At 41.4% G+C, this 144,179-nt stretch overlaps 2 protein-coding genes across 2 annotated transcripts in view; one reads left to right on the top strand and one right to left on the bottom strand.

Annotated features, from left to right (window-relative positions):
• The window catches only part of CHRM2 (cholinergic receptor muscarinic 2), an 18,641-nt gene extending 17,533 nt beyond the window's left edge, over positions 1 to 1,108 (top strand). The window contains exon 2 of the mRNA XM_030238351.2: positions 1 to 1,108. This exon is cut by the window's left edge and continues 4,194 nt beyond it. The gene's annotated coding sequence lies outside the window, so the exon portion shown is untranslated.
• Positions 1,109 to 62,562: 61,454 nt separating this feature from the next.
• PTN (pleiotrophin) lies at positions 62,563 to 141,737 on the bottom strand. The gene is made up of 5 exons (XM_030238190.2): positions 141,483 to 141,737; positions 86,789 to 86,898; positions 85,154 to 85,327; positions 83,992 to 84,153; positions 62,563 to 69,251 (listed from the first exon to the last, which is right to left on the bottom strand). The coding sequence occupies exons 2-5, from the start codon at positions 86,895 to 86,897 to the stop codon at positions 69,199 to 69,201; spliced, it is 498 nt and encodes a 165-aa protein (XP_030094050.1). The 5' UTR covers position 86,898; positions 141,483 to 141,737; the 3' UTR covers positions 62,563 to 69,198.
• Positions 141,738 to 144,179: the final 2,442 nt, after the last annotated feature.

The following is a 144,179-nucleotide window of genomic DNA, read 5'->3' as shown; positions in this document are numbered from 1 at the left end:
GTGTTATAGTATATATAAAAGGCTTAAAGGACACACAGTCCTCTGTGTTTCCACCCTGTAACAGTTTCTGGTACATTTACATTTGCAGACAATTAAATAGTGTAAAAACAGATGACATAGCACACCTATGTGTGGCTCCACAGGCATGCAAGCACACAACCCCACATGGGTTATATACACGAAAAAATAACCAACTAAAATTCACGGTATAGCATGGAACCTTGCCTGCCTAATGTGCACTGCCAGCTGCTGGGAGGGGCAGAGCCAACATTTATTTCTCTTTCTCACCCCTCCTGAAGGCAGAGAAGAGGCAAAAGGTGCCCTCATATATTGGGAACCTCTTGGGTCTTCAGGTGGTTGTGGCTCAGTAAGACAAAAATGCACTAACGATCCAGACCCAAAATAATTTCTTCTTGAATATCCTTTGAGCTTTCATGTCTTTCCTTTGTGTCCCAAACCACGTTCACCAGGTTTCACTTCCCTCCTGAGTGATAGATCTGCAGGATCTAGATGTCAGTCTTGAAGAGCAGCTCTCCCTGGGTAACCTCGGCTTCCCTGGCTGTCACCTGCACCCTGGGGTCCCCAAGGTGGCCCTGCTGCTGGAGCTGCTTCATCTTCACCTTCAGCTTGGCCAGAGGATCCCACCAGCACATTCACACCATGTGCTGTGCTGGCCACTTCTGTTTCACATAGAAATCCAGCACACTGTGCAGGTGACTCATGACAACAAAAAGAAAAAGAAAAAACATCCCAAAAACGATAACTGACAACAAAAAATTGCAGCCAGGACTTCTTGCCCCCTCCTTTTCTTCCTCTTTCATTATTTCCAGAAAGAGGCAGCCCACAGGGAGTGATTTGTGTTGTCATGGGAGAGCCCTACCTTCATGCTCTAGGAAGAGAACAGCAACTTGGAGATGCATCAATCCAGTGGGCAACTTTTCTGATTATTAAAGATGTCTGTGGCCAAAGAGAAAAGAAGAAAGGAAGAAAGAAAGAGGAAAAAAAAAGAAGAAAGGAAAAGGAAAAGGAAAAGGAAAAGGAAAAGGAAAAGGAAAAGGAAAAGGAAAAGGAAAAGGAAAAGGAAAAGGAAAAGGAAAAGGAAAAGGAAGCAATGTTTAAAATCTGTTTTCCAGTGAGAACGAAATCTAAGAAAAACTTGTCATCCTTCTTTCTGTTTGAGATTTTCATTTGATTTATTAGGAATCATAGGATGTATTGAAAGATTGCAAAGTATTCGAATGTTGCCTGGTGAAAGGCAGTCCAAAGACAACACAACTATATAGTTCAGATTGCTTTTTCTTGCTTTCTTTCACTGGGTGTTTTGTCTGTACAAAAGCTCACAGGGATGGGAGTGTTCAAGTGGACCCCAGAGATCAGCTGCCTAGCACTCACAAAGCATGAAGGGGACAAAAGCAAGTCCTAAATCTATCAGCCCTCTGCTTTATATTCTTCTGGTGGAGAAAAACATATTGACAAGAAGAGGTGCCTTCAAGAAGTGTGGCTGTGGTGAGAACAGCCCACACACCACTGAAGAAACCCTTGAAGTGTCCCAGCAGCTCCTGGCCTCTCATCCAGGGATAGGAGCAGGAGAGCAGAGACTTTTTTTATTTTATCTCCTTATGGATTTGAATGTGTCCATCTGTCTGTGGGACTTGCTAGCAAACTCACCGTCCCCTTCCCCAGTTTTGATTGATTCTGATCTCTGTTCTTCATTCCTATGAATGGGACATTCCTATGGATGAGGGAGTGCTGCCTCAGGACACAGCTCCCAGTTTGTCCTGTGGTGCTGGGGTGGCACCCTTTGAATTTTTCACCTCTGCTGACAGTACCTCTCCTTGCCACTTCTAAGCCCCAAAATGAATCATGGCAGTGGCCTAGCAGGACTGAATGGGTAAAGCATCCTGACAGCCAACTTGCTGGAAACTTGGCATGAATGCAGCTTGGGGGCAGGAGTGCAGTAGAGCCATGCTGATTTTTCTCTCTCCCTTTAAAATACTTTGGAAAAATCTTCATTTTTTGACAAATTGTGGAGTTTCTGGTATATTACAAAATGCTCTAGACTTTTAAGGAATCTTTCTTTTTTAAAGTTTGTAGAGAAACTTGCCTTGAAGGAACCTCAGAGATGGTCTTTAATTTTCTGTGGCCTCTTTTCTCTGCCTGTTTTTCCTCTTTTGTCACAGTTTTACCAAAAAGCTTTCCTCCTTACTTTAACAAGTGTCACCTGTGCTGCAACTGCAGGCTTGTAGTTTCACTTGCCTTTCAGGCACTGAGAATGCTGGTATTTAATCTCTTTGACCCCACCCAAAACCTGCCTTCCCTAGCATGCAGCAGCCTCCTGCACTGAAGTCCAAGCCACTGTGTAGAGTGGCAAATTCCATAAATCCTTTCTGCATGGGTTTTAAATTGGAAGTAAAACAAACCCTCTGATGAAACAAAGCCAAATCAGCTCTTTTGCTCCCCAGTTGTGTTATCTCTGTGCTAGGCACAGTGGTGGGTAATGCCCAAGAGTGAATGTGCTCGTAGTGGGATATCATGCTGCCACATGCACGGATTAATTTTCTGCTCTGTGCCACAGAAAGGCAGCCCTGCCTTCCCTCAAATCCCCTTTCATTCATGAGCTTATTGGCAGAGCATTCACTGAGAGCCCAAACCTAAGAATGTAATTACAGCAAGGCTGAGTTGAACATCTACCACAACCAATGCAATTATTTCTCCTATATTTTTACTTCCCTCCTTTTGCAATGGCCCCTTTTGCTGCACTGTGGAGCTAGTGGGTTACATGAGCATATCAGTCCTCCCAGGCCTCATATTTCAGAGTACTGGGTAGATTTGTTAAACACATTTCATTCCAGTGATAACCAAATAAAAGAAAATAAATTTTGGTGTCTTTTTGCCTTCCAAAGTTCTGCATTAACTGAAGAGTGCCATTCAGTAACTACTCTTTTTTGGTCTTTCCATTGTGAGTTTCTTTTCTTTTCTTTTTTCTTTTTCTCTTTTTCTTTTTTTTTTTTCCCCTGGATCATACTTGCCAAGAAGAACACAGAAACCATTTTCTGAGATGTCCCAAAGTGCTCTGACTCTGGCAGAAGCAGCTCTGCGTGGTACATGAGGCAGTGTGATCACAGCCCATGTTACAGTGTCCTTGGAAGGAAGAATTTATTTAAGAATTTAGGATATTAAACACTGAGTGTTTAATATCTGGACTGACTCACCTGCCAGCACTGGAGAAAGCACAGGGGGACAAGGTTGGTGTGTTCTTACTGGCAAAGGGACAAGCTGGTCCCAGTTGGACTGCCTTTCTGCTTCCCCCAGCTCATGTAGGCTTCAGGGAGGAGGTAGGGACTTCTGTCCCCTCTGGAGACTCTGTCTCTCCACCTCTACTCCAAAGACAGCCCTTCCCTGAAGCACACCCTGGCAGTAGTGGCAGTAACAGTAATAAAAACACTGGTGGGAGTGCCATGACTGCCAATCAACAAACATCCTTCTATCCTATCCCTTATTTCTGGTGCCACTTAGCTGAGGAGGTTGGTAAGTTAGAGACTAGCAATTTGTAAATATCTTTACATAGTGTGTTTTAACATGACCAACACCATATCTTGACTGTGTAAAAAATAATACATTATGTGTAATACTATCCAGATAAGCTTATAATGTAAATATATCTGCACTGAATGTCAAATTATGCTTTGAGCTCTATGTATGAGGAAGAACCTCATCTCTTCTTGAGATCTTTTTTAACTTAATAATATGAAAACTTGTTATTCATTTATATATAAATATATATATATATATATTTAAAAAAACCTGCATTCTTTTCTTCAAAAGAAAATACTACTGCAAGAAAGAAGGAATGTATTACATGTATGTGATCTCCAAAATCATGTGGTAAAACCAGGAACTGGGAATCTTACAAGTAGGGGACTGGTAAAATTCTTGCTGCCGTACATTTGATCTCATATAAATAAGATAAGCACAAGTTTATGGTTAGCTGTGTAAAGCTGACCCACTTGATTATATATACATTATAGATATATATTTATATATGCTGTATAGATATACATATATTATACATAACATTCATACAGTGGAAGCAAAGTTTGATAAAGTCATATTAACTGGGAATTTGGATGTAATGTTGTGTTCCATTTGGAGGAAAAATGTCCATGTTATTCAGCAGCATTTGTTATACAAGATGAAGAAAGAAGGTATTTCATCAAAACAAGCCATGAAAGAATAGGATTATGAGGGTTTGAAACATTTTGAAGAGACAACTAAAATTACATGCAATATATATGTATGTACTTCTGCTGAGTTGTATTCCTAGTTAAAGCATTGCATTAAACAGAGAATTATAATAGTAAAAATGTCTTTGGATGTGGTAGCTCTGTTTATTTAATCTTCTTACTGACTGAACTACTCTGAAAAATTTAATGGTGATAGATGGAGAAAAATGGTTTTCCTACAGTAGCCACAGGCTGAGAATGTCTGTAGTAAGCAGGAAAAAAAAAAATCTAAGCTTATTTTCCCTGACTTCCTTGGCAAGCGTGAAGTTCAAGAGGGATCTCAAGCACAACTTCACCTTTTCTTGTTTTGTCCACATCTTTGTTCCTCCTTCAGAAAATGTCACCTTTAACCACAATGTCCCTTGAGCATTCTGACAAGGGCCTCCAATAAAACATTCCTCCAGATATTTCTGTCATCCAAGTATTGAAAGGGAATAGGTGAGATTCCTTTGTAGCTGTCCTGTTATATTCAAGAAAAATAAGATTTTAAATTAAAGGGAGATGGCACACTAACAACCAAACACTTGTTGAGCTCCCTTTGCCTTGTGAATGCAAACCTGCATGCATGGCATGCTCAGAAAGCATCCAGGAGCAGAAATAAAGAAATCAGGTGCACGTTCAGCTTCTCGGGGTGCCAGGACACTGTTTGCCCCACTTCAGAAGCAGTGAGGGCTCAGAGGCAGCAAAAGGATCCAGTGCAGGAGGTGACTGGGGACCGTGGCTGCCCAGGTAAATCTGGCTTTTGGAGCACAGTCAGTCTATCAGTTTGACAAGTGATTGAAGAGGGAATCTCTTGGGCCTGGTGCATCAGCTCTGTCTGGGTCAGGATACATTTGTCCTGCTGCTCCAAAATGAGAAGACATTTTAATAAAGTGGGCCTATGTTGGCTTCCTTTCCCTAATTTTTCCTTTCTAAAATTTGTGGATCTTCACTTTTTCCAGCTTTACAGGACTTTAGACATGTTTCAACCTCTCTGCCAAAGACTTTCTGCCTCTGCCATTTGCTCTACTGTTTCTTCAGCCTAAGCTCACCTTCAGCCATTTCACCATCCCCCTTCACCTGCACCTTTCCACAATGACAATGAGGAAAGCCAGTTTTTTACCTGCCTTTGTCTCAGAGAAATCAGATAAATTGATGTGTTATAATATATTTATTTACTTGTACTTGTCCAGTATCTAAGCCCCCTTGCACCCTGCAGAACAGGGACTCTGCTGATAGGCTGCAAGGTGGGAAAATTATAAGGGGTAAATCCTGATAGTCAAAAGATGTCAAAAGACATGTCAAAAGACATTTGTAAGAATTACAATAGAGACACAAGCAGGTAAAAAAAATCTGTTTTCCCAAGGCACAGCTATATTCAGCAGGCACATTTCTTGTTTATAGATGTAATTTAAGATCCACATTGCAGACACATAGCTAAGGCTACCTGTAAATTCAGAGCACTGATGCTAAACTTTTGTTTCTCTTCCCACACATATTTTGAAAACTTTTTGCCACTGCTGATTGTACACAGTAGAAAAGACACCTGGATATGCCGGATTACCTGCCTGAGCCATTCACTCAGACTCGCAGTTTCACCACCAGGCTGTGAGCAAAGTTACCTTTTTCTTTAAAAGACTAGAATCATGTAGCACACTAAAAATTACCAAACCAATCTTCAAGTAGAGCCAGAAATATTTGCAGTTAATGTAATACTTAATAATGTACATCATCTCCCCTCTGGAGAGATATTTTGAGACAATGGCCACAGGGCCAGAAGTGTCTTTATTAAGTGCTTCTCTTTGAGGTCATTTATCACCAGAAAAAAAAAAAACAGGTAAAGTGTAGCTACCTACTTCACCCTGAGTCCTGGGAGCACCCTAAGAAAGTCAATACAGAGAAATGCTGCTATTTAGCAAATCCATCACCAATGTTTCTGGCCTTTTGCCAAGCATTGCATGCACCATCTAGACGTGGGAACCTACTTGGCAGCACCAGGACATTGTCACCTTCCCCATGGAGCTTGCCAACTTCACTTCTGCCAACACACAGAATGGGGAAAAATAATAAAATCAGCAAGAATGGTATCCAAGAAGTGGAGAGACAAAAATACCCCTTTCCTTCTGCTCTCAGACTTTGTTCTGTCTTGCCACCCTCTCCTTCCTTGTTTTGGTCCTTCCTCCCTCTCCCTATCTTCCTTGCCTGTCTCTTAAAAGTCTCATCTACCTCTCCAGGTTTCTCTCTCTCATTAACAGCTTGCTAAAGATGCCAAATAAAGCACTACAAAATCAAAGCTTTTGGCTTAAAAATGCAAAGTAATGTAAGATGGAAAGAGCTAAGAAGGAATGCCTCAAAAAACTCTGGAGTTAAATCATTTAGTTTAGGAACCAAAGGTTTTCCCTGACTCCCCCCCACAATCACTACTGTCATTTTGCCTGCAGTTGGAAAACACTTCTAAACAGGGCTGAGCAGAGATTATTAAACCCATATGGCACAGGAGCAGTATTCCTAAACAGAAGCATTGCCAGGGGCAGCTGCACCAAATCATTTTCTGGAACTATAGACACAATGGGTCTGTGGTTTTGCAAAATTCATCCTACTAAAATGCAACCTAATGAAAGAATAGGGAACAAGGTCAAAGCAGTTAAATCTCTCCAGCACAGACCCACCTTAGCTCCCATCACAGATGGGAAGACTGAGCAGTGCCAGGAGCCCAAAGGAGCAAGAACTCTGTAAAAGCTGCACTCTTTGGGACAAATTAAGATATTTTGGGGTTGTCTGGCTGGGTTGTCATTTTGGGTAAGAAGAGCTAAGCTTCTGCCAGTGTTGAATATCTTTCAACAGGAGGGTTAGGCTTCAGCATTCCTGCCAGTAGCCAAGAGATAAGGATGAGAGCAGAATTCAGTGTATAGAGGCTTAGTTATTAAAATAGCAGATGTTCAGGATGTTCCACAGAAAATATAAACAAGACATATCAAATATGGACATCAAATCCCAGATTTTGTTATGCTGTCTTTCTAAAATGAAAAACAAATAAACCAAAAGTTTCCAAGTGTTTTAATTGGTATATTTTCTATTACAGGGAATGTCATTTCCTTGTATGGAAAAAAGTCACCATAATTTTATAAAAGGGAGGGTTGAAGTCTTCTATTCACACTGAGAAGACATGAACTAGGCAACTACAAAATAATGGAGTTGGTTGGGAACTTTCTAGTGGAACTCTTTTCCTGCTATAAGATGCTGATTTGTTAATTTTATTTTTTTGGGGGGGCGGTGGGGAAGTAGGGTGGGTAAAGCAAGAGGAGACTGAGGGGAGACCTCACTGCAGTCACAACTTCCTCATAAGAGGAAGAGGTGGGGAGACACTGATCTCTGCTCTGTGGTGAGCAGTGACAAGACCCGAAGGAATGGCCTGAAGTTGTGTCAGAGGAGGTTTGGGTTGGATATCAGGAGAATATTCTTCATCCAGAGTGTGACTGGGCACTGGAACAGGCTCCCCAGGGCAGTGGTCACAGCACCAGCCTGGCAGAGTTCAAGAAGCATTTGGACAATACTCTTGGGCACATGGTGTGGCTCTAGGGGATGGTGCTATGCAAGATCAGGAGTTGGACCCAATGATCCTTGAGGGTCCCTTCCAACTTGGCTTATTCTGTGATTTCAAAGGAATTCCTGGGTTTGAAATACTTTAGGAAAGAAAGTGCAAGTTTTATGACTGATGCACAGCCTTGAGCAGTGGCCAGCCAGAGACAGGTACCAGGATAGAACAAGCACAAGCAGGTTTCCATAGCAGGGCACAGAGAACAGGAATGACCACGATTGTTCTGGGCATGCTTGGGTCCTAATCCAGAACACACAATCAGCATGATTATGCTTTTATGAACACTTATGGAGGTGCTCCTCTAATGCCTGGGACCCTGCAAAGAGGAATGTGTACTCTAAAAGATACAAGCTAAAATATGTGTTAATCCCTTGGCAGACACAGTTCAGAGTGGAAAGGGCTGCAGAGTGAAAGTCAATGGTCTTTGCAAAGAACTGTGAAGCCACAGAAGAAATGAAGATGAGGCATGTCACGCTTCATCTGCCAAAAGTAGGACATCCCCCTATGGGCAGTGTAGAAACATAATTTTCCCTTATTTAAGGAACTTTATTTAAATGGGTTAAAGGCCTCTTTGGATACATTTTTTTCTGCCTATACTGATTACAGGGAGAGCCAGGGTGACAGGCTCAGACAACCCTCATTTGAGCAGCTACAGTCAGACAAGATGCTTCTCAGTCCACATGTGCACAGCCCCAGGGTTTCATAGGTTTTGTAGATATAGCTGTAGCAATAATGATAATAAGTGGTGTTATGCTGGGTAAAAATGAGACGGGGAAGAAAGAAGAGAAATCCATTATGCAAAGGTGCAAACTATAGGGGGAGAAAATATAACTGACTGGTTCTTATGGCTTTGTTCTGTATTCAGGAGTGTCTTTTGTTCTGGGAGAGCATTTGGTCCTTACAGCAGCAACTGTTATGTCCAGTTTTGCATGTCCTTGAACACAGTAGAGCCACCTTTGAGCTTAGTTTCCTGAGGGCATGGGAGATCAGCCTTCTTTCCTTACCCTGGGTGCAATGGTCATGGCTGGCATGGACCTGCCCCTCTCATCCCTCTCAAAGGCTCTTCTTGAGAAGAGAACAAAGCAATAAGCAGACAGCTCCAGCCTGGTGCAGTGGAGCTGGAAAGGGCAGAGCAGGACTGCTCTGCTAACAGGATCTGACATCCCCATCATGTTTTCTCCTCTCCATCACTCCCTATTAGCATGCACCCACCAAAGGTGCCAGGAAAGCCTCTTCACAACAACATCACCCCAAAGCCACTTCACAATAACATCACCCCACCTGAATACTAACCTGAAATGAGAGGAGCCTTACAAAGGGAACAGAGAGCCTGATTGCAAAGGCCCAGTGTGACAATCAGCCAAAGGGCAAGGAAGGGACAGGCAAGCATTTACATGCACTTTTTCCATTTCCATCCACTCCTCCCTCTTTAAGTTTGCATTTTGTATAGAAGGGGAAAAGAAAATAACTGATTTGGATTCAATTTCCCACTGCTCTTCCTGTTATGCTGGACACAGGCTGTGACTGTGATGGATAAGCAATAAATAAACTGAATAAAAAATACGCCCTTGGCTGTGAACTCGCCAGGAGAAGCCTTGAGATTGGTTTTTACTTTCTGGTTTAAAGTGATTTCTGTTGCACACCCCATCTCCTGCTCTATTGCCTTTTGCCTAATGTTCCAGGAAACCTTCTCCAAGGGTTTTCCTTCTATCAGGTTATGGACCTAATCCTGAAAGAGTAATTCCTCAGAGGTCCACACAATGCTGATTACCTTCTAATGAGATAAAGTACCCCTCATGTGTAGGTCAGTGCCTTAAAACCACCTCTAGTTTCTCCATGGCTAAGAGCAATTCCAACCTGTTGATAACAAAATATGTTCATGGTGGTGGGTACTGCTGCCCCAAAGCAAAGAACTTAAAGGAAGACTGTAGACAAAATATTGAATTTAAGGAAAGAACATTATGAGTTTTATCTTTAATTTCTGCTGCTTTTCATCAGGCCAGTAGGTTATCTGAAAATAAATTCAAAATTAATCTTCAACTCAGAGCAAATACAAGCCCAGTGACCATTTGTGAATGCATCACACCCATAAATTTTTCATGAAATGATTCTAGAGTGAAAGTGGCAAGGGGAGGGAGGGGTGTAGTATTACACCTGTAATGACATAAGCAAAAGAAAAGCAATTCAAAACTAGAAATGAAAAATTCAGCAAAATTAAAATTTCATTTAGTACAATTCCATCATCTATTCTGTGAGTATGTCATGGTTTTGCATGATTATTATATGCATTTCTAAATGATGCTGCAATAAATAATGAAATTCATGAAAATCACGCACTGTATAACATAAAATATGGAAAGCCATTTTCAGGATTTATCATTTCATGGGAAGTTCTAGAAACAAGCTTCTGTTCAAAGCCAAAACAAACAAAATCATAATTTCCTAGTTTTCCATGAGTTGGAAAACTATTTAATGTCCCTACTATTTATCTGTCTGCCTCATGGGTATATACACAGATGTACAACTGAAAAACTTGAAGGCCAGGATGCTGACATACTAGATATCCCAAAATCAGGCACAGGAGCTGAAGTGTAAATAACTACTGTCTCCTCAGTACAAATACATTTCTCAACATTTAAAATTTGTATTCAATGTAATTGTGCAGTGAGTGTGGTTCGAGCAGAGCAAAAGAAAAATCTGCTCTTTTAAACCTCAGAAAAACACTGAAAAGCAGTACTTTTTCAAAATCTGGGTGGGGGGGCTTTTGCTGTCCTGTTCAGTTCCTCAGCTGGGAGGAGGTGGTGCAGCATCAGCACACAGCCTGCTGTTCATGCCTGGCACAAACCTGTCTCTCCAAACACCTGGGAGTGACCAACTCTCACAAGAGTTCAGGCCAGCTGAGCAAGGGCAAGAAGAACCTCTGTAGGCAAGAAGGGAGCTCTCCTCTCTCTCCCTGCAGCCCTGTCTCAGAAGCAGAGCTCTGTGCATTGATCAGCACAATGCAGCTGTCCACCCACGTGGTTATTAATGGCTAATAAACAGCTCCAGCACCCACGAGCTGCATTTCTCTTAGCACCAGCCTGCAATCAATTAAATAACCAGAAGGGCTCCAAGAGGTGCCATCAACTCCAGAAGTTATTACACCAGGATGTTTCCCTGAGAACTCCCACACACAGCCATTAGGTGTCAGGGGCTGCTGTGTGTTAATCAGGAGTTTGCAGTGGGGCTGGGGCTCCTCGTGGGCACTGCCTGGAGCAGAGTGGCTGCTGCACAGAGCCCCCAACCTCCCAGGGCCCTCTGGGCTCAGCTACCTGCATTGCCTGCTCTGTGGTCCTTGGGAATAAGAGAGGAAATTGGAACAGCTTGAAAGGAACATGGAGAACAAAGCACAGAAAACATTATCTGTGTCTTTGCTCCCAGGAGCAAATCCTGTTTGTTGGTCAAAAAGCCCCAAATATTGGGTGCCTTCCAAGGGAAATATGAGGAAATTTGAGTGAGCTATCCCATTTTCACTACTTAATTTACCAGCTTGCTGTTGGTGTATGTGAAAAAGGCAATTTTAGCAAACACAATGCAAATAAACCTGATTTTCGGACCAGTGCCCAGAAAAAAAGAAAAAAAAAAAGAAAAGAAAAGAGTTTGATATAACATTTATGTTCAGAAAAAAAGAAAACAAACAAAAACAAGACAATACTTCTTTTCCTGGTTGTTTTTCCTAATTATATACAAGGGTTTTTTTTCATAGTTTTAGCTATGTTCTGTAGTGTAAAGCAACTTCCATCCTGGTTTTATGACATGCCTCATCCTGAGAGTGTAGTGAACAAGGCAGAAGAGAAAGGTGATTGGCTTCAGGTCACTAGACCACAGCAAGGAGACAAAGCAAGCTAGCATCTTCAGCAGAAGCCAGCAATACCTAACAGGCCTCATTTCCCCTGTGCCACTCTTCTGACATAAGACACAAATTGTCCAAAAGTTTCAGCAAAAGTTACAACACAGGAAGAGAACAAAACGTTCCTGACATACCCAAGCTCTTACCAATAAGGACACACAAACAGCCATAAAAAATGTCAGAGGAAAACACTTAAATGAGCTAAGAACAACTTACATGGTAGCTGAGCAAGGACTCTGCGTTTGCAAGACTCCCTGTGCAGTGACAGGAGCAGAGGTAGAGAAATAAGTAGAGAGCTGGTAAAACTTCCTCAGTGCCTAAAACCTTGCAGCTGCATTGCTAGAGCTGCCTCTGCCTGCAGAGTGCTGACCATGGAGGGTCTCTGTTCACCCACAAGATCTGCTGGGATTCAAAAACTCATAAAGAAAATTGTTCTGCGTGTCCGCCCTGGTTTCAGCCAAGACAGAGTTAATATTCTCCTCAGGAGCTGTTACAGTGCTGTGTTTTGGATTTAGTATGAGAATAAGGCTGTTAGCAGACTTATTGATGTTTAAGTTGTTGCTAAGTAGTGTTTACCCAAACTCAAGGACTTTTCAGAAGGCAGGTGCACAAAAGCTGGAGGGGAGCATGTCCAGGGGAGCTGACCCAAAATAACCAAAGGGATGTTTCAGAGCACAGAACATCCTGCTCAGTACATAAACTAGGGGGAAACTGGCCAGGGGTGGCCATCCCTGCCCAGGGACAGGCCAGGCACCAGGTGGTGATCACTTGAATTGTGCCTTTCTTGGGATTTATTTCTCTCTCTCTCCTTTTCACTACAATTATTAGCATTGTTATATTGTATTTGCAGAGTGCCCCATGGCAGGAAGGAATGATGAATCTGACTCCATGTCCTCAGAAGGCTAATTTATTATAAAATAATACTATATTATTTTAAAGAATACTAAACTAAACTATACTAAAGAATACAGAAAAGATACTTACAGAAGGCTGACAAGATAAAAATGAAAACTGGTGGCTCTCTCCAGAGTCCTGACACAGCCTGGCCCCAATTGGCCAATGAGTGAAAACAACTCACAGCAGAAATCAATGAAACAATCACCTATTGGATAAACAATCTCCAAACACATTCCAAAAGACCAAAACAGAAGAGAAGCAAATCAGATAATTATTGTTTTCATTTTTCTCTGAGGCTTCTCAGCTTCTCAGGAGAAAAATCCTTGGTGAAGGGATTTTTCCAGAGAATGTGAATGCCACATTGTCATCTTTAGTATTACTTGTATCATATTTTGCTTTGTTTCAATTATTCATCTGTTCTTATTAATGAGTTTTCACTTTTTTCCCAGTTCTTCTCCCAGTCCTGCAGTCAGCAGGGGCTGTCAGCAATGTCTCCGTAACTCCTGGCTGAACTTTTCCTACTTTTTAAGAACTACAAGTGTGGAACAAAAGAATGACTCCTTACCTGCTGGGTACCTGCTGTTAGGATACTCAGCTGTGGCAGAAGATGCCTGTGGGGACCTCAGATATTGCCAGAGACAGCTATGAGCACTGGCTTTCCCCATTTTTTTTTCCCAGTGCTCTAAACTGAAAGGTGGCCACACTGTTGCGCATAAAAATACCCCAAAAACAAACAAACAAACAAACAAAAATATTTATCTGAATCTGTTGCTCTTATGGACTTAAATGGAAATGGACATTTCAGCCCTCTCGGACATGACAGACAGAAATATGAGCCAAGGCTTTCTAGTGGGCTCTAACAGTAACAAGAGTTCCTAGGCCACTAAAGCATTGCTTCAAGCCTAAGAAACTGGCAGCAAGCTGGGAAAAAATTGTACCTAGAAATACAAACCAGAGGAAAGGTTTCAGTCTTCTCAAGCCCTCTTTTATTCCTCACTGCCTCCAGTTAACCAAAAAACCAGCTCCTTCCCAGCAAGCAACTCTCAGGTCTTCCTCTCCAAGGCACCCAGCTCCTTACTAAGGGAGATTTTTATTGTCTCTAAAGGGGAGCAACCAAAAGGTCTGGCATTGAGTCCCCAGCTCCTTATGTGACTCTGAGTTTGATCATGAGGTAGATGGATGTTTGGAAGCTCTGCATCTGGAGACATCCTATAAGGTCCATTCCCGTTCATGACAAATATTGGGGGTAATTCAAACACAACAGAATAATTACAGCAAGTGGCTAGAAAAGAAAATTGCCCCTTCCTTCAGTGTTGGAGAAAGCAGAGTATTCCCCATGGCACACTCCTGCTCACAAATGCATTTGCTGAAGATGATGATTGCCTGCTGCTTAATCAGAGGGAAATGCACTGCAATGATAAATCATTGCCATGGAGGAGCTTCACAGGCAGCTCGTCCAGCTGGGACCCCAGGCTGCCACCCACGATGCACTGCCACTTGTCCAATGCTCCAGGCTCTTCAAATCAGGACCCAAACTGGCTCATTCCCTCCAGCTCTGGAACTGTTCAAACCAGTAGATCACCACTTGCTGACTGATGCAAGATGACAAAATTCACAGAATTCACAGAATGACCAAGTTGGAAGAGACCTGCAAGATCATTGAGTCCAGCCCATGCCCCAACACCTCAACTAAACCATGGCACTGAGTGCCACATCCAGTCTTTTTTCAAACTCACCCAGGGATGGTGACTCCACCACCTCCCCAGGCAGGCCATTCCAGTACTTTATCGCTTTTTCTGTAAAAACCTTTTTCCTTACCAAAAACCTTGCCAATTTATATTTCCCTTGACACAGCTTGAGACTGTGTTCTCTGTTTCTGTCAGTTGCTGCCTGGAGATAGAGACCAACCCCACCTGACCACAATCTTGTCTTGGTTTGGAAAGACAGGAAGTCTGCTAAGGAAGGCAGGAGCCTCCACTGAAATGGAAAATGTAAACCCTCTCCCTCCAAATGGTTATAAATCTGAAATTAAGGGGCTCTCAGGAAAAAATATGGGAGAAGGAATAGCAGTTCTTTATTAGGGAAGAAAAAAAAAAAAACAATGCAGTAAATCAAAAGAATGCTGACAGAATCAGAACACAACCTAACGCCCTGTTGGTCAGGGTGCTGGTAGCAGTCCAATTGGAATTGTGGCTGCAGTCCTCCTGGAGTGTCAGGTGTGGTTCTGTTGGAGCAGGGATTCTGTAGAAGGGTGGAGTCTTCCTCTGAAGATCCAGTAGAAGAACCAGCTGTTCCTCTGGGAAATCCAGTGGAGAAGCTGTGCTGATGTTCCAGAATCTGCAGATTATATCCAGTTAGGAATGTTTGGCTCCTCCTCCTGGGTGGAGCATCTCACAACGGGATGATGGAATTTTATCAGTCATGCAGTGACACTCTGAATGACTGATAAACTATCACTCTGCAGTGACACGTCTGTTAATGACCCATTAACAGACGATATCTCCCTGGAGGGAGGATTGGTTTCTGGAAGAGATAAGGAAAACTGCCCAATTAACAGAAGATAACTGCCATGCCTCTAACAGATGGCAAATAGAATTCACATTGCCTTGCAATCTAGGGCAAACCTCCTTTCAGGAAATTGTAGAGAGTGATAAGGTCACCTCTGAGTCTCCTTTTCTTGAGGCTGAACACCCCCGGCTCCCTCAGTTGTTCCTCACAGGGCTTGTTTTCCAAGCCCCTCACCAGCCTTGTTGCCCTCCTTCCCCAGCCCAGATCACTCACCCTTCTGGGTAACTCCCCCCAGTTTATACACTGGGCATGACATTCTGTGGTATGGAGTATCCCTCTGGTCACTTTGGGTCACCTGTCCCAGCTGTGCTCCCTCCCAGTTTCTCTTGTGCAGTTCCTCAGGGACAGAGCATGAGACAAGGGAAAAAAAAAAAAAAAAAGTCCTTGATTTAGGATAAACATGACTTAGCAAAAACCCCAAAACATCAGTGTGCTATCAGCACCATTGTCATCCAGAAACCAAAACACAGCACTGCAAGGAGAAGAAATGAACTCTGCCCTGGCTGAACCAGGACACATATGCAGTTCTGTTACCTGATCCAACACAAGGTAGACTAATCAGAATTAAACAGCCTGGGAGCTGAGATGATGATCAAGCTCAGGTTTCTTTACTCACAAGTATTTCTTGAATAAAAATTGAGCTCTTCATCCCACCCAATCCTCCCCAGGCCTGCCTTCCTTTTTCCTCTTCTCCTACCTCTGAGCTTTCACCTTCAGGAAAGACTTTTGCCTTGTGCTCAGGGCCACAGGCTTCTGAAATCCTGGAGATCCCAGTGGTGATGCTCTCACTGTGCAAGAGGCTGCATTTGAACATGAGCTCCTTTCCTTGTAGGCAGGAATCTTCCTTGAAACTGAGCTTCAGGGGTTGTTGGAACACTGTTCATTTTTAGGACTTTCTGTAATGAGATGCCAACACAAATGAAGGTGGATTCTGAACCCTTTTTCTCTTCTGAAGTCACAACATGCAGATTTTTGGAAGTAATAAGATGAGGTGATTACTGCAGTCCTCCAGCTGAGACATTTTTAGATGTCACTATTTCTTGTAGAAATAAAACGATTCAGACAGACACTCAGACAATCAAAAGCACACACTGAACCTTCTTTGAAACTTAATCCATTTGCAAGCTTCTCATTTTACACTAAAGGAGCATTCAAGGAACTGCATTTTTAAGTGTGTTGGATTCACCACACAGTAAGAAAGCATGAGGGATGCCACTCCAGAATGCCATCTCTGGTTTTAGGTGCACAACTTCTACATATCCCTGGGAGCTTTCCCCATCTATGGCATGCTTAGTAGGAAACAAAGGAAAAAAAGTATTTTGAAAGCAAATCATCAAATATTTATGGTTGAAATCTTCTCATAACCTTTGCCTTTCATCTCTGTGGAAACATTCATGAGTACAGGGAGCTGTCCCTTAAAATAAAATTATAAAATTCTCACTAAAAAAAGAGTGAAACTGAGCAGGATAATCTATTTCCTGTGCTGAAATCATCACTAGTACTGGCGAAATTGAGCATTTGTGTTCTCATTTAGCCAGCTATAACCCTATTTAGCAATGAGGTGGTCTGATACTAATTAGCCTTCATCAGCTACTTATCTGCCTTTATCATGGCAATTTGCTGCTCTTTATTAACCATAACTACCGAACAACCATATAAACAAGAATCTACAACTTTTTTTCTGTCATCTCTCTAGAATTAAGACTGCTACTTAACAAATCCTCAAAGAAAAAAAGGGACATATTAACCCAGGGCTTGCATGCCCTTCAGTATGGGGAAATGTACCAGAGTGTGAGTTCAGATTCTTTTTTCAAGCTCCTAACATTTGAGCTCAGATGATAAGGCATAGATTCTTTTAGTGGTGGGATAAATAAAATACATATTTGAGTCAAGCAGAGCTATTTGTCAAATTTTCTCAAAAATTATACATGGGGAGCAAAGAAAGTAAAAAATTTAAATGAATAATTGAAATATTTTAAGGAAAATGTAAAAAAGAAAGTACTATCTTTGAAAAATTGTCTGCATTATAGTTTAGTAAGTGGAAAAATTAAGGAACAAAATAGAATAGAAAAACAAGCCTTGCTTCATTTAAATAGATTCTAACAGAACATCTAGTGAGAAAACATTTTGTTTGACCTAGTATTTTTTATTATCATAAATTTTAGATTAACTTATGAGGCAGAAAATAATTGCAAAACCTTAACTTCAATAGTCTCTACTCTGACCCTCTGCAGAAGAGAGACCATGAGTTACCATCCAGAGATTCCTACTTCAAGTTCAGAAATTCCACTTGAATCACAACTGGTTTTATAGAAAAACTTTCTGATGAATCTTGAGACATTTTAAAAATAATCCTGATTTAGTGACAGGTTTGCTGGCAGGTATAATAAATTTCTCCTAAAGATGTTTCAGTGACTGAGTATTCTTAGCTTAAATATTTGCCATTGATTTCTGTTCTGAATTTGAGTAGATTCAATTCCCAGCCATGAGAGCCATTTGCAGATTTTTATACTTCCAGAAGGTTAAAATGTTGTCTCCTAGTAAATCTGCTCCTCCTATAGACACTTATCTGCAGTCAACAGGCACCATTTACCTTTAAAGATAAACAAAAAAGACATTTTACAGTAAAAAAGATTTTCCAGGACTCCAGTATTTCTTTGTAGCTCTTTTCTAGACATCTCAGTTTGTCAATATGCTTTTAAAAATATGAAACAGAGCTGACTGGGAACACTGTTTAATTTGAAACACCTTTCTCAATGTAAAACAAAGCTTTCCATGGAAACATTTGGATTTACAGGAGATTGTCAAACTGCCCCAGAATTAGACCAACAATGCAAATATTTTTTAGGAACATGGCTGATTCATGTACGAGTCATCCAAGTTCAAAGCAGTGGTCTCAAAAATTATTTCTGGTAATCCAAGGGTGTGGTGGTGTTTGAGGGTCCCCAGGATGAGGGAAGAGATGAAAATCCTCACTCCATGTTTCAGAAGGCTGATAAATATATTATATATATATTATATTATATTATATTATATTATATTATATTATATTATATTATATTATATTATATTATATTATATTATATTATATTATATTATATTATATTATATTATATTATATTATATTATATTATATTATATTATATTATATTATATTATATTATATTATATTATATTTATTATATTATATGGAAATGCTATACTAAAACTATACTAAAGAAAGAGAAAGGAGACATCAGAAGACAAGCAAAGAATGATAATAAAACCCTGTGACAGACTCAGAGAGTCAGACACAGCTGGCTGTGATTGGCCATCAATTAAAAACAAATCACATGCTGGGTAAACAATTCTCCAAATCACATTCCAAAGTAGCAGGACATGGAGAAGCTGAAGCTTCCCAGCTTCTCAGGAGAAAAGATCCTGGTAAAGGGGTTTTTTATAAAATATCACAGTGACACAAGGGATTGACCTAATACCATCAGTGCTCTGCCTTGATTGTCTCCAGTTGGAGTTATTGCCCTTTTTGTCACCCCCTGAAGCTCAGGGACCCAAACTGAGAACGCTGCAGTTCATTGTGCGTGCCACAAGAGCTCTCCTGGCACCACTCCTGCCATGAAAGTCTTGGGCTCAATTCCTGATCCAAATCCAGCAGAGCAGACACCCTCAAACCTTGACCCATGGCCAGGTGGGATGGCCACTATCTTGGGTGTCCTGAGGGACTGTCCAAAGGGACACACATGTCCAGGCCCTGCTGCAGCACTCCCACAGGATGGGACCTCTGCCATGGCTGGGAAAAGAGGTGCCTGTGGCTGGGGACCATCATGGAGCTCAGCTGCACCAGGTTCCAAGGCACCCCTGGAGTTTGGGACACTCAATCCAGCCACTGAATTTAGGTCCACAATGTCCAAGGGGAGTGAAACCATTACTTAGCACAGGCTTTGAATGCCTTTGAGTTCTTTAGCTTTCACACAACAAATATCAGACAACTGGTTTGCAGGGCTAAAAACAATGACTGTGCCTTGAAACACCCAGCAAAACACAACTCCTGCTTTTCAGATCTGGTTTACTTGTAAAAGCTGTGAACAGTCTTGGTGCATGTGGTGGTAACAGTGGCTCTGCTTGTGGTTGGTCTTTATTTACACAATCAAGGACTGCTCAGGCTCTTGTCTTGCTAATACCCCTTCCTTGGAGCTCATGTTGCCAAGATTATTCACCCTGATCCTCCAGCCCTTTATCTCAATTGTGATTTATAAACACAGCATTTACCTTACAAAATTAAGGCCTAAAATTTTCATTCCTAGATCAACAACTTGCATTTAGCTGTATTAAAAAAAATGTGTTAGGTGTTCAGCTGAGCCCCCTGTGCCATCACCAATGGGCAGCTTTGGAAAGTTCTCACACAACTCATCCTTCCAGCTGGAGACAAGGCTTCCACAGCTGCTGTGGCTGAGGGAACTGTGCAAAGGGAAAGGGGTCAGGACAAAGAGCATGTCACCAGCAGAGCCAGGGAGACCCAGGGAGATTTACCCTTACTTCCATATCAAAAGGCAGATCCAAAAATTGCCATGAAGATTTATAGTTCTTAATCACCTACCACCTATCTTTCCCACTCAGGAAAGCCAGGCCTCCGAGAAATGAGGAGCATCCCACATCTTCTAAAGTCCTCTTTCCTCTGGAACTTGGCATTAACACCATTCATTCCTCCTGCTGCTTCAGTTCCTCACACAGGCAGGCAGCTTTGAAAGCAGTCACAGCCTTCTCCTTCTGTCTGTGTCAAGAAACAAAAAGCAGTGCAGACAGGAGGTTTTTTATGTCTGCAAGGAGGGTCTGCCTATGCTTTCCCAAAATACAGATATAATTACTGTGCCTCAGGAAAAGAGAAAGGAGGACAGAGAGAGAATATGTGCCTATAGGCACATAGCACAGAGTCCTGAACAGTTCTTTTAGGTAATGGCATTTTTCAGCTGCTGCATGCCCCAAATCACATGAGACCCAGGTTCTTCTTTGTCTCAAGCACAGATTAGCATTTAAAGTTTGGTGTGGATTTTTTATGACTATCCAACTTGTGCTGTTTATTGCAGTACTTGTTCCAGCCTCCTAACATAGAGGAACTTTCCAGAAAAATGTTAGGGAGCAGTGAAGTGACTCTACCCCAGGTAACATGGGTGTAGAAAGGAATCTCTTCTGTTTGGCATGCACTTTGTGAAATTCCAGCCACAATTTCCTCTCTATACCATGCAGCTTTTCAAGGGTGTACACGAGCAGTCTTGTAGGATTACACCTTGTGCATGCAAGCCTCTGTGGAGTTTCTCTTTTCAGCATAGAATCCCCCTGGCCCATTTTGTCAGAGCATGGTGCTAACACCACAAGGTTGTGGGGTTGATTCCTGGGTGAGCCATTCCCTGCAGAGCTGGGCTTGATGAACTTTGTGAGTCCCTTTCAACACAGAATATTCGGTGACTCAGTGACACAGTAGAACGCCTGTAATTTGTCAGCTTGAAGGACTCTCATCAGTGTCTCTTTTTCCTATTTATCTCTAAATGCACAGGAGGCTTATTCACACCACACTTTTTCCCAAGAAGCAAACTCCATCCCTCAAGAGAGCAATCCCTGAACCATTTACTGTGCTGCTGACTCCTGAATTATCCCTTCATTTCAGAAGACAATAATTGTCAGAGTTGGGGGTTTTTTTGCTTATAGACACCCAAAATGCAGCCTTCTCCAAAGTTCATTTTTGCCAGTTAGTAACAAGCTGTGTTTTCTCCTCTGCCTTTTGTTCACCTCCCCCAAGCCAGTAGAATTTCAGGGCCAAGAGAGCCCAGCCAGAAGGAGCAGGGTTTATCCCTTCATGGAAAAGCATACTGTGAGTAAACAAGAAGTGCTTTCAATATATACAAGGGTTGTGATTACAGGTTAATCCAGGCTATCTCAATCTCTACTGGTTAAACTGTTACACTTTTCACTTAAATATGTTCCTGGTTAGTTTTAGAGATCAAATTTTAAAGTGATGATATTTGGGAATTTTTTTTTTTTAATCTCACAATTAAAATATTTCTATTCAGCCTTCGCAACACTCTTACCCTTTAACTGTGGTGAAAGCTCTGTCTCTTGGTTTTACATGTTTCTTAATACATGCAAATAGAATTCACAAAGAAAACAGAAAGCTTTTATGAAAGCAATATTTAAGAGAGAGAGCTAACATACCCATAAAGTCATATGTCAACAGGAAGATTTTCACTGAATAGAATTGTTTCTTTTAAAGGGGGTGCTTTATGCTCTTGGTCTCACAAGACCATGCCAAGAGAACACACAGAGAGCTGTACCTTCCCTGAGGTGGTGGTCAAAGGGAAGAACTTTGATGCAGTGCCTGTAAGAGACACCTGGACAGTTTGTACCAAACAGGGGTGGCTTTCTCTCTCCCCTTTCACAACCCCAGCCCTGTACCCCCAGGCCCAGCAGTGAGGGGCCACAGGCTGAGGGCTGCAGCTACACAGGCACACCATCATTTCTGCAAAACAGTCAGCATCACAGCAGATTAGCATAAACCCCTTCTCTTTCACAGAGTGGGGAATTTCTTGATTACCATAAGCTGTAACCTCATTAAATTATCACAAGGAAAATAATATTTCTGACATTCACAGCGCTTTTGGTTTTTTAATTCGCTCATCCTCAGCAGGAGCAGTTATGGAGAGCGTGGGAGGACAACTCTGCTTAACCAGAAGCAGCCTTCAAGGGCAAACAGCTCTGATCCAGGCTCCTGAGGAAGGGGGAAGACACAATCCCCAGAGGAAGTAAATCTTCAAAGGCTAGCATCAAGACATTCTGGGAAAAAGTAAAGTGTGTTAAACTCAAGTCTAACATCCCTTTTTCTCCTCAATTTTCAGCCCCTAAAACAGATACAAATGTTAAATGAGATTTTTTTTTTTCCTTTTTTTACTGAGGTACTCCTTTTGGACTCATTAACAAACAACCCCCAAAACTGGTATTGACAATGCTGCAGGAAATGAACAGTGTATGAGTCAGGCTGAATACAAAAAGGTGGGTAAAATACTGGCAAGGTTGTGCAAGGTAAGGTGGCAGCAGAGCAGGGGAAACACTCCCATGCTGGCTTAGCAGCTTGCAGTGCTTGTGGTGTCTGTGGAGAGCAGCACTCCAGCTGAGCTGAACCAATGAACCCCTGTTTACTCCAGACAGCTTGTTCCAAGCTTTCACAGAAAACAGGTGATGGCTCAGGGAGAAATGTGATGAATTTTAAGTAGGAATACAAGTGCAGGTCTCCCTCCATTTAAAGTAATGCCTGGCTGCTCTTTCTAAGCACTACATAAATTATTGGGCAGGCTGAGCTAAGGAGGGGGTGGAATCCAGCCTTGAGGTAGTTCATTTCCTCCAGCAATGCTCTCCTGATCAGTGGAATATGTGGGACTAGATTAATATCAAACAGGAATTCCCTTTTTAGAAAATACCTTGTTTTCATTCTGCATTGGATGAAAGGCCAGAACTCTGTGAGATACTCGGTGAAATCAGACAGATTGTGCTCAAAGATGTTCAGGTCCCTGCTGCTCTGGAATTTGCTTCATCCCAGGCACAAGCACCCCACAGCAAGCTGTAATGTCAGACTCCACAGGGTTATCCATTTGGCAGGGCTGCACATTCCTTGCACACGCAGCAGAATTAACTTCTGAGCAAAAAAAGAGCATGAACCAGACAGGTTCTGTTTCTCCCACATGTTGACATTAGCTGAGAACCAAGAGGGTTCAAGTAACCCACCCCAAGAAACTGTAAGAGATAAAAAGAATTTTTGTTTGAAACTGCAATGCAATGACTAAATAAGTAAATAGTACCTCATCCATATCCTGTCTCACAGAGATATAAAGGGTTTGCAGCCAACAATTACACTGAAAAGTGCATGTGATATGAAAGATTATACAATGTAAATGTAAAGATTCTTTCTAAAAATTTAATTTACTAGGGCAGAAACCTTACCCAAGCAACTTAAATTCTTGAGCTAGAGTCACTGAGGTATTTTTAAGGTATTAAAAGATGAGAATCTGTTCCTCTGCTGAATGAGCATGGGATTAATAGAAGGACAGCATTTTCTCCACGGTGGTCTTTCTTTTATTTTTATTATTTGCATAAACTTATATCAATAAATATCTTAATTAAGGTGGCAAAATATCAGCGTACTCTTTTATCTTAATTGAGGCAACTTATAAAATTTTGATCAGCTGCTTTTTGAACAGACCAAACTCTTCTGACCTATGTCCATAAAGTGTCCCAGTTATCTAACTTCCTAATCTAATAAATTATTCTGGCATAAGTGGCCACTATTGTTTCCTATTTATGCAAAATTGCTATCACCATTTTTATCTTCCAACCATAATGATTTCCACATATTACTTCCTACACTGTCCTTTAGAAGGTCTTCCACTTTAGAAGGACCTACCTACCAAAAGGCTTAGAACTGACTGATGGCTTTACTAATGAACACATTCTCTTTGAGCAGAAGTCTGCTCAGTCTGATGAGCCATCTTGGCAAATCTTCAGTATCCTGCAAGAAAAAAAAACAACACATAAACAAAAACTACTCTGTTCTGGAAGATATATCTCAAATAAGATTTATTCCTATGTATTTACAAATCATTAAAAAAATGCTTTCCATTCTGATTATATGAGGCCTTGAATTTTTAAGTAAAAGAAAAACAGAGACAGAAATAGCACAAACTTGTTAAAACAACTTGCTTAGTGAATGCTTCTAATCAGCAGCTATGACATTTCACTTGGAATTAGCACAAAGTATCCAAGCCATGTCCCCTCTAGGATCCCTTGGGCCTTTTCTTGTCCTAAGTCTACACAATCAAAGAACAAAACTGTGTGCCCCCAAGTCATCTAAAAACTATTTTGGGGACAACATGTGATTTTTCTCTTCGTGCAGAGTGCATTGCATGAATTCAATTGTGAATGAAAAATAAGTCATATTCAAATTCCAAATAGCCCACAGGCCTTGGCTGGCTTTTCTTTAGTCCTTTCCATTAAGCAATCATGAAAATTTTAGAAGCTCAGTTTTGGGTAAGAAGTCAGCTCTTCATCAATTAATGAACTGACAGTGAATCAGCAAGGCACATGCATTTACATTGTGGGGCTGAGACCCCCAGTTAATTCAGTGTAAGGGCAGAGAATTCTTCAACTTCCACTTTCCTCCAGCACACTGAACAAGGACTCATACCTGGAAAAACAGGAGTTGTTTACCTCTGTTTTAGACTGAACATGCACCTAAGTCTATATTAGCTAGATTTAATTACTGCCACATATTAAAAATGACTTTTTGTGTCCTTTTTGAACTGCTGTAAACAAATTCTGCTTCAAGACAGAAGTGCTAAGCCCAAAAAGACACATTTTACCGGCAGGGGTACATGGACTGGGGGTCATGCCCTACCCTGGGCACACACCACAAAGGACTCCTGCCTGCTAACCCTTGGGGAGAGCTCAGCTGCACACAGCTGCTGCCTCACACCCCAAGTGGGATAGGGAAAAAGTTTGAGGAGCAAGAATGAGAAACCTGGTTGGCTGAGATAAAGACAGTTCACTTGGTAAAGCAAAAGTTGCACCCCTAAGCAAAGGGGTGGACCCCTAGGCAAATAAAGGACTTCATCCACTACTTCCCATCTGCAGGCAAGTGTTTAGCCATGGCCAGGAAAGCAGGGCTCCTTCACCCAAGCAGTTAGGGAATGTAAACACCATCACCCTGAATATCCCAGCCTCACTTCTTCCTATAATTTATATTTAATTTCTGAACACAACATCATATGGCATGGAATATTCTCCCAGCTGTCCCCACTGTGATCCTTCCCACCTTCTCCTACCTCCTCACTGACAGGCAGTGTGAGAAGCAGAAAAGGTCTTTGATCCTGTCCCTGCATTCTCAGCTCTGTTCTGATCATGAAACCCAAACAGCAATGTAGAAGCTACTGAAAAGAAAATTTTTTTTCTATCTTTTTTTCAAGTTACTGGCTGAAATGGAATGTAGAAATACAAACTTTGATTCAATGGTTTAATTTTCTGTGGTGGATCCCAGGCATGGTTCCTGATTCTGCCTTGCCTTGCATTTTCTCTCTACACCTGCAAGAAGGAAACTGATAAATTGAGATTATAAACCTGAGCCATTTTCCATTGGAAAGACAGGCATATCATGGGAAAGCACCATGAGATGGCTTTCTGAAGCCAAACACCACACAGGTGGGAGCTGCTCAGGCTGCCCTGCACAATTCCTCCATCTCAGACCTATCCATTTTCTGCCCCAGTATAAGACAGAGACTGGGCTGCTTATCTACAACCCATCTACTGTGTCAACATTGAGGTTGGTGGAGGCAAAAATTCCAGGTTCTAATTAGAAAGATTGAAACCACCACCACCTTCTTCCCTAGCTATCTTTTTTTCCTCTATTGGTGATATGAGGGAGAAATAAAATACTGTTCTTTGCAGGCAGTCAGTCACTGATTAAATGCACTCACCTCCCTCTATGTATGTCCAGTCTTTTAATACATTTACAAAGTGACACACAAAACAAATATTAGCCCTAGGCAACAGAGGAAAGGAAAATAAAGTTTAGCAAAATAAATGTACTTATACTCATGGGTCCCCAAGACTTCTCCTAGCTTATTACAAGATCCAACAAAATCTAATGAAACTTCAAGAGGATTTTAGAAAACAATCATCATGCTGTTACTCTGTGGATAGTCTCAAAAGAATGAAGCTAACAGAGAAGGCACTTGAAAAGAAAATAAAACATCTCTTTTAAATTGAGTGTGCTAAATGTCACAAAGCCAATAGGAGTATCTTATTTCCACTCAATGCAGGAAGAATGGGAAACACATCTTTGCTGATAAACAACCCTGGTGCTAAAGCAAGTGATATAATTACAGGTACACTTGTATTGGGGATGGCACATTCCACGGGGGAAATGAAAGACTTTGAGATGTCCCAACTCATTCACACCTTTCTTCTGTATTCCTGGAGATCATAAATTACAGGAGCCTACTGGGAAAGGGCTCTCTAAGTTCTTCCTTACTTTTCCTCTCTCCTTAGGATATTGCTAAATCCATACAATGCTATAACCCCCTTTCCAATCCTCTCTAAATGTTAAGAAGTTTCCCCTAATAACACCGACATGATAAAGTCTAGCACTTGACTAATTGCTCCTCCCTGTGTGGATATTAAATTCTGGAGGGGAGTAAGTAATAGGATTTTATACATTTATGGTTACTGTGAAACAGGGAAACCTTTGCTTCTTATACATAGTGTGGGAGCACATGTATGTGTGCCTACAGGTTGTGTATGTGTGCCTGCATATTGTGTAAATGTGCCTATATATTATATGTGCCTATATATTGCGTTTGTGTGCCTACATATTGTGTATGTGTGCCTACATATTGTGTATGTGTGCCTATATATTGTGTATGTGTGCCTGCATATTGTGTATGTGTGCCTATATATTGTGTATGTGTTCCTATACAGTGTGTATGTGTGCTAAATATTGTGTATCTGTGCCTACATATTGTGTATGTGTTCCTATATATTGTGTATGTGTGCCTAAATATTGTGTATCTGTGCATATATATTGTGTATGTGTGCCTACATATTGTGTATGTGTGCCTATATATTGTGTATATGTGCCTACATATTGTGTATCTGTGCATACATTGTGTATGTGTGCCTATATATTGTGTATGTGTGCCTACATCTTGTGTATATGTGCATATATATTGTGTGTGTGTTCCTAAATATTGTGTATGTGTGCTAAATATTGTGTATCTGTGCCTACATATTGTGTATGTGTTCCTATATATTGTGTGTATGTGCCTACATATTGTGTATCTGTGCATATGTATTGTGTATGTGTGCCTACATATTGTGTATCTGTGCATATATATTGTGTATGTGTTCCTATATATTGTGTATGTGTGCCTACATATTGTGCATGTGTGCCTACAAAATGCTTGTGTGTTCCTATATATTGTGTATGTGTGCCTACATCTTGTGTATATGTGCATATATATTGTGTATCTGTGCCTATATATTGTGTATGTGTTCCTATATATTGTGTATGTGTGCCTACATCTTGTGTATGTGTGCATATATATTGTGTATCTGTGCCTATATATTGTGTATGTGTTCCTATATATTGTGTTTGTGTGCCTACATCTTGTGTATGTGTGCCTACACATTGTGTGTGTGCCTATATATTGTGTATGTGTGCCTATATGTGGACACAGGCTGATCCCTGGGTCTGAGGGTAGGTCTCTTTTTGTGGCTTGCATTTCCAGCAGGTTGTCTGGTGGCATCTGATAATTTATGAATGTTTATTTACTGTGCACTAAAATTTTCCTGCAAAGATTCCCATGGCCCTGTTGTGGTTGCTGCCCACAGGAATGCTGCAAGGAAAAGGCAGAGCTTGTTTCCAGTGTCAATTTATCTGCAATAAAGCTGCTTTCACTGTCACGCCAGAGAAATAAATCTGAAACTTGTGGCTACTATACAGGTTATTATAAAATAAGTCAGTGACACTTTGACAAATGAACTGTATTCATTCTTGCCTTGCATTTGGGCTGCAGAGGACTTCAATTTACAGGAAATAACAAGGTGGAATTATTTAAATATTATCAGGTAAAAACATGCAGTGTGGCTGAAATCCATCTTCACCTTCAGGGTTTCCTTGCATTACCCCTAAATTAAGTCAATTCCCCATCAATTGAGATCAGATTTTTTTCTCAATGTGGAATCTGAGGCTCAGTGGGTACCACTCCATCAGGATACAACAAGGATGATGTTTCAGAAGCATCTTTGACCTGTTCCAGCCTTTTCTCACCAGTGTAATTGTTTCAGGAGTGGATTTCCAAGGACAGAGGGACAGACAGCATTTAGGATGTTGTGACACATCCCTCTAACTCTGCCACATGCACTCTCAGTGTAATGACATGCCCTGACACCTTGTAAGAGATCACAATCAAGGAGTACAGTAATTGTGCCAAGACTCATTAAGAGAATTTATGAAAGCAGAAATTTGAAGTCATTGAAGAGAATAATTCAAATTAGAAGAGTTCTAATAAAAGCTAGACTGATACAGATGATGGATAGCTAGGTTTTTTCTTCTCACATTTTCTTGTTTTATTTCTTCACTCTCTTAGTTAAAGTCTAGTTGAAATCATTGAAAGAGATATTTGTTCAACAGACTCTTTAAAATATTATTTGGAATTTCTTGTTGATTAAAATTATTTACTTTTTGGGGGAGAAAAAGTTGTAGGTGAGTGGAAAAAATACCCCCCATGTTTATGTGTAGCCACTAATTTATCCATGCAGAACTTCAAAGATGGAAACACCGAGCATGAATTTTTGCTTTTATCCACAACACTGAAAATTTGAAAAATAAACAAAACAGAAATCCTGCAATCATTTTTTGAAAAAGCAAATTTTCCATTTCCCTGAGAAAGGCCATCTGGGGAGGCAAAAATAATGTAATGTGAATATATCATACTTTTTTTTCCACTAAAGGAGACATTATATAAACCAGCATCATCATGAGTTTAGTCATAGCATTTTTCACCTTGATATCTCAGAACACTGCCATCATTTATTTTTCCATTGGGTTCATCCTCAAGCTCTTGCTGAATATGCACAAATAAATTCCTGCCATATATATTCACCCTAAACAGCAATAGTTTATTTTCTCTGGTCGTAAAAGACTATAAATCAACATTAACAAAGAAGTTATGCCTTCATTGCAAGCATTTCTCAAACAAAAATACTGCAAGCATTCATGAGTAGCAGCCCAGGCAAAACTTTGAGGTATAGGAAAGAACAAAGGAATTGTCTGGATCTATTTCATCTCCAACACGAAAAGCAAAATTTTAGACCATCCTGGGTGCACTTTGCAGTAACTTTAAAGCCAGAAACTTCTCTAAAGTCTACACAAACATTTATAAATCAGCAAAAGTGTGGAGTTGGGGTTTCCCAGTGCAGAGCCAAGAGCAGGACTCAATGATCCTTGTGGGTGCCTTCCAACTCAGACTGTTTCTCAGAAAAGGGCTTTGTGCCTCTTTGCTCACAGAGCAGAGAAAAGCAGGATAATGCCCTTTCTCCTCAAACTGTAGCACATGAGAGAGCAGGATCAACACTAAGGATTTTGCACTATTTCAATTTGTTGCTGGCGTCAGGAACAGAATTTGAAGCTGCTAAACACAGCACTTCCTTTCCTAGTCCTTGCTCTGCTTGCAGCCTCTCTCTCACTTCAGCAGTTGCTTTATCCAGAGAACAGAGAAACAAACACTTACCCAAAGCTGAAACAGCAGCAAAAAGCATTCTCTCATCCTTTAAACAAGACATCTGTGCTGCTGTTGTTTGTGGCTGTGACTGCCAGATGGAGCTGCCAAGGCTGGAAGCACTGCTGAGGCACTGATGACACAGTATCACACCTAAGAGACAGGGAGAGCCCTTCCCTGGGCTGTCCACCTCTCTCATCCACCCCTCTAGCTTGCATCTAAACATCTGCATGAGGAAATTAAGACAGACTTTTCTACACCTTTCCTCCACAAGTTGGTAATTAGAATTTGGGTTTGGGGCACACTAAGGAAAAAAAAAAAAGTTAAAATAAAGCCCAATCATCAATAAAAATTCTTCAGCAAAAATGAGTGACTTATTCTTCTGTAGTTCCTCACAGACACATCCATAAATAATCCCAGTGTGCAACTGTGACAGTCTAGTCTGTCCAAAAGCACAATACAGATCACATGATTTTCAGGACTGAATTATCTCTCTTTGGACAAGCATGTTCTCTGGGGAAGAATAATAATTTTTAATGCCACATTTTCCAAGAATGAAGAATCCATCACAATTCAGTAGAAATTCATTCATGGTTTAAAATATGCTTCATATTTGAGGAATTGTCTTTCAGAAATACCATTTGAAAAGTTCAGGTTACTAGACGGCTTCAAGTTCAGAAAAAAAAAAAAATTCTTTTTGCAGAACAGAACATATTGCTTTCCTAGAAAACTTTTTATTTATTATTTTGGGTTTTCACTATTCAATAATACAACTCTCAAACTGGCAGATCTGTCTGAGCTTCAGTGTGTTTGAGGTGTATTATAGAGGCTCATATTAGTTTTGCTTTTCCTTTAGTCTTTGCACCACGTAGAACTGAGACAACATATGTATGCTGGCTAGCACTCCCCTGAAGGAACCTGGAGTGATGGGAATATTTTACCTCACCAGACAGTAGTAAAAGCTACTTCTTCTTCTTGCAAAAACCCTTGTTTGACCCTGCATTTGATGCCAAGATAACATCTTGCTAAGGATGACAAGCTCAGTGTAATTTTTCTTCACTAGACGCTCAGAGGCTGTCAAAGGAGGAGATGGCTTCAGACAAGGCAAGATTCAATTTAATTGTAAATATCTACAAGATTAGTGTGAAATAAATTGGTTTATGACATATGATTAAAAAAGAGCTAAGATTTCAATTTCTAGTGTGGCCCTTGATCCTGCTGTCTGGCACAGACACACATTTGTGGGCTCCTTATGTATATTGACTCCTTAAGTCAATGAAGCAGCACAGCAGCAGCCCTTTCCATCCATTTCATGAGTACATTTGTGTATCTTACACCACATGCTCTGTACAAATATACTAAATACAGCCAATATCAGTAATTTTGTAGACTGAAAAATGGCAGTCAAGAACTACTGCATGCACTTATTTATTTCAGAATTTTAAAAAATACTAATTTTTTTGTCATGCTTTATTTTCCATACTAAGGGAAAAATACCACTTTTTTCCCACTGCAAGTTATTTTTCTTCCACTTTAATATTTGTCTTTCAAAGCCCGTTTAAAGAGAAGTTTTGGCATGTTAAAAATGTGAAAAATGAAGCTTCTGCAAAAATTTTAAATAAAATATAGCTCCTTTGTGGCAGCAATAAATAGCTTTTGCAAAACAATTTCACTAAACAGGCTTACCTTTCCCAATACCTTCTAATATTAAAAAATTGGCCCATGAAAGTGATTCCAACCCAAGGGTATTAACAACACATTATTTCAAACAGATAAGAGAACTGACTGCTGAGCTTTGGTTCAGCAAAGGATCTTGTGAGAAAGTATCTCCAGCTCCAGAGAAACTGAGTGCTGGGATTTTTGCCTGGGGAGCCCAGGAGGCCAATGCCATGTAGGATCCAGAGCAACCCAATTAATTTAGGCAAAATGGCAACCAAGGCTTCTCTAAAGCTTTGCCTTTGTCAGGGCAAGGGGTGCAGATAAGATGCAGTCACTGTGTTCTTCTTCACAGAAGAGAAAATATTGTTACCTCTAATGCAAAGAACTAATAATTGTTTGGAAACCTTTCAGATAGGAACATTTGCAAGAGCAATTCAGTTCAAATCAGACTGATGGTTTTCCTCTGCCACCTCCCACTGTCACTGGCAGTTGTTAGTGACGATGAAATCATCCAGCAGATGCTGTTGTGCTTTAAACCCTCAGAGCTACAATGCTACACCATGAACTTACAACATTTTAACATCCCTGACTTAATTTCCATAGCTCTTCATGGCACAGGGCACATCCACATGCCCACAAGTCAGACAGAAATCTCACAGGTTAATTTATCCACTGTCTTGTAAAGTGAGTGAAAATGTCAGCAAATGGAAGAGTGGTGGCTACAGGTGACTACAAACAGCCCCACTTAAGTCAAAAACTTGTGTGCTAGAAGGATTCACCAAGGGTCATGTTCAAGGCATGGTTCTAACAGAAAATACTATATATTCTTCATAATATTTCCAAATTGACTTAATTAACATCTCAATATGCTATCTGTCTTGAAACCCAGCACTGCTCAAATCATGTCTTGTTTACTGAACCATCCTCTTAAACACTCCCATAGACCTTAGGTTTACTGTCAAAGCTCTTTGTACAGGCAGATATCACCAGAAGTTTTCCCTCAGAGAAAGAAGTCCTCCAAAGGATAAAACAGTCACAGAAGAACTCAAGACTCAAGTTTTAGTTCACCTCCTAAGACTGTTTCTTTTATTCTTTTCTTTTCTATTTTTCTTCCCTAAATGAGTTCTTTTCATCATAAGTCTTGCTACTATGAAAGTTCCTTCCTTCCTTCCTTCCTTCCTTCCTTCCTTCCTTCCTTCCTTCCTTCCTTCCTTCCTTCCTTCCTTCCTTCCTTCCTTCCTTCCTTCCTTCCTTCCTTCCTTCCTTCCTTCCTCCTTCCTTCCTTCCTTCCTTCCTTCCTTCCTTCCTTCCTTCCTTCCTTCCTTCCTTCCTTCCCTCCTTCCCTCCTTCCCTCCTTCCCTCCTTCCCTCCCTCCTTCCTCTGGAGGATTGTATGCTCATGTAGAGCAGGACATGATTTGAAGGTGTCACTGAAGGTTTATCACCATCCTCTGTGGGCCCCAAGGTACTGAAAGGCACAAATGCCTGAGGCTGGGGCAGCTTACATGGCACAATTCATCATAAATGATAGCTGGTTTCTAAGGATGAACTCACTTAGCTTAGCTGGCTGTGAGTTTAAAAATAATTATAAATAAAAAATAAACTGACATTCTGTACAGCCAAAACAGAAATTGAGTAGGGAACAAAACAGCACCATATTGCCTGCAATTCCAACACTTTCTGAATTGACTTGAGATTACTTTCTTCAAACAAACACATTTTTTTTTTTCCTTTTGGAAGTGAAATCAGTTCTCTCTGGCTGAAGTTTCTTGTCTTTCCTCATTACCTTTTGCTTCTATTGCAACAGCAAATGTACTGTTACTAGCTAGCCATCACAAGACTGGGCTGAGGAGCCAGTGCCAAGAGGCAGATGAGGTATTTCCCTGTCCTGGGAGTGCTGTGCTGGAGCCAGGTGTGCAGACAGGAGGAACCAGAACTGCTGACTGATCAGATGGAGGTGGGACACACAGGCAGAACTTCTGTCAGCAAAGGAATGTGGCTAGAAGGTCTCTGACTGGCAAAAAACAAAAGTGGACCAGCCTATGGGCCTGTCAAGCTCTTGGTCCAGTTCTTGTTTTTCCTGTCTCATTCTCTTTTTCATTGCAAAAGATTTATCTTCCTTTCTAAACAGACTAAATCAAAACCTGAAAGAGAGGAATGATCTGAAAGCAAATGCTCCTCTATTCCCTAAAGGTGAGATTTAGTAAAACAAAAAAAATTTATGAAAGCAAATCAAGCCACAACGAAAAATCTGTACAGTTGCATGAATAAATATTATTTATATTGATTTGGCCAAAGCCCATACTTGTGCTTCTAAATTGTCAAAAGCCATTTCCTAAATTCTCTGTTGAACTTTCCTCTTCCCTTAGAAGCAGCGCTCCCTCATTAATACCAAGTCCACAGTATTCCTGCTACATTAATTCCTCCTTTTTGCTCTGTAACTATCCTGTAAAGGCTAACATCAACAAGATAAAACTAGCAAAGAGGATCCACATCTATAAATTTAATTTAGGAGGGGCTAGTCTCCCAGACGTGTTCATTCCTTAGCACAGAGTTCTTACATTTTATGCAAGTTTCAATTAACTGGGCTTTCTTCTTCTGGTGCACATGGAAAACAGATTCTGACATATTTATTGTACAAGTAACTTCATCACTGAGGCTGGCTCCTCTTAGACCACACCTGTTAGTGTTAGTAGGAGTACCACAGCTGTAATTTATTGCTGGTACAAATGAGTAAGCTCACAGATTTACTCTCTGGAGGAGTATTTGTTTCCCTCCTGTTGCCTTTGGAGATGGCAAAGGTTGGTATGGGACAGTTCCCTAAACCTTCCAATCTGACCCTGCAAAGTCATATTTGAAGTGGGGATTATTTTCCTGTTCCAGATGGATAAGACACCACAGTTGTTAGACCAGCACTTCAGACATTTCAGGTCACCATGAAGAAGAACAGACAACAAACCTCATTAAAGCCTCAGTGCCTCCTTCTGAATGCTGACACCTCAGAGATCAAAGACCCTACCAGGATATGTTCTCATGGTTTCAAAGCAGTAGGATTTCCACTTTGGCAAGCCCCTATTTGTCCACAATCAATTGCTGTGTGCATTTATGTTGTGCCTGCAGTGATGCCAGCCCTTCTGTACTTGCCAGACTCCAAGGTCAACTCTGGCTTCCATCAGCTATGGAAAGGTGGCTATCCCTAATCCCACTCATAGCAGCAACTTGCCAGGCCTCACTTGCTTAATGGACTTGCAAAATGCACACAGCTACTGATTTCCTTCAGTTGCTGTCAAAACTAAGGTCAAAAATAACCTCAGGAGACCCCAAACTTGACCTTTTCAAGATTTTTGCTTGTCAAATTTTACTGCAGAGGATGGATTATCAATGCAAGCAGTGGGAGAGCAATAGCTCGGTGTTCAATGCCTCACACTGATTCAGATAAAGGGATGTTTGCATGGCAGCACAAATCAGAATCAGAAAAGAGGGTGATCTGTCAGTGGTGCTCACAACAGACATGCAAGCTCCTGTCCAAAACTGACCTATTCCCATTAGCATTCCCCTGATTTCATTCTTCACTTTCAATGTGCAAGAGCAATGAGGCACACAGGAAAGTAATGCCATCTGTATTGACTCCTACTCTTCTACAATAATCTTTGCTTTTAAAAGACTGTTACAGGCTCTATTCATTGCGGGAAAGAATTAAGAATTGTGCAGGAAATCTATTTTCCCTCAGGGAAGGAGTAGGACATAATTTCATTCCTTAACATTATAAATTATAATGGTTTTTTTTCCTTTTTCTTTTTCTTTTTTTTCTTAGTTTGAAAGGTTAGAAAATGCTTTGGAGATTAATAACATCACTGATATTAATTATAACCCTCCAAAATACATATTTCTACAAGAAGGAGGGAGTATTCTCAGTGGGACATTATTCTGGAGAAGAGAAATTACTTAGGAAATAGCCATGCCTGGGTCAACTGACAGAAAGCAATTAGAGCTTTTTCCCAGCATGTAGGAAACAGGCAATAGTATAATTGACTCATTGTACTTTTTGAAATAAACCAGTAAGATAATGCACAGAAAACAAAACTGTGAGGATTTGTGTCCAATTAATCAAATGCTGGGAAATAAAATGAGGCCAAAGAAATACATCAAGACTGAGGTAGGTACAAAGACCCTGACCTCAGTAGCAGATTAGACAGCTAGACTGACAGACCACTTATAAATAATGATGCAAATGTACTTAACCATACATAGCATGTGAAAATATTTCACCCTTTGATCCCACCCTCAGGTGTTACATATTCTGTGTACTCTGAGCATGTACATGCATGAGGGAAGTGGCACAGATATTTTATAAACAGTCTACACACGTGGTCCATGTGATGCAAGCACACCTGCAGTAGAAATAGAATATAGTTTCCAAAAAGAGTTACAGTCTGGACCTAAAAAAAAAAAAAAGCTCATAGATACCCATAGGGAGAGGCTGTACAGTGCTGAGAACCTTTTTAGAGTTCACAGAAAGTCTGGAATCCATAATCCATCTTTTCAGTGTATATTCATAGAGCTAGCAAAACAGTGAATGTAAACTGAGGCATTACTCCACTAGTTGTTGTTGGCAGGCCAGTGGCACCTGCCCTGGAAAGTCAGAAGGTGAGTACATGATTTAATCCGGGAAAGGTGTCAGCCAAACCAGAATTCCTTTCCTTACCACAACCATTTTATGCCCATGCTCAACGAGAAAGAAAAAAATGAGGGAAAAAGGTAGAGGAAGCAAACACAATATGACTCAGTTTGCAGCCACTGCAGTCTCATCTCAGTGTATCCTTCGTGGTTTGTGGCATTTAATTATGTTTCTAGGGCTTTGATGCTCATTTTTTAAATAATAATACAATTAAATTAAAGTGTATAGTTGTACTGACTGGGCTATGCTTCTTCTGTACTTCATATTTCCTGCAAAGTTTTAAGACCACAATAAAAATGCATTTTTTGTCACTAGTGGAAATAAGTGACATTAAATATTGTCTGGAAAAGGAGACCAGTGATTTTCAATTAACATTAAATAGGAAACTGTTTAATATCAATTGTTATTAAATGAGCAAATTAGCATTAAATTAAAGCTAATAGCGTGGGCAAAGTTTTCCATTAAGCAAGCCAATATTAAGTGTATTCAATCTTTTATGGTATCCACTATTCTGTTTCCTCAGCTGAAAGAGGTTTCTTGATAAATAGGCATTTATCCAGTTTATGCCCCTTCAACTACCAACTGCATCTGATCTCTATTATAAAAATTCAGTGGATAAAGCATTCTTGCAAATTTTGATGGCCATTAATTCTGTGGCTCCTGCCAACTAATTGTCCTCACTTTGAACTTCCTCTTTGAGCTTCATCTCACACGTACCATTAACTACTTTTTGCTGTTCCACAATGAGGAACAATGAAATCATCATGTTTGATGATTCTCCAGTTCAGATGAAGGCCAACTGCTGATGTTAATGAAACAATACTGCACAGGGAAGAAACAAATGCAGAAAAAGGCTTGACACTTAAAAAATTCTCAGAACATAATCCTCATTATAGGAGCTGGCAGCTTCTAAGATTCAGGAATCTTTTTTTTTTTTTAATATGAGCAGTGTGTGAATTAAAAAATGGCCATGTCAGGATATTTATTTACTTTCTACCAGCTGAATAATAAATAAATATTGAGTTGCATGGTGGGAGGGTACATGCCATGAGTTTTACTCAAACAGAAAACTAGGAGGAATATACGTATTGGATCATATCTGAAACCTACACGTTTGGAAAGAGATGAGAGAGTACCAGACAAGTCTTTACCTCTGAGATTCTGAAGCTCTTCTGAAAACTTGTTTTGTTGAATATGTTAGGATACAGCTTGAATTATTCATTACCAAAAAGCCGTGGATTTTTTTAGCTACAAGATGGGGCTTAAGTCATAGAGTGAACAAGACCTTTTGAAACTCTGACTCCCATCTCCTTTTGTCACAGAGTTCATGTTCTTAAGCTCCTTTAACAACTTTATCAAACTAACTTGAAAGTTAGCATGGCAGTCCCGCAAAAGAAGCAACTGGCTTCTTGAGTTAGGAATTCAAATATCTTCTCAGAAGGGGACCAGAGACATAGGTGATGTATTAATGAAATCGAAGTATAAATATACTTGCATTTTAAAAGAATGTTTTCCTTTTTTTCACATAAAGATGGGGTGTTCCATAGCCTAAAATGTATTTTTCAGTGAATTTCTGAAAGCATTCTGAAACGTTCTCGCATAGGTGGGCTGGTTTACCTGCAATAAGAAGCAATTCTTGCCATCTAAATGTATAAACATTTAGTCTTGCTGAATTGTCTCTGGAGAGAAAACAGAACTGCATTATAGAGGATTTTTGTGCAAAACAACTTGTCCTGTGTTTGTGAAGTGGCAGCATGTTAGAAAATTGGTGCGACAGTTTGATGGGTTTCCATGGAAACTGCTAGACTTGAATGCATGGGTGCACAAGCAAGCTTGCCAGGTGCCCAGGATTGGTTCAGAGGAAGGAAAAATCACATTTCCATGACAGCCATAGATTAGCTGAGCAAGTCTCTTTCCAAAGTGATGTACTTGCAAAAATAGATAAGCGCCAACCAGACTAAAATTTGTTTGTGCTTCATACAGCAAAGTGTGTAATTTGATCCCCCCTTGGAAATGGCCACATTGCAGTTTCTGCCCATTGAGTGTTTCACCCAAGAGGCTATGGCCTTCTGCTACAAGGTAATTTTATGGGAAAAAAAAATTAATAACCCAGCAGGTAGAATGAAGAAACCAAAATTGAAATGGAAGAATTATTCCCTCAAAGATAGCCACACAAGCATTTCTGACACCAGTGAGATATGTAATAGAATAAACCAAAAATAGGGCTTATTTGTTAATCCTTTACATTCATTGCACTTGTCTGCTGGGCTGTTTCTAAAAATCTGAACACAACTAGGCCATCAGCTACTGCAGACACTATTGCTTTGATGAAATGAGTGTACTACTGAAAGCTTCTTTACACTGGAGATATAACAGAGTATTCTTCAATGGGCAGATATAGCTTAGGACCAGGGAAAAGGCTGAATTGTACCTGGTGCCTCCTCTGTGCTTTTTCATTGTGAGTCTGCTGGCTTGCTTTTTCATTTACTCTCTGAGCACAACTTTTGACTAAGCAATGCAAATACCAGAATGTCACTGTCACACCAAGAGAGAAAGGTGATCAAGAGTTCAGCAAGGAGGCTTAGACCCCTGAAAAATTATGTAGGAATATACTTTGGGATCCAAAAGGTAAGAAGCCTTTCAGATGCCTCTTTAAAAAGATTAGTGGCATCTGAACAAAATCTCACAGAAATCAATTCACCAGTTTCAGCTGACAAGGAATTTAGTTTTATATACCAGGCAATACTCAGGGAGGAGAAAAATGAGCTGTATATAAGACGTGTAAGAGGAATTATAGAGATCTTGAAGCACCTGGACTAAGTCCAAAGAACACAATGCAAGGGTAAAAACTCAGATGTTTTGCTGTTTTGCCTAGATCCACGAGTTTCTTGCACAGTTGGAAGTGAAAACCTTGCCAGTACAAAAGATTCTTCTAGTACTCAGAGTTTCTGAGAAAACCAGCTTTTCAACAGACTGCCTTCAGGTATTGTGCTCTGGGAAACAGCGCTTGTGTGTCCACACACCTGGAGAATGTAATTACATCCTTGGAGCTTGCTTCTCTGAAGGGAGTCTGCACCTAGGGAAGTTACAAAGGGCAACAAAGACAACTCTGTAACTTACTGAGACCAAAGAAACCTTACAACTCCTCAGGCTTATTCCTAAAGGAGCCAGGACAGCCTAGTAAGTTGCCAAGGTGTCCATCAAGGCATCACTGAACAAAAGCTAAGGACTTTTATAAACTCTGAGCTCTGTCATTGCCCAGAAGGGCCACCCTTACACAGCTGTTAGATAATGAGATCAGATTTTGGATCACTATAACTACCAGTTAAAGCCTCACCTATAACAAGTCCAACAATTTGGAACCATTTTTTTAATGGATCCTTAGGCATAAAATGGCTCTGTGCCCTCCTCAGCTACAGTGAAGACTATTCTTCAGTCACTTAGATTATTCATGACGCTCAAATTCAGAGGTCTGAAGTTCTACCTGTATGGATTTACCTGTGGTTCAGATGTCTGAACTGCCAACACAGTCACTGGAGGACTTTTCCATTTGTCCACACACTGCTGTTTCTGTTATCCTGTGGTATCTTTCCCAACTTTCATTTGTATGCTGAAGGGCACAGGGCTCCTTTGTGTCATGTGTCATACCTGCCAGTGCAATTCAAGTACCTTAAAAGAATTTCTGCTGGTTAGATATTTATAAAACAGCTAAATAAAACACTGATTCTCCTCTGATTAGATGGATACTCATGCACATAACTCACACAAGATCTGTCTTTCATATTCCTAGAGCAGGTGTCTACAATCTGGAGCTGAATATCATCCTCACTTCTGTCACCCTGATATTTTCTGGAAAAATCCCTTTGCCAGGATTTCTTCTCCTGGGAAGTTGAAAAGCCTCAGAGAAAAATGTAAATAATTATTATCTGATTTGCTTATCCTGTGTTTGGCTGCTTTGGAATGTGGTCTGGAGATTGTTTACCAGCAGGTGCATATTGATTGGTTTCATGTGAATTGTTTTAACTTAATGACCAATCACCATCAGCTGTGTGACTCTGAGGGGTCAGTCACAAGGTTTCATTATCATTCTTGTTAAGCCTTCTGTGTGTATCCTTTCTCCATCTTTAGAATAGTTTTCAGTATAGCATTCTTTAATATAATAAAATATCATAAAATAATAAATCAGCCTTCTGAAAACATGGAGTCAGATTCCTCATCTTTCACCTCAACCTGGGGACCTCACAAACACAACACACTTCCAGCCTCTCTTCCTAAACCATGAATAATCCTTATGGGTCCTTTTCCTTGGCCACATACCAAATGGTATCTCCAGCATCAAGTGTTCATGTCAATAATAAGTAATTATTTAAAGAAAAAATGTATTCCACACAGCAGTCTCCTAATGTTATAGGCATGTGGCTTTATACTAATTCAATGATACCTGTGTAAAAAGACCAGGAGCAGAAAGATTAACAGCAATACCCAATTGCCATTGCCTCTGCCCAAACATTTTTTTAATCCTTACTTGCTGTTTAAAGCACAGTTGCTTTTCAGAACCTGTGGATCTTTCATAAAGTGGGTTACCACTATAGAAGTGGGTAACTGCATCTGCTTTAAATGTTGTTCTCAGCCTTTCTGAAGGCCCAGCCAGGAGTCCCTCAGAGGGTGGCTGCTGAGACACTACTCCTGCTGCCAATGGGCCACTGGTATTTTGGGAGCAGAGGAGGCATGAATGACTGTTATCACCACACAGAGGAGAGCTGGCAGAGCCCCATAAGAGCAGCCTGTGAACCCCATACATTGCCCAGGGTTCTGAACACAGGGCACTGTAACAGCTTCAAAAAAGGCCCAAGGAAGTGTTCACTACACAAATCCATCATAGCACATTGTACTGCTGCATTCTTTGGTTTGACTAAATCACAGCTTCAGGGTAAAGTGATGTGACACAAAGAACCTTGTACAAATGTATTTTGTATAATGGCTGAATGAGCTGACTCCAGCAGAATCTTGCACGTTCGAGCATTGTTTTCTTTCTGGCTTTTCTTGACACTAATTCTGTCTCTGGCTTCCTATAACACATAAATGATATGGAAATTAAAGCATGAGTGAAGATCAAACAAAAAGTCACAGTACTTGAGCGCTGTTATTCTTACTTTCCTGGATGAAGTAATTTGTATTAAATTATGCCAACTAAGTCACCCTAAACAAATGCCAATGCTGAAAACTAAAGACACAACATTGGACAACAAGATGCTGGCTAAAGGATTTGCAGGACATTTTTCAGTTAATAAGACACATAAATATTTCCATATTTAGAAGACAAAGTTCAAATCAGAAAGCCTCAAAGTACAATATTTTTGAAATGGAGCAAATATACAAGTGGCACCCCATAACTTCCCTTTTGTTTACCTGCATGTAATGTGCACTATGGTTCTTATCTCTCTACTGATAAGAAGTCTTTGCCAAGTAGAAGACTCACTGACTTACCTGCTCTTAGCTGCAAATGACATCCTGCAACCCTTTCAAACTTATCAGAAAATAGTGGTCACATAATGATGTTTGAATATAATAAGGGCTTGTTCTACACTGGGTACAATCATTCTCTTTGTGGAATAAGAGTATCATAAAAGTACATGAACAAAAAATAATGAAAACAAGTAGAGAAACATGAAACAATTCTGGAAAAGTACATTTAACTGGGCAGTGGGCATTTGAGTTTCACAGCACACATTCTTACAAATCATTATCCAAATACTGCAGTCAAATGAGAATGTCTCAATGTATAATGCCATTCCCTCAAGTTTTGCACAGGGTTACTCAAAAAAGATCCTTAGAAAATGTTTTCACAAGCCTGGAACATGCTTTGAATTTAGGTTCTACACTTTTCACTCATACTGAAACAAGATACTGTGAAAAAATAACTTTGGCCATGTGACAGCAAACTAATGAGTCCTATGAATAATGCATGAACCAGAGTGATAATATTCTTGGCTTTAGTGGAACAAGACACGAATCTGATGAAGAGCTAAAGCATGTCATGGACTTCTTGCAAGCCCTCTTTACTTTCTAAAACGCTCCTCAGCTGTTTTGGGTGTATTTCACAAGGAACAACAAGCATTCCCAGCTGAAATAGTTATCACTTCTGCAGATGTTGGGGGATTTTCCTTCTGGGAAGAACTGGACTCATAAGGTGGGAGCAGCTTGTATTTTCATGGAAGTTTCACTTGGAATGCAGAAATGCTATGTTGTGAACTGGTAACCTGAATAAGGGACACAGATGTGCTCAAATTGTACATTCAGTTTGTCTGACCTAATTCTTCAGTGTCAGCCACAGCTGAAGTACCTCAGGAACAGAACAACCACCACACCAGGAGCCAGCTAAGGACTTGCAAATCCTCTTCATTATTCACTACAGAATTATGCACATACTTTTGGAGTCTAACCAAGCAACAAATAGATGCAATGGTTTATAACAAAATCTATACTTACATGTTGGCATGTCCTACAAGTCTTTCAGAACTGGGCCAAAAGCCAGTAAGAAAAGTTGCCCTCACCAGGGACTCCTGTGCTCTGGTGCAGTTTTTATAAACACTTGCAGCATAAGTCAGAAAAATACATTTCCCATTGTGCATGAAGACATGGCTCACTTCTCAGTAACACTTCATAACTGCAGGCTGTTCAATTAAACTGCAACAGGATTCTTTTAGATTGGCTCACTGCATCCCTCAAATTCACACAAACATTGGAGTGCTGGCTGGAAATCTCTGGATGCCTCTGGTCCTGTCCCACATAGGAGGCAGGGGTGTGTCCAGCACTAGATCAGATCAGCTGTTGCTTTGCCTGGCTGAGTCACAGGAACTTCCAAGGACAGAGAATCCCTGACCACTCTGGGAGACCTGTTCCAGTGCAGCACCAGCCGCACAGCTGTGGAAACCCAGGGCACTGGGAATATTTCTCTGTCAGCTCTGGGGTGCCCTGACCCCTGGGGGAGCACTGACTTTCACCCTCATTCATGGAGAAAGTTTCCTAGACTTCAAGATAGACTAGAAGTGTGAAATAGATTATAGAGAGTAGTGTAGGTGAATCACTTGGTGAAAAATTAAGGGTTTGGGATTTTTAGTATGTTGTGGATGGAAGCAAGATGGAGAGCACAGGCTGTCATCCTGGGTTTCTTCTTAATGCTTCTTCTTACTTCTTCTCCATGGGTTTGGGTAGCATTTGGTAATTGGGCAGCAAAGTCTGCATTGCAGCTCTTTGGGATCAATTATTGGGTTAAAAGAGAAAATAATCCAGGTGTCAGTTCTTTATTGCATATTTTAGTCTTAAAAGACCTTGTAACAAGAGATTGTTGGCCATTTTGTGCCTTCTAATGAAAGGCTGCAGAACTCATGGTTGTGAAACTGCTTTACTGATAAGAAATAATAAACACCTGAGTCTGAACATGAAATACTGTCTCAAGTGCCTTCAATCCAGACCCAGAAAAACCAACAACTAAGACTCCCACACACAGTGAAGAAGGTTTTTCCTAATGTTCAACCTGAACCTGCGAGCTGCAACATGTGACTTCTGTCCCTTTTTCCACCACTTGCCACTGCTGAGTAGAGTTTGTCTCAGGCAAGTTTCTTTGAATTGGAACTTTGCTGTTCAGCATGTTAAGCATTCCCCCAGTTTAGCATCATCTGCAAATTTGCTAAGGGTATGTTCTGTCCCCAAAGTTGAGAAATTAATGCTAATACAAGCTACAGGAATTAGTACTGATTAGAGTTTATTCTGTGGTTCTCCCATAGCTCATGTGAGAAAAATGAAATGTCCCAGTCAGGATTTCTAGTTCTCAAGAAATATCCAAGTAAGGAATGCCAGAGTCCCCAAAGCAGAAACATCTGCTGAAGAGTTCTTGCTTGTTGCAGCACATGTACTCAGGATGAGTGCAAAATGAAGACAGAAAAAGACATGCTTAAAAAGAATTATTGACAGCAGAACACTAATCTGGCTAATAAAATGTGGATGAGAACCAGCAGAGTAGACAACATTTGCCATTTTCATTTGTCGGTATCAATTTTACTTATCCTCCCCAATGCACCACATACCTTTTAGTACCTCAGAAACAGAAACTGAAAACAAAAGTTTGCAGCATCTACTACTTTAGCCACAAGTTTCTACACACATGTAAGGAATCAGTTTTTTCTACCAGGAGAATGCAGGTTGTGGCATTGTTCACAGGGGTCTCAGGATGAGGGAAGAGACGAGAATCTTGACTCCATGTTTCAGAAGGCTTGATTTATTATTTTATCATGTATAATATATTAAAACCATACTAAAAGAATAGAAGAAAGGATTTCATCAGAAGGCTTAGCTAAGAATAGCAAAGGAATCAATAACAAAGGTTTGTGTCTGATTGAGACAGTCTGGACACGTGGAGTGTGATTGGCCATTAATTAGAAACAACCACATGAGACCAATCACAGATCCACCTGTTGCATTCCACAGCAGCAGATAAGAATTGTTTGCATTCTGTCCTTGAGGCCGCTCAGCTTCTCAGAAGGGAAAAATCCTAAGGAAAGGATTTTTCATAGAACATGTCTGTGACAGCAGGTGAGTGATAGCTGATGATATTCTATTGGAGAAAGTGCAGATTTCCAGTGACCAGGCTTAGTCTGCACTCAGACCAAAAAGAAAGCAAACCACCTCTTGTGCTGTGCACAGCCTAATGTTTTCTTAGAGCAGTTTTCCTGATTCATTCTTCTTTTCTCCTCTAGAAAAGGTACCCAGCAGGCCATTTTCACTTAGCACAGGGGATTGCCTTGCCTTAGATTAGGAGATATCTCCATTTTGCTTGACCCTATCCTTCAAATTTTTCCTGAGGACAAGAAAGCTTCTGTGTGCAGTATCACATCACATCTTTGTTGCAGTTTGGTCATGGCAAGGGAAAGGAATACTTGAGATCCACAAGAGGGCAGTTCCTTTTGACAGAACTGAAAACTTACATGTCTCCAGAAACAAACTCACACCAGGATTTATTGTCAGGGAACATGTTGATCCTAACAGAGCAAGCCTCTCCTGTGCCAAAGTCCATCAGAAGATACACTTACATAGCTTTACCACCAAGAGGCTCCCATGCATTCTTTAGCAACCCCTAGGACTTGAAAATCAGTTTTCCTCACATTATGTGTTAGCCTGTGACTCTGCAGGACCACTGAGGAAGGACTGTCTGTTCCTCTGGTGACACAAAATCAGATGTTTCCCTGGGTCCATCACTGTCCACTCTGCACTTGCATGCTAGAGCAGTGGCATAACCAGCTCTCCTTGCACTAGTAAACAATTAATCCACAGAAGTGGAAGAACTACAGCCCTTGAGATTGTTTCTCTACTCAAATAATCTGATGCATGCAGAAAAACAGTTCACTCTGCTGTTCATCAAGCTTATTTAGGCTCAAACATGCTAGTGTTATAAATCACCTGACAACGATTTGCAGGGGAAAAAATTTTTTTCCTTTCCTTTCCTTTCCCTTTCCCTTTCCCTTTCCCTTTCCCTTTCCCTTTCCCTTTCCCTTTCCCTTTCCCTTTCCCTTTCCCTTTCCCTTTCCCTTTCCTTCTCCACTCAAGCTATGTTAAAAGGCTCAGTGAGCACTTGGAGGGAGAAGAAGCATGAAGTGATCACAGTAATTTCGCCTCTAATGTTAAAATTTGGCCTTCAATGCAAAGCTTTGATGACCCTTGAGCCCTACACATCCTCCATCAGAAATAGAACTACAAAAGCATTTTTCCACAAAGAGCAAACCCAGCAGGGAGTATCTCTCCTCAGGATGATGCTTTTCCTTGCAATTCTGAGTCAAGGAGAACCTGAGAAGTTCTCCTTGCCACCAGGAAAGCACAGATATTCACTCTCCCCACATATGGTGTCTTCACTCATTTTTCCTCCTCTCATCCCACAGTGTGGTGCTAAGCTGTGCAATCCTTCCTTGAAGAGAAGAGCATTTACTCAGGTGGGAATTGCACATGCAAGCAAGAACTCACTACCAAAAGTAGCTGTGCCAAAGAGTTGCTTTACACTTGTTTTCACTCCAGGCTCAGCTGGAAGAGCAGGGCACCTCGTGCACTCCAGCAGAAGGGTAGGGGGAAGTTGCCTACCTCCTCCTGTGCCTCACCAGCTGCTGCCAGAGCAGGCTTTGTGTGTTTGATTTGGCCTTTGCCATCAATTTGTACAAATTATTCCTGAGCTGAGTCTCTATAATGCATGAACTCACAGGTCCATTTCCTTGCAGGTGTGTGTTCAGCAGAGATTGGTCTACAAAAGCTGCCATCAGCTATTGTCAAATCAGAAACCAGAAATGTTATTAGTGAGAATTGTGGTTCTTTTTTCAGCTAGCTATGAATCAAAGCTCTATTGCTTGTTTATTGAGTTAGAGGATATTGGCAAAATGATACCATTATGCCCAAGGAATGTTCTTTCCTTCTTTTTTTTCTATAATGGCACTGCATGCACTGTTATTTTGAAACCTCACTTCCTCTGGATTAAGACAACCTGCACTGCAGGGCATCTCACAGTTTAAGAACTAAAGTGATGAGAGTGTCTCAATACAGTGGCCAGGCAGAAGGGAGAAATGCCCCTTGCTCTGAGAAGCTGCTGGAAGAACTGTTTATTGTACAGTTTCTGCCCTGCCACCAGCAGCTCCAGGAGCTCTGAGCTCCTGGCAAAAGAAAACCAGAGCTCAGAATCTGGGGCCAAGCTTGGAGAATGTAGAAGAAAGGTAAGGAAGTGCTCATCTGGACACTAATTGAGGAGAAGAAACTGTAGCTGATGGGGAGCCATAACAAATTCTCCTCGTGGCTGTTCATCCAGTGACATGAAAGCTGGGTAAATGTTTGCCAGAAAACTGCAGAAAAATCCCTGGAGCAAGATGGCTCCTGAGTGATTTCCTGCTCCTGAGTGAATCTGCTATAACTTAGGAGAAAGAGGAGTTCCTACAGCAGCTGTTCAAGAAACAGAGCTTGACAACAACTGAAAATAAGCTTGGCTCCCATCTGCCATCTTGAAAGATACCAAATGAGAAAAAAAGATAAAAGAAGAGAAATTTTTCTAGCTGTAAACTCAACTGCTGATCCAGATAGTGGCAGAAGAAAGTCATAGTTTAATGCATTTGTATCCCTGGTTATTATGATGATTAAATGCTACTTATTACTTGCTACCTTTGGCAAAATAGAAGGTGTCACAACCAAAGGGGCAAATAAGCTGAAATTTTGCTGTTACAAAAGCAGATTGCTTTCTGCAGATCTCTCTTTTCATCATGTCTCTGCTCCCCACCTTGGTTGCATAACCCATAAAACACCATCTTTCATCCTAAATATGCCAACAGTTGTAATTGCACCTGGCAGGGAGCTGGAGACCTGCACAAGAAAGTAGCAAATCCAGAATGCCTCTCCAAATCTCTTCAGTTAAGAGTTGCCTGAGTTATATGAAAAGGTAGAAGTGAGCAGGCACTGTCCTGATCTAGAGCTGTCCTGATGCAGTGACTGTCTCGATGACATCACTGGTGTAGAGAGCTCTGGGTCTGCTGCTGAGCACTGACCAACAAAACTTTCCAGCTACCAGGGCTTTGCATCTTGCATGGCAAAGGAGAGAAGCTCCCTTTCCTTCACTCACCCTGCAAAGGGGAGTTTTTAGACTTGCTAAAATATTTTTATCTCAGAACAGAGCAGTCTCTTGTAGCTCCTGTTTACCAGGCAGATCAGGCAGACGATGCAGAGGAGCAGGCCAACTGGAGCCATGGTATTAATAGTGGTGAAGAAAAGAACATTATCATGTCTAATACAGTTATGGACAGATGGCCTGCTTGTAGCGCAGTAATCCTACAATCCAGTTTCAGTCAGTAAAGTAAGTCCTCTGCCTCAAAATAAAACACTCCAAAGAATGACTCAAGGACCTCCTGCTTCCTTTCCAGGGGCGAGTCTCATTACAAAAATAAGTTTTCACTTTTTTGGCTGTTTAAATCAGCAGCTTTTCTTACATTGAAGTATATCAGTTTCTCTGGCTCTGGATTGAAGGCCCCTGAGATGGTATTTCATGTTCAGACTCAGGTGTTGATTATTTCTTTTCAGTAAAACAGTCTCACAACCATGAGTTGGGCAGTTTTTCATTACAAGACACAAAATGGCCAACAGTCTTTTGTTACAAGGTCTTTTAAGATTAAACTATGCAATGAAGGGCTCACACCTGGATTATTTTCCCTTCTAACCCAATAACTAATCCTAAAGAGCTGCAATGCAGACTTTGCTGCCAAATTACCAAATGCCACAAACCCATGGAGAAGAAGGAAGAAGCATGAAGAAGAAACCAAAGATGACACCCTGTGCTCTCCACCTTGCATCCACAACATACTAAAAATCCCAACACCTAAATTTCTCACCAAGTGATACACCTATATTACTCTCTATAATCTATTTCACACTTTTTTTGTGGATTCTAGTCTATCTTGAAGTCTAGGAAACTTTCTCCAAGAATGAGGGTGAAAGTCAGTGCTCCCCTGGAGGTCAGGGCACCCCAGAGCAGACAGAGAAATATTCCCAGTGCCCTGGGCTTCCACAGAAGAATGCAATTTACCATCATATTTTTCTATGGCTACACTGCTTTCCTGTTGAATATGACTCCCTCTGCTCCATTTTAGCTGCCTGCCCTGCCTCAGTTGCAAGGTGTCTGTGAGCCCCTGCAGAATGCAGCAGCTTGCAGCAAAACCCTTACAGGAACAATTCCCCTGCTCCCTCCCACCATCATTCCCCCAGTGCCTGTGAAATCTCAGCAGTTAGGACTTGTCAGGCTGCACTAGAGCTTTGCACAGCCCAGTTTGAAAGATGCCAGACGAGGTTACAAAAAGAGGAAATTTTACCAGGTACTCTCTTTTTTGACAAGTTGATGGTTTTATATGGGAAAGGTAAGAACACAATGATTTATTTTTTTTTTTTTAAGAAAGGAAGTAATGATTAGAGAGAATTTATGGGGGGAGGTAATCACATGGCAGCTGAGAGGCAGTGAATCACGGCTGGCATGTGTCATGATTTTGCACTGTGCTAAAATGCCTTACATTTAAAAGCTCTGTGTACCTCTGAGTTGCTTGGTGATGGGCTGGGCACACTGGCCGTTCTGAGACAGGGCTGAAGGCAGCTTGAATGTTTTTGGACAGCTTTTAAATCTCATTGGCTTCCTAGCAAGTGTATTCACACGGTACAGTTTTAAATATGACCTTGGAAGGGCAAAATGTAAGGCACACAGTGGCAGGGTGCCCTCCCAAACTGGTACAGCTCCAAGTTCCTCCTTGCATTCAAATCTGACAAACCAGACCCTGAATTCCCTGCTCTCCCTGCTCCACCTCTACAATGATTAATAAGAGCAGAAGCTTCTGTGCTGTCTTCTCTTTTATCTCTCACACAGACTTGTATTTAGATTGTTGCTAATGGCTGTAGCTGCTGTTTCCTCAGCATCTTAGAAATCTTTGCAGCATCCAAAACCCACAGTTTCCTTTCTATGCCTACTGCCAAATCCTCTTATTACTGCTTTTTTTGGCTGATGCTGCACTGGTTTTCAGTGACCTACTGTTTAGAGCCAGCTCACACCTGCATGGACTATAACATCTCTCAGGTAGCCTCTAAGCCATGTAGTTCAGGTACCAGCAGCAGCCTTGCTGTTATAAACTCCAGGCAATAGTGTAGCTAAAGAACTGCATGATTCTTTGGTCAGTCTACATGATACTATGAATAAAATTATCTCAGATATCCATATGATATTTTCAAAGTACAAAACAAATATAATCCTAATTTACTAGGGAGCAGCACACACATGTATTCCCTCCTTCCCATGTACCTTGCTTAGAAATAAAACAAAAATTCAGTATGTTAGAGCTGAAAAGCTAAAAACACTAAATCAGAAAAGAAAATACTCATCCCTTGGCAAGCTGTGTCCATCTATAAAGAAAAATAAAGGTTTCATGTGCTGAAAAGTGCACAAGACTGAACTCTGTACTAAGGTGGTTCATTTTCCTCTTTGCACCATCTCCTGGTGCATTCTGAATTCATGGCTGGTGTGAGGATCATAATTTCAATCTGTTCATTTTATGACTACCCCTTCTTTAAATCCTCATCTGCGAGGCTGCACACAACTTCACCTCAGCAAGCTCCTCTGCTCAGAAGCACAGCCCTTGCCTGCTGCCACCCACAGCAGCAGAGTGAAGCAGTGGGGATGAAAAGCACTGGGGACACAATGGGGACCAGCCCAGCCCTGTGCAGCTGCCGTGCTCAGCCAGATTGCTGCTAACAGGGCCCTGAAAGCAGGGACTAGAAGGCTGGAGCTGGGACTAGAAAGCAGTTCTGTTGTCTGATAAAGCAAGTACATGTGCTGCATGTCCTTGTAATCTGTGATGCTGGATGCCCCATCTTCCATAATTCAATCAATTTTTTGTTGCAGAAAATGGCGGGTGGAGAACAGGAGGGAAGAGCCTGGATAAAAAAGCTCTTTCATTCTTCCCTTCTTTGGACAGTCTGGTTTGGTTTTTTTCTATCTTGACTGTAGGAAAGGATAAAATAACCTGCTTTGGGACTTGTGTAAACATTATTAGCAAAAAGGTTTTGTTTGCCCTTCCCTTCATGATTGAAAGCTACAAGCCATTAAAATCAGCTGTCAATTTTAGAAATGCTCTTGACTGTGCATTTTAGATACAGCTGTACCTAACAATTGTCACTGTTCAAAAAGCCTGGCCAAAGAAGTGTACAAGAGTGACACTAAGCAGCAAATAAAATACTGCTGATGAACCCACACTGCCCTTTTTCTTCCCTCTTCTCTGTTCCACCTGGAGCTGGGCTCATTCCTGTTCCCTCCCTGGTAGCACTGAGTATCCCTTCCTCCCCAGAGATGCCCAGTTCCTCTCCTGTTGAGATCTCTGAGCCTCACTTTTGGTTGTCACTGTGGTCTCTTTCCCAGCTAGTGGGACACTGAGCTGCTTCATGCACAGCATGTTTGCTTGACTATGGATGCTGCAGCCTCTGTTTCTGCCCCCATGTAAAAATTACAAGAACAAGGCATTACACGCAGAATTCCAGAATAATTCCAGAATAATTCCACATTCCAGAATAATTCCACTGACAGAATATTTCTGGAGCATCACTTAGATCCCAGAACATTTGCTGTTTAAGTAAAGCAAGTTTTCCTGCAGTCAGTTTGTGCAGATGCAAACATTTCCTCTATCCTTGAACAGTTATTGCACAAATGCTTTTTCTCAGTAACTGTTCTTTCAGTCACCCCACACCATCATGAAACAGGAAAAAAAAAAAAAAAAAGGAGAATAAAACTGACCACATGAGGGAACTGTGGTCAGACTATTCCTAGGGGAAGTTGGATTAATGAAAAGGCCCTGCTCCAGCTTCTTTTTTCTTTGCTGCTCTTTGGATAAAACTTCCAAATCAGAAAGTGTTTTATGGATGGCTTTCACTGCCTTGCTGCCAGGCTGGTAACTGATTCTACCACCTCATTAGCTAATCCATTCCCAAATTAAATATGGACTGGATTCAGCAGGCACATATACAGGAAGGGGTAAAGCAGATGAGTGTAATGGAAGTGTAATTGGTTTTAATGTGATGCAATGTCAGTAAATGCTCTGCATTAATTGGTGTCCCAGGGCAATCTGTCTGGTCTCCAGCCGAACTGCTCATAGATGATGGAGCTTGGGGAGAAATATATACAGAGAAAGCTTTTATGTTATTCCTCTGGTGTAAATGACAAATCAAATGACACTGGGATGGAAAAAGGACACTGAATACAGCAAAATTCCTAGGATGATAGTGTAGGGCTTTTTTATATAGTCCATAAGGTAGATTTGCCCTCACTTGCCTAAGGTTTTATCAGCTCAATCCAATGACTTGCAGCCCTGTTTTTACCCCAACCCACTCTCTCAATCTTCACTTGATTTTCCAGTAAAGATGGCAAGGGCTATTACTGTGACTGATGCAAAAATGGGATGTAAGTCACCACATCACCTGATGGCAAGGACAGCAGGAAATTCCTGAGGCTGGCCAAGCAGAAGAGCTCAGCCACAGGTGCTGCCAGATTAGGGAGGACCAGAAAGGATAAAAGCAACCATGAAGTTGTCCCAGCTAAAAGTTGCCCTGAGCAGTGACCCTGCAAAGCACTGCACCATGTGGCAGGGACCCTTTGGAAAATCAAAATAAAGGTCTGGTGCCTGCACAACAGGTACAGTCTGTCTGGCACCAAAACATTTCACTAGTCCCCACAGTAAGTGATCTTTTCTAGCCTTTTTCTTCTGGGGGGGAGAAGATGGCTGTGCTGGGAGAGCCAGCCAGCCCTTGGGATTCCTGCTGGATGCCTGGGAAGTCACAGCAGACTGTCTTGGTGTCACTGTGTTTGCAAAAAGAGGCCATCTCCAGCAGCAGAGACAGCTAAAAGCTGGAAATGTGTTTTCACAGCTACAGCAGTAAGAGGGGATAAATTCATGGAGTTTACTCTGTCATGAAAATTGCATGACAATGTAAAAAAAGGGAGTAATGAAAAAAAATTCAGTAATGATGTATTCAAGATGGAAATAAATGAAGATCACATAATTCCATTATAAGCTAATGATGTGTCTTTTGGTCGAGTTCACTTGCATCATAGGCAAACTGTACATATTTTTAGCCATAACTGAAGAGAAAAGCTACAAGTTATTACTAGTCCCCTGGATTGCCTGGATTTTTTCATTTTCCCAGAAAGCTTTTTTCTCTTCAGCAATGTATGGACACAGTAGTACAACTTTATTGTCTGCTCATGGGGTCACAGCCCACACCAACACATCAGCAATGGCTGGTTTGCATTCAGAGTACATACCAGCACCTTACAAAAAGGTTCAAATTGCAACTAGACTACAGGAAAATAAAAATATATAAGCACATTCCCTTGGCAGAAAGACAACCTTCCCATTTATGTTTCAGAGTATGAAAAATAATTATCTGTGCAGGGGTGTTCACCTGTTACTGAAATTTCCCAGCTTCAAATAAAGAATTTTGTAACTGTTAAAAATGAGGGCATGATGGTTCAATTCCTCTGATTGTCAGGCTTCCATATTGTTCAGTGGAAATTTAGCCAAAAGCAAAAAGACATGGAGTCTCAGATAAAACCAAAAACTGTCATTAAATCAAGTGTAAAATGCCTTCCACTAATAGTAATTCAGAATTTAAGTGGGTTCCCTCTGAATGCACAGATGCCTTTTTTCTTAGCTCTCTGGAAAGAACCCAGCAGTATGGTTTGCTGACAAAAAAAAAAAAAAAAAGTCAGACTAAATAGCTCATCTATGTCAATTTTTGAATCTGAAAATGTTATAATTTCTGCCAGCAAGGCAATTCTGATAGTTTCACAGACTCTCTTAAGGACAGAGGCTTAGTTCATGCCATACTGCAAGTGCATAGCTGAAAAGCCACCAAGAAGTCACATAACAAATCCCTGCAGGAAAATGCTTGCAATTAATTTCCAGTAACGAAAGCACCCGTGTAGAACAGCATGGAGGAACTGTTCAGGAACAACAGACTTATGGAAGAGTGGGACCAAAAGGAAAAAAAAAGCATGAGAATTATTTCCTCATTTAAAAAATATTAGTGAGTACAGGATAAATATGACAGCTTAAAAGGATGGCAGCAGCCCTCACCTATTGTATTTGCTGGGACCCCGTGGCAGGGGGAATGAATGATGAACCTGACTCCATGTTCTCAGAAGGTTAATGTATTATTTTATGATACTATATTATATTAAAGACTGCTATATTAAACAATACTAAAGAATACAGAAAGGATACTTACAGAAGGCTAAAAAAACTAATAATGAAAATTTGTGACTCCTTCCAGAGTCCCGACACAGCTTGGTCCCAATTGGCCAGTGAGTGAAAACAACCCACAGCAGAAACCAATGGAACAATCACCTGTGGGTAAACAGTATCCAAACACATTCCACATGTGAGCACAACACAGGAGAAGCAAATGAGATAAGGATTTGTTTTCCTTTTTCTCTGAGGCTTCTCAACTTCCCAGGAGAAAAATCCTGGGCGAAGGGATTGTTCAGAAAATGTGACTGCCACGCTCACCTTGATGGTGTGCAGCAGCAGGACACACTGCCAGGCTCCCTGGGAGTGCCTCTGAGTGCTGGGTCCCTCTGGGCTCTCCTTGAGCTCTGTTCCACTGTGCTCACTGACACCAAATTGCTGTGGCAGGGAAACAGAAGGAAACATTGTTTAATAGAAGTTGCAGCATGAGACTGCAGTATGAATATTATTGCAGTTAAACATCTGGAACCTTTGGAAAACACAAGGGCAAACAACCAGGTAGGTGGTGAAGTCCAGCAAGCTGTGTGCTGCCTCCACATGGCCAGAAATTTTGTGGTTTGTTCCCTTTCTCTTTTTCTGAGTATTGTTCCACAACACTTTAGGCTTAGCTGCTATTTTGTGCCTTGTTTTGCCTGTTGGGCTGGTACTGAGGCAGTTTTAGAGGTCAAGCATCATCCCAGCTTTATGAGTTGTCAATACAGTCAGGGACCAGTGGTATCAGGAGAAAGAGCAAATTCAGGGAAAGGAAGGCAACCTCTGAACTCCTAATTAATTTGTACTACCAATTTAACAGCTACCTCTTCAAGGTTTCTTAAATTACAGACAACGGCTCTGTATTTATCAGTCCAGAAAGTTTTGGCTTATTTTTCCTATTAATTTGTCCAATCATTATTTGAACCTGTTTAGATTTTTAACTATGATGGCAACCTGAATAGAAACAGTTCCACAACTTAAGCATTTACTGAGCTTTTAACAGAGAACCCACAGAATTCACATATAAGCCATGTAAAAATATATTTAAATATAGGCTATATGTTGAAATCTATGTATGTATATTAAAAAAGTATGACTGGCATAAACATAGCATAAAACAGTCATCTCCAATGCATTCTCTGCCTGGGACAGATAGAAAATGAACTCTGCAGGGCATCATTAACACAAAGAGTGGATAAAGAAACAAAGCAGGCTGAGAACATTGACTGTGTTTCTCTTCACCATCCCACCTCATTTCTTTACAGCCCACTCTTGGGGGGGAATGGAGATAAAAGCTGCTCCAAATGCTGCTTGTAAACATGATGCCTCTTGCAGAGCATTCTGCCTCTGGGATGCTGCAGTTGGGTAAAGAATATTCAGGATTAGGTCAAACCCAGGCATTTCCCAGAAGGCCAAGAGGGAAGATATCTGTGTGAAGCAGGGCTCAGGTCTCTTCCAGACCAGCTTTTTAAAACAGCACCTGGTGCTAACTCTTCCTTCACTATCTTTGCTTTCAGTTGCATAGAAAAGAAGTCGAGATTTCTTTCTAAATATTTCCAACATTCAAGCAATTAAAAAAGGAGTATGGAAGGTTCTAATTAAAAGAATTCACACGTAGAAAGCTAATGCATGGAGAAAAGCCTTTAGCTCCATCCCATGACTGTTAAATACGTGTTTTGGAACCAGCCCTTCTAATGAGGTGAAGATTAGAAAGCAAGTAGCTCGAAAAGGCATAATGTGCTTTGACAGAGAGCACTAAGCAGAGGTCCCTCAGCACAGAGGTGAGTTAAAGTCCCTAAGCTCTTGGCAAGACATGAGCATGGCATGTTGACATCTTGCTGGGTGTTTGGGATGAATGATGCTAAGCAAGAGAGTTTATTTCAGCCTCTCTTTCCAAGCCAAAAGGTACCTGCAATCCATTCTCCTGCCCTTTGGAACCTCTCACTGCAGAGCTGTTGACTGCTTTGAGCTGTAGTCAGCCTGACTTTGTGAGTGCTGTTTTGCAAGCCTACCTGGCAGACTAGGAAAAAAAAACCTTCTCTTTCTCTGGCAAGAGGCCAGGGTGTGCCCTGCAAGCACTAGATACATGTAGGAAGAAAACTTATCCTGTCATCTCTCCAATTTGCCAGGCAAAACCTCCTCCAAACTGTAAATAAACTTAAAAGTTCAGTTTACTTTGGCTCATATTCTTTGCACACTTCACTGTGAACCTGCTACCTTTCTTATCCTGTATTTCTTCATAATTTTTCCTTTTATCCTTTTCTCACATAGTTCAAGCTGACTTTCTGGTGTAGATAGTGGCTATCCCTTTTTGTCACTGGGGTGGGATGACTGGAAATGACCAATCACATCCTTGAGTTGTCCAACTCGTTCCCACAGCACGACTGTGGTTCAATGGCAGACTTTCTTGTGAATAGAAAGTTGTGACTTGTAGGAATGTCAGTTTAGTATTTCCTAAATTACATGCTTTTAGGCAATACAAAAAATGGGATTCTTACCCACACAGTTGTTTCTTTTTCCATGGATATGTACAAAGTGTCTCTGCATGTCTAAAGGCAGCTTCTTTTAGTTTAGAATCATTCTCACTAGACCTCTTGCTACCTGTCTGCATAAAAAGTCACCCTCTCTCTTTTTCATAAACCTACTCTAAGTATTAAAAGCACGAGGCAAATTCAGGGCCCCAAGCCTTCTGCTCCAACTCATGTTTGTGGCATTTCCAGATTAAACGGTTGGATTTGATGATATAAAAGGTCTTTTCTAGCCTCAATGATTCTCTGGTTCTCTGTGCTTAATTCTGTTTTTCCAAGGCTCTCTGACACTGGCTGACCCTCTGGATCAATAGCACGGCCAGCCAGCTGCAGCCCCAGGCCTGCTCTCTCTGGCGTTCACACCTCCCAGCTGGCAGTGGCACAGAGAGCTAAATATGTGATTTTGTCCTGGCAGAGGCTCCCACACGCCAGGCACTTGGCTGAGGGCTCCTGTCAGTGCAGCTGCTGATATGGGAGCAGGGGGAAGAGCATCGGGCTGGCCACAGCTCACCCTCCTCAAACAGAGAGCAAGTGAGGAACAGGGCTGTGCAGAAGAGGGGCTGTGGGTGCCAGGATAATGGTGTTTAAGTTTATGTAGCCCCTTGAAACTGAAGAATTTAAAAGGTGTCCAGATGAGGTTTTGACAGAGAAAAGTAGTTAAGGTGCTGGTTTGAGGCCTCTCAGAAGATGCTGATTGCCTTGTGGGACAAAACCCTAAATCTGTCAGCAGGAAGAGTGAGATAAGGAGTGGTCCTGCAGAGCTATTCCCAAACCATCCCCATTCTCACTCCATGGCCCCTTCCTGGGCTCGCTTGTTTCCAGGAATTCCTGGCCTGCTGTTGAGAAATGCAGCTCTGCCCTGGTTCCCAGCGGGAATGAAAGGAGCGGGGTATTGGCGTCCAGGCGCGCATTCGCCGGGACAGGAGCTGCCCTGGCACCTGCTGGGTGCCACTGAGTGCCCGCAGCTCACCAGGGACATGGCAGCAAGGAGGAGGCAGTGAGCTCTCCAGTGTCACCTCTGTCCCACTCTCTGGTCCCTCTCAGCTGTGCTGTGTGGGCAGTCCTTCCATCTGGCAGTGGGACTTCAGACTTCACTCACTGCTGTAATACGTGGCTGTAGCCCACTTGTCTTTTACCCATTTGGGTCCCTGTATTCAGGGCTGTTAAAACACTTGAGTTTTTAAAGTTTTAAAAGCACTTTTGAAGTGCTGCCTTCCAGTTTAGCAGCTTGCAACCTTATTGGAAGGGCAAACTACCAAGCAAAACTCCAGTCAGCCTCATAGACTTCATTTCCCTAAGCTCCCTCAGCATCTAGCAAGGAAAGAGGCCCTTTGTGACATCTTTCAGATTGGCTAAACTAGCCCTCTAGTCTGAATCACCTTCTGAATGGACTTGTCATGCTCCATTGACTACAGAGGGGGCTTAAGGACAGCCTCTGAGATTAACCTCTGACCCCACACATCGGGGTGGTGGGTGCTGAGCACTGCCAAACTGCATCAAAGCCTCTGAATCAAAGGTGTTAACTGAGAGTGTATCACTACACTGCAGCATAAATCACAATAATGGTTGTTACATCGTTGTTGTAATTGCTGCTAATAACAACAGCAAGTAAAGTATATTTCTGGATTTAAGATTAGACTTTTTTCTTCTCCCTTGCTGAAGTCTCTGGAGACCTGTAGCATAAATGCTACAAAGTAGGAAGATGGCTGCCTTTTCCATTGCCTTTTTCTTACTCTGTTGTACCAGTTTATTGTGACCCTTATGTGGAAGGTTGCAGGGCACCCTGCACTGAAAGAAAATTGACTGGTCTTTTTCCTTTGCAAGTGAACAGATAGAGCAGTAGCTTATTTAGGGAGCTTTCCTGATAAGACAGCAAGCAGCAATTGTGATAACCCAGGCCTAGTTCAAATTCAGCTACTTACAAAACAGTGTTTATCAGAGGGGCTGCATGTTTTGTCTCTGAGACACTCAGTTATACAGGGGGTGTGATGGACCCCTGTCAGCAAAGGAGGACAGCAGCAAAGAGAACAAACGTGGCACTTCATTCCCAGCTAAGGATAAATGGAGACCTGCTCTTGCCACCCCTTTTGGCACTGGGAAGTGTCCTGTTGAGTCAGTAGGACTGTGTGCACAGCACTCATGTAAATTGTTACAGCACTGAGATATTACATATTTTAGGATCTTTGCATATTATATCATGAGTCTCAACACATTTTTCCATGCTGAAAATGGGCCAGTTCACATTTGGAATATATCCAAAATCAGATCCTGAATTCAACAAAAATCCTTTTTAGTATATCTTGTCAGATATACTAAATATGTGTGTGTATATATATATATATATATATATATATATATGACCTATATATTTTTATATGTCAGATATACTTGGCTTACCTTGCAGCCAGTTCCAGCAACCACCCAGGCAAACCTATATTTGGGACAGGTTTCTTCAGTGCCCCAGTCTGTGTCCTTTCTTGTGTCTTTTTCTAGTACATGTACCACCCAGTTTTTTGGTGTGTTGATCTTTACACCAGGGATTCTAGTCCCACTTTTACAAAACCACTTCTCCCCAGAATTTCTTCCATATCTTCTATCCCCACAGAAGTTTTAGGACTATTCACAACAGTGACTCCATGTAATTGCAGACATCATGGACACGTTTCTTCTCAAGTAATCACTTCAGCCCTGAATTCCAGGTCAGCAGCATGAGTCCTAAGCCCAAGGAAAAGGTGGAGGAAAGGAAGAAAGCAAACAAGCAAGAAAGAAATGAAAAGAAAGGAAGGGGGAACATCTCTTTGGCTACTACCTCCACCATAAAAGCTTTGAGGAGGAATTGGAAGCTGGTTCCCCCTTCCAGCTGGAGATTCCAACTGCATCAAGCACATCCCCAGGCAGCCACTTCATCCTAGTGAGCCCCACCGTGCACCCTGGAGCAGCACCCACTGCGCTTGACCAAGGTTGAACACCTAGATCCCATGAGCATCTCTAGTGAATTGTAATGAATCATAAAAATTTTAAAAATCAATGGAATAAAAAAGCTTTTAGCCAGAAAGCCCCCCAAAATTATAAAAGTGCAGAATGCTTTTATTAGGAGTAGTAGGGTTTTAAAATTGTGTATCTGGAGGGAAAAATCTGTATCTCAAAATGCAAGGGTATGCAAGTAAATTATCATTATGGAAAGATCTTTGCTTTTCCCCCATTCCCAACATGAAACACCAGAAATTCCAGTAATAAACACCAGTAATAAAAACTGTTTAATAATGCTGTTGATTAATTGAAAACAATCTTTTAAAGATAGATTTTTTGTGAGTGTTTTGGTCTTGCAAAGCTTTATGTACTGAACAGAACAAAAAAAAATGTTACTGGCCTTTTCAGATCCAAGATTTCATCTTTTGCTCCTGTGGTAGAAATGGTGTAAAGCAGCAAATAAAAAGTGTTAACTAAGAAAGCAGAGACTAAATAAACACAAACAAAAAACATTCTTTTCCAATGGAGATAATAACTTTAGTGATGACTGTGTAGCAACAAAGCCTTCTGTAAATCAGGGTACCCTGTAAGGATGGAGACATTTTTCTGTAAAAGAAAGTCTCTGTGTGTATGCATATTTGTATTTAATGTCAAATCTCATTTGACCCCAAATGTAATAATCTTTCTTCAGAAATGCTCCCAATGAAGATTTTATAACAGAATTGTGTTTTATTACAAGATTACAGGTTTTTTTCTTCCATTTGGTTTTCACTGGAGACAATTAGTACCAGCTAACTAAGCAAAACAGAATCTCATGTAGGCAAATTCCCATATCACCATAAAGGATAATAATGGACAAAAACCTGGATTACTATTTTGTGAGAAGGTTTCATCCTGAACATGAGGAGTTCATTTTGCAAATTCTCTGTTCTCAGTGAAATTCAGGTGCTGCTGCATCATCTACAAGGCAAGGGATGAAGTGGGTGTGTCTCTGTGTCAGAGTGAGGGCGGCTATCATGCATTTGAGATTTAATTACAAGTCTATCCTGTGCAAGGGCAGAGGGATGATGAAGTGCAAAAAGGCTTCGAACTGCAGCTGCAGTAGTGCACCAGATTAGCTCTGGGGTCTTAAAGGTCTCAAAGAGGCTTTGTGCTGCTAGCAGATACTTGCCTGCAGTCATCTCACCCCACTCACCTCTGGCGATCCTCCTCCCATCCAGACCCACCTAATGAAGCACCATTCCCAAAAGCTTGGAGCACAAAGTGGGAGCAGAACTTGGGTCTCTTCTGCATGAAGTCCTCTCCATTCAGCTACTCCATACATAACAAACCAAAAAGGTCCTAAGACCCTGCTCCAGGAAAGCAACCCAACCGAAAAGAATGGGTGTAAAAGCTCTGTTCCATGTTTGTAGCTCAGTCAGTATCTGAGGACAGAGGTGGAAAGGACATGAGAAATCCAGAACTGTGTCTCCAGCATGATGGAGCTCAGGGAAGTAACCATGACTTGACACTTCTCAAGCAGCTCACATTTCCTGACAGGATCAGATACCTCATGTTACCCCATTCAGAGGGGTCCCATGATGAGGGAAGAGACGACAAAGTTGACTCCATGTATCAGAAGGCTTGGTTTATTATTATATGATATATAGGATATAAAAACTATACTAAAAGAATAGAGAGAAGGATTTCACTACTAAGCTATGCTAAGAATAGAAAAAGAATGTGTCCTCCCAGACCGAGACCAGCTGGACAGGTGTTCTGTGACAGGCTCTTAATTGCAAACAGTCTGACGGGGCCAATCACAGACATCCCCTGTTGCATTCCACAGCAGCAGATAAGAATTGTTTACAGTTTGTTCCTGAGGCCTCTCAGCTCTCAGGAGAGGAAAAATCCTAAGTAAAGGATTTTTCATAAAACATGTCGGCTGTTGCTTTCTCTTGAGCTAGAGGTGACTACTGGGGATATTTCTCCTCAGAGACACCTTCGGCTCGCAAGCAGTTACTATTAAGCACTCGAGATAGGCCCATGCAAAGCAGAACTCAGTTTACCTCTAGTAGAAAAGTCCAGGCGATAGTGAAGAGAAAGAGAGCGTGTTCTGCCGGAGGGTTAAATCCAGAGTTTATTCCAAGGTATTACAGTTCCGAATCTCAGTACTGCTCCAACAGACTCTGACCACATGGCTCCAATGCCTTTTAAGCTCACAGGAAGGTGGGGGGGGGACAGGTGAGCCACCAACCAGGTGGGAGGGGGAGGGTCTCAGGGAACAATGACATCTGGACAGGCCAATGACCGCAGGCCTGAAGGGCATCTTTTGAACTTCTGCCAATCTCACGATGCCCTTGCTGAAATGTGGATCTTGATACAGTAATCCGGAACTGGGCAGGGGACAGGCAAGGAGGAAGTAGTCACAGCTGAGGGGAAGAACCTAGCTTTACACCACAACAGTCGGCGACAACCTCACATGGAAGTACAAGAGCATCTTAAAACTCTCTCACTACCCTGTAAGCTAAAAATGTAACTAACTGCCAAGCGGCATATTAAAAAGGAATTAACATTTTTCTTTTGTAATTAAATAATAGTGAGTACTTGGTCTCCTTTCCAAGGATAGGATTTATGTTTCTGAGCCCATTAGTGCTTTGAAGAATGTACTGTCGGTTTTTATACCTTACAATACTTAATTTTCTTCCAAACAATTTTAGAAGCCTATATCAATCTGCTTGTCTTGTAAAAAATGTGAAGAATCTCCCTCTTTTGGCAGTGACTGATGGAATGGTTTTCATGGAGTAATCAATTAATTATTCTATGATTTTAACTAATAGTTGGCCACAGAAAAAAACACCCAGAGAAATTGGAATGTGGCTTCTTTGTTCCACTATTGAGTCTTAATAACTTCTCACCAAACGCGCACACACACACACACACACACACACACACACACATATTATAGTTACTGTTAAAATAAAACAGCTGAGCATGACAAGGCTGGGAATGAGGATTTACCACTGCTTACCTGATAAGTGTAATTTTTTTAAAAAATCAAATTCTTCATCTGTAATCCATCATTGTATCAATATCACACAGGCTGAAATAACTGTACAGTGAAACAAGCTGCTTAAAAGAACTGAAAAGTGCCAGGAAATTGGGACAGATAGGCTTTAGTGGGCACAAACCAAAGAAGTGTTTCCTGCTAGATTCACTTTCTGGCAGACCTCTTTCTACACTTTCTAGACTAAAACTTTTTCTGAATTTACAGTTCTGCTGGTGTGACAAGCCACACCTACAGCCAACAAAAACTAGTATAATAAAGAGACACCATTATATATTTAGAATTAATTTCAGAAATTCCAGAAACAGTTTCCACAACCAAATGAGAACACCATGTGTCTGTGTATTAGTTTATTTAATTTTTTATCTCCACTAAGAGCAAGTAAATTACGCTGATACAATTGGTAAACATATACATTCACTAGAGCCCCCCAAAATCCCACAGAGCTAAGAGAAACATCAAGGGATGTTACAGGATTAATGCTTTCATTCTACAATATGGATATATGGCTTTCATACAAGTTTTAAAAAACTGAAAAGGTAACACACTGCTAGCTTACAAAATCAATATACAAACTGGAAAAAAAAAAAGAAAAGGAACAGGAGAAGAAAGTAACCCATGAGAAGATATCATATAGCACTGGTTTAATAGATATATACAGAATTAGAAATCCATTGAATATGATATTCAGGCTTTGTTATTTTGACTTTCATTTCTCCTTTCGGTTTACCACTCAAAACACAAGAATTAATATTATTTCTCTCTTATTTTTATTTTCCCATCTTATTTTACCCATTTTCCTCACTTTTTATTGGCAGAGAAAAAGACTTTTCCTGTCTGTGTGTATATGTTCACACTTAACTGAAGCAGTTCATCCACTTTGAAGCTCTGAACAAAGCCCTTGTGTGTACTTGGTGTGACAGAAGAGAACATCACTGTGACATTAAGTCCTTTTGGCCATTACATTGGCATGTGTTTTGCATTTCCCTTGGACAGAGCTGTCCTTAAACTGAAGTGCTGGCAGGTGGGAAGAAATCTAGCTCTTCATCCTACTCGTCTATCCTCACTTACGCAACAGCACAGGAAAAAAGCTCTTTAATTTAAACCTGAAAACATGGCAGCACCAGTTGTGATTCACATTTAGAATTATGCATGCACCTTTCTAGAATTTTCCCCCATGTATGAATGTATATATTAGTGTGTATATATATATATATATATATAATATATGCAGTATGCATGTGTGTGTATTTAGAGAGCTGCTGTGTCTGATGCTGACATCTGCATTAGGTGGATTCTAGCTCTAAGCTGCAGCCTGTCTCTGCTTCAGGCCACCTCAACAACCACAACACACTCTGGACTATCACAGCCATTTCCTCCAGCTGTAAAAGTCTAGATGAACTACATGATTGTAATATGGGGAGTGCAGTGAATGATCTAATATGAAAAGCTAAATAATGCTTTGTTGCCAGATAGGATAGAGTGAGGGAGTTCAAACAGCAAAATAATTGAATGAAACTTGCTGTGGGGAAAAGAGCAACAGAGGCTACCTATTTTCCTCGCTTCCCATCACTGAATTCAGGGTTAAAGTTTTGTACAGTCTTTAACTTTCAATGCAATGGGAATACTTGTGTGCCACCGTTTTTAGCTCATCAATCCACTCTTTGGACATGTTTTAAGTTTTGTTGTTGTGGTGGGGTTTTTTTTGGGTTTTTTTTTTTTTTTTTTTTTTTGTTATCATGGGTTTTTTAAGAAAGGAGTCAAATCTGTAGGTACAGCTTTTAAATATACAACTCACTTAAAGCCAAGTGGTTTAAAAGCTAGGAGATACTTAAGGAGTTCTTTAGCCATCTGGGACCCCAAGACATCCAAATTTAAATGGCAAACTGCAGAAAGGGCTAAAGGATTGTAAAACCCCACCAATGAGATAGTAATAGTTGAATATAGCTGAATTCTCATGCTTTCCCAGATTCTTGCTCAGTTCAGAGTGATGAGGCCACAAGACAGATGGGCCATTTGTGAAGAGTGGCAGAAACGGGCCATTAGGAAAATGATTCCATTTCAGCATTGTTTAGTTTTGGTCCAAAAGCAAAGTTTGATGCTGCTGTGAATGAGACTACCTACATCTTCTCCAAATGCAAACACCCATTGGTGGAAGAGGCTCCCTCCATGCTCTACACCTGCTTAGGCAAGTCTTTCACTGCCCCTGAAACTCTATGCACCACAATAATTTGATGATAAAAGAGGTCTGTGGTAAAGGATATAGCTGCTTGCCACTATTTTTCTAGTTAAGGTGGTTTTCTCTTTTCTATGGTTTTTTGTTTGAAGACAGACACTCCTGCATCAATGTCTCTAATTTTTGAGATGATCATTTGATCATTTCTGTCCCCTGGGAAGCCACAATAAGGTCAAGTTATGAGGACAGTTTCACCAGCAATGCATCCTCCCAGCAATCCAGGGACTCTCTTTGCTCAATATCATACTTCCTTGATCATTGTCATACAGTGATTAAAAAGTTGCTACTGTGTCTTTTAATTTCAGAAGGACACAGTTGGAGGAAATTCGTGATATAGGCTTGGGCTTCCTGGCGCTGTTTTGCAACAATCCAGGAAGAAATGGAGAATATAGTCTCAAGGATGAGGAAAGAACATCAACACCCACAGAAGTTTAACTGCGAAGTAGAGTGCCTTAGCAGGCATTGACAGAATAAATGCTATCAAAATTATGGATAAGTGTGGGAAGGCAGGCAACAGGTATAATGTGTGTCTGCAAAGGAGAGAACTCAGTCTCAACTTCAGAGAAGTGCTGTCCTAGAGAATTAAAATGGACTGAGTACTAGACACCTACCCCCCACTGACATACTGTTTCCCCTTAGGAGGATTTGGGAGACATTTTTCATGTGGAGGCATGAAATCCCACTGCGGTGGGATATCAAAATGGTGTCCACCTCACCAATATATTGCTTTAGAAAAGTGGTGAGTTTACATTGTTAATGTTGCTGCAGTTCCTAGACTTGAGGGAAAATTAGGTTGTTGCCCCACCCTCAACATTGACATTAACCTGTATACTAATGTCTCCTTTTGACTTTGTCACCACATGAACACTTTCTCTTGAGGCTGAAGTGGGACTTTACTTCTCTGTAACACTTTACATTTGATCTGTTTTCATTAAGGCACAAATAAGGGAAAGCATAAAAACAAATGTGCCAACCAGTAGTTCTGCCTTTTGCATGCAAGGAGCAGGCAATAGAAATTTGTATAAAATGCTCCTGATTTCCTGTCTTTCTCTTCTTAACTGATTCTCCAAAGCTGCCTCTTTATACATTTTGTAATTGTTATTCTTTCATTTCTTCTAACTTTTCTCCTTTGAAAAGCAGTTCAGCCCAGAATGTCATTATGAATTAGAAGATGAAAATCAGTAAATTACAATTTAGTATCTACCTGCATGTACAACAAATATTTTCCCTTCCTGGAACCTTGCCCAGAAGTTTTGCTGCACGTAACAGACTGTTAAACAGGCCAGGCTGACCTGGGAATTTCTGTCAGAAGCCACGTCTAAGTCAGAAAGTGTCCCAGTCCTCAAATACTGTTTTAAATCAAGATATAGACAGGCCTAACTGAAAGCAGCATTGCCCCAGCTTAGTTAGAGAAAGAGAAGGGAGATATACCCAAATATATTCAGGTTTAAACTCACTGGAATCTAGAATCTGGATGCAGATTCAACCATATCTGATGTTCAGCAACTCACCCATCTCTTTTATAACAGACTTGATTGCTCAGAAAAAGGCTGCCATTTGGGGTTTTTTTATCACCTTCCCATACTCCATTACAGCTGTAGCAAATGAAGATGCAAACCACTCCTCAAGAGGGACATTCATGAAACAAATTTCTGTCTGTTAAACTAGGTAAGCAACACATCTATGCTAAGTCATTTTTCATTGTAATAGGATAGCACCAAGAGGGTAAACACGTTTTTCATCTGAAGTAGCTGCTTCCACAGCACTGTCAGACCAGCTTGCCCTCCCAAAGCAGGGAGGGTAGAAGATTAGAAAGCAAATATGGAGAAGTTTCAGAATGACTGAAGTAGAAACTGATCAAAATGAGTGGGAAGAGGTTTTGTTCAGAATCTTGCCTTTTGCTTTCTTGATAATGTCACTAGTGAAACAAGAGCTCCTTTTAGGTACTGGGAGCCTCCTTTCAGAGCTGACCTGACTGACCTATTCAATCTTCCTCTGTGTTCTGCCATAAATTACTTTATCACCTCCTGCATAGCTAGATTTTCCACTGAATGTTTTCTTCTGGCTTACTAGAAATTTTCTTCATTTTAAGTTTATAAACTATTACTCTAATTGCTGTCAACAATAAGATGCCAATATAGACCCGAACAGATTGGACGAGTCGTACATAAGAAATGTTCTCCTAGTTCACACCCTTTGCTGAATTTTCTTCTGGTCCTAACATGATATTTTTTGTTTTGTTTCTTTGTTTTCTGTAAACTCTCTCCGACCCTATGCCATCACAGGAACCTGACTGGCTTCTTTCAAAATCTGTTAGGAATGTTCCTTTAAAAGCCAGATGGGCAGTTAAACGAAAGGACCGTGAGGTGTCAGAGGAAACACAGCGGAATTTATTTTCTTTATACTCACAGAGGTGGAAGTAAGTAGTCACATCTAAGGTTTGCTAAACAACAATCAAAGCGTTGGTCTCAACATCATTCCCAATTCTTGTCAGCTCCCTATGAAACATGGACTAGATTAACCAGTGTGAGACAATGGTGCAACAGTGTTGGCACTCAAAGTTGAGCCACTTCAAGTGAACTGATGCAGCATGTAGACAGACAAACCTTTGGTGAGTGAAAAAAAGTTTCCTTCTCCCTTTGCTTTCAACCAGACCTACCAAACCATTAGTTTAAGTCTGAGGCACAAGCACAGGTAGACCTGATTAGACCATGAACAAACCAAATAGCACCCAGAACCACCTAAATATGAGCCTTTATGATTTTGGATTTGGTCATTGCACCTCCACCACGTGTGGGGGACATTTTTAACTATACCACAGACTCAGGTATGTCTAACAGCATGGTCAAAATAACAAGGACATCAACACAGACTGCAAAACACACCCAAGGAGCCTGGGAAAGAATTGTGAGGCTAGTCTACCTTAAGCTATGTGCAGCCTTGGCTAGGAGGCTTCAGGAGTGATTGGGAACAGAAGGACTTGCCTCACCGTGAGTCCAGACCAGCCGTACCCTCCACAGGAGAAAAAAGAGGGCAAGCTCTACAATTGTTACAACTCTTTCTCACAATAAAGGGGAGTGATGTTAGTATGAAAAGAAAAAGACTCTCTGCTTGTCTACAAGCTAATCTCAAGAGAGAAATGGTATTCACTCAGATGAACACAGCCTGCTGCAGCTTCACCGAAGTCAGTGGGTATGGTGCAGGAGACTGTTCCTCTTGACCAGCCTGCAGCCCACACAAATGGCAAAGCTTATTTCTTGCTGCTGAATTTAAAGATTTAGAATTCCAAAGCAATGATTTTGAACTTAACCTGGACACCGAAACTGCTTATGTTTCCTCTAAAAGTTTTGGTCTGCTTGTTGTCAGCTCGTTAAACAACCCTTCACTTTGAGACAGACCAGCCATTTGTCAGATCTTTTTTTCTACTTTGTGACTTCCTTCAGGATTCAGAATCATTTAAATTAGGTAAAACTGAACAAACTGAAAAACAGCTGGTTGTAATTTTTCTTTTTTTCCCCTGCAAACTATAATTTTAAAAAATCCCAACTAATTTTAGGTTGACTGAGTTTTCCCAAGGTTTTTTACTTGTATAAAAGTGTAAGAAAGCAAAAGATACTGGTTTTGTATTTCCCTTCTGTTTTACTGAAAGATAAACCAAAAATTATTTCATTCCTATTGGTTTCAGGTCCCACAAATTGTCCCTTTTTTGGTCAAATATATTAACTACCTCTGGTGGTTTTCAAACAGATTTCTCCTTTTATTTCCCACCAGACATACTATTTTTTAACCAGCTATAATTAAGATTAACATGAATATTGCCACTGATACAAAAGAGAGCTGGGTTAGATAGAATCACAACAATTTCAACTGGATCTTTTATGAAAATTATTTTTCCCCTTCTGTCAAAATTAACAAATAAAATACAGCACTTTTCAGCTTTGATAGGTGAAATGGAGGACACTACCATCCACCAACACTGAGATGCTGAAAAGTGGAAAGTTTAGTCATCATTCCACTTTGAAAAATCATTGCTAGAAAATCATGAAAAATTAGGACTCTTTTATGTCCCATTGTTGAAAGACTTTAGATTTACTGCCAACATTCAAAATATGGTTAAGGAAAGGAGTGTTACTGGTTTTTACCTGTAGATGGTCACATTTTGGATTGAACATTAAGCACACATCCAAGAAAATACCATACTTGTAAATACTCAACAAAATGCCCCCATCCTTTCCTTAAACAAACAGTTTCATACAGTTATGCAGATGTAATCAGATATTAAGAAACAGGCCTCGATTTTTCAGATATAAGATCCCAATCTTAAATGTAAATGCATCCAGCCAGAGTGCTATGTTCACACAGGGTACCACTGGCTTCAGCAGAGCCCCACACAGCCTCAGGTTCTGCTTGCATGCACTAATTACCAGACTGAGACCTATGGCAAGACTTGAGAAAAAAAATTAAAAAGCTCTACATTTTCAATATACAATAGACATAATTTTCTAAATGAGTTTGGAGTCCTTTATTACAGGCCTCTAAAAATTGTTGTTAGGGTTATACATTAAAAATACTAAAGTAATATTAAAAAAAAGGATTTTTTTTCTGTGTTTGCTTTTTTCATTCTATGGTACCATTAAGCTATAAATAATTTTAGGATAAGATACCTAGGTATAAATGAAACTGTTAACTGATCATGTTTGCTGATGTCCCTTTCTCACATTGCCCAAGTTGACTCCATTAATCCAGCATCTTCTCTTGTTTCTTGCCTTCCTTTTTCTTCTTCTTGGATTCTGTCAAGATATAACAAAAACAACAAAAAATTAGTGTCTAGCAGGCACTGCAATAAATCTCATTTAATACCCATGGATGTTCCCCTTTTTTTCTCTCCATGCACATAAGAATTGTCTCCTCATGTTGAACAAAGAAAAGAAAAAGAGAAGGAAAAGAAGAAAAATAACAGGAAAGGTCGAGGCAGTAGAGAAGATGGAGAGGGATTGCATGTTCAGTTCAGAACCCTCCCTATGTGAGGGCTGACCCTGTTTGGCATGCAAAGCATTGTCTCAGGAACTTGCTTGGAAAATAAGGAAACAGCAGGCATCTCCTGGAGAAACCGGGTCACGGCTCAGTGGAGAGCGGGAAGAAAGCACTGCACACACTACCCACACATATACCCTTCCCCTGCTTCCTTTCTGTCTCATTGTGAGCCTTTGGCTTTCTCTGAATGTGTGAGCAGCTCCAGAGCAGGAGGAGAAAGCTCTCTTGTTTCTCCAGCTCCTCCCGTGCCAAGCCTTCCCCGTTCCCCTGGGACAGACACCTATGTGCGCTCGGGAGGCAGCGGGAGCTTGGCCCGCCTGGGACTCACATTCTCTGAACCTGAGAGAAGCCGTAAAAGAAGCAGAAAAAAGAATGATCAAAACAATTCTTATCTCATTGGCTGCTCCTGTGTTGTGCCAAAGGAGAATGCAATAGAGGGATTGTTTACCCAGAGTGATGGTGCTTTGTTTGCTTGGCCCATCAGGGCCAACAGCGAGTGCAGACTGTGGGTCAGCAGACAGCCACAGGATCAGGGCAGGTGAGTGAAGCTGGGTGCTTGTGCAGATTCAGTTTAAATGCTGTATAATATAGTATAAAATAATATAATAAAGTAATTCATTAACCTTCTGATATTAACCTCCTTCTCCCCATCGTCAGGATTACCCTGCTTTTACTCTGGGCCTGGGGCCCTGGGAGCACGGCCTGTCCAGCCAGCTGAGACTGGTGGGATGAGCAAAGGAATAAGGAGCACCTGCTTCTCTCATTAATTTGGGGTACATAAGGGAAGGAAGGATGGGAAGGCACAAAGGAAAATTTCTGTGTTGTACTACCACCTGCAGTAACTTTCACTGTACTCTAGGGTTGTGTGGTACTCGACAGGTAAAGGAAATCCACAGAGGGACTTCGGAAATTAAAACAAATTAAGAGGATTTTAATTTTTGACTCATGTGTCACATGTCACCCCATGTAATGGGGAAAATAACAGCTCTCACTGGGAGCATGATGAATCCCTATTGATACCAGCACAAAACAGCACAACAGGTACCACAGAGAGATGGAAACAAAGCTTCTGTGAAGCACCTTTCCTGGAACCACAACAGAAAGCAAGCAAAGGTTTGCCTAAGCCCTGATATCATTAACCAAACCAAGCAGAACTATCATAGAATCATAGAACACACTGAGTTAGAAGGGATCCAGAGGGATCACTGAGTCAAACTCACAGCATCACCCAAAAAAATCCCACCATGCTGCCTGAGAGGGCTGTCCAAGGACTTCTTGAACTCTGTCACTCTTGTTGCCATGAATACCACCTCTGGTTAAATAACAACTATCACCCTGAATGAGAAGAAAATCACTTGGCCCTTAAGGTGGAATTGTTCTTTTTAAATATAATTCTTTTCCCTCTGACTCATTTACATAACATAGTCTAGGAATCACCACTTGTGGTAAAAACAGCTTGTTTTCATTCAAGCCACGGCAACTACACCAACTTCTTTCAGGTATGGATAGGGCCAGGTACCTCCAGCAGAAGGCAAATTTAGGCTACCACATTTCTCTGATGGTTGTTTTTCCTTTTTCCTACTGTTTCAAACCAACTCTTTTTTTTTCACCTGTTATCACAAAACAAAAATTACTTTCCATAATCCTTTAGTAAAAGCAAAATAAAATACTTGTTTAGTCACATAACCTGCTCTAAAATCTCTTTCCCTTAAAAACTTTGCTTAAATTTCAAAGGAATAATAATTATTTAATTTCAAAGAGATCATTTAAAAGCATAATTATTTTTTTTATTTGAAAACTAATTTTTCCCTCTGCTTTTGCATGTGTGTGTGTGTGCTTGCATGTGCATCTGAATGTCTGTAGTCTGAAGCTATACACACAATCTGACACTATTCCATAACCTGTCATGAGAAAAAGTAATCTTTCATTGACTTAGTATATAATTTGCTTTCAGCTACAGCTTTCCCTCCACCCTGCAAACTTCCTGTATCCCCCAATCTCTTTTACCCACATCCTCCACTTTCTCAAATTTTGCCTCTCTTTAAGACTGACCCTCCTGGATTCTGCATTGATTGCACTCTCCCTCATACTTTTTATTCCCCACACAACACCACTTTCTGTGAAAGAAACGGTGGCATTTTATCAATCAGACCAGCACTGGAATCTGCAACATTTATTTAGACCCAGCACAAGCAGCAGGGCACTATGCAGACTTGAACCACATTTACTAAGAGCAAAGGAGACACATAAATGCAGGCAGACTGCCAGCAGGACTCTGCAGAAGAGTCCAGGAAAGGCTGGGGTCTGCAGTCATGTGAATGCACCAGGTCCCCATCATCACTGGACCTGAGGGACCAGGCAGCCCACTGTTTATCCCTTTGCACTCAATGCCTGTGGGTCCACATCTCTTCCTTTCTCAGTTCTTCCCTTTTGTCTGCCTTGTGGTGATTTGCACAACACCCAAACTGCCCAACCCATCTACCTCCAAAGACAAGTGACTCTGCTTTGGGCCTCAGCAGAGTAAAACTGTCATGAGCCAGATGGAATTCCTCCCTCATTAAAAGTACTCACACCACCACAGCTTCATCTTGCAGACAGGTAATCTGGATTGATGCACAGCATATTTGCTCCATGACAATTGTGAAAGTATTAAAAAATAAAAGAAAGGAAAAAAGGAAACTGCCCAAATATTTCCCAGCCCTTAGGCTCTTTTATAGTTCCCACCACAGACACCAATACCCATGTGCTGACCCATGAAAATGTTGATGTTCATATGCTCATGCACAAGTCTGTTCACAGCCACACTCTACCCGCTTTGACTATGATCAGGCTATGGTATGTCCATGGCTAACAATGTATAAAGTTGCTTCAAGATGCACTTTGCTCATGTTTTTTTCATTTCTCTACATACTCTTTGCATTTGTGTCATTCAGGCTTTTATTGTCCTCACCTCTGTTCATCCTACGCTACGATTTCTTTTGTGACTATTGTTGGGTCACAGCCACACTGGCAACCATCTCACCCTGATCACCCTGCCAGTGCTACCCTCCCCAGAGTAACCAGGAATGACTGAAATCACCATGCTCAGAAGGCTGCCAAGTTCAAACAATGAGAGTTATCTGCCAGCTCATCAGTCCCAAACTCCAGCATCAGCTGTAGCCATTTGCTAGTCAAGTTAGGGGAAGATCCCTTAGGTACACAGTCCAACAGTCCCCTTCAATTTCCTGTTCCTTACATGAAAATGATCAAAATTCATTTCAGGTTAGCACAGACTGGATGTCAAGACCTTCAGTTCAGCCATTTCCTACCAGGCATCTTAATGTGGTCCCATCAGAAATAACAGTGACTAAGCAGAGCCCACTGAGACAGCCTGGCTGATGGAATAGCACAAAGCTGATTCCACATCTCACTGGCACTGCAAAGCAGTGTGACCCCAGCAACACTCACCACTGAGCCAGAGGGGAGCAGGAAAAGCTGCCTAGTAAGCAGGGACTATTCTGAGCAGAACCCTGCCATTTTCAGGAGCTTTGGACCTACAGCAGCCTCCTTCTCCTCACCCACCCCACTGGGTGCAGTATTTCCACAGGCAGAGCCACAGAGCTGTGCACTAGCTGTCCTTTGCCTTCAGGGAATGTGTTTGCTTCAGACAAGCACTACCAAAAATACAGAGAGACACTATGGTAAAAACACTTAACCAGATGAAACTCAAGTTCACACCAGCCCACACAGACTTTGAATCTAAATCCACTCACTGCCCTATTTGCTTTCAAGTCAGATGGCCCACTTGTGCCAGACACCAGTTGGTGGTATCTTTATGAGCTATCTATGGTAGAATTCAGGGTCCAGAGGGGAAGAAGCAAAGCAAAAAGCAGGATGAAAATCCTGGATTTCAGAAGAGCAGATTTTGGTCAGTTCAGGGACCTGCTCAGCCAGGCTAAATATCCTGGAGCAGGGCACACGCAGAGAGCAAACTGCAAATGCCTGGTAGTCCCTGCAGTGTGCAACATCCAAGCAGGGCACAGCCACTCTGCTCCCCTGGAACCAGGGCACTTCCAGCAAGATCAAAACCAAACAGCCCTGCAGGAGCAAAATGTGTCAATGCACAGGCACTGGATTATCTCCTTCATCACCAGAATAGCCCTACTGATAGTCACAAGACTTGGAATTATTTTCAGGATTAAAAACTGGTCATGGATTAGCACTGGACCCACTTTCTGTGGGCCCAAGATGATCAGTAACAAAAATTCCAGTCAGGTTCTTAGCCAGTAAACAAGCTAATTTGATTAGCAGAACTTTCTCTATGCAATTTGGAATTGCAGCAGTCCTCTTTAAACAGTCATCTTTATTCCAGAATCTCACTCTTACTATGCAAGCAGCAAATGAAAGTAATTCAGTTGAGCAGGAGCCACACACCATTTGAAGCCACTCTTAATGTATAAGGCACAAAAGGGAGGTAATTACATTTTAATGGAAGTCAAGCTTTGTAAGCCAAGATTTGCAGGTCTTAATTTTCATTTGTTGAAAAGAAGGTAACAATTCACTCATGGCACTGCTGAACTCCTGTGCATGAGAGTCAAGCAGTGTCCCCAAAAGTAATATAAATCATACAAAATAGCAAAAGCTGTGCTGATAGAAGGTTAGAGCAAAAAAGTTCCACATCAGATTTTCAGGATACAATTTTCCCAGGGCCTAGCACTCACTCAGTCTTACCAAGGTCAGAAGAAGGCATGTTTTAGAAAGGCCTCTCTACCTCTCAATCAGAGCAAATTTTCCAAAGCACCAGGTTTCTATGGTGGTAAAGGGCGATGGTGCCATGGGGTGCAGGGAGCTTCTGAATGTTGGGGATGAAATGCCTGTCCCCGTGGAATGGAGAAGTCCTAGCTTTGGTGCAATCAAGAATATTATACCTTGGAAAAAAAATCTCCCAGAGATTCACACTCCTGTCTAGGAACAGAAACTGTAATACTTTGTGATTCCCAGGACTGTAAAAGTACCTGGATTTTGGAAAACCTTTTAAAAATAGTATTTCTTTTTCTTGTAGAGGAAGAGAACTTTTCATGGCTATCTAAATCCCTTTCTTCCTTTTTTTCCTGTACTATACAGCATTTATGTATTCCAAATGGTTTAAGAAAGAAAAACTATATTATGGTAGCAACTTTGCTCCCTAACGAATTCTTCTGAAAAGCCTCTTTGAGAAACACAGTTCTACTGGATGGGGGAAAAGAGCAATAATCCACCAGCTGAACAGCAGCAGAAGGCACCTCTCCAATCAATGACCCTGATGTAACTTTTACTTCATTAACAGATTAAAATTGATTGCATCCCTTATATTTTAGCCTGTGCTCCTTACCAGCTTTCTCTTGTTATCTGTGTTCCTCAATTCCTTCACACTTGTGCACCCTCCCCTCCATCAGGTTTTGTTCTGCTTCCCACTTTGCTAAAGTTTTGTTTTGGATAGACTTTTATCTGTTCCTGGTTGAACACAAGAATGACTTGATTTAGACCTAAAGGCTGCAGCTGCCCCATTTAGGTAAGAAAGTCATGCTACAAAGTGTGTTAGGAATGGGGAATAGCCAGACTTATGCTTATAACAAAAATTAACATATCTGATAAAGGAATGGAGGCAAGTCACTACTCACTGAAAATGTGTCAGTAATTTTTCTTTCTCATTAGAATTGCAAGAAGAAATAAATGTAGAGGAAAAATAATCCAATTTGTTCTAAAATGAGCCACAAAACTCTGAAATTAACTTAGACAGTCACTATGATAGGTTCCTTCTTGAACCTATCATAGTGATGTAAGACCTTTGAACACTTTCCTTTAACATCCCAACTTAAACTAGTCAGGAATAACAGGGAGCTTTTATTTAAGAGATAATTTGCTGAAACCAAGGATTTTCATCAGAAAGGTTTCCCTTTGATGATTTTCTTCCTTCAAATATTTGGGAGAAAAAGTTTCAGAACTGCCTGTGCAGAGGCACTCAAAAGACCACAAAGACACACACTGAACAAACTTCTGACTTTGTTCAATGGCCTAATAGCCCGAAGGCAGAGAACATGAAAGCTTCATCTCATTTTCTTTACATCTATGTTAGCCCTTGAGATGTTAGATCTGAAGAATAAGTATTCAGAAGATTGCAATGGATAAACTTTTCAAACCAAGGCTGTTTTGCAACTGGAGCCTGCTACAGGGGTCTGGCTAACACCTTCAGAAGTAGTTCACTTTGCTCTTCCAGTTGGCTTCTCATCAGCCTTGGGTACATTCACATTGCTGCTTCTGTAGGGCAGAGACTTTCTCAGTGCTCTTCATCATGTTCTGAGCTCAGCACGAGAGGCACACAGTCCCAGCTGGCTCTTCAGCCCCCTCCCTGTCCATGCTGCACACAAGATCCCTCTCGATGCCAGCAAGACAGGTGCAGGCACAGGCTGAGACATTAAGGGTTTGCTCGCTGCATTCACATGCCTGCAGGAGACTGCTGGAGACAGAGAGCTTTAATAATCCATTGGGACTTTAGTATATACCTATACAGAAAGTTATTTGTGGTATAATGTCAATAGAGAACCTATTTTATTCAGTTAGCTCTTGAAAACCAGGCACATGCTCTTCTCAGCTGTGCTTTCTGCATCTGCCCCAGATGAGTCCCTTAGGGCACAGGACACAGGGCTGGCTTTGATCAGTGCTTCCCACTCTGCAGAGCAGAGTGCAAAAGTTTTGCAGTGAGCACAAATAGAAGGGAAGATAGAGAGATGGCAATGTGGAAAATGAGATGGAGGGATAAAAAAGGGGGTGGCAGGGGTGGGAAGAAAGCCTGAAAGGAAAGGAAGCGAAGAAATAGAAGAGGAAAAGAACAGAATGGAAGGAACAGGACTTTGTGTCACTGCTGGGAACAGTAATGAGGGTGAGCATTTGCTGATGGCATACCTTTTATCACAGCAAATCCCATAGCTTAAGGCATTTTCATGGCTCAAGGGCACTGACTAATGCCAAGGAGGCTGGGCTGCTCTTACAAGCCAAGAAAGTGAGGCAATGAGCACATAACAGAATTGACATACACAAGGCTATTTAAACTTTCACCCACAAAGGTCTGCATTCAACCCTAAAAGGAACTCCTGCAGGTACAACAGTGTTAAATGAAAATTTGTCAAATTCAGTTTTTCATCTTTTGGGGCAGCATAGAAAAAGAAAAAATAGTCTGATATACAAATGAGGGGGGCATAAAAACATGGGGATTAAGGTTTCCATGAAAAATCCCAGAGTTTTTCCTTTTCAAAAACACCTATGAAAGCTGCAGAATAACTAAAAATTGCAAAATATTTTGTTTAAAAAATATTCCTCCTCTTCCTCTCCTACATGCATTTCATTCTCCCTGGAATTAGGGTTGTGTCAATCAGATTGATATTATGCTATGATCTGAAAAGGCATTCAAATTATTTATCCAAACAGTAAAATTTTTCACAGGTACAAAAGCAATCTCAAGTGAAACTACAGCACAAAGCCTCCAAGAAACATAAGGAAATGGAAGCAGAAAAGGAACCGTTAAAAGATATCCAAACTTTCTTAGTTATGAGCTACACTGGCAGCTTATAAGCAGCTTGAGGCTGGTCCACACTGTAAGCACAATTGTGTTTTGTTTTTCTCATATACCTTATTCTCATTCCCACTGAAACTGAGAAACATCATATTTCCTCCTGTCACAGCATCAAGGAGCCAAATGACAGAGTCAGGTCTCAGAGCCTAAAGTTTCCAGTGAGTTTTACTTCACCTTGAAACACAAACCTTGTCCTCAGACTAGCACTGTGAAACACAACCAAGCATTTAGTGCCCAGTCTCGCCCCTCTGGACCACTGTTTCTTCTCTTGATTTTTACATTTCCCAGTGCCATAAGGCATAAATTATTCATGGCAAAACTGCTTCTCACAATGTTTATGCAGTGCTTAGTACAATGGCACCCTTTTTCAGCTGGGGCCTCTGGGCACTCATGCAATACAAATAATCATGATGATAGCAACAATAATAACAGCCAGCTATGCTTTTCCCACTGGGCACACACTTCCAGTGTCCTGTCCCACAGAGCTCAGATCACTGTATTCCTCTAGAAGCTCCTGGTCAGTGCCAGGGGCCATTCTTCAATAAACCTGTCTCACCCTTTAGAAACAGAGTAAAACCTCCAAATTTTACCTTTCAGGTTGTTCTTGAACTATCACAGCTGTTTCCTAATATGAGAAAATCCCTCATTTTTATAACTAATTAGTTTGAGCAGATTCTATTATTCTGCCTCCTGTAATACTAATTATTACACTAGCTGCATGCCTGCACGACTAATGAGTTACATTAAAGCTGGGGAATTCTAAAACCTACAGAGAGAAATACAGCATGACTGTGAAGCCAAAACAGGAGACACCAGCATCTTTCGAACAATACAAAATCACAGCTCTAACAAGTAATTTCTTCCCAACAAGTCTGTGTCTCCTCCTGCTGTATTGTGCTGTTACACAAAGGCAAAGTTGAGGTAGGGAACCCCAGAAAATGCAATTTGTCCAACATGCAAAATGAAGTTGTCCAATTTCATCAGTGCAGCACCCAGTTTGTCTGAGGAACAAATAGCTCAGGAGAGCAAGTCACTCATACACCACTGTCAGCTCCTTGCAACAACCAGCAGTCCAGCCACCCTACCAAAGCTGGTCAGTCTGCTCTGGCAGCACACTGCAAGTAAGATGTTCCCCCAACAGGTAGGAATCTGCCACTGGAGCGCTCAAAAACCACAGGCTGTTTTCTGCTCCTGCCAGCAAAGTAAAGACAGGAATACACCTGCTCATTAACACAAGTCCATCTCTATGGTTCGACAAGAAGCTTCCTAAGAAGACCCAAGGTAAAATGGTGTTTAACACTGATGGGAGTCCACTGAGATGACTGACATGAAACCAAGGACCCTAATTAAAGACTGCAGTTTAGACAGTTACCTTGAAGTCAATTGTCACATTCTGATAATTTTATTTACATGATAAAAGTGATCAGCAGCTCCTGATAATTTTATTTGCATGATAAAAGGGAGCAGCAGCTACTAGCTACATGCCTGGATCAGCCACTGATACTTAGTCAATCTGGGAAATCATTTAGCCTTTCTGATTTTCAATTACTACTTTTCTTATAATTAGACTTCCTGAGCTCGAAGGAATGATAGCAGGATTAGCTAATTGCTGCCTGTAAAGATATATAGATAAAAAAAACCAAGGTAGGGCAGATTATTTATACCTCACTCAAGCCTTAAGTAAAACTCTTCAAATTATATTAATTTATTAAAAATACAGAGTACAGTCAGTTGCTCCATGCAGTAGCATGCACACCGTGCCACAGGGAACTGTTCTGACACCTTGCTATGCTCTCAAATGCCAAACCTGACCTGAATTATACAGAAGAGATTATAGCCATTAACAGCTCAGTTAGGTCTTGCCTTTATGTGGAAAATCTCTCCAAAAGCTGCATGTTAGAGGATGGGCTCTTTGGTTGGCACCCCAATTACTAAAGACAACAGTGGTATGAGCAGTGTTAATATTTGCCAACCTTAGCACGTATTTTTCCTGTGTGGCAAGGACTGAGCTGAGTCATGACAAAGTAACCCATAGATGTGATAAACTGTAAATTGATAAAGAGTTGGGAAGGGAGATTTATTAAAAAGAGCTAAACATAGCCAGGCGAAAAAGTTATCAGAAAGGAGCATAATTCAAAAAAATGAAAGGTACATTGCAGAAATGGCAGGCAACTGCTTATTCTATTTAATTTTATCTTAATCAGAAGAATAAATATCTGAAAGTACAACAGTTATGAGGAAAGAGAGAGAAAGAATGAGAGTGATGGAAAGAGTGTAGTAAGAAATAAAGCCCATCAGGCAACCCAGCTCAATGAAAAGAAATTCCTCCTCTCTTAGCAGTTCGAGCAAAACGTTTCCTGAATCCTGACAATCCTCCATTCTTCTGCTTTCTGGCTGGCTGGAACCTGAACAAGCATCAATCAAGTCTGGGTGGGTGTGAAGCTGGCCAGATGGAGGATGTCGGAAGCATTTTGTGCTCCTCACCACAAGTTGGCCATTAGAGCAGCCACTCGACAGAAGTGCCTGAGTCTGTCACATCTGTCAGGACAGTTTAGGGAGACCTTCAACATCACCAGCCTTGCAAACACTGATTAGAATATGCAACTGTGTGTGCTAGAGAAGAGGTGCCTGCCTCCACTGGGATTTTTTCATAAAAATCATCCTTTCATCCTTTCTAGACTTCGTGACAGGCTTTCTCATGACCTCATTTGTGGACGAAATACACCACAAACCGTGGTGCCTGGGGCATCACTATCACATTGCTGACAATCTGTCTGCCTAAATGCGCAGTATTCAAGAAGGAAAGATGTTTTTTCATGCTGTGTTACCTACACTTTAACCCAGCAGCCCAGGACCAAGCCACTGTCTTCCAGTCTGAGAACATGTGAGCAAAGCTATGGAGAAAAGAGCTTGTCAGGAAGCCAGGTAAGATTAAAATTCCTGGTTCATCTGCTCTCACTCTTAAAAAAAGTTGTAATCCATAAGACAGCTGCTTACAAGAAAAAGTACTGACACAGACCAGTTACAAAGAAGAAAATATTTATTTCTTTAGTTTCTAAAATAATGGAGAGTGCTAAAAAGGTTTTAAGCTTCTCTATGGATACTTAATAAAGATAAAAGAAATCCATAAAAACACTTAGGTTACCAGTTCATGAAGAAAGAATTGATTCTCAAAGTTTATGAGCATCTCCTGCTTTAACTTGGCACAAGTTTTCTCAGAGATCATAGAAGTCCTGGGAAACCAAACAATTTTATCAACAAATCGGTAAAATTATAAACCCTGAGGGTTTTTTTGCAGGTATGATTTTCCTTTCTGTTAAGAACAGATCCAACTCCTATGAAGAGCAGTTGTTTTTGAAATCATTAAGTGAGAGGTGGGAGACTCATCCTACTCATCCACAGCTGCCATATGTTGATGGGCTGGAAAGGTGGATAAGCAACAGCAGAGCAGCATCTACCCTTGAGATCCATCAACTGGCATTTTCCTCAAAGAGCAGAGAAGGTGAGGAGGAACTTCAGACACCACATCCCATGAAGGAAATGTATCAGGTGAAATTTGGTGCACAACACTTCACTGGTCATCACTAGACAAGATAGCCTGTCTTACCCACACAATTCCTGGAGTTCTTAAATAATCACATTAATTTTTTTTTTTAATTTGGAAGAATTTTGAAGGTCTCAGAGACTCCCCATGCAAGCAATGATCAAAATTAAAATTATATTTAGCTAATTTAGCGGGTGTAATGATCAATAAGAACAATGAACAATAAGTGGGTGAACAATATGAACAATAAAGTGGGTGTCCCCTGTAGAGGACATGCTTGGAATACTGCTTACACTCCAGTCTCTGCATTATAAAAACTCTTTTGCAATAATAGAAGGAATTTAGGTAAGTCCAGTAGTGAGTATTCTTGTTGAGGATAATTTGTGCACCAAGAAATGCCTAAGTCAGAAGGCTTAAACCATGGCAAGTGACAAAAAATTAAAAGAAGATATATAAAAGTACCATTGATTGGAGAAGCTAAATAGGAGCTTTTACTGATCTCATTTACAGTATGAAATCAAAAGGAAAATGGATATAATGGAGAGGTTACAAATACAATCTAATAGAATCAAAGTTTCACCTCACTGGAAAGGGGTTAGTCAGGAAAATCACAAAAACAACACGTTTTTCTGAATATCCCGGTATTTTTCAGCGCAATATTTTCAGTCAGTTCACATCTGCTTTTGGTGCTCTCAGCCTGCTGCTGTCAGAGAGGCATTCACTGGTGCACCTCTGGAAGCAAAGACCAGCCAGAGAGGCGACCATTCACAGTAAAACAGATTCCTGAACTGCTGAGCCCCTGGCTCACTGCTCTGCTGCCAGAGCACCCAAATGCCAGCATCCCCTGCCCTGCTCAGCCAGGCAATCCCAGCAGGAATGGCCAGCCCTTGATCAGCACCCACAGATCTAGCTGGGTATCAGTACAGACCTTTCACACTTCAGAAAATGACTTGCTTCCAAATAATGCATCATGGTCTTTTTTTGTTATAGTCTTGAGGCACTGATGCAAAGTCAGGGGTGAAAAAGAAACCTAACATGTAACAGTAGACCATTTGAAGTGCTCAGGATATAATCCTTCCTCCCATTTCCAAATAAGGAAATTCATTAAGATTCTAGCCACAGATTGAATGAAGTTTAAATATTTTCCTATTTCTTAGTTGTGGGTTTGGACTTACCTCCAAGCTGTCATTTCCTTCACCTCAGGAAGAAAACAAATACTCTCATTTCAGCCAACATGCCAGCACTCTGATTTTTAACTCAGAAATAAAGTTCAGTGGGGCAAAACTCCTCACACAGTACTAATCTGCTTGACCTAATTTCTTCCTCTAGTTCCTCCTCCTGGTGCCAACACACTGCCCAGTGTAGCTCCCGTGTAGTTATACCCACAGATCTGCAATATGGACTTAGCTCTGAGCCCAGGCAGGCTGTGTGTGCGTGACTCCCATGCCTGCTGCTCCTACTAATGCCAACAGCAGATGAGTGAGCAGGTGGCATGCAGGAAGATTTCTAATGCAGATCAGGAGAACAGAACTGCCCACAGTTATTATGATTAAAAACCCACATTTCCTACCTGTTTCTCTTTTTGCATTCCTTCAAATCAAATAAAGCCAGGTTTTGTAATTAAGTCAAATCCCATAACTGGCTGCTGCAGTCAGTCCCAATCCAATTTTCAGTCTCAGCTATAACTCAATCCTAGACTCTAGGATCAGTTAAAGTTGACTCCAATCCAGCAATTTCTCAAGCTCTGCCTTTAAAACTCTAACTTGAAAATGAGCCTGTACCACCCAAGAGCACTGCTCTCACAAAACAATGCTGCATCAATGCTCTGCGTTGTCGCCCTCTCCCCCTGCTCTGACAGCCACTGACAGGATATAGATACATGACTCAGTGGCAGCAGGACAAGGCAGAGGCTCCAGGGGCAGAGGCCTTCTGGCAGCACAATAGGAAGCCTCATTCAGTAAACTCCCATAGGCTACTTAGGCATGGAAACTTAGTGGAAAAAAGAAAACAGCAAAAACATGAAAAAAAGTCCTGGCCCCCAAACTGCTAAACAATAAAATCACACATTTCAAAGCCCTTCCTGCATTTCCATCCAATCACTTCAATCCCTAAATGATGTTTGTTGTCACCAGCTCAAGCAACTCAGGTGGTCTCTGAAAATCTAGTTGTAACTTTGCTGCTCCACAGCCTGTCACTGTCTGCACATGTTCTGGACATGTCTGATAACTCCATGGATGGTGTGCAAGGAAAACTGGATGGATGGATGGATGGATGGATGAATGGATGGATGGATGGATGGACGGACGGACGGACGCACGCACGCACGCACGCACGCACGCACACAACAAGTGCCTGCAACTTCTCTGGTTGCTCAAGCAGAGCAGGACACCTGCAGGTACTCTTCTGTTCAATGGTGCACCACAGCCCACAGTTTGAAAACTTCTTGTCCCAGGTGCGCCTGTCACATCACACTTAATCACATTTATTTGTATTGCTATCCAAGTATTCAGAGCCTGGTATGTGTCAAACCCTGCTGGCTTTAAGTAAACAAATGTCAGGGTAGCATAGCTTTTATAATCTACTTAAAACACATTACTTTTGTATCTCAAACAAGATCTCACAGTTTTAGCTCCCACTATAAATCATCCTATACACATAACACCTGCTATTCCAACAAAAGAGTACATTAAAGGCTTTAATGATTAGAAAGAAAATAAGTTTTTCTAACGGCCACCTGGAAACACAAAAGCAGGGCATATGTCTTTCTGTGTACCAGGAATTATACTGTCAGTCACACTTAAATAAGAAATATACATTCTGTACTGTTCTTCCTGCTATGTTTGAATAAAGAATAAACAGTCCCAAGGGTGCACAATATTTTCATATTTCAGAGTCCAGTGAGAAGAATATCCTTTCAATGTTACTTGTCCAGAGGAAAGCAGTCCTTTTTTCAACTAATCATTATTCAATACCAAACAAAACCTATATAAAAGATGTCTTTATCAAGGGATATTTTTTCATGTTATTATTATTATTAATCTGTTCCCATTGACAAGTGAGTTACAAAAAGAATCTTTACTCTGGATGTCTAATTGTGTAAGCAAACTGGTAACAGTACAGGTGGTCTAAAGTTAAAATTGGAGCTCTGATCTTCAGCTTACTTTTCAAGTGTGAGACAGCCTTGACTATGCAGCTCAGGAATATTCCCTGCCTGAGCCCTGACAGACAGGAGCAGTGCAGAGCTGAGGAAAGGCCATGAGAGTGCAATATCCCATACAACTGAGCTCCCACTGAAGCATGCAGGACACCACAAACCCAATGATTTAAGTGAACTATCATGCAGCTTTCAGCAAATGGAATTCACCTTGAGGTTTGGGTTTGGTGAGCTTCCCACAGGGCTTTGAGATTGTGACAGTCTTCTGGCAGTCAGCGTTATGAAGGGCTCTCTTCAGGTTCCCGGTCCGAGTCTTCAGGGCCGTGTTCAAGTCACATTCTCCCCAAGCCTGGAACTGGTATTTGCACTCCGCTGCAGGAAGGGAAAAAAGGGCAGAATTTAAAACACAACGACTCACTGTGAAAACAAAAATGTTGTGGGTCTAATAGGATATCACAGGCAGCTGGTGCTTACAGACAAAAAGATGTGCAACTGAAGAAAAGAATTCCAAGAAAACTTTAGAGATTATTTGCGGTGGTAATTGCAGTCTTCCCCCTTCCCCAGAGCTTTAAAATTTAATCCTCTTGCTTTTGCATGGATATTGCATTTTTTGGCATATAAAGAGAAATCTATTCAGCTATGAATATGAACAGCAACAACAATTAAAAAGAAAGAAACAGCAGTTTGAAATGTCGTTTACATTCCATATGGTTGTTTCATCATTTGTGCGACACCAGAGGTTACCAAATAAAGCTTGAACAGTTTCTAGAATGTATGTGCACCCATAAACTTCTCAAGTCCAAAACTTCAGCACTGATTGTGCTGGTAAGTTCACAATAATTTCAAAATCATGCAAGCTATTTACTAGGAAAAAAAAGCCAAGTTTGCAACTGTAATCAAATTTGAGTTTTGGACAGACATCTTGTCCAGGACAGATCTGACATGTCCTCCCGAACTGGTACATACAAACATTATGAACCGAATGGTAAAAATGAAATACACTGGTAAGGAATAATAAAAATACACTGGAATCACTGCACACACAGGTAGCCAGCCCCCCACACCCCACATTACACATTGTAAAGCCTGTGACAGCCACTGCAGAGGTTCACAGCTGTGAACATGAACTGCTGCCCCAAACAGGGCTGAACACCAGAGAGCAGATTTCAGCATGCAGGAAGGCAGAGTTTATAAGTTATAGGGACTCTCTGCAGAGGAACTCTGAGGAAGCTGCCTTCTGATGCCCTGCATGTTCTAGCTCTGATGAACCTGAAATGCAGGACTAACGCCTTCACCAAGCAAAAAAAACAGGCTTGCTGCTCCATACTCACAATAAAACCCGAAACAAATCCCTTAAGAGAGGGATACTGACCTCCAAATTGCTTCTTCCAGTTGCAGGGAATCTTACACTTCTGAGTCTTGGTGGTTTGCTTGCACTCAGCCCCAGTGCGGGTGCCCTCACGTGTCCCCAGGCCGCAGTCACCATTGGTGGGCACGCAGACACTCCACTGCCATTCCCCGCAGTCAGACTTCTTCGCCTTTTTCTCTGGATGAAGACAAGAAACCAAGCAAGAGAAGTTCTCAGTACCCAAAGCCTACAGAGAAGTTGCCTAAACTTAGCCAAAGTCACAGCACCTGGAAGGGTGAATAAGAAGGACATTTGTAACATAATGGCCTTAAGAGCAAAAGGTCTGACATCCTCCTCATGATTCTGCAGAGACAGGTCAGCCCCTTTGAGGCCAAAGCAGGATGATCATTCAAACTCAGTCCCACTGCCATGTTTACTAGTCCATTCAGATATTCTCAAGTGGATTCTCATCTTCAGAAATCTAAAAACCCACAGGGATCGCTGACCAAAACGTGCAGAATGGATCTCACTCAGAAAGCTCTGTCTCCAGTAGCTGGTGGCATGCAAATATCTTCAGCTCCAGCTGAAGCACTATACACTAATGAGAAATACATGTGCTGAAATTGTGTAGCAGAGGATTTGAGCACCTCCAGGAAACAGCTGTGGGATGCAAATTTTGATTTGCTATACGATGTCAAATTTTATAACAGAATACTTCAAAGGCAAAGGAGCTACAGGGAGAAGTGTACTCACAGTGCTGTTAATTCAGGTGGGTTTGTTGCTCAGGGAAAAAAGTAAGGATCATGATTTTATTTAGATCCTTAAACAAAAGTCTTATGAGAAAAGATAGCAATGTTATCAAACCCAAGGATTCACAAAAATAATTACTTAGGTCCCTAAATCATCACAAGTAACTGTAAATATACTTATAGAAGAAAAAAAAAATTATAAGTCTTGTATGTTTATGCTACCATTTTCTCATATTTCCACCAAAACCAAAATGGTTAAAAAGTTCCTTTTTTTTTACTAGGAACACTAATTCTGATGGACTCACAGTTAATATTATCTGGTATATAAGTTGCCTGAAAATAATAAGACCTTAAGAAAAACACGTTCTTTAAAAAATGTCAAAACTGAGTTTGACAGATATGAATTTTCCACCCTGGGCCAGTTTCTTTTATAATGAGGTCTGAGTTCATCACTGACAGAAAGCAACTACTGCTGGATGTCTGGCTGTCCCTGCAACAGCGAGTCAGTACAATTCTTTGTCCGAGGATTTCCACATCACACAGCATCAGTGTAGCACTGTCATGTATAACACTGAGCAAGTGACATAACTGCTCTGTCATCACTCCTGTTTGGTTCCCCCTAAGTCAAGCATGAAACTATTCACAGAGCACATTTTAAGCTGCTTTGCACTATCCACTGTGTGATAAACCACAGACTCCAGTCTCTGGGCCTGTCAAGCTGCCACTTGACATGGAAACCCCTTTCTGCTTCCCTATTTAACACAGAACAACATGTCATAGCCAAAAACCCTACCCTGATGTCAAAAGGTTAACAAATGACCTGATTTCATAACAAAAGCAGAAGCATTTGACATTCTCACACACATGCAATCTATCTTGGGGATTACCTCTGAATCAGACTGGCCCTTACCTGGTTTCTCCTTCTTGCCAGCCTCAGCGGTACTCACGGCTGCCAGAAGGAAAACAAGTGCCAGGAGGGCAGCTGTGAACATTCGACGTTGCTGCTGTTGCTGTTGCATTCTGCAGATCAATGACAGAGAGGGGAAAAAATGCTTAGTGAGACTGTAAAAAGTGGGACTCCAACTAAAGCAGTTTTGGGAAGCTCTGCTCCAGGACCACAAGATACAAGCAGGTCAAACATAATTAGCTATTGCCAGAATGGGCAATTATGTCCACTCCAGAGAGAATACAGAGTATTTTAACTGTTTTCCAGCCTGTGTAACCAAAGCCCTGGTTTACATCACTGATGTTATTGGAGGAGTTTTGCCATGGGAAGTTCTGTAACTACTGCTTGTCTTCTAGAAACCTGTTAGAGAAACAAGGACAGGTGTGGAACTCCTCTCCTCTTTTCTGACCTCTGACTGTATAAAAATAAGCAAAACATACACTTCATTTTTCAGTTTACCAATTCATATGAAGTAGGGAACACTCTACTGTCCACCTTGCAAGGGCTGAAGTTCCTATTAGGCTTAAGTGAGATCTGAAAAGAGCTGCTTTCACAAAAACATATAGGTGATATGTGATGCATTATCTTAATTGTCATTGGCATGTTGCTGAATACTTCTTCCTTCTCCCCCAATTAGGATCTCTTCATAATATAAATTAAGCTACTTGTTTGAAATGCAAAGTAGGCACAGAGATAGGACTTGCACACACTGCTAGAGGCTATCCACAGCCTGCTGATAAACCTGAAATCTGGATTTGGGAAGTAAATATTCAAATACAAAAGGTATTAAATACATTTGCTTGGGATTGAAGCATCATTCTCTAACCAGTCACCAAAAGTCATTCTGAGCTTTCCCTTTCCTGTTTCTATAATTTTCACCATCTCATTTTGGTACTGTTTATCAGAACACAGGGCCTTCAACATATATGTTAAAAATAAGAAATCTCCCCCTTTCCTAGAGACATCTCTCCAGTAGGCAGCCAGGTACCAAGAAAGTAGACTAGAAATTGCTTGGATGCAAAGGAAGGTTTCCCCAATTTTTTGTTTTGTTTTCCTTCAAACCAGGACCCATGACATTCATGTTACACCAGCCTTCAGAGGGGTAACAGAGGCACTAAGATAGTCTCTAAAACTCAGCTAGACTGATATTTACAGAGAGTTTAATGGCAGCCTTATCTCATTCTGCTGAGCACAGCAACCATGAAGGAGAAATATTTCTCAACATGAACAAAGAACAAAATGTATTTGAAATTTAATTTGGCACTCCTCAGTATTCTCTGCTGGCAACCTCTTGCTCAAATACAACATAATTATAACTGACATGGAAAACAGGAGAGGAATCCCAAACGTGGAGACTTTTAAGTATCTGGCTTTAATATCATTCTAGAAGTCAGATGAGACAACTTAATAGCTGTGTTGAAATAAAGTTCATTTGAAGACTGCAAGAGGCCTGGCATTCAAATGTCTGAAAGAGCTGTCATTAGCACCAGTTTCATTTACTTCAAAAGAAAGTATCATTTCCCATGAAGAAGAAGAAAGGACCACCATTGTTTCCAGCAAACTCAGAGCCCAGAGTAGAGCACATGAGTTGCCAGAGATCTTGAGTTTGTTTATTCTTTTCTTCTGCTGCATGTTTCCACTCAGAGCCTCTTGTGTTTCACAGAAAATTAATAAAACCAATGAAATAGATAAATAAATAAATACATTAAATAAGCAATTAAAAACTAAATATGAAACCTGCCTTTTAGCTCAGCTTACTTCAAATTGCTTTTCCAAAATCAAATGAGCACCTCTTTCATGAGGGAAGGCTGAGAGAATTGTGTTGGTGCAGCCTGAAAAAGAGAAGGCGTGGAGTGACCTAATTGCAGCCTTCCAGGACCTGAAGAGAGCTCCTGAGAAAGATGAAGAGAGGAGCATGTAGTGACAGAACAAAGAGGAATGAATTCAAATTGAGAGTAGGGTTAGATTGGATATTAGGAAAAAATTCCTTATGGTGACTGTGGTGAGGCACTGGAATGGGTTACCCAAGGAATTTGTGGAAGCCTCGTCCCTGGAAGTGTGCAAAGCTAAGGTGGATGGACTGCTAAGCAGGTAGTCTAGTAAAAAGGTGTCCCTGCCCTTGGCAAGGGGTTGGAATTAAATGATCCTCAAGGTCCCTTCCAATCCAAACCATCCTATGATTCAAACACAGTTCCCATACTATTTAAAAATGAAACTCCACACTTTCCTTTGAGGGAGCTTCCCCACCAGTAACACTGCACATCCCCTAACATCCCATTTCCACTATAATTTGTCTTCTCACTTCATCTCTTCCAATCAGCTTTCCAGAATCTTTTGTTGAAGGAGAGAGTTAATTTCATGGAAGCACACATAGCAGGAGATACAAACACTCTCATATCTCAAGTCACTGTTTGCTGGGTGTCAGAAGCTGAAGCAAAGGCAGCACCTGCAGGATGCCACAAGAGATGGTCACAGTTTTGGAGCTGCCTCCTACATCCTTGCTGCCCACTCCAGGGACCTGGGATGTGGTCACACATACCCCAGAGGCTCCCCAGTCATTGGGAGTCATGAATGATTGTTACTAGGGAAGCTGCCTCATATTAAGTTGAAAGGAACTCAAATTTAAATCAGACTGACATTCTTTTCAGCAAAACAGATGGGGAAAATAGTTAGGTTTTGGAGTCTGAAACATTCCAGAAGCCCTATAAACAAAACCCCACAGAGCCTTAATATAGCATGTTTTCCTAAGACTCAAGACTCCCCTACAGCCACAACATTGCCAAGTGTCTAATGCAAACACTGAAGCTGCAGAGATATAGATATTTTGTCTCTCTGCAAAGATCCAGGCTGCTTCCTGAAGTGCCTTTCCTATACCCACAAGTGAAAAGCCCTGGTGTACAAATGGAGAGTTTGCCTCACACCACACCAACACCTCGAATATGATGTACTCAGTACAACCACAGAAAACCATTTAACTGTTCTGCACATGGTCAACAGCAAAGGTGGGAGCTCTCACAAAATTACAAGCAGCCCATATGTAGTACTCACAAAATAGTAGGTATTCTTTTCCAAAAGGCCAGAAAATACCATCTACCAGCAAGTATGTAAGTCCAATGTTCAGTTTTTCTTGCAAATATTTTAGTTGGCAGTTAAAAAAATAGATTAAGATTAAAACTCACCAGCCCAGACTTGTTTCTGCAAACAATATATTCTACTGAAAATAACTGTGTCTTTTTGGTTTACTTTTTCAAAATTCAAAGGTGACAGTTCTTCCTTTTTATTAGATTCTTTGATAATGTTTTCTGTTCAACCACTGAATTAAATAACTGCCAGAACTGGTAACAGCAATGACATAAAATGTGTTACACTATAGACAAAATGGACTCAGTCAATGGAATCAATATCAACAAATATTGATTTTTGTAATGAGCCCTCTGGCTACACCAAGGGTAACAAGTAAATCATGTGCCTTTTTTTAGAGGAAAGCATCTCTAAAATCCTGTATGACAGTCCCTAAACAGAGCAAGGTGGCAGCATTTAAACAAATTGCAGGGGTATTTACAACCACAGAAAGACAAAGATAAAAGTGAAAGAAAGAAAAGAGATTTTTGAGGCATGGACTGCTACAGGAAACTTCAGAGGAGAGAAAATGTTAGAGAGAGAAAGAGAGCTTAGAACAGTTTAAATGGGAAGTTGGAACAAAATGAAGAAAAGAGAGTGAGCAATCACATAACGAGCACCAAAACAGGAAAGAGAGAAGTGGTTAATGATAGTTAAACACTAAACCAGAAAGTGTTAAAAAAGCATGAAGTGTAAAATGAAGGGAGAATTGAAGACCAGTTGAGATACACCACAGCAAGCAGCTTCTTGCAGCAACAATAAGGAATAGGAATTACTTCAGGCTTACAGTTGATTTCACAGTCAATCTCTGCTTGGGAGTAAAAAATGAAAGGAAAATTTTAAAATGGCAGGCAATCAGAGAATTACTGGCTTAATCAACCATCCATCCATGGTTTCAATTACATGTTGAGCCTCAAAAAGAGAATCAGGCAGAAATCACTCCATGGCTGTACTTTAAGGGACTTTTTGAGCAGAGCTTGAGCCTCCCACTCTAAATCCCACTCTCCCCCAGCCTGATTTTACAACCCCACTCAAGTGGGCAGCCCAAGACAGCACAGGCATTTCCATGTTGTTTTTCTTCTCAGACCTCTGGGTCTCTGCTAGAGCAAGTCAAGCTTGCCAGAGTGACTCAATCTGCACTTAGACAATTAACTCACACCCAGGTACTCCCAAATCTGAACAAGTCTTTCCTGAACACAAGCATTCAGAACAAAGCAGACAACTTTGGATGAAGCTCTATTGGTGAGCAAGAGTTGATTTTTCCTAGCCTGACTTAAGCTGGCATATGCAACACATCCCAGGATCACATATACCTTTTACAGGTGGCTTTTTTTGCTGTTAATAACTTTTATGCACAAGCCCTTCCCTTCATCTGTTCTTTCCAAAGCAACTGGCAACGTCCCAGATTATAGAAGCAAATATTTCATTATTAGTCCATATGAGTGCAATCTACCACTCTGAGCAATCAGGTCTTCTCACATTATTATAACAACCTGTCCATATCCTCCAGCTCTTCCAGTATAACGTGGCAACACCAGCTGTGCTGAATATATTGTTAAGCTGCATCTATAGCAAGACTGAAGGTACTGCCAATGCTAATGATGAGCCATGGGCTTTGGAGAGAGTTTGCCAGGGCTCTGGACCAAGGCTTGATGAGATTTGCCCTTTCTGAGAATTCCTTGGCCTGTCCACAGCTTTGTCAAGTTTGCTTTAGCTGCAACAGCATTTCTTCTAATTGACCAACCAGCTGTGGCTGATTTGATTTACTTTTCTTTGTCATTGTATGGAGCCACACAGGTTTTGTGACTCTGTTATGATAATATCTTATAAAGAAATGCAGGGCTGGTATGTTAGCAAAGGCCTGGAGAAGTGGAGACACAGGATACAGCGCAGAGGAATACAGACATGGAAGATATGAGATGGGGCACCAGATTATTAGCAGAGACACAAACACTTGCTATAAACAACTGTCTCAAGGTCAGATAAAGGAATTCAGACATGGACCTGGGCAAAACTGGATATCACACAGAATCACAGAATAATGAGGTTGGAAGAGACCTCTAAGATCATCGAGTGCAACCTATGCCCTTACACCTCAACTAGACTATAGCATCAAGTGCATATCCAGTCTAGTTTTAAACACATCCAGGGATGGTGATTTTACCACTTCCCTGGGAAGAGAATTCCAGTACTTTATTATTCTTTTGGTGAAAATTTTTTTCCTAAAAAATGTAAAAAAAAAAATAGGGGTAAGAAAGACAAAGCAGAAATAATTTCCAATATACCTAAAAGGTGTCATCTTTAGGAAGTTTAGATATAACAAGACTGCAGACCAATAAAGAGAGAGAAAGGTATCAAACCATGCTAGCAAACATTAAAAAAAAACCAACCCCAGGTTGATCCTAGAGCAAGGAAAAAGAAACCAGCTACATGAACATCCTCCTGGGAAAGACCCCAGAGGATAACAGGTCACCATAACCATCTCTACCACCCACACAATGAAATCACCAGCCTGAGGGCTAAGAAGAGATGGGGAAGGGTCAGCATAACATCAGGAAAAGCAGTTGAATCCAAGTGTACTTATAACAATTTAACTGGTGGTGGCATTGTTGTTAACTTTATTATAACACCTGCATAGATATAATCTTTTTCTGCAGGAATTACATCTGTACTAATAACAATCCTTGGATTAAACCATTAAGATTTAAATTATACTAACAATAAATCTTGGGCTTAATATAACTATATAAAAAGGTATGGGTTCCTCTTTTGCAGTAAACAATATTTTGAGCTATGACTCCCAGCTTCACACACTATTATTTTCATCCCATGACCACAAATAAAAATGCATCCCAAGTGCGGACTTAAGAAGGTCCTGCAACCCATTATTTTTCTTCAAAACACTGCTCAATTTGAGTCCTCTTTAAACTCCCTGTCCACTTTAGAACTAACTTTTGCATTAATCCTTCTTTTTTCCTGCTTGAATGAATAATTTCTCATCAAGTCCCACAACAAATACTTTAATAAATTACAGTTTGATTAGTGACAGATTAGTCACATCTAGAAAATCAGTTTTTAAATGAGCTAGTTTGGGACATCAATCTCCTTTCAGTAAACACATGCTGTGTTTAATGAAACTTAATATTTAATTCCAGTTCTTAAATTATTCTCCCATTCAAAATGTGCTCTACTTCGCAGACCATTGAGGGCAGATGTCTGCAGCTACCTGGATCTGCTTCTTTCCCTCTTCTTAAATGTAAATATTGTATTTGCTAAACTGCAGTTGTACAACAGCAGGAAATAAAATTTGATCCATTGTTTAATGGTCTTAGTAAATCTGAAATGCCACATGCCATTTTTTACAGTGGTCAGGGATGGAAATACAAAGTTTTCTCTGTAAAAGAGAAATTAAGAGCAGTTGGCTCTTGGGAGTTTTACTACAGAAACACTTGAAGAATCTTTTGCTTCTCCAGGTCTTTATCTCATTCACCACCCACTGCACACCCCTATGTCCTACCTGACCCCCCATATGGAGAACTGAGGCAAAAGCTAACATGCTTCTGGAGCCAGACCTTTATGAGCCATGATCTTCCAGCTGTAGCATGTTCCCTCTTCCTTCACACACATACACATCTCCTTTGTTGTCTTTATTGGCACTAGCAGGTTAATAAAATTAAAAAGCTAGATTTGCTCTTCGTTGCCCTTGCAAGATTTAAGCCGGCTTAGTTTCCGGTGAGTCTCGGCAATCTTCTGTGTCTGGACTTTCAAGACACTACTTCACAGGATGATCACTGCCATTTTTTAAAATTTCTGCAAGCTCACAATAGCACTTCAGTGGGCTGATCCCCAGTTAGATATGGAATTCTGCTCTACAGCTTTTTCCCCCACTCTTTTTCTTGAGGAAACAAATTTCAATTCTATTTCTAGCTTGATAGAAATAAATTTTATTAAGTCCTTTATTAAAAATTTGCATCAGTCCAACACACATCACCAATTTACTTAATTTCACAAAAGCCAACTTTCAAAATTTAAAACTTTAATCAGATCTATATTCATGCTCCCATGCAACATAAAGCAAATCAGCTTGCTAACACTTGATACAAATGATTATTTTTAGGGATAAACTTTAAGATGAGATATAAGATCATACTGAATCAAATTCAAAAATAGCTCAACTTTTTAGAGTTCTATATTAGGCAGTAAAGAAATCACATCAACACATTTTAGCACCTATTACTATTAGCACGTTTTACCTTCTAATTTAAGTTGTGAAAGATAAATCTTTCTGTTATGAAAGATCTCCTTCTGTTTTACCTGTGCATAATCACACAAGGGCTTCTAACTAAAGTTATCCACATCCAACTTTGGGATGACACAAAGCTAGTAGATGTTTTTCCATACTCCTCCAAGATAAGATTCACATGACTGCCTTATGTACCACAGAATCACAGAGTGTGCTGAGTTGGGAAAGACTCACCAGGACCATCAAGTCCACCTCCTGGCCCTGCAGAGGCCACCCCAAGAACGACACCCTGTGCCCAAGAACATCATCCAGACACTTCCCGAGCTCTGTCAGGCTTGGTGCTGACACCGCTTCCCTGGGCAGCCTGTGCAGTGCCCAAGCACCCTCTGAGGGAAAAACTTCTTCCTGATTATCCAACCTAAACCTCTTCCAACCAACTTCAGGCTGTTTTTTCGAGTCCTGTCCCTGATCATGAGAGGGAAGATACGTGCAGTGCCTTGTCTCGGTACCTGCCCCTCCACATCCCTCACTGAAGGCCACAGTGAGGTCTCCCCTCAGTTTCTTCTCCAGGCTGAACAAAACAAGTATACCTGTAGCTTGCTTGTATTAATTTATTTAGTGGATATCATAAATTTCCAGCTATATTTCCTTTGCTGTGATCTCTCTGTTTTTGGAACCTTTTCTGGACCTTCAAGTTCTGTTAACCAGTCATGACTACCACTACAGTGTGGGGGCTAACCCAGTAATTTTCATTTGCAAGTATTACACCTCTTTCCAGCTTCTCCAACTAATTTCCCAGGCCACCCACACCTGATATTTCTCTCTGTTCTCACCCAAATGTGTTTCAGATTCCAACTTCTCCTCAACTGCTTTCTACTGTGATTTATAATCTAATTTAGTTCTTTGCCTTGTCTACCCTGCCATTGTAGTGTCATTCCTTTATCCAATGAAAAAATCTTTATTTATCTTACTTTTCCTTTTCTGAGTATGAAAAGCACACATAGAAATCTCATACATTTCTCTGTATACTTTTTTTAAGGGTAAAGCTCACAGAACTCTTCTCAGAACTCAAAATCTTGAGTCTCCATCATTTTATCACACCTTCATGGACCAAAGAAATGCTGTGTTCATTTAAAACTGTTACTATAGCCTTAGTGATTCAAGTCCAAGACTTAGCCAAGATTTAAAGAAAGAATCTTTAATTATAATAACTGACTGTTCAGCCAAATGGTTTCTCTCTGGCTGAAAAACCATGTCTTAATCTCATTTATAACAACAGTGATCTTTCAGAATGATTTTGTTAAAGAAAACCTACTATGAAAATGATGAAACACTGAGTTTTCTTCTTTTGACAAAGTAATTAATGAAATTATATTTTACACTTGGGTGGGTAGGGGTGAGTGGGTTGGTCAGTGTATCAAACACTCCCCCATATTAATTCAGAGACCTGCAGCCACTCCATTTCTGCCCAAAGCAAAACCTGTGTGCTCATTTTTCGTACTTCTGTGACTTTTCTGGGAGGGCTTGGTTTCCTCTTGGCCCACAGCAATGAAATTTTGGCAGCTCCATCGCTAACTCCAAGCACTGGAGGCCAGTACTCTGATCCTGTGTGCTACCAAGACAGTTCAAAGCCATGCAGGAAACTGCAAATAAGCTCCCTGCACTTCAGCCCAGGAGCAGAGCCAGCACCCCAACAACAGCCTTCAGGTCCTCATTCTGAAACACACAACCCAGGGCAGCTGACTGGTCATCCTGTCGGGGAAAATGATAAGAGAAGCAGGGACTTCCAGCCACCTTTCAGCTTTTCTTCCTTCCTTCCTCCACCTTGCTTCCAGCTGGGGGTAGAGAGAGGGGCCACCACACACGGAAGCAGCTCCAGCAATGCTCTCCCCTGCGCACAGGAGGGGAAAAGCTGGCAAGCAGCAGCTGGCAGGGAAGAGGCAATTGCTTCAAGGTGAGCCAGTGCTGGAAAGAGTTGGGTAAGCAGCAATTCATTCTGCAGTACAGGGGAAAATTTGAAAAAACATAAAATTAACTATCTGTTTGTGGCTACAGATCAGCCAGGGAGATGTGAGAAAGTTCTAGAAGGCTGAAATTATATTTGGCAAATTTCCTGTACTTTTTAAAGTAGCATTTATGCTCAGCTGCAGCACAGAGTACCATAAGAACAAGCAAGAATTAAGCAGTTAGGTAAAAAGAAAAAAGAAAAATCATAGCATGACCCTTCTGATAAGCCCAAGTCAAACAATTTCAAAAATTGCAGTGTGCAGCTCAGGGACAACATTTTTCAACATGTAACCAATTCTATGTTCTCTTTTCAACATGGACATTATTAAGGGCCAGAAAAATGAGCAATGAGGCCAGGGAACTTTTCCAACTCCATAAAAAGCAGTAGGGAACCTAGAGTTACATGCCTGAAGAAAATTACTAACATGCAAACAAACAAACAAAAAAAAAGGCAAAAAACAAGGACCTATTAACACATCCCATCTAGTTTTGTTCAAGTAAATAAACTAAAGTAATTAGTTCATTTGTGGATAATAGTTCCCCTAGTCTTTGATATTTGCTTAGCTGATTGCATATTTGTCTCTCACATCAGGCTAAGGCAAATACACATACTGTGGATACTTTATATTTCTAGTTCCCCAGACACAAATGAATAGTTCAAGTTGATAACAGACATGTACCCCTAGGTACATGAGTTCTGTCTCTAAATGCTCAGCGTAATTTAGACTGGTGCAAGACTCAAGAAAATGGACAGCACAAACAAATACAGATGGAAAATTTCTTTCATTTTTCCAAAATGTTCCATGGGAGAGCAGCAGTTTCCACAGGATAATAAGTCTTTGAAAGCATTCTTATGAATTAAAAGAAATTTATGTATGTTTTTATAAGTTCACTACTATACAACTGCTTTCCCTTCCATTAAAAAAACATTAATAAATGTGTAAATAATTTTACTCAAGCTATACAGAGGACCCTCTGCTTCTTTTAGCTGATCAAATCATGGATCACTTATAAAAGGTGGCATTTTCAGGGGTCAAAATTTAGCATTCATGCAGTACAGTTGGGAACAAGACATAATGGTAGCAAATAGTTTCTTCCTCAAAGCAAAAAGTGTAGTAAGTGGAAACATAGTGATAAATAAACACAACAGGCAGCACCTGGATTAAAAGGTCAAAGAATTAAAAATCTGGAGTGGAAATGGTCAAAACTTCCAAAACGATCAAAAATGTTATGCTCCTCTCTTTCCAGACCTCCAACATGAAATTTTTAAAAAATTATTTTATTTTTCAGAAAGCCTAGGGAACACAACTAATATTTCCAAACAGTAATAATAGAGAAAATACCCAACTAACAGCAACAAAAAAACCCCTATTCAGTGTCATAAACTGATGTTAAGAATCCAGCCATGTCTATAAAGGGATGAAAAAACATGCTGTGCTTTCAAAAAAAGCATTACATTCCTTTAATGCAAAAGGGATGGCTGCTATTTTTCTGCTGGTCCCCAATGAGTGTACAGAGATCATTTTCTTAGCCCTGGACTTCAAAAATTGTCTTAGAAATGAGATTTTTGAAACCAAACATTGCTGTTGAAATCAGTTTCCTCTCATTCCCTGAGCTCCTATTTTGTTCTCTTCCACAACCCACACATTTTCTTCCCCTCTTTTGCTCTTTGTGGGTCTGAGCAAGTGTGAATTGATAACTAATACAGTTCTACTACTTCCTCTGCTATTGACCTTCCACTCCTACTGCTCCAGCTGTGAGGCTAAAGAAACAAAACAAAAATCCAAACTGACTCATATTTCAGTTCATTCTACTATATTTCCAAATCTTAACTGAAAAAGACATTTTAAGCCACTTGTTACTGCAATTTTTTCCCTTCCCTGCTCTTCCCACAACAATCACAGCTGCCATCTCAGTATTGACAAAATCACAGTGGGTTCCTTAGACTTTCATTTCTCCTGGACTAAAGATTAGACACTCCTGGATCTGCTCACCAGGAAGACCACAGGAGACTGGCCTCCATTCCTTCCAAAGGTTTTTGTTTCAGTGACAGAGAGGCCAAGTTTCTGACTGAACTCTCCTGCGCATCCTCTGCATCAAAGTTTCTCCCCCCATGCTGTGGTCAGGAGTATCACAGTGACTGGTAAATCCTCTCTCCCTCTATTCCATTTCAACTCTGCTCTCCCAAGGTGCAAAAGATGTAATGACTTGATGATAGCAGAGGGAAAACAGGCTCTTAGTAGTTATTCTTTTGGCCCCTTTTCACACCTCAAATTACCAGTGGTTTTGCTCTTCCTAATGATCTTCTGGTGGGCTGAGACTGTTAAAACACAAAGAATTTTTTCATGGTTTTTCAAACTCTGATAAGTGACCAGATCTCGACTACTCCACTACCATGACACTACAAGACCAGAAAAGGGCAAATAAATACTATTTACAGAGAGCCTTCTGATATAAAGAATATTGCTGACACCTCCTTGACTACCTAATGTGTTTTAATCTACCAGAGATTAATTTGGGTACCTTCTGAAAAATGCTAGAGTAAGGAGGGACATATTCCCATTAACTTGCTGAACAGAATGTAGAAAAGAGCCTCTCAATCTCCCTGTCTATCCAAGAGAACGTTTTCTTTACTCATATAAATTCATTTATTGAAACAGAGCAAGCTTATGAAGCCCCATTTTCCTGTCCATTGCAGTTGTAACAACGCCCTGTGGGTATCACAGCCAGGAAGGAAAGGAAAAAAAAAGGAGCAATCAAGGAGCAATTTTTGTAACTGGGTCCAGAGCCAAAGATTATTACTGACACTGTGAGGACACAAACCATGTGCAGATATACTTTGATGTCACCACAGTCCCAGTGGTCACACCACCGTTGTGAATAAATCATGGTTTGAGAGCTGTTTAAGCTGTGACATGATTTGCATAATGAGCAGCTGTACTGTACAAGCCAAACAGATGCCTCCACTGTATTTTTATTTTCATTTTCTCCCTCTGCCCCAATGAAGACATTTTCAGCTCAATGGCAGTAGGCAAATCACAGCATCTGTCATTATCCTCACTTCTGCATCTATGGAACAGGGATAATAGCACTTGCCTCCCTTAAAAGAACACTGAGAAACCCATAATAAAAATGATTATGTGAAGAGGGGATAATTTTATTAGCCAGCATCAGCTGCAGCTTGCTCTACTTTCCTGCATCTCATGCCTCCATGGTTCCAGGTTTTGAGCAGGGTAGCCAGACTCCCTCAAGCAGAGGAGAGCAGCAGGAACACTGTGAAACTCCCAGTGGCTCAGCATGCTGCTAAAGGAAAGCTGCCAGACTCAGCAGAACCCCCTCATCTTTGATAACTACCTTTCCTCAAAAGTAAACAAATTTTGGCAAATATTTGAGTTTTGATTTGCCTGAGATGACTGTCAGGTTGGAGAATTTTTTGCTAGTTTGTTTGTTTTGGTTTTTTTTAATCTTCAAATCAGGCTCTGGGAAATAGGCCATACCCATAAAGAGAACAACCCATTTTATTTCATTTATTCAGTAGGACTCTGTCTTCTTTGCTGTTTGTCCCTTCAGATGACATTCCAAAATATGCAGTACAGTCAGAAAACTGTCTAACCTAAAAGCACAGAGCCTCTCATCAATGCTCTCTATTAATCTTTCCAAAGGACTCTATTTATACTTTTTTTTTCCAGAGAAATTTTCTCTTTGCTTCAAGTGAAAAACATCAGGTCATTGGGACAGCTATGCAAAAATGAATTAGGAAAAAATTAAATAAACTAAAACAAAGGCTAAGTGAAATGAAATCTGTTTCTGCCTTGCTGTGACACAGGGCTAGAATGTGTATTTAAATCCTTCTCTTCCAGAAACAGGGAGCAGAGGGCAGCAGTTGTGTGGCATGTTATCTCATCTCTGCCAGTCAGCAAAAAGCATCTCCAAGGCACAAATGCCCTCCAGCGTGACACCAGTCAGCAAATAAAGCCAAAAGCCCAGACCTCATGTTCTGCAATTGATTCACAGAATCATAAAATATTTTAGGTTGGAAATACCTTTAAGATCATCAAGTTTAACCATGATCCTGGACTGCCAAGACCACCACTAATCCAGTGGCACTCTTCACGTTACAGGGATGATGACTCAACTACTTCCCCGGGCAGCCTGGTCCAGTGCCTGACAGCCCCTTCAGTGAAGAAATATTTTGTAATATTCCATCTGAACCTCCCCTGGTGCAACTTGAGGCCATTTCTGCTCATCCTATCACCTGTTACTTGGGAAGAGAGACTGACCCTAACCTTGCCACAACCTCCTGTCAGGTACCTCTCAGCCCTTCCCACTTAGCTAGAACAGGACTGCCTCACTTATCCCAGCGCAATTTTAGCAACTAAGTTAGACCCTCCCTCAAATTCATGAAAGAGCATTCATCATATAATTAGATGGTAGCAAAAATGAGCTGGGATGCCCTGCCATTTCCTTTTCAGTTACTGGAGACAGGCCAATGCTCACCATGACCTTATCAGGGCTAGGAAGGAACAACCTTTTCACAGCTGCAGTGAAGCAGCTTCAGGATGTTCACTGATGGTGTCAGCACCACGAGGTAGTGCCTCCACCCATGGGAGATTTCTTGTGTCCTAGAAATAAGCAAGCCAGTGGAAGGAAGGAAATTACAATCAACATCACTTGGCAGAACAGAAACTGAGGTTTATAGACATGAATCAGCTTGCTTGTAATTATCTACAAGATGTGTGTGACAGAGAGAACTTTTTCAGAGAAAGTAGTCTTTCACCTTAATGAGGGAAACATCCTAGACAAAAAAATCCCACTTTCAAAAATGCCCAGGAAGGCAGAGTTGTCCCTGGCCAATCTCTTACCTTATTGGAATAAGCTTCATTTTTCTATCCAAGGTAAAAAATGTCAAATGATACTGTAAGCTGAATCATTTCAGATGACAGAGGATGAAGTTGTACAGCATGCAACTTACCTGAGGTGAGACTTCAGTGCAGCCTTTTTGGCTTTTGGACAGGTGAGCTTTTTTGTTACTTTCTATAGAAACCTTTCTATTTTGGAAGTCAATACATAGCTGCATACCTGCAGCAAAATATTGGTAGCTTCAGAGTAAGGCTGCAGTCTGTATTATTATTGAAAGGACACTGTGCCTCTGCTACATTCCAGCAATGCAACAGGTCAAAATACATTCAATTCTTTAAAAGTCAATTTTCATCTACCCATTGGGGTGGGAACATGACTTCATGACTGAGTTGTCTTCTCTGTTATCATCCTTATCTTCTAGAAAGTTGTGGAAAAATTAAGAAACTCCATTCAAAGGAAAAATTCATGTCATCTGACATCCCTGCTCTAAACTGAGGGACACCATTTCACTCCGTCCTTTCAATCACCCTTCCAAGTCTCATCTTCTCCAATCACAGAAATGCTCCCTTCCTCTTTGTTTCTTTACCCTTGTACACAATTTTAAAGAGAATGTCCTTATCAGTTCTTCTGCACCTCATGGCTGCTTTAGGTTGCAAAGTTCTCTCAAGACTACTAAAACAACCCTTTTTAAACAAATAAAATAAAAAGTCTTCTCTCTAAACTGGAAGGTAGCATTTACTAAACCACTGGAAGGTGAGAGCTCCTAAGGGAAGTTATGTTCTTCCAAAACCAGGCACACATTCTATTCCATCTATGTCTCTGATCCTAAAAATAATTTCTAGCATTGGGAGAACATAACACCACAAGGGGAAAAAACTGGAGGAGTTATTTATGCTATTATGTATTTAACAAATTCTTTGATGGCAAGAGCATCCAACAATAATCAGAAAAAACTGAAATTTCTTGCTAATGCAAAATTTGCAACGCAAAGATGAAACTCTTCTTAACATGTGGGCAGGCAAACACACATTTCACACTGTTCCCACTGTCCTCATTTTGCATCTGCCATAGATCTCAGTATTCAATATGCAAGCAGGAGACAGAAAATCTCAGGGAGACAGCTGGAGACTTTGGCAGCTAACAGGGGGAGAACCAGACCCATTGTTACCCTGACAGTCCAAACAGGAGAACTAGATACTCAACAAAGAAAGAAAAAAGTATTAAACAGTGACATTTAAGACCACTATCTTTGGTGGAGAGAGTTAATAGCAAGTTGAGAATAACAAAATGACCCGAGAAATACTTTTCAGTTTACTCAAAATTCACATAAATAAAAATGCAACAGGTCACAATGAAAAGCTTTCTACAGAGTTGTCTTTCCAAACCACAATGGCTAAAGAGGTATTTTAGTTCGTTTTTGTTTCCTTTTTTTTTGAATGATGTCCAGATTCTGCACAGACTTGTGTGACACCAGCCACACCAATGATATAGTGTATATCATCACAGTATTACAGAATCAGCCAGGAGATGCCAGAAAGATAAGGCTGCATTTAGGAAGGAAGGAGTTGGCATTTTTAACCTCCAAAGGGAGGCTACAGCCTGCAGGATGTTGAAACACTGCTGAAAGGCAGGTTTCATTCAAATTGAGTTCTTATTAACATATAAATAATGTAATTTTTTAAAGTTGCATCTATGCTACATATCCAAATGCAGTAATAACTAAAAGTAAAAAATAGGAAAAAAAATACAGGCTGAGAAAAGCTCAGATTTCTTGATGATCTACTGATTGATTTTTTTTTTCCCCCAGACAATATAATTTTCAGCATCTTTTCAAACCAGACTGATTTTCAGCAACCAGTCTCTTGATGAAGCTCTTTGAGAAACACCCCTTTGGCACTTTGAACAATCAGTTAGTCACACAAACTTCTTGCTAATTTGCCAGCAGAAAGTAAAAAGAAAGAGAAAAATCATTTATGGCTATGCTTAATTTAAAAACAAAATTTTAAATCTTGGAATATCTGTCTTTGGTAACTGATAGCTGATATTTTTGATTACTGTTTCCTACTCCTCAAAATAGCCCTAGCTACAGCTCAACAATTCTTCAGGCAGGCACCTCAATCACCCATATAGAGAACTTGTTTTATGCCAAAGATATTTCTGAGGGCCTCCAAGGCATTTTCCTGGAAGGTGAGATTATTATGCCCTAGGGAATATTAAAGCATTTTATACAACACAACATGTTTAGCTTGCACAGGAGAGATGGGAAATTACAACTATGAAGTGCCTCATAGGACAATATTTATGGCATTGATATATGCCAGCTTTGGGCTGAAAAAAAAATAATTCCCAGCCCAACAGAGAAGTAATGTGACTCAGGACTCCCTCACTAAATATCATATTCAAAAGACTGCTAGAAAAGGGAAGGCAGTATGATACAGAGCAGCCTCTCTTCTTCCTTGTATGAAGAGCAGACACTCCATAAACTTTTAAACTTAACCTGCAGTCCAGCGTAGCTACACTGTGTAACTGCATTTCTCAGTGAATAAAATATTTGCCAAGTGTTATTCAACAGAATTTTCTTCAGAATGCACCTCCCAGCAGAGTTGCAAAACCCTCCTCTTTGTCACGAGTGAAAGAAACTGCTTGTAAGCACTTCAACAATCATAGAGGCAGGATTTTTAGGGGAAAAGTTCCAAATTTTTCTGCTCTCTGCATGATGCGTGTGGGGATACTTAAGAGATTCAAGAGGTAAAACTCCATAGCCAAACTCGTGTTTTTCAGACCATGTTCCTAAAGCTGAAACCCAGGTGGTCTCTTTAGAGCTTGCTGCTGAGCGGAGCCCTAGGGATCACAGTATTTACACCATTTGGGATGTACAGTTTTTTTCCCCTCCTCATGCAAACTGCCACTTCTCCTCCCAGTCTTCTGCACTGCTGATACGTGCAGAAATTCAGTCCTGTATTTCCCCATATGAAGAACTTGGCAAGGAAAGGCCCCGTGCTCTTGGCAGAAGTTTATCCTGGGATTATGCCAATAAACAATCATTTTCTGGTTGCCACAAGCATCCCATTATTTCAGTTCAGCCATTCAGTCCACTCCAGCTCAGCTCTGTTAGTGCTTCCTTAATAAACCCTTATTATCAGGGGCTTGGGCCTCAGTCATTTGAATTCACACTCAGCCGGGACTCGGTATTCAGAGACCCAGTCCAAATCTCCTGAAAAAAAATATATAATTAAAATCCTTGCTTGGCCACAGAGCAGAGACAATGAAATTTCGTTGGCTGCAAGCTATATTTGCACTCTTAAAGACTTGATAAAAGCTGGATATTGAGGCTTGTTTTATAAACAACACTTGGAGGCTTTAGTTCTCACTGAGGAGAAATGCCATGGCAGTCTTTTTACCTTCACCCTCCTTTGTATCTATAGTCTTTGTATCTATGTTGTTCACTACACAAATAAATATCCTTTTCTCATCAGTTTTTAACACCTGTTCTTGGGGCTAGGTTTGGTGGGGACAGACAGGACCCAAAACCCAAAAGCACCTTGAAGCTCCCATTGGGGTAGGTACAGACTGGGGACAGCACCTGAGACAGCTCCTCCTCCTCCTCCTGGGACACAGCTTGGCTGCTCCAGGGGTTTGGTGCCTACTGAGGAGGTAGCTCGAGACACTCATGTACAGCATGGGATTTACAGCTCTGATCCAGGAACCCCAGTTCTCCTGGACAGCAACAGGCAGTCTGTCTCACTCAGGGCACCACACACACACACTGAATTTGTGAGGGGACTGGCTCCAGACTTTGAATTTTAGGTCATCTTCATTTCTGCAGAGATCAATTAAGAAAAACAGTTTGTTTGGAGACTAGTTATAATTCCCAGACCGTAAAGTTTGCCACTGAAAAACTCACAACTACCTCCCTCACGTAGTCCCCTGTCGTAAACCCCTTAAAATTTAATTTCATCTTGATTTTTTATTCCTTACAATAATGGAGTATAAACCATCAATCACAGTGCCTGGCTGGTCCCAGGCTGGATGTCTCTGTGTGGTGCCTGCCCAGGACAGGAGTAGCAGCATGAATCCCTCAGACAAAGCAAGGGGGACATCTGCCTGCTCCTCCCCAGCAAGTTCTCTTTGTACAAGTTGGATCCTCCAAGACACAGTATTTAAATGCAAAAAAGTGTATCACCCATGGTTCAAATTAGTAAGGCTTTACTGTGTTCCTTCCCTTCCAATACATCCTCCCTCAATATCATACCATCCTTACCACCCCAGAGGAAAGCTCCAGCAAAACAAATCCTCATCCCCCCCACCCTCTCCTCTCCTTTGCTCTCTGCAATTATAATCAAATATGCAAACCACAGAAAATGGATTCTCTGCCCTGCATCCTAATAAGGATGGCTAGTGCCCTAGAGCAAACTGGCTTACAAGATGTGGAATTCACTGATGACTTTTGGAGTTAGGAACAGGGAGAAAATACAAAGTGTGACAAAAACACATACACATTTTGGACCTCTAAAGTGAAATCCTTCTCCACTGGTGCTTCAAGCCTCTCTGCAGGTTACTCCAGAGAACTGCCTGACCTGGGAGGATAGGAAAAGTACACAAGGCTTCTCAAAGAGATGCTTCACTCAAGACAGAATCCCTTGTGAACACTTTTTGTTTCTGTTCCCATAAACTTGACTGAAACTCTTTACTTCTACTGCCGACTGAGGAATTTGGAAAGTAGCATGGCAAAAGCAGCTTTCCAGGGACTCTGCTACTACTGTGAGCCTCCAGAGTGGTAATAAAGACAAGGTAGTGTGTGACTGAAAGACCAATTTCATGGGCTCCTCTCTGGGCCCAGGGACCCTTGTCAGAGCAAAGAGCTCCCAAAGGCTCTGGATTCTCCAGTTAGAGCAGAATTACACACACAAGAATCCCGAAACAACAGCAGTGCCATCCACCTCAAATGAAATCAGTGTCATATAAACCTCTGAAACTGAAGCTGTCTAGAAATGCACCAGACCTTGTAAGCTTTCCACTGCCCTTTATACTCTTCATGAGGGATTAGAGAGCTGAATATATTTGTAACTCTAAATGGTACTTCCCATTGATCCTTTGTTTCTAATTTCTTCCCAGAGGTTTAATAAGCAGAAAAGTGTTGTGGTATGCATGGTTTTTACAACTTCTGTAAAAAAGGAATTCCATTTCAATGAGTCTCCCAAGAACACAGTCTATTTTAACTACTGAGTTTTGTCATTTTTCATTTTTGCAAATCTGCAAGGAATACCAATGGAGGCAAAAGGCCTTAATAAAATTGCAGTAGCTGAAGTTAATGGGCAGGTACTGAGGAGGGAAAGAAGAAAAGGTGAGGGATGTTAACTCTTGATTGTTTTAGTGAAAAGCTATGACAAGTCTTTACCAGTTTATTTCTGCACAGCTCAAACCTGCAATGTAATCAGTCCATCCTTATCCTGCCAACATACCTACCTCCAGTGGGAGTGATTTTTCCAGAAACGCTTCAGGACTTTCTTGCAAAATCCCAACCACAAGGTTGGTATAATCTGCCACAAATTAAATGCATGATTTCTCATTAGGGAAGATAACTCAAGGGTCCTCGAGGTAGTTTCACTTGCAGAAGCTGTAGAGGTGCAATACAGCATTGCCCTCTGCTGGATTTTAAGCTGTCTACTCATGCAAAAGTTGCCTCTGGCTGAGCTAGAGAGGATGATTTTTACACAAACACTGTACTAATTGCCATAGGGGAATATCCTGCCACCAAATAAGGAATTAAATAGTAAATGAATGCTTTTTCCTAAGCATTTTTTTCCCCACTGGGCTAGCAGTGCTTCAGACAAGGGGCTGTGTTGACTTATCCAGCCCTTCCCCAGCACAGCAACAGTCACAGACTGTTACGCATCCCCCAGAGTACTGCAGAGTGACCTGCACACAGATACACAACATCTGAACAAGCCAAAACTGAATTGCAGGTGAACTCAGGCTGAATTCTGGTACCTACAAGAGTGGCCAGTCACACATGGCTGTCACATCCAACTGGGTGTTACCCAACACACAGCATTCCTGCCACATGCAACTTCTACCAACTTTTCTGGGCATCTCCTGATGAAAAATCAAGGGCTATTTCCAGTCTCTTCATAGCTATAAATACACAGTCTCTGGACTAATGTAGGATGAGTGTGACAAGAATGAGGAAGGATCTCCTGCTTTTGACTAGGATAATTTTCTTCCTAGTAGCTGTTGCAGTGCTGCCTTTTGGGTTTAGTATGCAGGTAATGTTGATAACACACTGATGCTTATAAGTCAAGGACTTGTCAGCCTCTCATTCCCTGCCAGCCAGCAGGGAAGTGCACAAGAAGTTGGGAGGGGACACAAACAGGACAGCTGAGCCCAGCTGACTGAAGAGCCATCCCATACCACAGAATATCATACTCAGTACATAAAATTGGGAGAAATTTGCCAGGAGGAGCCTAAAGCTGCTCAGGGATTGTCTGGGCATCAGTCAGTGGGTGGTGAACTATTGCTTTGTGCATGACTTGGAGTTTTATTTCTTTGGTTCATTTCTCTTGTGCTGTCTCCTTTTTCATTACAATTATTATTATTGTTATAAGTATTATATTCTGTTTCAGTTCTTAAACTGTTTTTATCTCAGCCCATGGGTCTTACCCTCTTCCCAATTATCCTCCCCTTCCAACTAGAGAAAAAGCTGAGCTACTGGCTGCATGGTACTTAATTGTCAGCTGGGGTTAAACCATGACAAAGAGCAAACTGGATGCAACACAATGATATAAAGCAAATTTTTTTGTCAGTTCCTGCTTTTCATCATCTATCATTTTCTGACTAGTTGAGTTTTTGGTATAACCAACCAAATGCACACACATAGCCAAGTACATAGGCACACCTATATATGTAAATGCTTATTTGAACACAGCAGCCTGCAATGGGTTAATTATACTCACATGGCCTAGATAAAGACAACAAATCCATTTCTGTATTTCTTCAGCTATTATTCTTGCTGATCATCTAAAAGACACAGCAGGGCCTTTTGCATCCTGTAGCTTGATGCTGTACAGAATGGGACCCCATCCAGAGAATCAGGACATCTGCTAATTCAGACTAATATACGGGAAGCTGAGAGTCAGCAAAATAGTGTTTCAGATAAAAAGGAAGTGCAAAAAGAAAGCTCTTTTCCATTTATACTAATTTCCAGAGCCTACCCTTGCACTTCTTAAGTGGTCCTTTACTTGGTTTCTTCTAACTTTGCTTTTCCCCCCATTCTTTCCCCTTTTTACTCTTAATGTCTCATTTCAATCTCAATTTACCATTTGACTTATTTTCCCTCTCATCAAAAATACAGGCAGTGTATTCACTTTGGAACACCTAGTCTGCAAAAGCAGCTGCTTATATCCCCAGTTTTCCTAGGATTCCAACTCTGTTATGTCACTAGTGGCTGTGGGAGAAACCCACTTTTCTTCATGGGTGGCATTGTTAATGGTGATAACAACAACAACAATAAAAAACTTCAGTTTCTAAAGATACTTTCTTGCTTCATTGCTTAATGAGAATATCTGCACTCTGAACAGCCCTTTTCAGCCTGTTTCTCCCTGCAAGGTATTCACAGTTCTCTGTGGGAGGCTTCCTCCTAAAAATAAATGTCATGATTTGTTTTCTCTTATCTTACAGCTAATTAAATTTTGCCACCATAACATTTCACCTTTTCATTGTGCTGCATTTCCAAAGTATCAAACTGCACTTTGCCCTTTTTCTGCTTCTTTTTTTCTCCCTGTACTGCCATGCCAAGAGCAGTGGCTAGGGTTTAATTTAAAAATTTTCAACCCCAGCCACATGAAACGAGAAAAACCAAAGGCTACTTTGTTTGATCTCTAGAAATAAGCTAGCAACACAGGTCAAGGTCTGATAATCTAGTGATTTCAGCTTACAAACTGTGCAAAGTAGAACATTTAACACTGATTAAAGGTCTGCATTATTACACATCAAAGCACTAAAAAGTGAAGTTGCTAAGAATGTACTGAAAGGGTGACAGATGGAAGATAAGAATTATATACATATTAAAAAGGAAAGGTGATAAGGTTTACATTATCTAGAAATCAATTCTTAAATACAAAGATGCCAAACAGACTTTTATGGACCAGGAAGACATTAAAGAACACAATTCACAGCATCAGCCCAATTTTTTACTGATTTGTGTGTTTTTTTTTAAATTATCTATCCTCATTCAAATGAGTAGGAAAATGATCCATTAATATTTTATATTCACCTTGAACCAACGACTGGGCAACATGCCAAACCATAACATCATTCTTGTAATGATGGGAGACACCTAAACATGCAACAATTCCAAAAGAGTACCAGTTATTATCAATTGTTCTGGAACTCTCAGTGGTCACTATGGCCAGTGATGCAGATGATTGCTCCAGTTTAAGACTGAGGGAATAAATCACAATGCAAGTATTTCAGCAAAGTGATCCAAGGTGCAAGGCAATGTACATAAAATTCTCATTGTGTCACACTCAGGTTCATTCCCTACTTTACATTCTAAAGCCCAACCATTCAAATGAAAAAACCAAAAAACCAAAAATAAAACCAAACCCAAACACACTGCTGCTTAAAACATAAGTAACAAAGACAAGTTTTACTTAAGACTTTTCATGATCTTTGGGCACACTATACTTCATGACTGAATGTAGTTTTGATTAACTGATTAAATTGACCTTTTTTTCCACAACAGTAGCCATTAATGCTTTATATTGGGAAATACTTGGTGGTGATGATATATCAGAATGCAAACAATCTCCATGTGACCTCTGCCCTGTCCTGAACAACCATGGGGGGGAAAAAAACCAAAGATTTTGCAAGGTTTTAGACAGCCACAAATATAATAGTGACAGTAATCCCTGATACTTCTCATAGCAATGTCAGAAAATCAATGCAGGAAAACTATCAAATGGCTGATCTTCCTTTCTCTCCCAGGGTGTGGGTGTCCCAAAAGGTCTTGGCACACTCCAAAGCAATATGCAGAGTCCCTGCAGGACAGGACTGGAGTGGGAGGACTCTGGCAACATGCAGCCTCCTCTTTGAGTTAAATGTTGCCAATAGGAAAAGGGGGAAAAAATAGTTTGTTCTCTTCATAATTCTACCAAATAATTGCAATTGGAATTACTGCCAACAAGAAGGTAGAAAAAGTCCAGTGTAGTTTTCAAAATATCTTGCCTGAAAGAAACAGTATATTTAAGCTTTCCTGAGACTGACTTTTAGTCCCCATCAGAGAAAATACCTATGAGGATTGAGTTCAAGTTACAACTGCAAGAAGGCATGAGTAAGGTAGCACAGTCCAAGCAGAAACAGAAAGACTTCCATTCAACTTGGACCTCGTGGCACCATAAATCCTGATGAAATTTGGAAAATGAAAGAGTAATGCTGACAGGAGGGCAAGGAACAACCTTCCACTGTCAAAGCTTTCTGAAAATTATGCTATTTGTTATTGTTCATCACATGCCAAGACAAAGCAGAGCCAAAAAATGTTTCATTTACAGACAAAGCCTAAAGTACTGGAAAATTTCATGCATTCAGTGTCCCTTCCCACCTCAGTTTCTACAAAAATTAAATTAATAATAATCTCTACAAAAAATCAAGCCAAAAGAAAACAAAGCCCAACAGACCTAGCACTGGATCTTTTCTCATATTTAAAACTGCAAGATCACATGTCCATGTCTGTAAGGCTGCATGCTTTGGAAATTAAAACCCACATTAAGAGAACTTGCTGCCTTGAATGAATGTGTGGATCTCACAAACTCCATTATTTTTTTCTGGCAATTACTCAGCTGATAGGTTTAGTCAGGCAAGTGTTTGCATATTCAGTCCTATTCCTCAGGTGTGTGAGACACCTAGGGTCACAAAATGTGCATCTTTTATACCTCTGCTCAGTATTCAGCAAGTGCTGATGACTTCTCAGATGGCAGTGAAGTTTAAATAAGCTAAACATCACTGCAGCTCAGCTCCATCCTGAGTAGCTGGAATATTGGAAATCTCTGGCTTCACAGGGCTCATTAGAAGCTAACTTACCTCATTAACTTTTTGCATTACTGAAGCCACACCATCTTCAGCAGCCAAGCTACCACTCAGTCAGCAGGCCTTTAAGGATCTCAGCCATACACCCTTCATTGTCCCTGTACATCATCAATTTTAAGATTCTCAATCCCACTCCTGAGCAATTAGCTCACTGAGGCTGAAGGCACCTTCAGCGATGCGTGCCAGCTCAGGAGGCAAGGGTTCAAACACCAAAATCCAGCCTTGCCATGTCAGGTTTTCCCTTATGTGTAGTTTGTGACACTGAGACCTGCTGGCTCTTTTCTACTTTTACATTTTGCTACTAAAAGAGAACCTGTATCTGTTTGCATATTGGATGGATGCATATGAGATTGCTTCTGAGAAAACTCCAGCCATTCCTTGTTCTAGCAATAAGAGAAACAAAACGACACAGAACACAGAAAGAAGACAAGTTGAGGAAAGAGGATGAAGCATTACCCTGTTTTAAATTCATTAATATTTATATCTTCATTTATGACAGAAAGGAGGAAGAACAGCTTATACTGCCAAGGATCATAACACCAGCTTTCTCATATGTATGGATTCAGGGAGGCAAGAGGGAGCGTTCCTGCAGGTAATTAGCTGTGACTGCTAATCACATCAGCCAAAAGTGATGAGAAAATTAGTCTGATGTTCTTCCTACATTCCCTGAGCAGCACTGCTGGTTCCTGTGATGCTCTGATGCACAGCAACCTGCAATACATCCTCACTACCACATGGACAGGACTGGCTGTAACTGCAGCCTGCCCTTGGAAAGGATGGAATTCAGCCGTGCCTCTTCTACCACTGCCCTGCTCTACCCCTAGGACCATGTTTCCTTATGGGTCAGGGCAGATAGCCAGCTCCTGATTCACCCCATTGATCTGCCCTCCAACTACAACAGCACAAACCAAAGAAGAGCAGTAATCATTTGCTTCATCTTTTCAGAGCCCACATTTGCCCACTTTGCAGTTTTCCAGAAAAAAAGAAAAGTCATGACTCAGTCACAAGGAATCCAGTGAGAAGGGGACAAGGACTTGGATTTACATTTGTCTGTATCCTTTGTCTACTAATTCTTCTAAATATATATTTAAAAAGCAAACATACTACATCACTGCATTTTCACATGACCTGCCACCTGAAGTCTTATTCATTGCTGAAGGTAGAGAGTCAAGTCCTAGCACACAGATATTGCATATACAGCTCCCAAAAGCTGACAGGGATGGCACAAAAGCTGTATGTTAGATACACTGAGCACAGGCATCAGTCCCAACTCTGTCACTCAAGGAAAAGACTCTGAACCCTTTCAGGGTAGAGGACTGTGTCACAGATGGCAAAGGCCTAAAACAGATGGTACAAGAAAGGACTTGGAAGCAAAATGACAGTCAGGAATGGGATGGGCCAGGAGACACAGGGACAAGCAGGCTGTGAATTGAGGAGGAAGGTTGATACAGAAAGTCTCTGAATATAAAGCTTAGCCCAGCCAGCTAGGATGAGGACACTGGAACTGAGGTAGTAGCTCACCTGAGAGCAGGAAATTAGTTTGTGTGCCCTGAAACTCAACAAAGAAAAAGGAGAAAAAACAAATCCTTCCAAAGATTGTCTTCTCAAGCCAAGATGATGACAGGTTAATTATACCAGAACTTACTAAGTTTTAGACTTTAAAAAAAGCACCCTGTAAGATTTCAAAGGATGGAAACACAGAATTTAATAACTGTTACGACTAAACCTTGTAGAATTTAAGTGAAAAGCAATTACCCGTAGATGTCAGACTTTCAACCACTGGAAGATTGGAGTAATTTGATTTCCCCTCATATAAACATTTACATAAGCCAGAGGCTGTCAGGGGATTTAACCATGGGAGTTCTACGTCAGAAGAGTGGGATTTCCAGCATCTATTTCCAGATCTGTGATCCAGGCCACCCTATTTCCTCTCACTCCACCTCTCCCTGCCACAGCATAGGCTTGTCGTAAGCAGCTTTCTGCCAGAAGAAGGTTGGATGATTAAGGTAACTACCTCACAAGGCTCAAGGATTATATCTTCATCTTCACTGACCCAGAAATAACCTTAGAAATAAAAAGCAGGACTCTTAGTGAAAAAGCCTGGAGACTGAGGGCAGGAAGGAACAAAACCATCCCAGGAGTTCAAGCCATTTCAGGGGCCAGTTGACAGCCGACCATTCCAAGGCACTCCTACCAGTTTTCATAGCAGCAGTTCATCCTCACAGGTATCAGGGAAGCTGTATTTAAACAGTTCACGTGATCAGGACCTCTTCACATCACCCAGACTGCACAAATCATTGAACCATTCCTCTGCATTTACTGGAGGTTTGGACTTGCCTCCAAAGCAAAGACTATTCTGATTTAGGTGGCTTCCTACCAAATTCAGCCCCTATTAGGCTACTTTGGCTTCCTGGCTCCACAACCAAAGAAGACACACAGGATGCCTAGAAATCTTTGCAGGCTGAAGTGTCACTCTGGTATAAAGCACCAGCACAGGACCGATTTCCCTGCAGCTCCAGGCTGTCTTCCACAGCAATTAGGTCTCTTTGAAGGAGCAAGAACATTGTTCCTTCAGACACAGAACTTTATCAGGATCTCAGTGGCTGCACATGACTGAGTGTGAAGCAGCTGAAGTGGCACTGCTGCTTCTCTTAGCTCCTACAAACAAAATGCTAGTTTAGCACCACTTGTCCCCCTCTCTTTTAAGATAACACACAGTACATGCCCTTCTCCTCACCTCATCCATGCTAACAGGTTTCACAGTCAACATCCAGCCAGGTAGGGAGGCAAAAGTCCTGTGATTTAATGTTCTGCCATGGCTGCTCCTCAGCAAGACACACCTCTAAATGGAAGGCATGATTACTACAGCTTGCAGAAATGCTGTATTCCTGCATTTTGATTCTCAAAATGGCTTGACAGGAAAGAAAACTGCTTGTCCTTCACCCAATCAGTCTTACTACAGCTTCTGCAAGGCAATGTACTCTGCCTCCTCAGACAGCACACAATTAAGTCAGCTTCCTCTTAGCACTAACTAGCTTCTCAAGGCAGAGCCAACATTAACAAGTGGGTTTGCTACAGAAAGGGTAAGAATGTATTCCAAGCAGATATGAAAATACAAAGAAATTTAATAAGGCTGAGCAAGGCAACACCCTTGAGGGTGAAACTATGAGACTGTCACAGGAAGGAAAGTGTACCTGGAAAAGGAGGATCAAAGATAGCAGAAGAGATAAATCCAGTCTCTGCAGCAAATCAAATTTCTATGCTTTCTGTCGATTTTCTTCGTTTTTTATTTGTTTCAGGTGAGTGGAATAGAGGAATAACAGAACCTAAAATCCTGCTGGAGCAGATTTGCTCCAAACAAACATCTCACCACCAAAAGCAGATTAAAATAGGACACAAACCTCTTAAGAGGAAAAGGAGCATAGCCCTGGTTCACTGGCCAGTACACTTGGTACAGGTGGTGCACCTGAGGCAGCTCACAGCACCCTTTCTCTGAGGTGATGCTGCCTCAAACTCACCATCCTGCAGGTGCAGGGACACCTCCCATCAAATGCCACAATTACAAACACAATAGCAGCTCCCCTCCTATTCACGTGCTGCCAAACAGAGCCTGAGTGTGCTAAAGTAGGCCAGTACCTTCCTTATTAACAAAGAAACTCTACACTCTCACTCCCTGCACTGCCTCCTTCTATCTCTCATGTAAAAAGACCTCCTATGCCTTTGTGCTCCATTCACTTTGTCTCTGGCCTATTTCTGGGGTCCCCCTGGCCTGAGTTTGCATTCCTCTGAACCAGTGGTTGCTGCTGCAGTTTTGATCCTTTCTTTCCCTGCCTGGTTTAGCTGCCTTTATTAGCTGCAGCATTTCTCCAAAGTTAGAGCTATTTCTCTCAGCAGTCTCTACTTTGGCAGGGAATAATGAATATTACAGCTGATTCTCTCCCTCATTAGAGGAGTTTTAACATCTCTAGAGTTACCTTTGACTGGTAGGACTCTCACTCACCCAGTAATGTAAGCCTCCATTCCGCCTTTGCTTGTCAGTTTAGAGTATTTCTGGCCAATCAAGCTACTCCTTCCCTATCCTCCCTAGCCCCCAAAACAAACAAACAAACAAAAAATGCACATCAATGTCACACTTTTCTAATAACTTTCCTAGCACCTCATTTTTACCTTCTGTAGTTACTATATACGGCCTCAATTCTTACTTTGACACCATTGCAAAGATGCAGGGTTTGTGCAAATTAGTCTGAAAAACCTTGAAACTTGTAGCAAAGAAGTCTGAAATAGTCTGAAACTTGTAGCAAAAGGAGCAGTGCTCCTTTTGCTACAAGTCCTTAATTATTGCTTTTTAAACAAGTGAAGAAATGCCTAAGATGAAAAAAGAATATGCTACATTACTAGACCAATTACTGGCTACTCCTGTCTTATGTACCACATATCAGTAGAAAAACTCCATGAAAATACAGGCTTGAAAAATAAAAGAGATTAATTAAGATTATTATTTTCCAAGATTCCAGAATTCATTTTTGTACACGAAGGAATGCATAATAATAAAAACATACAACAGCAAGAATCTGTCACAGTCGACTTTTAGCCAAGAATCCCAACAGCCTCCAGCAAAATAAATCCACCTTTCTAGCAAAATAAAAACCTCAGAATCCTCCTCTACCTTTAACAGGTTAAGCTGCTCATTACAGGCCCACAGGGAAGCTCAGGGATGCTAGGGAGCAGCAAAATAAGCAGAGAAACCATAACTACAAGGAAAACCTTTCCACCAAGCGTCAAGTACCCTGAATGAGAAGGAACTGAGTCTTTCCAGACATCCCAGCTTGACCTGGATGCTGAAGGCTTCCAATCATGTATGATACAGAGACACTTTTATAAACTTTTGTTGCTGATCACTCAGCACAGTTTTTGACAGCAGCGTACTCAGGACTGCAAAGAACAGCATTGCTCAGTCTGGGATTTTGCAAGCTGAGAAACACAAAACTGGGGCAAGGTTTCCAAGCAGGTTCCTCAAGAAGTTTAGCATCAAACATCTGCATTTTCATTTCCTACAGAAATCTCAAGAAATCAAGCATGTCAATTATTTTCCACTCTACAATCAGCAAGCTTTCCTGCTCGTTCATATTAGGCTGGGGTCATCCTACAGGAAGAGATGGAAAGCTTGGAGATGGAGGGATAACAAGGTCTGAAATTCAACAGTATCAGAAGCAAGATCCCACAACACTTGGCAACTAACAGAAAATTCTGCTTTGAACCACTGGCTCATCAGACAGAGGTGTAAAAAGGGGAATCTTAGCACAGACTTGATTACCACCACGATGAGGCCAATCAAAGAGGGTCATTCAGAATGTAACAGACAAGGCATGAGGTGCTGGTGCCTCCTTCCAATTCCTCCCCTGCCTAACCAACCTTCAGAGAAGAAAACATCTGCAAGTGTCAAAATTCATTTGACAGGAGGTTTTATTTTGGCTTTGGTCTTTTGTTTTTTATGTTGGCTTTTTATTTTTATTTTACGAGTTTCCTAAATTAATGTGCTTAAAACACCTAAATTTTGGATGTTTGGAAACAGCTTGATGCACTTTGCTGTTTCACACGGTGTCTTCTGGAACACTTTTCACTCAAGGACCGTTTGTGTGATGCCAAGAAAACATCCCTCCTCTTTGTGGGCCAAGTCCTCCTGGAAGCTCTTTGAAAGAGATTAAAAAATAACCTAGTGAAATGCCAAAGTAGCTGGAATTCTTATCTCCACTCAATTTCCCCCTCCCATTTCTCAGAGGAGAAGGGCTGTTTACTTAATCAGCAGATTACATTTGTTGATCAAAGGATGAGGGGAATCCTCCCTAGCTCACACACCCCATCCACATGCAGATTTTGGAGCACGGCCCCACTGAAGCACAGTGTATGGCAACACAAATGAACTCCCCCTGTATTAAGTCACCAGATGTAATCCTGACAGCAGCTCCAAGCTCTTGGTTTCCTCCTCCTCCTCTGATCTCTCTCTTTCTGCTGCCTCCCTCTCTCTCTGCTTTGATGACTTTGACAGCCAAGTTCTTGGAGAGTTACTCCAGGTTACAACGTGTCACCTTTAATGGAATTCAAAGCTCTAATTCAGAAAGTGGCCACTCTTGACCTCTGGCCCCGCTGCCACCCACTCTGCCACCCCCCTCCTTTCTCCATTGCCATGGAAATGAATAGCTGAGCGAAAAAATGGGAGCAGGCAAAGTCTAAAGCTTTTCACAGAGCCCCCAAAAGAAAGATGAATGAAACTCATTCATCACTGAGCAAGGGACCCAGAGAGCAAGCCAGAGGCAGAGCAAGCAAGGGAGAGAGACAGCCTGAGATAGAAAAGGTTACCTCATGCAGGAAGTTATGTGATTTGAAAAAGAAAAGCACAGGAGGTGTGAGGGAACATAGTTCACTTGCAAAAACTACAGATTTCACCAAGAAAGATGCTGGTTTGGGGAGCAGGGGTGGTTCCCTCAGCCCCTTCCCAAGATAGAATTTCTTAACAAAGGATTACCAGGAAAACATAGAAATTTGAGGGGAGAAGGGAGAAATTCCTGAAAAGAAATCTCTGTTAAAGTCTGAAGGATGGACCACTCATGGAAAAGAAAAAATATAATTACAAACAAAGCTGTGTTTTTAGTGTTTAAATTCCATCCGGCAAATCTTCTACTTTAGGGAGAAGTCAACCTTCTCCACCTGCCTTTCCTCCCCATCACCTCCACATCCCATACCTTGATTTGTCTTCATGTTTGATATCAACCAATTTCCAAAGCCATTTTTAGCACTCTAGAGGCAACAGCTTAATTCACTCAGACACAGCACTAGTTTTCTGGTGCGTTCCGCCAATTTCCCCATTTCTTACAACCACACCACAACTGCAAGGAGCTCTTTCTTTTCAGAGCATCTGAATCAGATGCACAGTGAAACAATAATAATTAAAAACACAGCCAAAGGACACCACATATCCCAACATCAGATGAAGGAAAATGTGCTGCTGCATGCTGCCTTACAGAGCTGAGGGAGCTTGCTGATGCCAGGGGCTGAAAGAAAGGGAGAGGGACAGAAAGCAAAGTCTGAAAGGCAGCAGCTCCAAAGAGCTTAATTTGCCTGCACCACTTGAAAAAGAGATAAGCAGGACAGAAGGAAGGCCACAAGCTGTGACAAGTGATTCCCTAAACCCAGAATCTTTTGCAAAGGTATTAGATAAGAGTGTCATAGATTATACCAGGATATTTATATAATTGATGACTTCCCAGAATAACCAGTCAAAATTCATCGCAAGCATACCAAAAATTAGGCAGAAGCCAGCAGGCTTCTGGGGATGGTTATGGGAGAAAAGCTGAGAAGGGCAGATCTCAGTAAGAGGCAAATTCTTACCTAAGACTGCCTTCCAGCCTTATCCCAACAGAGAAATAATAATGCAGTTCTCCTTTTCAGTGAAGGCCAGTCCAAAGCTCACCCATTAAGCACAACTCAGAAGAGAGCCTACCTAGAGATTAAGTGATAACTCCAGGAGATAGCTGCCCCTTGCAGAGTGATTACCATTCTAAACCGTGAGATTCTTTTTCCTCCTTCCTAAAGCTAATCAGGCATGATTCTCTTTCATTCCTCCAATCCTTTTGCCACTATTTAATTCCTTTTTTTTAGCATTCGAGTGAAAAGGTATCGCCCGAGAGGCAGGAATCATTAAACTTGATTCAGTGTTAATTCAGGGAACTGGATGCCAAGCCAAGCTTCCTGGGAATGATGTTAGCACCTCTGCTGGCCACAGAGCTCAGACCCAGAGCTCAGACTCAAGCTTCAGCTTTTGGTTAATCTGTATTACCCTCTGTGGTGGTTCATACCCTGCCCCAGCCTGAGCTACCCTGAGGATTTCTCAGGCAGGGAAATTCAGGCACACAAGCAGAAACACTCTCTTCAGTGAATATACAATATACAGGCTCCCACAGTAAGAGGGAGCCAGTATCTTCACAAGGCTTTTTGAATAAAGAAAAACAGAAGTGGCAGCTCGTCTACAAATTAACTGAAACTAAAGCTGGCATTCTCCATTGCTTCCAAATCTCTCTTCCATAGCTATCAAAACACAACCATCAAAAACAGAGGTAGGCACAGGTACCACTCCTTTTCACCTGCAGAATGCCTCCTATTGAGGTGGTTTTTTTACTTTCATGCCCTGCCATTAGGGATTCAATCCCTCCAAACACACAAAGGTTTGCCAAAACCACAGGTATTGCCTATTAAAGCTGGTGAGGCACATCCCACTACAGAGGGATGCCAGCACTGAAGGCACAAAGCAGAATTGCTGCTACCCCTTTGTGCCTTGTCCTTCATGAGAAGCAGCTCTGCTGAGATGGAAAAGCTACAAGGAATGCTGCAGACTCATAGGCTGAGGACAGAGGGGAGAGAGCCCTGCAACACAGCTGAGGGGGAAAGAGACCAAGAAACCCAACAGTGATATTCCTCATATCCTCAAACCCTGCCTCATCTATGTTCCTCATATCCTCACACCCTGCCTCACCTTCCCCAGGCCTCTGACCCACAGACCTCTTCCTCTCTCCCCACCTCCATGCAGCTTTGTCTATTCAAAGCTGGCTTGCAAACAGAAAGAGATCACTTAGGAAAGGTTTTTGTTAGTTCTTAAAAAAAAAATAAAACACCACTGTTTATTCTAGGCATGGCAAAAGTTGATGATGGATGATGGTATTCCACACAGAGCAAACACACAGCTCTGGCATAACAAACTTGTGTGACTGTTAAGAACAGATATCAGTAATATTTTAGAGTTACCCTCTAAATGGTTCTTCTCTCTGGTGGCGTCAGGCTAAGGCTTTGAATTGTCCTGAATGAAGATGTCTCTGGTTGATTCCTGCTGTAGGGCAGCCCAGGTCAGCTCTGTGCTGCACATCTGTTTAACATAAACAGATTTGGAAGCAGCAAATTGTGCCACAAATGGCTCCACAGAGGTGGGAAGCCTCATTTGGTCTTCAAAGAAACTTCCTACAGCAAATTTAAAAACCTGAGTGCGCCAAACATGAAGGACACCTGCATGTCATTAAGTGCTTACTGCTGAGCAGACAGCTTTCTGGGTCACCATCTGTTCATCAAGAGCACCGGCTCCTGGCTGCCTTTCCCCAGTTCAGAGTGCTCCAGGCTTTGAACTCTCAGCCTTGGCAGCTCACAATCACTCCAAAGGTAGCATGGATGGTTCTTCTGTGTCAGCAACACAAATCAAAACACAGTGTCCCACGAGAGAACAATTCAACCAGGCACAGTTCAGTAAAGTCTGTTTAAGGATTTTAGGAGCTAATCTGAATAGCTGATAGTGTATTATGCCTCTGTTTGTGGTATCTACTGCTGCCCCTTCTAATCTCATCAAGCTGCCTGCTTATCTGTAGTTATCTGGCTCAGGTTGCACTTATTGTGTGTGTTGTTTAAACAAATGTCCCCTCCTGTGCTTGGAAGTTTGCTACCTAGGCAACTGCTCACAGAATAAAGCTCAAAATTAAGATCCTTGGCCTAAACAACACAACTTGTTGAAAACACTTTCTGTAGCAACAGGAGGAGCTACCTGCATAAAGCTGGAGAATAAATACCTCATCAGCTCTAGAAATCCAAATTACTTTCCTGCTGCTCCACAGAACCCAGGTTGGCCCAATCCTGGCACTTATAACCAAAGTGTTCAACCTAAAGTTTCAGCCTTTTGAAGCTGAACCACCAGATAGTTCCACTAGATCAACACAATCATCAAAAAAGGCAAAATTATTCACACAGACAAAACAAAGGGGTCCTAATGGCTCATAATGCTCAGTGGGGAGAATGATCCTCATGTAAAACAAAGGAGGACAAAGAGAACAGAGGCTGCTCCAAGGTCTGTGGAACTGATGTATAACCACCTTCCACATCATAGGTTTACAACTTCTGCTCTATTGCCTCCTGTCCTCCTCACCCAAGTTGTATTACACAATTTAAGGACTGGCACAGTTCCATATTCTCAGAGAGAGGAACAAACAAATTTTCCCATTTGGGAAAATCCTGCTTGGTATTTGATGTTCCTCAATCTTCTTAAATAAAGCCAGCAATTTATTATAGCTATAGCCAGTGCTCAGATTGAACTAGAGTTCAAAGCTGCTAAGCTTCTTCGTTCTTCTCAATGAGAGGAAAATCTGCATTTCCCTTGATTCTGGAAACAGAACTGGCTTATCCACATGACCAGAAAAGCATGTGGTGCTCCCATGAGCAAAGGAAGCCCACAAGGCTGACCCCTCCTCCACCCCACCAAAACACACTCCACCTATCTCAAAAATGCATGTTTTTCCTCATCCACATTCACCTTTCTAAGAGGCTTCATGGAGGTGAGATTTGAAGAGAGGAAGATAATGCCTGGATGGAGACCTGCTGTGCCCAAGGACCTGGGTTTCAGGAATAAAGTCTGTGGCCTGCCTGTCTGCTGTCAAGAAAATATCTCCTGATTGGAAAGGAAAGCATGCACTTCGCTAGCACTCCAAAAAGACAAGGTAAGCGGGAGAAAAAACAGAAAGGAAACAGAAAAAACTACCAACAACCAAAATATGTCTATAAAGGAAAGAGTAAGCAGCTCTCTAGTTTGCTGACCTCCCAACACAGCCCTTTTATTTTCTGTGATGCATGTTTCTCTGCTCCCTCTGCTTTCCACATGATGTTTGACTCTATTTCTCTAGGTTTACAGGAGCCAAGCTACAAATTGATATGATAAAGGGCAACACAAGAGGTGTGACTTGCAACATGTCACAGCCTTTGTAGGAAGCAAATTGGCACCTAAATTACAGTATTTGCATATTACAGTTAAAAAGGGAACTCAATTACTTGCTAAAGCAGGACACATTTGCTATCTTTCAAAACACAACTTCTGCTTCCCTGACCTGCCCACATTTCACCCCTGAGAAGCTGAGAAAAACTCTTCTGTCAAGACAAAATGGATGTCCTTATGCAAAAGCCCCAAGTTAGCTCCTTGTACCAATCTTCTGGTATCCACAACTCCACATTTGCCATTTACACTTTGTAAGATGAGAGATCCACTGCCTTCTAAGGAAAGCTTTTGTGAAATTATCATCCTGCCTTGCACCATCAACGCTGTAATATAGTAAATTAGTTTGTAATTGAATTTCTCTTATCATAGCTTTCCCCAGCAAGTTAAGAGAGGCCTTCAGTACTTGTAATTTTTCTTCCCTAGGAGATATTTATAATGTGGTTATCTGCTCTTCTCGAGTTTGTCAGGCAGACTAAGCTCTTTAAGCTGCAGAGCAAACTTTCTCAGGCACTAGTTTACCGAAGAGTTTTTCCTTTCCTTTCATTTTTTTCTTTTGCATCTTTTGAAAATGTTGACACCAACACAGGATGCCTTATCCTGGTGTCCCCATCATCACCATGGTCTGACCCTCTCAGGCATATGCCTAAGATTTGGTTTTGGACTTTTTTTCCACAGCTCTACATTCAGAGCTCATCTGCCAATTCCTGCTTCCTGAGACCCCCTAAAATCCTTTTTAGTCACTGCCTTCCAGAAATTTCCACTACATAGGTTTCATTCATACATACGGAGATAGAAAGGACTAAAACATGCTGTGCTAAGCCACTTGCATCATTATTTTCAGCATTGAAACACGACAGGGAAAATGTCACCCAACCCTATGACACAGACTTACACACAAAAAAGAACAGGTGGAAAGAGGCTCCCTGCCTTTCCCTGACATCTTTCCCTGTTTCCAGAAGAGTAAAAAGAGGTTCTCAGCAGCCTCAGACTGTTAATAATTACTCCAACGCTCAGTTAGTAATGACTTTTGCAATATTTAACATTTTCCTCATGGACTAAATTCTAATTCTTCATTAATTTTTAAAAGAAATAAATTAAAATGTGTTTTCAGTCTTCAACTTTAAATACTTGAAAGCATGACCATCGGGTTACATTAAAATAATAAAAACCTCTGCAGAAGGCCAGGACAAAGAATCCCATCGTTGTTTTGGATTTTCTTCATCTAGAGATTTTTAGGCAAATATCCTGACAGGAAAGGGGGAGGAGTGGGGCTGTCAGTACTGTATTCAGTGAGTATAATTACACTGAATTAGTGCTAAGGGGTTTAGAGAGAGAGGGAAAAATACTATTCCACAGAGTTAATATAAAGTGGGCTTTCATGTACATACAAACCCACAAGGAGCGAGCTGCTGCCTGCTGAGACCCGTTTGGGAGCCAAGGGATTGATCGGACTCGGCCAGCCCTCGCTCCAGAGAAAAGCTGCACTTGTGAATTACTGTAAAGCAGCATTCACATGATTGATGGGTTTACCCCCACCACCACATTTGTTTCAAAGATCCATTTTGTCTTCTGTGGCGACGGTGTGAATTAACCACACTCACAATGGCTGGCTGCCTTTCGCCAGACCGATCCAAGGTCCTGGAGTTCCCCGGAGCTTTTATCTCACGCAGCCCTGCCACTGGGAAATGGGGAAGGGATGCTATTGAACACCCAGGCTTCTGAGGAGCACCATAACATCAACCTCCTAAAGAGTCTGCGAACTTTCTGCCATCAGACCAGCCAGCTCACACCTGGGGAAGTCTCTGGAGAAGCTCTGCCTTTGATTTCCCTATCAGTCTATACTACACCCACTCATCCTTACATTCCAGGGGCCATAAGGTGTAATTATTTCATCTCTTGTCTTCTTAACACAATACGTTTTCAGCAATAGATTTTTTTCCTCCTTTTTCCCAATGAAGAGCAAAAGGAAGCCTGAACTCTGTATCCAGTAAAAGATCCAGAGACTCCACAGAATTTGTGATGGGATTTCTCCTCAAGGCTCAGTAAAAGTAATTAGGATAGGAAAGAGAATGGGAGAGAACAATCATACATGGGCCCAGATCATGACCAGCTTTTAAAAATGTCCTGAAATGTCCAGTATGACACAAGAAGCTGGAATTTTTTTAAAGCTCAATCACACGCCTGCTTGGGGACTGTCCCAAGGAACTGATTTTTCAGCCACGGATAAATAAATCTTTGTCAACTGCAAACCACACTGGACTCCTCCTAATTCCCTGGAAGGTACTACATAAATGAATAATATTTTGTTTTCCTTTAGGTGGTAAATACATTGCTTAAAAGAGAGGAAAAGAAAACCTCAAAAAACCAAATAACACCATTAAATACTATTAACTACATCAAGTTTGCTGCACGCAAGCAAAATGTAATCTTCCTACACACAACTCTGCCAAAGCATTTCACAGGGCATCATTTCATTTCTCTTGCCCTGGTCTGGCATCAGAACATGTCTAATCCTACAGCACTTCCTCTGTATTCACAGTCCTGCTCTAGCTACAAGGATTAAAAAAAAAAAAAAAAAAAAAAGCATTGTTACCGCAGTCCTTGGTGTCTCACTCACACCATTTCTTAATCACTACCGGTAGCATCCACTGCTTCCCACAGTGTGAGAGCCCTTTTTCCCAGCTCCACCATCCCAACAGCTGTCCCAAGACTGGCCCTGGAGAAAGGCTCTAAGAGCAGGACAATGCAGCTTGTTTTCCAATCAGTGTTAGGCCTGGGAGCTTCCCAGGATGTCCTGTCTGGGTTTGTCATAGCTCATCATCTCCTCAGGTTTAGAGTCCCCTGCAATCAATCCTCTTTGGTCCTTTCTTGGACACCATCTTCACCTGCCTTTCCAGCCATGGCAGATGTTCCAGGAATCACAAAGTCAAATGTTTTGAGTGGTCTCTGCCTCTTCAGGAGCCTTCCCAGCTCCAAACCAACCCAGCCTCCAAAGAGGCAGATGCTGAAAGTTGCACCAAATGTGTCAAGCACATTTTAACCACTGCACCCAACTCCCACTTGGAAATTCTCACACCGAACCGTGCCATAAGTGAAAGCACACAGTAACTAGGTCAGTCCCTGTGCACCACACAACTCACAGAAACCACAGGTAGAGCTCAGCTGCTCTGGAATGACTGGGTTAAAAGATGGACACTCGGCATTCTTGGCAGCAAACAGGAGCTGCTCTCAGACAGTCTCCTGCTGCCATAGATTCCAAGTTTTGTATGTGCACATTTTATTAACCCCAAAGGACAGTGTGCTCCATTTCACAGTGAAAAACTCTCTCAATTGCAGAGAAACTGATTTTTCCAGACCCTTTTGACTTCTCCTGGCCTTGGCTGCTGTGATTTGCCCGTTATACACAGGTGCTGTGTGCTTCACCACACACACAGGGAGAGAGGAAAATGACAACAATGGTAGGTTTCTCTGGGACCTCACAGAGCTGCTGGCAACCTGCAAAGCACACACATGGGAAAGCACACCATAAGACAATGTCATGAATGCTGCATGAGCTTTGGTGAGCACCAGAGCAGCAGAGAACACACTTCTGCTGTGCCAACAAATCCCACAGACCAATCCCACCTGACCAAGCTGAAGGCTCACTCCAGTCCCAGGAGGCTGGCAGTCCTTGTTTCTACCTGTCATATGACAACAACATTTCCACTGAACTTAAATTCTTCCCTTCCCCACAAATCCTCTAAAGGTGCAGTTCAGCACAGTGGCATTAGCAGCTGGATGTCAAACACAGGTGTGCTATAAGAAAGGCCAAGTTATTTCATGTCCAAAGCCTTTGCACAGTAGAGCACCATCCAAACCAGGCACGTTTTTCCTCAAGGTGCACCTGAACAATGATTGACTTTAAATAAAAGCTATTTGTTGTCACTCCTTCATTTGCCACACTCAGAGGCACGGTGGGCAAATGTGATCAAAGCTCCACCTTTAGAATCAGGAGGTTATCTGCAACCTCAGTTGGCTTCTGTCACTCCTGGTGCTGTGTCACAGCAAAACCTGTCACGCATTTAGTGACTCACATGATGGCAAGGAACACTAAGCCCTTGTGCCCATGCACAGCACCTTCCATAAAAGCCACTTGAGCCCATCAAGATTAGGAATGAGCTCTTTCTTAAGTCCAGCCCAATCCAGTTAACAGGCTTATATGGAAATGCTGAGAGACAGGGCTGACAAGTGGCAGTGCACCCCACCTGCAAATACCAGCTTGCTAAAAAGGAAGAACGTGTTGGTGCTGCCCAGCTCAGGCTCACCACTGCCTCTTTCCTCTTCATATACTCCTTTACAGATGTTTTTTCTCTAAAGATATGAATTTAATATTGCTTGGGCGACCTTTGTGATTACTAATCACTGTTATAAATCTTGTTCCAGTAGCACAAAGAAAGAAAACCAACTGCTAAAGACAAGCCCATTTCCTGATCAAATAGCCTTTTCTTCCTGCTCTTGGCATATGCTTGCATAAGTTGATTTTCTTCTGCTAAAAAGATGCTGGCATGCATCAAAACAGAAAAAAAAAAAAAAAAAAGGCACAGAGATGTTTTCAAGACTGCTTGTTGTGACATCAGCTAGTGATAAGGCAGTACTGTCCCATCTCTCTCATTCCATCTGTGCACAGGAACACAACCTGGGGAAAGGGTTGCACATGACCTTCTGCTGAGGAGCAAGCACAGTGGCAGATGTCCAAGGCCTGCCCTCCCCACCACTGCTGAGCATGCAGGATAGCTCCAAAATGAAGGCTGAAACAAAAGCTTCCTCTCTTTCAAAAAAAGAGTTGCTTTGGAATTCCACATTAAAAGGTAATAACATTAAAGTACCCACAACATCAACTTACTAAGACTTGGTTTTCCAAGTCTTAGTAAGTTGAGGTTGGGAAAAGAAAAGAGAATAAACATCATTTTTGCAAATAATATAAATAATTCTGGGAGTTAAAGACATTTTAGAAGTATAAGTGTTACTATGAGAAGTTAATATTAAAATAATTTTCTGTGAGATGCATGTGAGTTTATCTAATGCTGACTTTCTGTAAGTCAGCATTAGATAAACTGAACACAGTCAGACCTAAGGGAAAATGGGTAGTTTGCACAAGACATTTCACTTCTGACAACATATTGGTTTTCATATAGTTATCCATTTGCCACAGCTGAAAAGCATCAGGGCAACAAATTAGATGTATATGGATGTAATTAGCTCCCATTTCTGATATCACAAACAGCTTCCTGGAGCACAGTTTGCCTAGCTGGTAATTTAAAAAAAAAAAAAATCTCCCCCAACAAGGCAGGAGCACAAAAAACTGTTAAATTATACAGCCAATCTAAATCACAATGAGCCTATATAAATATATACATTAACTTTTACATATATATTTAGTTACTTTGGTGGACCTTCAGGTACTTTGGATCAGAGGGAATTCTTCTGAAAAGGCAAAAACGTACAATATCGCTCACATACCAGCTAAGGAGGAAGGAGTCAGAAGGCCAAATAGGACTTTTCAGGCTTTCCTGGCAGGGAGGTACAGGAAGGGAGAGTTTCCAGCTCGAAATGTTGAGCCACAGTTTTGAGGGTGATAATATACAAGCCTCCAGTTGAGAGCAGGGCTGATCAATGTGAAATACTTGGTGATCAAATGATGGCGTTACCATTTTCCATAAAGGTGAAAGTGTAATAATTTTTATAAACTATTTCTTGTCAGTGTAACCAACTCACATGATGGCAGTTAGTTTGAATATTGCAGAAGGAAAATCTACAATGAGTAAGCCCCAAACAATGAAAAAGAATTGATTAAGGAATTAGGGCTGTTTCTACACTTATTTCTAAAGTGAGGAGTGCAACAGTCAGATACATTTCCACAGGATGTAAACATAGAATTCTCTCACAGTCATTTGAAATTTTCACACCACAGTTACTGCCTGATTCTGGTGTATGACTGGGAGGTCATTATCAGCGCTAAGAGAACCAGGTTTTAAAAATCACAGGATCTGGGAGTCACTTCTTTCTGTTCCCTGAGATCCATCCTTTCAAAAAGCATGCCAAGAATGACATAGATATTCTGAAATGTTGCCAAAGTGCAATCACTGATGAAATTTCTGGTCAGTAAGAAAAAAAAAAAAAAAACAAAATTACTTTGCAAATGTAGTTTAAGAATTTATTCACTCACAGAATATCTTTAAGAGAAAGAAAATGGAAATGCAGCCCGAGTGAAACTAATAGGAGGGAACAACTTTGGCAGGTGAGATGTAAAGTGGAGATTAAGAGGTCCAAGAGCAAGGCTAAAGAACAAGGAAGCAAATGCATAGTGACAAGTAATAAGGCATTCCTTAAGCACACAGGAGACTGGAACTCCAGAAGAGGCAGTGGGTCCTGCAGACTCTGCTGATGCTGAGCCGGTGAGGGCAGGAGGAGAGATTGCACAGAAGTCAAATGGCTCCCCTGCTTCAGCTTTCACTGCAGAGCAGGCAAGGGAGATGCATGCCCCAGGGTTCTACAAGCACAGAACTTGAGGCAGAACTGCCAGACAGAGTTAGGGGAAATAAAATCAAGCAAATGAAAAAAGAAACTACTTGAGAAATTTGATTGCACTAAACTGCATTTCCAGAGCTGAGAAAAGTCAGTTACAGGCAAGTGTAAACCAGCTAGCCTGAAACAGGAACCCCACAAACTAGAGAAGTCTAAAAAATCACATTTTTCACAATGATAAATCATAACCTACAAATGACAACTCACTAGACTACAAAAATGTTTCAAAAACATATCCTGGCTATTTTTTACCAGATGTAAATTGTTCAGATTTGCAGAGACTTTGAAACTGTTAGGAGAGCTTTGTCATCTTGGGACAAGAGGTAACTGTCACTCTTTCAGCATCAGCCAACAGAGACTCCCAAGGTAACAATAATATTTTTTTCATACATTTAGCACCCAAAGTCCTGCCTAGGATCAGTGCAAATGCAGAAGGCATTTGTGAATTATCTGACAGAAAGAATGGAAAGCAAGGCCACAAAACACACTGCCCATATAAAGTGGTGTTAACCACAGTACTTTGCAAATGTAGTTTAAGAATTTATTCACTCACAGAATATCTTTAAGAGAAAGAAAATGGAAATGCAGCCCGAGTGAAACTAATAGGAGGGAACAACTTTGGCAGGTGAGATGTAAAGTGGAGATTAAGAGGTCCAAGAGCAAGGCTAAAGAACAAGGAAGCAAATGCATAGTGACAAGTAATAAGGCATTCCTTAAGCACACAGGAGACTGGAACTCCAGAAGAGGCAGTGGGTCCTGCAGACTCTGCTGATGCTGAGCCGGTGAGGGCAGGAGGAGAGATTGCACAGAAGTCAAATGGCTCCCCTGCTTCAGCTTTCACTGCAGAGCAGGCAAGGGAGATGCATGCCCCAGGGTTCTACAAGCACAGAACTTGAGGCAGAACTGCCAGACAGAGTTAGGGGAAATAAAATCAAGCAAATGAAAAAAGAAACTACTTGAGAAATTTGATTGCACTAAACTGCATTTCCAGAGCTGAGAAAAGTCAGTTACAGGCAAGTGTAAACCAGCTAGCCTGAAACAGGAACCCCACAAACTAGAGAAGTCTAAAAAATCACATTTTTCACAATGATAAATCATAACCTACAAATGACAACTCACTAGACTACAAAAATGTTTCAAAAACATATCCTGGCTATTTTTTACCAGATGTAAATTGTTCAGATTTGCAGAGACTTTGAAACTGTTAGGAGAGCTTTGTCATCTTGGGACAAGAGGTAACTGTCACTCTTTCAGCATCAGCCAACAGAGACTCCCAAGGTAACAATAATATTTTTTTCATACATTTAGCACCCAAAGTCCTGCCTAGGATCAGTGCAAATGCAGAAGGCATTTGTGAATTATCTGACAGAAAGAATGGAAAGCAAGGCCACAAAACACACTGCCCATATAAAGTGGTGTTAACCACAGTATGGGGGCCCTTGTTCTCCCAATCCAGGCAACTGGACAAAAAATTCACCCCAGACATATTGAAATCTAATGGGAAAAAAAACACACAAACAAACAAGATATATATTTATTTATCTGCTTCCACTATATACCAGTCACTACTGAACCAACTTCCAGACCATCAAAAAAGTTCTGAAGCCCCATGATGTCACATCCCTGTGCTTGGCAAAAGAGTCATTTCAGAGCAGACAAAACTTTGGAATAGCACTTCTAAAATTGTAAGCTGTAACACGAAAAAAATGTTTGACTGTGTAAATTAAAATTACAGAATGCTGGGCTAAATTTCAACTAAGTGTGACTGCTAAAATAAGGGCATGAATTGTGAGCTTAGAAATAAAGAAACTGAAATATTCTGTTGATTTAGAACCAGGCATGGGGCTGCAAAGGCTACTGAAAATGAGAAACATGAGAGAATGTGTAATATTTATGAAAGGTGACCTACTGCACTATTTAAATAGAAGAGAGATTAAAGAAGAGACAAGTTGAGGTTATGAAAATAAGGACATTATAGACACATGAATTCAAAATTAAGATTCAGGAATCCTCAGCTTTTCAGTGTAATGAAAATTCATCTTCAAAACCTAAACAGATTGCTTGTGGCTCATCTGCCTAGGGGAAAACCCCTTCCAGATCAATCCACATTTAAAGCCAAGGAAGATGAACACTATTTGCAAAGAGTTTTAAGAAATCCACATAAGCCTTGTTTCACAGAACTCAACCCATGCCCTTCCATCAACTTTCACATCTTTTATAACTGGACTGAAGAGGGTGGTCCATGCCTGGGGAAAAGCCAGCCCTAACTCACAGACTGAGGAGAGTGGTCCATGTCTAGGGAAAAGCCAGCCCTAACTCACAGACTGAGGAGAGTGGTCCATGCCTGGGGAAAAGCCAGCCCTAACTCACAGACTGAGGAGAGTGGTCCATGCCTAGGGAAAAGCCAGCTCTAACTCACAGACTGAGGAGAGTGGTCCATGCCTGGGGAAAAGCCAGCCCTAACTCACAGACTGAGGAGAGTGGTCCATGTCTAGGGAAAAGCCAAGCCTAACTCACAGACTGAGGAGAGTGGTCCATGCCTGGGGAAAAGCCAGCCCTAACTCACAGACTGAGGAGCGTGGTCCATGCCTGGGGAAAAGCCAAGCCTAACTCACAGACTGAGGAGAGTGGTCCATGCCTAGGGAAAAGCCAAGCCTAACTCACAGACTGAGGAGAGTGGTCCATGCCTGGGGAAAAGCCAGCCCTAACTCACAGACTGAGGAGAGTCGTCCATGCCTGGGGAAAAGCCAGCCCTAACTCACAGACTGACCCAGATGCTGCTAGAGAAACCCTTTCTGCCATCCATGGTTAAGCTCTGCAAGGCAGCAAAGCTGGAACCATAAAGGAATCTGAGCAAGGAAACCAGAGTTCCCTTGGGATCAGCAGCTGCAGCTTGGAGCTCTGCTACTCCAAAAAGTATTTAGATCTAAAATATATCTTTTAAACCTGAAGGAATAAAAGACAGATACAAATGAGATTAAAAAAATATCCCTTTCATTTCATACCAATCACACTTTGCATCAGGCAGTGAAAACCAAGTTTATTCTCTGCTAAGGGCACTGATCAAAGGCTAAAATGTTTTTTGCAACAGAAGTTATGATTATAAGAGGAGAATAAAAAGAAAGAAAAAAGAAAAAAATATCAAAACTGTACTGTGAAACAATTGAAAAGGACATGCACAAGTTTTGGGGGAAAAATGAAATGAAACTTTTATTTTTGTTGAATTCTACAATAACAGTAGGAATAATTGCAAAGAACAATTATAAATTATTTCAACTGTTTCCAATTATTTTATAAACAGACAATTTTATAATAACTTATAATTACTGCAACTCTTTAAAATGTTTACAAATACTACACTTAGATTCCAATTCTCAAAGTTATGCTTTGAAAAAAATTTTAAGTGGATCAGGAAAGGATAAACTTGAGAAAATGCTCCTTGTTGCCCACTGCTGTATTCTACAGCACTTATTTCTGAGACATCATGATCAGGAAATTGCCCTAATGAAGAGCATGAGCTGGACATCACAGGGCATCATGAAGAGCTTTCTGTAGCCAATGTGTCTATCTCATAGGTAGGCTAAGTTCTTGTTTGCACTCTCTCAGTGCCCTTTAAGTGCTGGAAATGTTCAGATACAAACTGGAATTCCACTGACCTGAAATCACAGATTCAGTAACACAAAAATTTCCATTTCGATAAGCCTTAGATGAAATATTTCAACCTCAATTTTTCTTGACTTAAGACAGATAATTTACACTTCACAGACTTCTCCTGCTCTGAGTTTTTTGTTGGTTGCAGTTTAAATAAGACAAGAAATTCCCACCCACAATTACTTGAGAAATCTCAGTTGGTAAAATCCCAACTGGAATCAGAGCCTTATTGCACATGATGAAAGTGTCAATGCATAAAGATGTGAACTTGTCATTTACAGTACATGTTGCCCAATTGGTAACTCTAAAGTTATCTAACACATTTTTGCTATGCATTTTTTAAGTTTCTCCCAGCAGAGACTTGCTTTTGGGGTGTGTGTAAAGCATGATGTCAGGGCAAAGCCTCTACACATTCTCTCTGTTCCTCTATAAAAACCCAAGCCTGCCATACCCACTCATCCTGTGGTTGTGGTTAGCACAGGAAAGAGGGGCTCTTATTTAAAGGACTTGAAGACAGAGTCATAAATAATTCAAACTAAAATATAGTACATTGCAACTAAATGAACAAAGTAGATGCTGTAAGATGCCGCCTTTATTTCTTAAGCCCTTTTCTTGTGTGGCAGTTTTCAAACTACCACTGCTCTCTAAAGCTCTCACCCTTTGGGAAAACCAGTTCAGAGGTGCTGTATTTGGGCACCCAGAAGCAGCCAAAGAAAGGCCAGGAACATGTAGGGCACTACAAAAGAACAGGTGCTTGTAAATGTTAACTCCGTTGCAAAATACTGGAAGTGCCTATAAGTGTTTTTGAAAGCAGCTTCAAAATAACTTTTCTGGATCAATATTATGAGCAAGAACAGGAAGTTCACTTTCCTATCCCTTTTTGAACTTCTGATTTTTTTTTCCCATCATAAAGCATGGCAAATTTTCCAGGTAGTTACAAACAGAGAGAGAAAATTTTCCCCTTTCTCCCGAGTTTCTGATTTCAGCCAACTTTACAAAACATTTCAGATGTTCAGCCCAGAAGATTTCTCCCTTCAGAGACAAAACCAAGGGTTGATCCCAGTGGGAAGATGGAAGCCTCCACCTCTCATCAGGATAAGCTCAGAAGCTTCACAGCACTACCTTGCCATTCAGGGACAGGTTTGGCCAGGGTTATGCACCCATTTAGCCCAGACTCTGCCTTGGAAAGGTATGGTTATTAACATGGACTGATAGAAGCAGTTTATATTGGAAAGGGGAGGAGAAACCCGGCTCATCAGTAGCTTGACTCTACTAAAAAAAAATAATAATAGAAGAGCAGCTCATGCTTAAACAGGTCTCCAGAAACATACCAAGTGAAGCTGTCAAAGGCCCCATGGTAAATTTATTGCTAGAAAACTTTTCACAAGACCTTTCATCCCACCCACTCACAAAGGCCATGGGCCTGAACACATATTATGTCATCAGAGAGTTTTATTTCCACTAATTATGTTAAACTTTAAATGAAGTTTGCACAATCAAGCAAAGATTTCACACACACTTTTACATTTACTTTGTCTAAGTAAATCCCACTGTTTTCAGTGAGGGAACTCAGAGCCCATAAAGATGCTCCAGCAATGCACAAGACACACACAGACTATAGCTCAAACTGGAAGTGATGGAAAGAAGACAATGGCACCTCTTAAAACACATACACCTATAATCCCAAGGACCACTCAATATTAATGAGTCCAAAATACAAACTAAAACCCATGTCCCATTTAATGACAGACTCTTGAGCTGAACAAATATGAAGGGAGAGGAGCTTGCCTTTTCTTCTTTACCACTCCATAAATACAGTTTCCCATGGTATTTGCAAGCACAGCAAAGACCAAATTCAATGCAGATATCCCTACTTGGGCAGCCCATAATCCCTGCCAGCTCTTTACAAATCCTCTGCTGGTGGATGGTCTATTTGGGATTAGTACTAGAAGGAAAATGAGAGCAACCTTCAGGCTCCCCTGCACTCTGCAGATCTCTGGTCAAACTGGCCACTGGATCATTGTACCGTAACCAGCTCCCACATGGGTTTCTCATTTGGTTTGTGGGGGGTTTTTTGTCCTTCTGCTGCATAAATAAGCCTGGAAGAGGAGGAGGCCCAGAGCACAGAACAAGTATGCAAATGCCATATCATACCAACTGCCATGCCAACAGCAATCACACACACACACACACACACACACGCTCCTGCCAAATAATCACTTAAGCAAACATCAGCTACAGAGATTAGCAAAAGCGTCTGACAACGCGCAAATCGGACAAGAAACACGGGCTGAAGGGACAGCCTAGCAAAGTGAGGATTTACTAAGTGAAATGACATGAAGTTCCTGAATCAAAGCTTGCAGCGTTTTTTGGAAGACTGCTGAAAATCCTATCTGTTGGCTAGTAGATTTTTTCCATCCAGCCGTCCCTACTGCGTATCAGCTGCAGCCAGACAGGCTTCTAATAAAAGCAAGTGACTCTTGCACAAAGGAAAATATCTTTCTGGCCTCTGGGAAGGCAGCAATCCAAGCAAACAACCAGGCACTCAGGTGGCACAGGCTATTGGGAAGCAACCACGGCATCTCAGGGGCTTTTCAGCACCAAAAAGCAAGCTAAATCCCTACAGTAAAAAAAAACCCTACAGGTTTTCCAGGTGAAACCATCCTAGGCAGAAAAAGAAATTCAAATTATTTCTGTTCAATGTGATGGGGGAGGGTGGAGGGAGGCTACTTTTAAACATGCCATTTTTATAGTGCAAACTAAAGGAACAAAGTGTTTTTCTATCAGATTTAAGGCAGAACACCAGAACAATCTATTATGTCTAATTTACTGAAAGATGCTTCACTCCAAAGGTACTTGCAATGAAAGTAATGAGATTTTGCTTCAAGAAGCACAAGAGTCACAACCATTTAGCAGCATAATAGTGCATTTGTGTCTTATGTTGAAGAATTTGTTGCCAAAACAAAGGAGGAGGTACTCTTTCTAGATCTTAGACTGAAATATATATTCCTTATTCTCATGAAGCTCTTGCTGAAGCATCAACTTTGCCTGAATAATGTTTGGAGGATATGTGCCTGGTTAAATATTAATCTCTTCTAGACAGGAAGAATATGATTTCTAGTGAGCTGAAAAAGAACTAAATATTGAAATGGAAGAAGCTTGGTTGTCTGAAAGCAAGCTGTGACTTTGTAGCACCACTGCACAGACACCACCATACCAGAACTGCCATCTTCCTACCAAGGCTGTTTCTAAATCAATTCCCATCTTACTTTCAAAGACAACAAACCTTCCTTACGAGCTCCATCCCTCACCATCTGACAGAGTGCCTAAATGAGCAATACAGAAATGTTAAAATGGGCGTTTTGAGACAATGTCACTCTTCCCACTGCTGCTCACATGCCATAAACCTGCTAAAAAAAGAAAAAAAAAAAAACAGAACACCTAAAATAGTTATCTTTAAAAACAAAGTTTTTTGATACAACAAATACCTTCCCACAATATATTAAGCACATTTTGGATGCTCCTATCACAGAAGAAAAGATGCTACAGACTGTGAGCCTTCTGTTGCTGGCTACAGATGGGTGCATACATTTGCATTGCACTACTGAGGCTCCTTTGCACTTCGAGATACATGATGGGTGAGGAGTAGAGATAAAAAAATAAACACATACATAAATGAATCTGTTGTTCTAGGGATCCAGTAGAAACAAAGAAGCCTTAAATGCAAGAGCCATATCATCTTTAATTGGTTATGAAACTAATGCCACTGTTTGCATGGCTCTGAGGGAAAAAAAAAAAAAAAAGAGAACAAAACAAGTTCTGTGCCTGATATCCACTGGAACTGAATCTGAGAAGTTAATTGAGTTATTTCTGTGCAGGGACACTCTGGCTTCCACAGATATATATATATATTTAGTGGTTGTGTCAATGCACAAGGAATTCAATTCCAACCTACCCATGGAGTCAAATTATCTGGGTTTTGCCTTTTTAATCCTTAGGGACAGAAAAGGCAACAGGTAGATGCAATTAGCAAAGTCAGATGATGAAGACAGCAGCAGAGTTGTCTCTGCGCCTTAATGGGCTCAGAAGATGAAGACCAACTTTGCACTCCAGCCTAAGAAACAGTCTAGCTCCACCTCATAGTCCTGTGCCAATCTCCACCCAGCTGGACCAGCCTCCCTAAAACATCTGAGCATCAGCCCAGGTGTGCAGATGAGGCTTTCAGAAGGAAAGCAGAGCCCGTCCAGTTTTGTCTTCCCTCTCAATTGTTCTGTCTGGTTTTACTCCTGAGAGGAAAGGTTTTGTACAGATAGGAAATTCCTCCAAAAATATTGCCTGAAGATGGCAAAAACTGTGTTTCATTTATGGGGTTAGCTGCCTGTAGACCAGTGTAAAAATTACGGATTTACACTGGGGTATTAGAGAATTCTCTTTCTCTTCCCTGCCCACAGCCATTTGATGATGGTTTCATCGACTACTAAGTAGGAGATGTTTACAAGGTCCAAGCTAAGCTGAAACTGTGTAGAAACTAATGAGGAAGGAAGATTTTTATAATGCTCTTGTGAAACCTTTAATGAGCTCTGAAATAGTGCTGGCAGGCCCCAAAGGAGAAAGGCCCAGTTTAAAACTTTGCAGTTTACTAAATGGCAGTGTGCAGGAGCCCCAAGCACTATTTATTTTCAAAGACTATTTTTATCTGAAAATACCCAACTCCTGTAACCCTCTTCTGCTCTAAATTCTTGAGCCCTCTGTTGCAGCTGCCATGCAATCAGTGGCACTTGCCAAGCAATGTGCTCCTAAGGCCCAAAATAACACATTAGTACATTTTTCTTAATGTAATGGAACTGGATTTTGCTTCAGATATAGTTAGCTCATCTCTTCACCTCAAGAGGTCCAGAATGTGCCATTCTGGGAAGGCTAGGAAGGGCGCTTTGGAGTGGAGGGATGGTGAGGGTGAAAATCCCCTGGCTTTATCAGTAATACAGCTCTCTTTTATTGCATTCCCACTCCCCCTTCTCATCTCCCATCAAACTGCCTACAGCTGTGTTCTCTCAATCTTCAGCCTGAAAGACATGAAAAAGCAGCCTGCAAGACGACTACAGTTTTGCAAAAGTCACTCCCACACATGTAGACATGGAAGCAAATAAAGTTAAAAAACAAGAAAATCATCACAGTGCCACTGCAGAAGGTGGAGACAGATATTTTGAAATGGCACAGTGGTTCTGTTCCTTGGAATAAAAGAGACGTATTTGCCCACAGTTAGGTGAAGTCCTGCTGACCCTTTCTACCGTGGTGAGGTGAACCATTGCTGAAAACAAACTGAACTACTTTAATACCACACCACCTGCAACAGGTCCTTTTAAGTCTTCAAGGTCCTTATTTTTCACTTGGGAAAAAACTGTAGGAGCCTGAAAAGAGTCTGAAAGGTATTGATGAACTTGGCATCACAAGATCACTTTTTCTGGCAGCTCAGAACAAGAAAATATTAAGAAGCAAATTCCATACTGACTGCCAGCTCTTATTTCATGGATTGGATCAAGCTCATGTTAAAGGTAGTGGGATTAAAGAGATCTTCAGCTGATGACCACTTTTGTTCAATCTAAAATCAACACTTTTCAAAGCATATTTGAATTTAAAAAAAAATTTATATGGTCTTTATTTAGTGCTTAATACTGCTGACATGAGTAACAAGTAGTCAGTGCCCTGAAATTTAGTGATACACAGAAGATGTGCCTTTTCTCATGTGGTTTCCCTGCTGCTCTGCCAGTCCACAGAGACACTGCCATAACACTTCTTATGCAACAACTCTGCTCTGTGGGTTACTGTAGTGAAACAAAAACATCCACATTACAGAAGTCATTGCTGGCTCCTCTCATTCCATTTTTCCACAGTGCTACTGCTGAAGAAATTGATGTCAGACAACTAACTCAGATTTCCCCAAACTCCCCTCAAACACACATTGAGCACTTGACAATGCCCACTTTTCTATTTTCCTCCCCATGGCTCCACTGGAGAGGACCCTCTGTGCATTCAGAGCAGCACAATGAAGAATGATTTCCAAAGCATTAACTTGGAGCCATTGAGACTTGGATGTTTTCAAAATGACTCTATTGTGCTCAAAGGATTCTAGACTACCCCAGCTACTCTAGAAGAGAGTCTTTTTTCCCTTTCTCAAAACATCCATCCCTTGAGCCATCCCTGGAGTGCATTGTTGGGGCCGATTCCTTAGTGCAGCAAGTTCCATCAGTCAAAGCTCAACAGATACAAATAATATCAGGATATGGATATAAATTAGTGCGACAGACCCTAAATAGTTTTGACAGGTTTGGTAAGTATATATAGCGACACAGAATGCCATTCCTGCTGTCAGACATCAATATGTAGACAGAAGATTGGGGGCACCATGGAAACTCAGTGACATAAGAGTGGTATTGATTGGATAGAAAATGAGGCTGCAATTTAAGCTTAAGGCTGCCAGGGATGCCAAGAATGGAGAATGACCTCCAGCAGTGAATTTTCAGCATAAGCTCCCTGTGAACAAGGCAGTCCAAGAAGGATAAATCAGGGACAAGCTCACCAGGGATATGGCTCAAGCGAGTGTGGCTGCCCTAAGCAGATGAGAATCACTCTGTGTGTGCACGCGTTACAGTGACCTACTTCGTTCAAAGACAGCATTTTGTATGGTTTATTATGGAGCCCTGGAACAAAGAGATTTCCTCAATTAAAGTCCTGAAATGCATCCTCTAAATGAAAATGCTTTTGATACACTGACCAGCAAGAGGTTGTAAATATCGAGGCAAAGCATACATTGTTAAAGAGCAATTCCCACAGAAAACGCCACAGTTGGGAATGTAGGTAATGAGGGGGCCTGAACAGAGCAGAAGCAATGAGCCATGCCAGCTCCATCCCTAATGCCCTAGACTTACACTAAAACACTTGTTATACCATAACACTAGATAAATTGTATTTTCCTTGACAAAAAAAACCCAACACACACAAACACACACAGAGAAAAAAAAATAGTATGAGTTAAATGAGTGCATTTTCAGAGCTCTTGTAAAGAATTATTTTTAATTGTTACCTAAGGAGTCAGGAAGAACCATTCCCAGAATGATCAAGAAGAAATAGAGGACATGTCAAGGAAGCACCTTGCCGAAGCCAGGACTGCTGGAAGTCCACTAAGTAATAATATTCACATTCGTGGCAGAAAGATTAATCTACACAAAACATCCAGCAGTAGAGCTGTGTCAGGAATAAGATAAGCCTCCAAAGTGTCCCCAGTGTCAGGCATATGGTACTGGGATAGCAGCACTACGTTTTGTAATCCTATAGTGAGGCAAACCTTCTGCTGGCAAGGATGCCTCAGCCACAGATTGCATCTCAAATAACTGGGGACAGACATCTGGATAACTGCAAAAAAACTGTTTTTCTAAGGCCACTTCTACACCATAAATGAATATTTACCATTTGTAGAAGAAAGGTTTGTTGCTGGCTTCTCTTTTTCCCCACCCAAGAGCTGACTCGGGAGTAAAGTTGGGAGTTTCTGTCCTTCAGTTTCACCCAAAGCTTGATACATACAAAAACACTGAAGAGTTTAGCTCAGTCTGGAGACAGTTTATTAAATCTCCACTTTCCTTCTCTTTAGCAAAAGTTGCTAAATTATGCAGCAGGAATTGGTTTTGCTGCTTTTTGGGGTCAGGTATGGGGGGGGGGGTTGGGTTTGTTTTTTTTTTTTAGTTTGATGAAGTACCCTCTCCATCACTCCCAAATTTTCTTTCCTACAGCAAGTTAACAAATTTTGTCACAAATACACTGGTTCCTTTTCCCTTTCAAACTATTTCTCATGATCAAAAGTTCAGACTTCTTTTTGTTTTTTTATTCCTATACTTTTTCAGGGAGGAAACCAAAACAAACAAAACGAAACGAACACACAGAAACATTAATTTTTTTTTTTTGTAATCAGCTCAAGAACCCTGCTCAGAACACATAAAAATACAGGTATTTCTTCATAACAACTTTTACTTTCCTTCTCTCTTTCTCTCCATCCCTTCCCTTCCTTCTCCCTAATTACACACATCGTTTATTTCTTGTTTAGAAAGTTGAGCTTTGCTAAAAGCTCAAAAAAATCAGTGCCCAGAGGGAAAACAAGGAAAGGACATCGACTCAAGAGCTGATGAGCCACAGGTAAAATGTTTCTTTGCTGTAATACAAGTCATTGCAAGCAAGCAGGATCTAGTTAAAACACCACTATCCATAGCTGCAGGGTTGTGCGGCAGAGAAAGATATAACTCCTGTCACAAACGTTTCCCCAGAGCTCCCAAGAACCAGCCAGTCTCTCAGGTGTACAGCCTAGGAGCCAGCTCCTAGGGTACCACCAAGTTTAAGTGCAGTGGCCATTCACCACCAAGGCAAAGCCTCCGGCAGCGTGGAGGAGAGGTGCGACAGCCAAGTGGAAGAGGTAAAAGGAGCAGATGAGCTCCCGCAGGATGGAGACTACCTCTCCCCTAGGAAAAGTTGTACTTTTACAAAGGAGAGAAGAAAGGAGGGTGAGGAGTTAGAAGCACCGAGGCTGGAGACCTGAAACCTTTGCAGAATAACATATTCGTTCAACAAAGAGGAAACTGTCTTTTCACTATTGTTAACTCAGATTTTCCCCCAGCCTATCCCTCCCGAGGAAGAAGACACAAACTAACGACGGCACTTTCAGATTGATCTATCGGCACTTGCTAGATTTAGTTCTTTCACCTGGAGTAAATTAGGGATAAGAAGGCAAAGTCCCAAGAAAAATATCAGCTGAAGCGCTCGGTCTGAAGGTACAATTTAAACTCCCGAGTTCCAGCCGGGACGTTCCTGGCACAGGGTAACTGGGACCCGCAGGGGGTTTGCGCTCCGCTGCCCTTTTGTCCTCTCGAAAGGGACCTGCCCGCACACCCCTGCCGCCCTTCCCCGCTGGGTCGCGTCACCCACGGCCACCGCTGTCCCTGTCACCCTGCACTGGCATTTAAACGCTCCCAGGCACCGAAGCGCCGCGGCAGCGCTCGCCACCCGGCAAAGCGCGGTCCCGTTCCTGCTCCTGGGCACTCCCAGACCTCACCCAGCACTTCGGCCATGTGTCTCCGGGGGCTCAGGTGTCCCGCTCAGGTGCACCCCTGCTCCCACCCAGCCCCACGGCCCCTCTGGCCTGTCACCCTCTGCGGAGTCCTGCTGGGGCGAGTGTCCCGGAGCCGCGGCAGGGACGAGGGGAAGCGCTTCCCACCCTGCCGCGGGGGAACAAGCGCTGGAGGCACCATCCTTCGGGCAGAGCCCGGGAGTGCCCGCCGCTGCCTCGGACTTACTTCGGGCGGCAAAGAGCTCTTCTCCCGCAGCTGAAAGGGGCGAGCCGCGACCGTCCCCGGTGAGCAGCGGCCGCTTCTGCCGCCGCGGGTCCCTGCGCTCCTCACGGACGGGCTCGCCGTCTCCGCTCTCTCTCCCGCCGGAGCTTTCTCGCCGAGATTTTTATACTGGAGGCAGGGAACCTGATCCGCGCTTTGACTCGGCGGAGCCCGGGCTGCGGCGAGAGGAGGGAAGGCAGGCGGGCGCCGGGGCAGAGCGAGCGGCCGCGCTGCCCCCTCGTGTGATGCGGAGGGGGCGCGCCCGCCGGGCGGGTCAGGAGCGGGGCAGCCTCGCCCCCGCCGCGGGGCTGGGCCGGGCCGGGCCGGGCTGAGCCGGGCTTGGGCTGGGCCGGGCCGTGCTGGGCGGGTGCGGGGGCGGGACGGGACCGAACCGCTCCTTTCCACTTCTCCGCAGCTCCCCCGGGAGGAGCGCACCGCGGAGCTGCTGCAGCGGCGCTCGCCCGTGGGTCCCTTGTTAGCGCGGGCAGCTTGCCCTCCTCTTCATCACCCAGGGAGAGGGGGAGGCACCTCGCCCTACAGCCCGGCCGGTGCGGGGTTTCAGCTGCTTTTGCAGGTACAAACCCCCACCGCAGCTTTTGCCTCGGTCGCCTTTGGCTGTCAGAGTTTGGAGAGCTCTACCTTCGGCCTCGCTGACTTCCAGCTTGCCATTTTGGCCACGGGAGCGATAGGCTGGGAACACTGCTCGCGAGTGGGAAGCAAGAAAATGAAAAAATAAAAAATTTAAAGCCCACAGCCGACCCCTTCTCTCTGCTAGCCCCCCACCCCCAGCTTTTAATTTCAGCTTGGCCTAAAAGCGCCAGGAGAACAACTTTTGCCATTTCAACACTTTTGGTCATAGCGGTTGCTGGAGTTGTATCAGGGCTTTCATTTAGGAGCAGGCTTTTCCAACTTTTAGGTTCATTACATCCACTGAATAAGAGTGTTCCCCAATCCACAGCTTAATTTAAAACTACATGGACTTGTTCCAAACTCCAGGCAATTTCTGTGTAATTCCCTCTCCCCAGAGCAAGTCTCTGCCCTCGCTTGAAAGACTGGGCCCATTCACTGCTTAGGTCTCAGCTGGGTTTGCAGCGAGCAGCTCCTGCTCCAGGTTTGCACAGAAATCCAGTTCAGATTCCCCTCCTGTTTCCAGAGGAATGAGCTAAAAAAGTAATTTGTCTGGCACCGTACACATTGCATCATCTAACACCTACCATCTGTGACAATGAAAAGCACTGTACAGCCAGTCCCAGAGCGGGCCATTGCACTCACCTGGAGTCCTTCTCAGTAAAGTAAACTAACCCTTTCCATCCACACCTTGACATCTTCTTTTCATCACACAGTTATGTGCTCAGTCCTGGCATGGCTGTTCGGGATTTGCACCACCAGCAGGTTTAATGACAGTGATGTAATTTAAAACAACAATTTTGATTTGCAGTGTAAAGTGATGGCTTGAGGTGGAGAGAATATCCTTCCTAGCAGCTGGATGAGTGGAAAGGAGCACTCAATGGCATTTGTGTTTCAGAGCATGCAAGGCTGAATGAATGCCTGCTAGCCAGCTTGCACCTTCCTGAGGTCTTCTCAGTGAAATCCTGGCAGCACGGTGCTAAGCACGACAAGCACCTAGAAAAAGAAACTTTCCATCAAAAAACACCTGGTAGTGGTTGACACTTTGCAGACCCAAGAAATTCTCCATACAACCACTGTAGCACGTTTCAGATGATCAATCCTTTCTGAGTAACAAAGTAGGCAAGAGAACAATGGCTCTAAGTTCACCTTGATCGAAACCAAAACAGATTTCATCAGAATGGGCCAAGAGATTTCACAGAAATCTGAGTGTTAGCCATAACCCTGCAAGCTCAGCATTTTCATAAAACAGTGGAAACTTTGCAGAAAGCAACTGCTTTTCACAAAGAATTGCATGATGTTAGAAGCCTCATTTGGCCTCTAAATTTGGAAGCAATGTCAAGAGTTAATCTTTGACTAAATTTGCTCCCAGATTTTCTCCATACCTAGTTTTTCATGGCTCCGATGTTATTTTCCTGAAACTGAGTTTACAGAAACTAGTTTTGTGTGTTGACTCAGAATCTCCAAAATAAAACTGCTAGCAAGGTTAGCAGAGTTTCTCAGGGTTTGAAGCACCCATGACTGATCATTGTTTGGAGCACCCATGACTGAAAAAGGGAGTAGCCACTTTTTGATTGCCAAAAATGTAAATGTTTTTAGTGTTTATATTATTTGTTTCAATGACACCTTGAGGCTTGACTGAGGTTTCCATTGCAACAAGCACTGTAGAAATACAGGAAAAATATTCTTTGCCCCAAATTGCTCACTGTGTTGGATAGATTTGGTATTAATGGAGCATAACAGTTGGATTTCTTAACTGAACTTTTGCTGTTGAGATGGAACCTGTTAAGACAGAGAAGACAATGAGACAGTGAATACAGCAGTCCTGAGAGGACAAATGTAACTTCTTTTGCCATGGAAAAGGTCACCAACTATGTTATTCACAGCCTCAAAAGTGCCTGTGGCACTGGTTCCCAGTGGAAAACAGCAGTACAGCAAGGAGAAAAGGGATGGATGGAAGATAAGCTATGACCATTTACTTCCACAGAGATGTTTTCTTTAATAAAAGGATATTAAGGTTGGAGAAGCTTATCT

This window comes from Serinus canaria, chromosome 1A (genome assembly GCF_022539315.1).
Source record: "Serinus canaria isolate serCan28SL12 chromosome 1A, serCan2020, whole genome shotgun sequence".
Classification (NCBI taxonomy): domain Eukaryota; kingdom Metazoa; phylum Chordata; class Aves; order Passeriformes; family Fringillidae; genus Serinus; species Serinus canaria.
Note: the sequence above shows the minus strand (reverse complement) of the source record. Positions and strands in the feature narration are given on the sequence as shown.

Coding starts and splice junctions, on each gene's coding strand:
- PTN (XM_030238190.2), bottom strand. CDS start 86,897: ATGCAACAGCAACAGCAGCAACGTCGAATGTTCACAGCTGCCCTCCTG. Junction 85,328..86,788: donor TGGCAAGAAGGAGAAACCAG/GTAAGGGCCAGT, acceptor GTCTTCATCCAG/AGAAAAAGGCGAAGAAGTCT. Junction 84,154..85,153: donor CTGGAAGAAGCAATTTGGAG/GTCAGTATCCCT, acceptor CCCTTCCTGCAG/CGGAGTGCAAATACCAGTTC.